The sequence below is a fragment of the Brachyhypopomus gauderio genome, chromosome 6, assembly GCF_052324685.1.
Source record: "Brachyhypopomus gauderio isolate BG-103 chromosome 6, BGAUD_0.2, whole genome shotgun sequence".
Classification (NCBI taxonomy): domain Eukaryota; kingdom Metazoa; phylum Chordata; class Actinopteri; order Gymnotiformes; family Hypopomidae; genus Brachyhypopomus; species Brachyhypopomus gauderio.
Window position 1 is genome coordinate 13,868,924 of NC_135216.1, and position 138,661 is coordinate 14,007,584.

General features: G+C 42.7%; 13 protein-coding genes across 49 annotated transcripts in view; 5 read left to right on the plus strand and 8 right to left on the minus strand.

The window, feature by feature from the left end:
* Window positions 1–6,686: 6,686 nt before the first annotated feature.
* Window positions 6,687–16,998, minus strand: plekho1a (pleckstrin homology domain containing, family O member 1a). Of its 2 annotated transcripts, XM_077008873.1 has the most exons (6): window positions 16,616–16,998; window positions 15,885–16,031; window positions 11,336–11,476; window positions 9,686–9,790; window positions 8,721–8,822; window positions 6,687–8,386 (listed from the first exon to the last, which is right to left on the minus strand). In XM_077008873.1, the coding sequence occupies exons 1-6, from the start codon at window positions 16,640–16,642 to the stop codon at window positions 7,262–7,264; spliced, it is 1,647 nt and encodes a 548-aa protein (XP_076864988.1). In that variant the 5' UTR covers window positions 16,643–16,998; the 3' UTR covers window positions 6,687–7,261. The 2 variants fall into 2 exon arrangements, with proteins under 2 accessions (XP_076864988.1, XP_076864989.1); XM_077008874.1 differs by lacking the exon at window positions 11,336–11,476.
* A 677-nt stretch (window positions 16,999–17,675) lies between these two features.
* vps45 (vacuolar protein sorting 45 homolog) lies at window positions 17,676–25,679 on the minus strand. The gene is made up of 15 exons (XM_077008875.1): window positions 25,412–25,679; window positions 24,875–25,009; window positions 24,389–24,449; window positions 24,206–24,285; window positions 23,595–23,663; window positions 23,188–23,325; window positions 22,842–22,952; window positions 22,368–22,502; window positions 21,970–22,083; window positions 21,699–21,866; window positions 20,802–20,960; window positions 20,546–20,653; window positions 20,283–20,404; window positions 19,779–19,910; window positions 17,676–18,815 (listed from the first exon to the last, which is right to left on the minus strand). Exons 1-15 carry the CDS (start codon window positions 25,502–25,504, stop codon window positions 18,731–18,733), a joined length of 1,710 nt encoding a protein of 569 aa, XP_076864990.1. The 5' UTR covers window positions 25,505–25,679; the 3' UTR covers window positions 17,676–18,730.
* Window positions 25,680–25,958: 279 nt separating this feature from the next.
* crdh (cone RDH) lies at window positions 25,959–32,133 on the minus strand. 3 transcript variants are annotated; one of them, XM_077008878.1, is made up of 8 exons: window positions 31,859–32,133; window positions 30,365–30,448; window positions 28,822–28,956; window positions 28,511–28,702; window positions 27,710–27,871; window positions 27,109–27,228; window positions 26,746–26,950; window positions 25,959–26,433 (listed from the first exon to the last, which is right to left on the minus strand). In XM_077008878.1, exons 1-8 carry the CDS (start codon window positions 31,875–31,877, stop codon window positions 26,328–26,330), a joined length of 1,023 nt encoding a protein of 340 aa, XP_076864993.1. In that variant the 5' UTR covers window positions 31,878–32,133; the 3' UTR covers window positions 25,959–26,327. The 3 variants fall into 3 exon arrangements, with proteins under 3 accessions (XP_076864993.1, XP_076864994.1, XP_076864992.1); XM_077008879.1 differs by lacking the exon at window positions 31,859–32,133 and adding an exon at window positions 31,131–31,809; XM_077008877.1 differs by lacking the exon at window positions 31,859–32,133 and having other exon boundaries at window positions 30,365–31,809.
* Window positions 32,134–32,359: 226 nt separating this feature from the next.
* Window positions 32,360–42,492, plus strand: pogza (pogo transposable element derived with ZNF domain a). The gene is made up of 19 exons (XM_077008876.1): window positions 32,360–32,510; window positions 33,137–33,251; window positions 33,361–33,489; window positions 34,338–34,435; window positions 34,730–34,814; window positions 35,212–35,430; window positions 35,543–35,779; window positions 36,104–36,192; window positions 36,620–36,987; window positions 37,119–37,273; window positions 37,492–37,592; window positions 37,734–37,880; window positions 38,102–38,236; window positions 38,323–38,561; window positions 38,931–39,071; window positions 39,227–39,286; window positions 39,377–39,489; window positions 39,668–39,692; window positions 40,212–42,492. Exons 2-19 carry the CDS (start codon window positions 33,149–33,151, stop codon window positions 41,848–41,850), a joined length of 4,083 nt encoding a protein of 1,360 aa, XP_076864991.1. The 5' UTR covers window positions 32,360–32,510; window positions 33,137–33,148; the 3' UTR covers window positions 41,851–42,492.
* Window positions 42,493–42,858: 366 nt separating this feature from the next.
* Window positions 42,859–45,414, minus strand: psmb4 (proteasome 20S subunit beta 4). Its single transcript, XM_077008880.1, has 7 exons — window positions 45,243–45,414; window positions 44,192–44,398; window positions 43,849–43,995; window positions 43,666–43,747; window positions 43,422–43,538; window positions 43,238–43,326; window positions 42,859–43,005 (listed from the first exon to the last, which is right to left on the minus strand). Exons 1-7 carry the CDS (start codon window positions 45,386–45,388, stop codon window positions 42,993–42,995), a joined length of 801 nt encoding a protein of 266 aa, XP_076864995.1. The 5' UTR covers window positions 45,389–45,414; the 3' UTR covers window positions 42,859–42,992.
* A 4,768-nt stretch (window positions 45,415–50,182) lies between these two features.
* On the plus strand, window positions 50,183–54,452 carry LOC143516937 (solute carrier family 22 member 13). The gene is given in 7 exon segments (XM_077008887.1): window positions 50,183–50,372; window positions 50,635–50,803; window positions 51,098–51,212; window positions 51,675–51,778; window positions 52,777–52,784; window positions 52,787–52,987; window positions 53,090–54,452. Coding segments are annotated over 6 exon segments (702 nt in total). The 5' UTR covers window positions 50,183–50,372; window positions 50,635–50,699; the 3' UTR covers window positions 53,260–54,452.
* Window positions 54,453–54,627: 175 nt separating this feature from the next.
* On the minus strand, window positions 54,628–58,772 carry LOC143516935 (digestive cysteine proteinase 2). The gene is made up of 11 exons (XM_077008881.1): window positions 58,597–58,772; window positions 58,310–58,375; window positions 58,125–58,217; window positions 57,697–57,869; window positions 57,339–57,588; window positions 57,049–57,244; window positions 56,751–56,941; window positions 56,560–56,651; window positions 56,246–56,407; window positions 55,792–55,981; window positions 54,628–55,684 (listed from the first exon to the last, which is right to left on the minus strand). The coding sequence occupies exons 1-11, from the start codon at window positions 58,637–58,639 to the stop codon at window positions 55,497–55,499; spliced, it is 1,644 nt and encodes a 547-aa protein (XP_076864996.1). The 5' UTR covers window positions 58,640–58,772; the 3' UTR covers window positions 54,628–55,496.
* Window positions 58,773–60,089: 1,317 nt separating this feature from the next.
* Window positions 60,090–67,189, minus strand: sytl1 (synaptotagmin-like 1). 4 transcript variants are annotated; one of them, XM_077008885.1, is made up of 15 exons: window positions 66,911–67,189; window positions 65,887–66,023; window positions 65,635–65,777; window positions 65,315–65,459; window positions 64,984–65,038; window positions 64,861–64,897; window positions 64,649–64,713; window positions 63,342–63,431; window positions 62,989–63,155; window positions 62,659–62,761; window positions 62,183–62,344; window positions 61,970–62,048; window positions 61,520–61,619; window positions 61,166–61,359; window positions 60,090–60,918 (listed from the first exon to the last, which is right to left on the minus strand). In XM_077008885.1, the coding sequence occupies exons 2-15, from the start codon at window positions 66,000–66,002 to the stop codon at window positions 60,776–60,778; spliced, it is 1,599 nt and encodes a 532-aa protein (XP_076865000.1). In that variant the 5' UTR covers window positions 66,003–66,023; window positions 66,911–67,189; the 3' UTR covers window positions 60,090–60,775. The 4 variants fall into 4 exon arrangements, with proteins under 4 accessions (XP_076865000.1, XP_076865001.1, XP_076864999.1 ...); XM_077008886.1 differs by having other exon boundaries at window positions 65,887–66,026; XM_077008884.1 differs by having other exon boundaries at window positions 66,857–67,189.
* A 2,359-nt stretch (window positions 67,190–69,548) lies between these two features.
* Window positions 69,549–76,658, minus strand: fkbp9 (FKBP prolyl isomerase 9). Its single transcript, XM_077008889.1, has 10 exons — window positions 75,831–76,658; window positions 75,232–75,377; window positions 73,283–73,472; window positions 72,947–73,092; window positions 72,374–72,563; window positions 71,780–71,925; window positions 71,391–71,577; window positions 70,711–70,856; window positions 70,093–70,256; window positions 69,549–70,012 (listed from the first exon to the last, which is right to left on the minus strand). The coding sequence occupies exons 1-10, from the start codon at window positions 76,031–76,033 to the stop codon at window positions 69,836–69,838; spliced, it is 1,695 nt and encodes a 564-aa protein (XP_076865004.1). The 5' UTR covers window positions 76,034–76,658; the 3' UTR covers window positions 69,549–69,835.
* A 99-nt stretch (window positions 76,659–76,757) lies between these two features.
* Window positions 76,758–80,284, plus strand: crtap (cartilage associated protein). The gene is made up of 7 exons (XM_077008891.1): window positions 76,758–77,303; window positions 77,456–77,605; window positions 78,022–78,193; window positions 78,369–78,497; window positions 78,664–78,809; window positions 78,947–79,030; window positions 79,824–80,284. Exons 1-7 carry the CDS (start codon window positions 76,848–76,850, stop codon window positions 79,872–79,874), a joined length of 1,188 nt encoding a protein of 395 aa, XP_076865006.1. The 5' UTR covers window positions 76,758–76,847; the 3' UTR covers window positions 79,875–80,284.
* Window positions 80,285–81,361: 1,077 nt separating this feature from the next.
* Window positions 81,362–91,701, minus strand: susd5 (sushi domain containing 5). 2 transcript variants are annotated; one of them, XR_013131826.1, is made up of 6 exons: window positions 91,136–91,701; window positions 88,425–88,599; window positions 85,981–86,090; window positions 85,595–85,783; window positions 82,414–84,997; window positions 81,363–82,085 (listed from the first exon to the last, which is right to left on the minus strand). XR_013131826.1 is itself a non-coding variant. In XM_077008888.1 (5 exons), the coding sequence occupies exons 1-5, from the start codon at window positions 91,221–91,223 to the stop codon at window positions 83,436–83,438; spliced, it is 2,124 nt and encodes a 707-aa protein (XP_076865003.1). In that variant the 5' UTR covers window positions 91,224–91,701; the 3' UTR covers window positions 81,362–83,435. The 2 variants fall into 2 exon arrangements, 1 of the variants encoding a protein (XP_076865003.1); XM_077008888.1 differs by having other exon boundaries at window positions 81,362–84,997.
* Window positions 91,702–93,305: 1,604 nt separating this feature from the next.
* fbxl2 (F-box and leucine-rich repeat protein 2) lies at window positions 93,306–106,665 on the plus strand. Of its 2 annotated transcripts, none has more exons than XM_077008893.1 (14): window positions 93,306–93,729; window positions 94,403–94,464; window positions 94,575–94,629; window positions 94,747–94,821; window positions 95,056–95,150; window positions 95,618–95,782; window positions 99,534–99,660; window positions 99,804–99,878; window positions 101,672–101,799; window positions 102,216–102,276; window positions 103,190–103,234; window positions 103,469–103,525; window positions 103,824–104,036; window positions 104,774–106,665. In XM_077008893.1, exons 1-14 carry the CDS (start codon window positions 93,700–93,702, stop codon window positions 104,879–104,881), a joined length of 1,296 nt encoding a protein of 431 aa, XP_076865008.1. In that variant the 5' UTR covers window positions 93,306–93,699; the 3' UTR covers window positions 104,882–106,665. The 2 variants fall into 2 exon arrangements, with proteins under 2 accessions (XP_076865008.1, XP_076865007.1); XM_077008892.1 differs by having other exon boundaries at window positions 93,307–93,729; window positions 101,669–101,799.
* Window positions 106,666–110,549: 3,884 nt separating this feature from the next.
* The window catches only part of clasp2 (cytoplasmic linker associated protein 2), a 47,874-nt gene continuing 19,762 nt past the window's right edge, over window positions 110,550–138,661 (plus strand). For 4 of the 29 annotated variants that reach the window (XM_077008897.1, XM_077008898.1, XM_077008908.1 and 1 more), the window contains exons 1-21: window positions 110,551–111,591; window positions 113,038–113,116; window positions 113,540–113,643; window positions 113,908–113,999; window positions 117,157–117,232; window positions 117,807–117,904; window positions 126,347–126,417; window positions 130,747–130,893; window positions 133,967–134,043; window positions 134,156–134,248; window positions 134,624–134,769; window positions 135,021–135,156; window positions 135,317–135,387; window positions 135,570–135,629; window positions 135,798–135,875; window positions 135,963–136,130; window positions 136,381–136,421; window positions 136,620–136,784; window positions 137,153–137,173; window positions 137,861–137,965; window positions 138,396–138,422. In XM_077008897.1, coding sequence (XP_076865012.1) covers window positions 111,394–111,591; window positions 113,038–113,116; window positions 113,540–113,643; window positions 113,908–113,999; window positions 117,157–117,232; window positions 117,807–117,904; window positions 126,347–126,417; window positions 130,747–130,893; window positions 133,967–134,043; window positions 134,156–134,248; window positions 134,624–134,769; window positions 135,021–135,156; window positions 135,317–135,387; window positions 135,570–135,629; window positions 135,798–135,875; window positions 135,963–136,130; window positions 136,381–136,421; window positions 136,620–136,784; window positions 137,153–137,173; window positions 137,861–137,965; window positions 138,396–138,422 — 2,053 coding nt within the window. In that variant the 5' untranslated portion in view covers window positions 110,551–111,393. Of the gene's footprint in view, window positions 111,592–113,037; window positions 113,117–113,539; window positions 113,644–113,907; window positions 114,000–117,156; window positions 117,233–117,806; window positions 117,905–126,346; window positions 126,418–127,407; window positions 127,562–129,818; window positions 129,998–130,746; window positions 130,894–133,966; window positions 134,044–134,155; window positions 134,249–134,623; window positions 134,770–135,020; window positions 135,157–135,316; window positions 135,388–135,569; window positions 135,630–135,797; window positions 135,876–135,962; window positions 136,131–136,380; window positions 136,422–136,619; window positions 136,785–137,152; window positions 137,174–137,860; window positions 137,966–138,395; window positions 138,423–138,661 lie in introns of those variants that run through there. The other 25 variants (XM_077008907.1, XM_077008913.1, XM_077008914.1 and 22 more) reach the window with 14 other exon arrangements.

Consider the following 138,661-nt stretch of genomic DNA (forward strand, 5'->3'; position numbering starts at 1 on the left):
GTTTGCTAATGCAAAGACCAACAGTGAATTCTTACTTCTTAAAAAAGTGTAATAAATATGCTTATTAAAAATGAATAATATAACAATATAATAATTAATACAATATTTTGGCTGTCTGTGGCTGATTTATTGTTTTTCTTCAGTGTTATGATAGCCAGCTTTATTAAAACTGACAAAAACAACAGATACAAATATTACATGTAATAATCACTAGACCTTTGTTAGCTTTTTTGGGTATGAACTAATGCTGATATAATGCATCTGGCTATGGCAAAACTAAACAGGAAATTATCCAACAATTTATTGCACCCTTTAATGGAAGAACAATGTGTAAAAATGTCTTTAATTCCAATTAAAGTGAAGGATACACAGAAGCAGGAGTTGTTCCTGTTGTCTGAGAAACATGCCCATTGCTGCCATTTTCATAGCATCCATTAGAACGGAGGTTCTTAACCAAGTCCATGGGGACCCTCAGGTGGCCCAAGGCTTCAGTTCCTCATTCAGGGGCCCCAGAGCCACCAGGCCAGGGTGTGTAGGGAGCTGGCGAACAGTAAATGGAGAAATACATGGAGACTGGACAGGCAGGACTGTCTGGTCATGAACATGTGCCATTCTGTAACTGTACCTGTGCTTTACGATGGCTCCCATCAGGATGACTGTAGGTTAGAGCCCTCCTGTGTACTGCAGGTTAGAGCCCTCCTGTGTACTGGTAGCAGCCCCTCTGGGGTCACTTTACAGCTTGTTGACAGCTGGCTCCATGCCAACATTGTTGTTGCTTCCTCATCAACACCCTTAGTGACAGACTAGCAAACGTTCATTCCATCTTTAACGCAGCAGGCATAAATTAAACTAAAATTAACCGAGGAAATTGAACCTATTATTATGTGATGGGTGCTGTTATAATAATTGAACATATAGATTCTATTTTATGGTTACAAATGCTGGAGCAACAATGTGTTTTATGGCTGTGCTAGATTAGATTATAGCAATGGAAACGCCTTTGGAATATGCAATGTCTAGAAGAGACGAAAATTACATGTTTTCAGCTTGATTATTCAGTGTATACATTTAAATTAAATGGGTAAATCAGGTCTTCAAGCTTCAGTGTTAAACCTTCAATTGTAGTAAATTGTAATGGCCACTTGGAGGTGCTCTTTCACCAGGTATCTAACTATGCAGAACCACATCAGAATACGAAAGGGACTCGGTCCACTTCTAACAGAATGCGCTCAAAGTACATATATTTACATATTTACATTAGTATGTTCACGGGAAAATAAGTAATTGGTTCTTCAGTCCAATTTTTTAATAGTCCAAAATGCACAGATCACAGAGATTGTGTTTGTGAATTCCTGTTTGATCACAAGTATTTGCATTCAGCTTTGCATGGTACGCTATTATTCAGCATCTTATATATCTGCATGATGTTTGCATCTGCACATACAAACAGCCTTTGTGGTGAGGTGAAGCACAATGATACATCTGGGAACACATCAAATAAATAAATAAACAAACTCTTGCTGTGGCCAACAAGAAATAGCTTTTCTATAGTGTGAGTCTCTGAGTCTCACGTGCACATTCACACAGGGGCGCAGATGGCACTGGGGACGGGGGGGACATGTCCCCTCCAGATTTATATTGACCCCATCCGAAATCTAGCATCTACAAGCATAAACGTATATATTGTACAGCTTGGTCCCCCTCACTTCAGAATTTCCATCTGCGCCCATGCATTCACACACACACGTCCCACAACCTAAAGCTCATCCACGCACATGATGCTCCAACCCTCACCCCTCAGCTGAAGAGCACAGGCCATCCAATCAGAAGGGCAGAGTCTGCAGGAGCCTTATATGGTGCAGTGAGGGGCAGGAGTGTTCAGCAGCTGATGAGCACCGTTAGGCTTTTGTTGTGTGACACAGCATCTCAACTCGCCCCAAAGGGGGAACTTCCATATTTCCCATGATCCTCTGTGCTTTTTTTTATCTGCATCAAAAATGGTAACTCAATAAATCCACAAACACCTAAACTAGGACAAAATCTGAGGCATGCACACACACACAGCAGGAGGAAAGACAAAATAGGAAACCTTAGAGACAAATCGCTTAGAGAACATACAGTATGACAAGAACGGGGGGATATACTGGAAACATTTGTTTCCAAATGAGTTATGCATATTCGTTTGTTGCTAATTACTGAGGTCCAATATCATAAATTGAGTTTTGGATTGGCTGAGTTAAATTAACTCCAGACTGAAATATATTTACCTTGGGATCTGCTGGCATTTCAAAACACAGACCCTCTCATGAACAGAAAAAATGCAAGCTCTATTAATGCACTAAAGGGTGATAATAATCTCTTGAATTGCAAAAAGAGTTTTTAAGAGTAAAGCCAAGACATAATTTTATGTAAAGAAAAACAATTTTATTAGCATCTACTTTTATTAGCATCTATGAGCATTATGCATTTAAAGTGATCAGATTTTACACAGGTTGTACCTATTGTGCTTTCACACTACACACCAAAGATAAAATTTCCAAACCACTTTTGTAAAAGCCATTTTCTTTAAAACAGAACCCAAATTGAGTGAAAACCCAGGCTAGACAAAAGCCCTGGCCTCTTAAACAGACTTATTCCTCATGCATCAATCTCACACACACAGGGAGAAGTGATTATCCTGAAGCCAGTGTGCAGCTGTTCCCAGCAGAGTCCACTAACGAGAAATTGTTCATTACATTTACATTTACAGCGTGATTACTCACAGGACTTAAACCAGGCTGAACCTCCACATTTGATCACATATTGTGGAAACCATGCAGTTACTCTGCTGAGTAGGCCATGTTTGTTTGACTGCAGCTATGGCAGTTTTACAGACCCTTGCTGGATTTGGGCTCAGAGGTCCACAGAGAGGTGATGCTAAACACACGAATCCATTTGGTCCCCACAGACTGTCCCCCACATGGCCTGTGCAAGGTTTCTCTTTATCCGATTTTCCTCTGCCACCTTTATGCCCTTTATATGCAGCGAGGCATTCAAGTCCTACACTGGATGCTTTAAATAAACAAACTCTTGCGGTGGCCAACAATAAGTCAACAATAAGTCCACATTTGCTTCACAAACAAGAGGCTGTATAGTTCAGCCACAATGGATCAGTATAGAAACACTCTGAAAACTGCATTGTGCAATAGTTATATAATACAACAATAAATAATTCTAGTGTTCTTGATTGGACTTTACTCTGAGGATCGTTTCAAGTTTACAGACTGTCAAAATCACATGTAGGTTAAGCCCAGTCATGTAGATTAAACAGCATTCTTGTAATAAAGACAAGCAGCTATATAGGCTAACAGTGCTAGTTGTAAACCTATATACCATTCCTCATAAATGGTATGGGATGTGCTTGGTTTGAGTGACACCTCATTATAGTGTGGTTATTAGAAACAGCAGAGTTCATGTGCAGGTGACCTATGATGCTCCACAGTGTGTCTAGCAAAAGCTCAGTAATCTATGTAATGACAAAACATACATAATTGAAACAATTACTGAAAATAAGCAACAAATCACAAGTGATTCAGTTACATATGTAATTAGGTTTGGCTATAGATTAACATTCACGTGTTGAAATTTCTGATATCTCAAGCCATTAATTCTATTTATATATATATATATATATATAAAAAATAAATACATACATGCATACAGTATATACATACACACACATACGTAAATACACACATGCATACATACACACATATATAATAATATTCACAGCTATTTAGTGTTGCTAATTCATCCAAGATATCTGCACTGCAAACATCAGCATTTAAGATATTCTCCTATATATTCTCAGATATAACACCTGTGAGTTTTGTGTGTTATGTGAGTGTGTCCTATGTGTGCTAGTGTTGCCACACTATGCTGCAGGCGTTCCACCCGAATCCTTAATCCTTCCTTCCTCTCTCCTCTTTTAACTGACTCTGGAGTCTCCTGGGACAGGGACTGCATTTGTCATTATGTCACCCGTTTGGAGGGACACATTCAAAAGTAATAACATATGACTGCAGCTGAGAAAAATCACTATCCTGCCATAATACATGACCACCATTCAAATTCCCGAAATGTTCACAGGGCGGTCACATGGCCACTAATGAAATGCTGTAGCAGTAGCAGTTAAATGAAAGACCCGCCGCACCTTAACTAACTAAAGATTTGTGTATGTGTGTGTGTGTCAGAGAGAGAGAATTGTGGAGGATGGGCCCTGGTTTTGTGACTCATTAGCTTGGCTGTGTCTAGCTTTAATGTGCCTCCACTGAATCAAATGGATTAATAGGGACATTGCTGTGACAGCATTAGTGGAACTGGGGCCCGAGTGAAGTGATCAAACCCTATCTGCACACTTTCCATAGGAAGAGGCTCAAAAAGAATGGAAACATGGCCTATATTCACAAATAGATCCGACTCAGTCCAGTATAAAGAGAGGGACACACGGTCATGAACACTACGTGAAAGATGGCTACACTGCACACTATCACTGACATATTTTAGCTGAATTTCCTGTATATCCAGTATTTAGTAGCTGAGATCTGCTTGTCTTTATTACAAGACTGCTGTTTAATCTATATGACTGGGCCTAACCTACAGGTGATTCTGACTGACGTACATTCATACAGCCAGAGCATAATGAAAACACTGGCGATTGTCCACACAGCTATACAGAGCTCAAGCAAGAATTCTGTGTATTCACTTTGAGTGTGTGAATACGTTTGCCATCTGAATATGTTTGCCATCTCTTCATGAACAATAGGCATACGTCAGCCCCTTAGAGGAATACAAGAATACTGAAATGTCCTGACAAAAATGAATCCATATTTCACATTTAATTGATTATAATTGCATTCACACACTGCAGTTTAAATGAGCAATGACATCCCTTATGAGGTCATTAGGGAAGCTAAGACCAACAAATGCCATTAGCCATATAGGTCCCTACAGCAAACTCCCCAGAACTGTAAATATGAGTTCTTGGTGAATGCATATGACACAAATGCAATTCAGCAATATAATCTTCATATCAAGCCCATCTGGAGCAGCAGTAGGGTGGTTAGCTACTCACAGACAGAACCCCTGCCCCAGCACGATGGCCTCATGCTTCACATTCACATCCAACTCAGTCGGATGCATTTTAGCGACGTGAAACATGGCACAGATGATCTGGGTCGCCATCACCCCAGTGTCAAGTTAGTACTCATTCTGGGGCTTATGATTCACACTGGCAACCAGCATGAAGGAACGTTCAGCCCAGGAACGGGTACTCCGACGGTGCCATATTTGATTCTAGTCGTGCCAGGAAGGTGTGTTTGAACGAGGCACTCTGAAAAAGCCAAGCAAGCACATACAAGGTCCCTTAGATAACCAGATCTTTCAATCACTTGATGTCCGTTCAGCTGGCCCTACTGTACCCCATTACAGCAGCTGCCCAATTATAGCCCATCATTACCATTCCTCCTTAATAAGCACTTTCTACAGCTACAAAGATTCCATTCATTTGACATTTTTCATAGGCTAAAACTGTGTTATTATTCAAAACAATAGCAGGGCTTCTGAGGCTGGAGGTGGAAGAGCTTCACTGCGCGTGAGTCTAAATGACAGTCATGAGAGTGTAATAACAGCACCATTACCAGCTGGGTGAGCCCAACATGCAGGACTTACAGCAAGCACGAACCTGTGCTGCTGTTCAAAGGCATATTAGTACGCTTAGGCAGGCAGTTTGAAAAAGTACGTTTCAATATACGACATGTTAATAGACCACAATCTGTACACTGTATCACTACAAAATGGTGCATACTTCAGTCAACTTTACCATCAGGACATAAGCTGCACTCCTCCTCTCCTCTGTGCACTCCTCCTCTCCTCTATTCACTCCTCCTCTTCTCTGTGCACTCCTTCTCTCTGCACTCCTTCTCTCCTCTGTGCACTCCTTCTCTCCTCATTGCACTCCTCCTCTCCTCTGTGCACTCTTCCTCTCCTCTATGTACTCCTCCTCTCCTCTATGTACTCCTTCTCTCCTCATTGCACTCCTCCTCTCCTCTGTGCACTCCTCCTCTCCTCTATGCACTCCTCTCCTCTGTGCACTCCCTCTCCTCATTGCACTCCTCCTCTCCTCTGTGCACTCCTTCTCTCCTCTATGCACTCCTCCTCTCCTATGTGCACTCCTCCTCTCCTCTATGCACTCCTCCTCTCCTATGTGCACTCCTCCCCTCCTCTTTGCACTCATTCTGTGTACTCCTCCTCTCCTCTGTGCACTCCTCCTCCTCTCCTCTGTGCACTCCTCCTCTCCTCTATACACAGTTCCTTAATCCTCTGTTTGATGTGACAAACTCTGTAAATTCTCAGGATTAAACATTAAGGATCACTGGTACATCAATACACCTAAATATACCCTCTTATTATGCTGAAGTAAATGCGTTTATATATTACATGTCCATAAAGCATATAATAATATGTAATAATAAAATATATGTAGTATAGCTGAGCAGTGAGCAGACTTTGAAGGCGATGAAGAAGCATAGTGGATTATTTTCTAGAAGATTTACTGAATAAACACTGAATTAATGGTAAAATCAAAAGGAATATTTTTATTCATAAATTCACAAACATATGTACTGTATTTTCAGTACACAGTAACTTAAATATGCAAACGTCACTGTAAATGCCATTTGATATTGCCATGTAAATATCTGTAATACAGTAAAAAACTTGGAACGAAATACAAATGTACATTACGGCCAGGTGGCCAGAGAGGGGCATGTGTGAAATGTCTGGCCCCAGGGTTTGTGCACGTGTGGGTCACAACGACGTCTGACCTAGAACTGACAGCCCACTGCTCTGTGTAGCATGAAAAAGTCAGTGCACACTACCCAAAACAGATTTAACCTTGAAACAAACTACAAAGTGTGCCACAAACCCTCGAGGTCCACAGAGGGGGGTATAACGACAAAAAAAACCCTCCTATTCTTAACAAAAGCAGAAGTGAACCTTTACATTACTGAGACAGTACGACTGACAATAAGATTGCAGTAATTTACAGTGCAGAAAGAGGAGATCCATTAGGTGCAATGAAAAATATCAAAAATGTATTGTGAGAGTATTTACAGAGGAAAATAAAAACATTCCTAGTGCAATTTGTGTTTCTTGTGCTCTCTCATCATACTCATTCAGAATATGCCCATGAGTTCCATAAAGCCATGAGGCTATGGAGATATTAGGGGCTTTTATGTTTGTTGTCCTGTGAGGACATGGAGGTGTTTGCAGTCTTGCTCTGCTCTGCCCGCTGTTGTCTGGCCTGAAGCTCCTTCACCTCTGCCAGGACGTCCCTCGCCTCCTCCCAGGAGGAGATCGCTTCCTGCAGCAGCCGTTCGGCTGTGGCCCTCCTGCTCTCCCAGTCTGGTGCGTGGCTGAGAGGAGAGTCCACTCCTCTTGGCCCTTTCAGATGGGGAGAACTTAAAAGCCACAAACTGGGTGAGTCCATGTTCTTTACATGGGGCGAGGTTGAACCAGCAGACAGCGGTGAGTCTGAACCCTTGATGTGGGTCAGGTCGATGCATTTCATAAGGGGTGAGTTGGAACCCTTTGAATCGGGCGAATCGATGCTCTTTGAACGGAGGGAACCCTTGGAATGAGGGGACTTTGAGGTCATCCACAGAGGGGAATCCTTTGCCTTTACGTGGGGCGAGCCCTTCGTCTTTGAAGTGGGTGAGTCTCTGGCCTTACGTTGCGGGGAAGAGTTGGTATTTTTCCCATGAACTGAGTTGTGGGAGTTTGAGCTCTTGCAATGAGGAGACTCCGAGCCCCTCAAATGTCGTAGACGTGGGGAGTCGAAGCCTCTCAGATGGGGCTGAGAGCCTATCTGGGTCCTGTGGGGTACCTGCTCCTGGATTTCAGCCAGTAGCTCCTGGGTTCTTTGTAGCCGCTGGCTGATCAGGTCCTCCAGGTGACTCGTGGGACTCTGGCACAGCTTGCCCGGGCGACTGAGACCATCATTCTTGGTGGACCGCCATTCTCCTCGGGACAGGGCGTCATCCATAGACCCACAGCGACTCCTTCCCTGAGATAAGAGCTTCAAACCAGGCTGAGCTAGGTGTGACTGGTCCTGGTGGCACCAGCACAGCTCACTCCCACGGGGTAGGCTGCTGGTCTTCACCCCATCCTCTGCTGGAGTTGCGCGGGGCCTGGAGACATCTGTACCCGCACGTTTCCTAGCAGGAGCCAACAAGTCTAAGTTCCCATGGTTGTCTTTGACCCACACAGCATGATCCTCCTCAAGCAGTGTGCTGTCCTCCTCATGCACCAGGTCCAGGGTCAGCATTCCCTCTGAACTCGTGGAGGCCTGTGGATGAAACATCATTCTCACTGGAATCATCACTGGAATACATCAATTATCACTGGAATACATCAGTGTCTCATCTCCACTTTTGTGAAGTTCCAGAGAAACAGGAAAACAGAAATGAAGCTCCTCCTCCGTCTCCACACATCCTCTTTTAAGTCTGTCAGAACTGCTTCTGCAATACTACTCACAAATAAGATGTTCATATATGCACAACATGCAAGACACATAAAGCAGACGGAGAACTGTTTCACACTGGCACGTGGCTAAGTGCACAAATGAGGAAAAACCACTGATTTCTGGCTGAGCGCAGAGTGACTCCTGAAATGCCACCTACCACAGCCAGGAGATGAGCCCGAGTGGGCAGGCGTCGCCTGAGGGGGATCTTGGCACGGTCACGTGTGGGGTGAGCCAACAGGCTCTCCTCCTCAATTGTGACCTGCACAAAGAAGGACAACAAAACTGCTGGTTAAAGCAGGAAATGGATTTATGTCATTTCCTGGAAGCTTAATCCTAGAGGTTTGTTCCACAGACGACACCGCAAGCACATCACCTCACAGTTGCGTGTGTATAAGGTGCCGTATATAGGAGATGCTCGATTCACAGATTTAGAGTGAGTTCATTTGTTGTGTTCTCACACTTCACACTCTCACAGGAGTGCAGGTGTTAAAATCACTGGGACTTCAGTCAGCCTGAGCTCACCGCTAACCTCAGAGTGTTAGCGAAAAACACTGCAGGCAGGCAGATAGTAAAGTAAAGCATATTACCACTCCTATTTATTGAATCAGGTTATTTACTGATATAAAATATTGGAGATTAAGGCTTAGGTTGTCTTCATTTGATTCCTGTCTCTTATATTATATTAGCTTGATATATTTGCTAAATTTTGCTCAACTTAAAATGCCTTTCAACAAAACATCCCTTTCAAAGGAAAAAGGGACAATAGTGACAGGTTTTACATTTTTTGACAGATGCAGTGCTTTGTTGTGTCCTCTAAAAGGATTACAGAGACAAAGCGTTCTAGTCCCATTGAGCTCTATCCCTCTAATGGGGCTAAAAGAATTCAAACCTAGACACAAGGGGAGGGAGGGAACGGGGGATGGAGGGAGGGAGGGAGGGGCCGTGGCACACTACAGGAGGGGCAGAAAAGATATGATCAGATCCTGCATATAAAACCAGAAGAACAAATGGGTGGGAGCAGGAGACAGGACAACAATTACAAATACAAATAGAAATAGATTAATTAAACACCAAGGAACAGCGATAGGAAAAGAGAGAGAGAGAGAAGGGTCTTCAGCTCACCTCATCCAGAATGCGGTTCTTGGCTCTGTTAATCGCAGTGTTTAGAACATTAATCCAGGACTCTTTTTCCTCTGGACTGACAGCCAAAAATACAAGATTGGGAGTCTAAGGGAACATGTAAACGAGAACATGTCTACCTTAAGTCAAGTGTGTTTATTTATCTTAAAAACCTCTGGTATCAAGTAGGCAACTGTCTATTTAATGAATATGATGGCATTGATAAAAGACGTTGAGAAAGAGGGGAAGTACATGTTTGGATTTAAGCTTTGCATGAAACACAAAGCTACTCAAATTCTGCTGTAACGCAGCAACACATGCTCCCTAAAGCCATTCCAAACAAGCTAAAGCCATCAGTCTACAGATGGCATAATGAGGTAAAGGCAAATGGACAATGAAAAAATAAGCATTAATTCTTAAACCTATAGTACCCCCTCTCTATTATTCACACACACATCTGTTCAATCTGGTCATGGGAGTAATCTTACAAGCAAACTGGGTGGACTGTCAGATCCACAGTAATGACAGCAGGGTCAGACGGGCTGACACATTTGTAAGGATGAGGGGCAAGATTGTGACAGTCTTAACACTGAAGCCTGGTGTTCATTATGTATTTCCCTTCCACAGGAGACGACACTTTGGGCAGTAGCAGCGCAATAGGATTAGTGCATGTATCTGTCAAAAAATATTGCTGTACATGAAATTGTGTTTAAATTGTTTGCCTACAGTTGCAGCACGGTTTGAGGGGGTCCTCTCGTCTCATTTAGTTATTGTTAATACATTTTCACTTGGTTGTTGGATCTGAAAATTAATATCAAGGTATTACTTTGTCAAAGAATCAGCACATCTGTCCACTTTTATCTCAGAAGTATAATTCTGAATGGTACTGATGGTAATAAGGGAGAACCCTAAAGCGAGGACGACGTGGAGTGTCAACCCTAGTCTGTCCTTTGCTCGTGTCCTCCTCCACGCGGGCGTGTCCTCCTCCACGCGGGCGTGTCCTCCTCCACGCGGGCGTGTCCTCCTCCACGCGGGCGTGTCCCCAGTGCGCACCCCTCCTGCCCCGCGAGGACTCACGCGGGCGTGTCCTCCTCCACGCGGGCGTGTCCCCAGTGCGCACCCCTCCTGCCCCGCGAGGACTCACCCGGGCGTGTCCTCCTCCACGCGGGCGTGTCCCCAGTGCGCACCCCTCCTGCCCCGCGAGGACTCACGCGGGCGTGTCCTCCTCCACGCGGGCGTGTCCCCAGTGCGCACCCCTCCTGCCCCGCGAGGACTCACCCGGGCGTGTCCTCCTCCACGCGGGCGTGTCCTCCTCCACGCGGGCGTGTCTCCAGTGCGCACCCCTCCTGCCCCGCGAGGACTCACCCGGGCGTGTCCTCCTCCACGCGGGCGTGTCCTCCTCCACGCGGGCGTGTCCCCAGTGCGCACCCCTCCTGCCCCGCGAGGACTCACCCGGGCGTGTCCTCCTCCACGCGGGCGTGTCCCCAGTGCGCACCCCTCCTGCCCCGCGAGGACTCACCCGGGCGTGTCCTCCTCCACGCGGGCGTGTCCCCAGTGCGCACCCCTCCTGCCCCGCGAGGACTCACCCGGGCGTGTCCTCCTCCACGCGGGCGTGTCCCCAGTGCGCACCCCTCCTGCCCCGCGAGGACTCACCCGGGCGCCGGGCTGCCGGCTGTGAAGCAGAGCGAACTTGCTGTGGTTCTTCTTGCTGTGGCTCCGGGCCTTGCGCACCTCCTCCGAGCGCTCGTACTCCACCAGGTCAAACACTTCGTGCGTCTTCCCGTTGTTCTTCATCTGCGGGGACAGGGCGGAAGTGAAAGCAAAAACGCCGCCGCCGCCCAGCCACACAACCGCCGCCCGGGCGGTTAACTGGCGGCCATCTGCAGCCCTCCCATCAGCGGGCCACGGCGGCCTGTACTGACCCCTGCCTGAGGGACACGGTGAGCTGCTGTTAGCACTTGGCATGAGCTGTGACAGTGAGCGCCCAAATCCACGCAGACACCACTGAAACGACTGCTGCAGAAATCTCATCTTACACATAATGACTACCGTGTCCTTTTGGGAGGAGTTAAATACTGAATAACAACCGTTTCATTATTAATTAATACTGCTTATGGACGCAAAGTGATGGACTTTGGCAGCGTTTTCAGAAACCGGAATATCACCAATATGGGAATATCTGTGATCAAAATATGCTTTGTTGATACTTTGGAGATTACGGAGATCCGTTACACCTACGGACTTTTTTCTGGCATAGTTGGTATTCTTGCCTAATGTAAACACTTAAAAATTGAGTGTTAAATTCAATGTTACTACAAAGCTGTTAAATTCAGTACTACTGTTGCTGCAAGCGTTAAAGTGGTCATTAAACTCCAGACAATGGCAGGCAGGAGGTCAGGACTGTTTTCAATTGGTTCAACCTCTCTTCCTATTATTGTGCCTGTGACCCGTCTGGGAAAATGCCTCATTGAAACAGGGGTCAATTCTAATTAAGCCTGTCAGAGTCCAAAAAAATAGAGCACTTCACTGAGCCTGACAGAGGGGTCAGGAAGCTATTCCCTTCTGGCACTACAGTTCCCAGAGGGCCACAGGTCACAGCGGTTCACCGCAAAACAGAAAAAGAAACTGTCTGGAAACAGAGGCATCAGTGGCATCTCTGTGTGTCAGTATGACTGTAGTGACCACACAGTCTCAATAATGGTGAATGGACAGATACAGCCCACTGGGTCAGAATTCTGTATGGTTGCTAGGCATTCACCATAGCAACAGACCTGAGCAACAAAGGAATGCACTGTCAGAGAGCCGGCACAAGTAAAAAAAGATCAAAGTGAAGGGAGTTCGTGCAGTGTAATAGCAAACAGCAAGCGCACGCATGCCAACACCGCCCTCAAGAACAGGCAGATATTAAACACACTCAGCAGGAATACAAAATCATAAAAACGAACAGGAAAAATACATGTAAAACTCATTCCGCATACGTTCAGCACTGGTGAATGTAACCTCACTCCCAGTTAACTGGCCTCCTGGGGTCACATAGTTAAAACGTGAGTGTGTAATCACAGCGAGAGAGAAAGAGTGAGCTAATAGCAATATGGGGCAAAAGACCCCTGGAGGAAGATGCCTGGCCTCTCTCCATCACATCAATATTTCACTCCCCTGCTGGGGGCTCAGACATGAGGCCATCCTGCTCGCCGGATTAACCACCTCCAAAAATAAACCCACTAACCAACCAACCCACTTGAACCAACAGTGTGACTCAAAACAAAATGAACAAAAAGGAATACATAAGATGCATAAAGTGTGCCGTTATGAATTTTGCATTCACTCCCTGCTTTTTTTAATGCACTGCACCCGTTCTCAGAGAAAGGCAGTGCTCCAAATACCAGATGACTACTTCAGTGACAAAGTATGACTGTAAGACTTGGCTGCGTATAAAAAGATGCAAATTACCAGTAGTGGGCTAATGACTTTTGGAACACAGCACTAGGAAAGAAGACTATGAGCTCTGTGTCATGGCCGTCCTACAACGTACTACTCACTGCAAGGACAGAGGGAACAGGGCACTAGTACTGTGGACACACAGGCTGTGCTGGTGGCCTTCATGGGAAAACCATAAAGAAAATGTTGATCAGTCTGGCTCCAAACTGTAGTCAACACGAAACGATTACCCTACAATTAGGCACTCAGAGGTTTCGCTTCGGCACAAAGTAGACCGAAATTAAAAACGGGAAAAACATGAGCAAATATACTTTGAATCTTACAAAACACATTTTTTAAATCTGGTTTGGAGCCTTGTTTTGAGGTCAACCTTGCTTTCCCCAAATAAAGAAAGCAACATCAACACTGACATCACTCAAATAATGGACATATGTTAACCTCTCAGTCTTCTGTCTCTGTAAATAACAGGCAGCGTGCTGAGAGACAGTGGATCAGCGCTGACGTGACTACCATGGCAGCGGTTTAATTTTCATATGTAATAAACCTTCCATAGAATACTCTTTTGAAAAAATGACACAGTCATACTACTGTGTAGCACAAGCTGAAGAGCACAGACATCCATCCCACAGTTTGGATTCTGAATGCGGGAAGCTGTTCTCCGTACGACAGACTGTGTTGTAAACCGAAATCACCACCCCGTGTACTTTAAGTGCAGGTGCATCAATAATTCACACCACACATACAACGAGCATTTGAGTGTAAGAGCTTAGATATTCGAAAATGGTTAACTTTCTCGTATAATACAAACCTTTCATGACACAGAAGGCATGTAAGAATAGAGAGGCCATTTTATTATCATTCTCTCTACATTAATTAACAGCAATTTAGGTAATATTAGGTAATTTAGGTAATATATGTGACTTTAACTGACATTGTCTTAGCAAGCAAGACTCAGTAACATATTCTGCCACTCAGTTTCTTGCTCCAGGACGCCCAACTCTCCCTGTAGGATCCTCTGGCACCTAGGACGCCACAACTCTGCATATGATGCAACCTGCTGACACCGTCTCTGCTCACTGCAAAAATAACCGCCTGCCTGATGCCTGAGATGTAGCTTATGAACCAGAACATACGACATGCATCGATTTAACTCATTAGGTCTAGAATTAGGTTTAAATGAGAGATTCTATATATATATATATATATATATATATATATATATATATATATATATATATATATATATATATATATATATATATATATATATATATATATATATATGCCCTTATTTATTAGTCTATGTGTCTGTCTGCCTGTCGGTTGTAGCTGGATTACCAGCCCCACACAAGCGAGACATGTGATGCTATATTACAGTGCAGGGCTATTCCTCCCTTTGTATTCAGACTGACAATGACAGCAACGTCTCTTGGATGAGAATCCCCAGGAAACTCTCTCACTACAGTTCTCTGACTATTCTGTCTTGTCTAGGCTTTAATTCAGTGTCACACAGAGCTAAATGCATGAATAAGTGACCAAAATTGAGACCAGTTTGATTCTGAAAGGAGTAGCACATTGACAACAGCGTACAACCAGGTTGGATTCATAATATCAGCATAGAAATTATGAAACAGGAACTCATCCTTGCTCAAGAAGGAACAAGCCTATTTCACCAACATCCATATAATAGTGATTGGATTCTGCGCACAATTTTTTATTCGAACCATCAATCATATCAATTAACCTTGAACTGAAATTTTTGAATGGAGATATTGCTTGCTGTGCCATTCAGATTTTACAACAAACTGCTTAGTGTATTCGTGTGTGTGTGTGTGTGTGTGTGTGTGTGTGTGTGTGTGTGTGTGTGTGTGTGTGTGTGTGTGTGTGTGTGTGTGTGTGTGTGTATGTGTGTGTGTGTGTGTGTGTGTGTGTGTGTGTGTGTGTGTTGGCAGTGCCTTGGTTTTGCATTTGTAGCCTTGGACATCTTCAGGCGCATAAAGGGATCCAGCTGCATCTTTGATCTTTTAATGTGTGTAATGGTAATTGTCCTTTAACCAAAAGACTGCAGCTGAGTGATTGAGGGATGGGCTGTTCAGCAGCAGTTTCTAATGCGATTTCGGTTATGGCTTGGTGGAGTGGAGGGGGTGTATTAACATATTCCACCCTCCTGCTTCCTGAAGTGACAGAACTGGAAAACTAGCGAGGCTTCAGACTATGACATGAGACAGCTGCTATACTTTTGTACATATTTCCATAATTCATGTGTTCATGCTGGTTTCACTGCAAAAATGTGCAGTAACATATGTGAACTGTAAAATTTAAATAAATCCCTCTGACCTTCCAATGGACTGTTTATTCGGATAATGTGATGTCAGTATATAAGAACACTGGCAGAACAGAGAAGCACTTCAAGAAACTAATGTCAACCTTTATATATTAACTATGCATTTCAGTGCACAACATCAAACAGGGAAAGGAAAAGACAATGTATTCAGAGGCAATGATCAGATTTCATTTTTTAAAACATACTTATAGTTTGCATCTATTTTTGCCCATGAAAATTAATATGGCTTATTTATTTAATGCAACCCAACATGACATTTATTTTGGAGGGGGATCAGTCAATCATGTTCCAGTAGGTGGCAAATTCCTTGGGCAGATTAGACATCCAGTGAGTTTAGATTTCAAGTGAGTTTTTTATAAATCTAAACGTATCATTATGAGGTTTGATACTAAAATATGAGGTTCTAAAAATTTAACTCACCTCTTTCTCAAAAATATATAGATGGTCTCCCTTAAGCATCACAAATCGATTTCTCCATATTTCCCTGAAAATCCCTTTGCCACAGAACTTGCGAATCCATCCTACTTTGTCAGGCTGCGATGACAGCTGGTTGGCATCTTGAAGACCCTGCGTGTATCGAGAGCAAAGCCCGTTAATGCGTCGCCTGCCTTACATAATAGAGGGATTGACGTGCGGAAAAAAGAAAACCCCGTCGTACACGGACCACACGGCAAACTAATATTTTTAGACAATGGTATGACAAGTGATGCAGATCATATGTAATGATGACACATAGCTGCTAATTGTTCAGGGTTACTTTAAGGGTGTGGCCAATTACACTAAACACACTATCATAAAAACAAAAGAAATATTACCTGTGCTGATCGCCCCTCGAAATACGGCTCATATAAATATATATATATACTCAAAAATATACAAACGACCCCCAGAATCCACGGTAAATAAAAATAACAAAGGAGTAAGCAAAACCAGTGATATCACCAACTTACACTGAATTACGAAAGTGGTATAACCTGTAAAAATGTAACGAATTTGAACCAGAAAACCAGAAACGAGAAACATTTAATAAACCGCATTAACCTATACAGTAAAGCATTGTCCACAATATTTAGGCTAGCGCACATATTTTAAAAGAGCGCCACAGTATTGTTAGAGTAGCAGCCTAGATTTATTCACAATTTACACCTCACCCTTTTGACCAGATGGCTTTTCTTCATGTTGAACGTGATATGTGACTTTTCTTATCTACAGTCCACAAATCGCTCCGGCTTGTCTGATAAGATAAAATAATAATTAGTGCTGTTGTCGGTGCTGTTCCGTTCGTTTTGAACGAGTTTCTATCTGCCCGTGCTGACGACCGTCCGGACGCGGGCATTCGCGGTCGGGGACCGCTGGTTCTCGGAGCCAGATAGCTTGACGGTGCCTTTTATTGAAGATTCGCAAAACGCGGGCATAGTGTCTCCATTGGCCTGGGTGTCTCCCCGGGAGCTGCGGAGAGTTGCGGAGAGCCAGGCTGAGGGGGGTTCCTCTCTGGAGGGCTCGACTGCTCCATCTACTGAAGACACACGGCTGCGCTGTGATGTCACGGACCACGGCTTGAATATTGAGGTTGAATGACTGTAGCTTCTCACGTCCTAGAGTTAACACAATATCCTGTATTGTGGAGGGTTTTAATATTGCTGCTGGTTTATATTGCTGCTTTTTTTCTTGAACTACCTCATCTATCTCTTAAAATAATAGAATAATAGTCTTTTGTTTGGCAGACATATGGCAGCAGCCGTTAAAGTACATCATGTCTGTTTTCTCTATTTTAATAACCTTTTATTTATTGAGGTAGTTTCTTTTATACCTATCCTACTCGGGTTTCCAAAAATACATCTCAATAGTCTTGACGCACACAAGCATGTGCATATGCGCCTTTACACAGTAGGACAGTTTTAGTGTTTAGTGTAATTATCATATATTAGAGATGAACAAATGTGTTACTCAGTCTAATCTTAACTTGGGCTTAGAACATTTAACTAGCCTTTATAAACACTGGTATTGAATGCCATTTGTAGCACTAGACCTCGCACAGACAGCTAGTCTTTATAATCACTTTATAACCAGTGTATACACTTTTTAGTTGCTGAATTATTTAAGAAAAAGTGCTATGAAGTTCATGAGAAAAAGAATATGAAAATGTTATGTATGACATATTCAAATGATTTTTTTAACAAGATTAATCTTACAGCATAGTGAACACATCACTAATGCTTGAATTTTGTTTATTAGGTTTAGTCATAAAATATTTAATTTATGCAGTATATCACACTGTACAATTGCCAAAGGTGAATTCCAAGGAGCTAGAAAGGAGAGAAGGGTACACACAGTCACACCAAACCGCTGGTCCGTATTAATGATCTCACTGCAGCTGTGGTCACATATTATATTAGGTGTAAATGTCCATGTGTCCACTCAAGTGACTTCTGGATTTTCCTTTAAAAAGTCCTGTCCATCACAAATAATAAATTAAAGGTTCATAGAAAGTTCAACATCTGTCACATACAGCACAAACAATTTGTTTTACTGGTATAAACTGATAGTGGTGGATGAACCAATCATCTGTCATTTTAGGAATCAGGAGGTACTGTCAGAAACATTTTAGGAGTTACTGTAAGTAACAGCATATGCACTGCATTAATGTGTAACAAACTAACTGTATCAAACCCCAAACACGTTTACATTACATATGGTCTTTTAAAGACATATTTGCAGGTATGATTCAGCACTGATGTAAAAGGAATATCTTTACCCTTGCATTCTTGCATAAACTAATGAAATGAAACCACAGCCAACTTGAAGAAAGGCCACATGATTTTTGTCACATAAATGTTATGTGCAGTCTGCCAAATAACCGATCACTGCATGTGACTACAGACGTCTCTCGTTTTAAGCTTTCACAGGAACAACGAGGATATCTACATTATTCGCATATGGCAGAGGGTAATGGATATTACAGAGGGGTTCTGTGCAGATATTTTTGGGGCTGTGGTTGTGATAGCCATGTCATCATTCTTTGGGAAAATAATACTCAAATGACTTTGAATTCTATACTACTGATCACATGTGTAACTTACATATGCACAACACTTTTCTTAGTTTCACATCATGGACACCTGTACAATATCAGGACTTCTCTGACTTGAAGTACAACATCTCATATTCAGCGCTAGAATGGAATGTCTGCAGTAGGAGCTGCAGAAGCATGAAGCCAAGTCAGAGCACACGCTGCAGAGCACACGCAGGGAGCCGTGATCCAGTTCTCAGCGCCTGCTTGCTGGACGACTGGCTCCGTGTGTCCTGTCTCCGTGTCCCAGACCAACTGCTGATGTCACTTCCTCCAGGAAGCTGTGAAAGAGAGGGAAGAACAATTTATTACTAAGTTTACCACATGCACCATAATATACATAATACAACATTGAAAACTTTGTGCCACTGTCCTAAAATTATTTGCACCCACTAAAATGATTATTCGTTAATTAATGTGACTTTAAAATATGCCAACAATATAATTTCAGTCTATGTTCTTTTAAATTTTTGTTGTATTTTGCCTGTTGCATATAGGTAAACCTGGGGAACCCAAATGTGATGAATGCGCACCCGGTGCAATCACGTTTAAATTGATATGACAAAGACATATGGACTCACATCTTATTTTGTTCTGGTCTACAATGCTGAGTACCAGTAATGTTATATATCAACAGTCATTAAATCAAACAAGCAAGAGTCTGGAACTCTACTAATAACTCCATCCAATGCAACTTCACATGAGAGAATGAAGCAAATGTTGTGTAGTGCAGGCCCAATGGGTTCAGTGCACGAGTGTAGTGCAGGCCCAATGGGTTCAGTGCACGAGTGTAGTGCAGGCTCAATGGGTTCAGTGCACGAGTGTAGTGCAGGCCCAATGGGTTCAGTGCACGAGTGTAGTGCAGGCCCAATGGGTTCAGTGCACGAGTGTAGTGCAGGCCCAACGGGTTCAGTGCACAAGTGTAGTGCAGGCCCAACGGGTTCAGTGCACAAGTGTAGTGCAGGCCCAACGTGTTCAGTGCACATGGAATAAATACACACAGATTTTATGTCTGGAAAAATAATGTTTTCTTTGTATCCACACTTTCCACACTACAGTACCACCCAAACCTTTACAAGGACAAATGGTGCTGAATGGAGCGATGGAGGGACGCCGATTGCGTTTTGTATAATGCTGTTGAAGGCCTGGTGAAATGTGGACTCATTGTGAACAGAGCAGTGTTGCTGTGGGCGAACGCAGGGCGACCGCAGGGGGAAAGGTGAGACTCTCAGGAAGCCACTGACCTCTTGGTGTTGTGGATGGTTGTTCCCCCGAGTACGATGCGCACTCCTGGCATAGTGCGGTTCAGGTTGTAAACAGTAAGTGCTTCCTCGTATGTTGCCCCTCCAATGATGAACACAATAATGTCCTGTGGCCTGCAATGGACAGTGAGGGACAAACATTAATCACATAGCAGATTCATATGGGATGGATTTGCAATAAAGTATGCAGCCATTGGCAAGTATTGCTCTGTAAAAAATACATATATTATCATCTGCTGCTAAAATATGCATGAATGATTATAGTATAACGTTTTATTCTAGAAGTCTAAATACCTTCAGGATCGGTATGGGACTGTGTGCGCATGAGTTTATTTTTCTATTTATTAAAAAAAAGGCAAAAGGACTCTGAATAGTGCACTAAAGTTAGCTGACTTAGTTAGCTGAAGGGCTAAAGCTAAAATCAAAGCAGAGCTCAGAGGTGAATACAGGACAGGTAAAGGAGTGGAGCTGCAGGAAGTGTTGAACCTGTCTCGCAGAGAGTTTGGCCCAAGGTAGGGGAACTGGCTGTCCTTCAAACGACCTTTAATCAGCTGATCCAATGTGTCATGCAGCAGGGGCTGGTGCTGCGTGTAGACATTCTCAACACCCTACACACACACACACACACCAAGGAAAAACTATAACTACAACTACAATATATGATAATACAAAACTGTAAAAATTTCACGCAAAGTCAAATAAGAGGCTGTAAAAAATCAGTAAATGGCATGTAGTGTATAGCTTTGTACCTTGAGTCCTTTGAAGAATTGTTTTGTAATGGCCACGGCATCTGTGGGGGTGATGAGATCACTTCCTCTGATCCGCTTGCCCCCGTACTCAATCACCGACTGTACCATCTGTGCATAACACAAAAGTAATATTTCCATGTGGCACATAAAATACAACACCGATATCATATATGGCACAGTCTACCTAAGCAGTTACACTTCGTAAACATATGGGGAAAGCTCCAGTCTGACCAGTGTAACGGGGTGGGGTCATCACCTTGCGGTACCTCTCGGCCACGCCCCTTCTGCTGAGCTCATCCAGGAGGCTGGGCAGAATGCTGCTGCTGTGTCTCTCGTAGCGCAGGGCGTAGAGCATCACCAGACGCACAGCATCCAGCTCCGCCACGCGGGGGTTCTGCAGGAGTCGCCGCACGTTCTGTAGCAGCAGGAGAGGGGGGGGTCTCAGCATCAGGGTCCATGGGAAACCACCACCGCTTAAACGAAATGTTTGTTATGTTCCCAGTCCCTTGCTTCCGTTCATTTGTCTCTATATTTAAACCCTTTGTTTTCCAGTACCTGCTGTCAGTTCTTGTTGCTTATATTGGCTTGTATGTTATGCTGCCTGTATTTGCTGAAGGTTTGTTGTTCACCCTTAATTTTGTTTGCTCTGCTGTCTTCTGTAATAACTGCCCACACCTGCATCTCGCTCCATGCCTTTTGGATGTTACCCAAGCTCAGCTTCATGTTCATCAAAGTGTTTTCCATGATTTTCCAGTTTCTTTGTTCAAATTCTTATTAAAAGCACACATTACAAAGGTTTTAAGGAAAGCCTGGAAAATCTGACTGTTCACACTAAGAAAGCATGTACAGCAGTTAAACGTGATGGAGAAACGAACTGTTTATAAACTGTTCTTAGTTAAATATTTAATGTTTAAACATTGTTTCCTCATAAAAAAAATCCACTCAGTCATTAATACGTTAATTTACTGCATACTGATAAGCCTGCATACTCTCTGAGCGTCCCCCATTTATTGTTCAGTCAGCATAATTTCGCATGAGTCTGGGCTCTGTTCCAGCTCAGGAGGCACGGCCCACATATCGCTGTTTCACGCTCTCCGGTTTGTTCAGCGAGGTGCATGCGGCGTGTCGTTAATGAGAGCGGCGGGCCGGGCACCTGCTGGGCGCTGGAGTGGTCATTCTGGCAGGCCAGTTCCTGCTCCACCTCAGAAACCTCCATCAGCTGTCTCTCGCTGACCAGCCGTGACAGCTCGCCCACCACCGTCACATGCTTGGACACCGTGCCCGACATCTTCTTAAACTGAGGGTAGTTGTCCACGAAAGCCTGCGCAAAGAAGAGTCGGCAGCCCGTAAACGAGGGTCATGACCCACACCATGGACTCCTGCCCTCTGAGGTCAAGGAGCTGCAGCGTGACCTGGAACCTCACCTTCATGTCAGCGATGGACTCCAGTTTCTGCTGGTCCTTCGGCTTTTTCTTCTGGAAGTCCTCCATTAAATTCTTAATATTTGTCCCGATCTCACCGAAGTTTAAATACAGATTCTGTTTGAGAGAAAGAAGGTATATGAGGCTCTAAGCACTTTAGTAAGATCACACAGTTTTTCTGTGCATACTTCTTTGAACGCTTTGGCTGGTTAGATTAAGATTAATCTAAATTTGAAACTAAAATGTATTCATTTTAGAATCCCCACTGACATTCTAATCCAGCCAAAATAACATTTGAATATAGGTTTGAAATCCCAGCTAGAAATGATGTGATATGCATGTTATTAAGATACGTATAAGTAATATAATTAAAGCACCATACTTTGTGTTTATTTACCCACATTGGCATAAAACTCATCATTCTCTGCAGACAGCACCACCTCCTTCAGGTCCTTATTGATGCCTGGCACTCGGGACAGGTCTATTCTGTTGTTGTTGAGGCCAAGCAGCTCATGCACCATAGCCTGATACGTCCACTAGAGGAGGAAAAAGCAGAACCTTTCTGTTCAATAAACACACTAAGACTGCTGAACCAGAAAATAACATTCAATAAAACAACTTTGTTTATGTAATCTAAGCAAACAGCTGAGAAGAAACAAAAATTGTGGCTCCCATAGGAGGCAGTTCTACTAATAACAATAAATATTAAGTAACTTCATACAATACAAAATTCAAAGTAAAATCAGAGGTTTGGGATCACTTTAAACATTGGTCTCTACTGCCCTCGTGTGACCAATGCTACTAACAACAGCAACTAAATTACCTACTGTACATTTATCTTATGACACTGAAAGGTTGTATAATCCAAAATGCACCTGGTTGAGGAGGGGTGTGAAGGCATCATCACTTCTGTCCAGAATCAGGAGGAGAGGAGGCACTTCTGTTTTTCTGAAGTCAAAAAGCTCATACTCCTTAGTGTTGATTTGCTTTAGAAAAAAGTAAGAAGTAAAGTGGTAAAATGTAAGCCATAGATAGAGCATGTGCACATGGGAAATGCACAATAAAAATATAACATCGCTTTACAGCATATGGAAATATTTGCATTTTGGAATATGCCCTAATAATTTGCCCTGTTAGAATGCCCTTTTTACAAAAGGGTTGCAATATAGATATATAGAAGTATGTATACTGTATATATTTTGCCTGGGAGGTACACCTTACCTTCACACTCTCAGCCAGTCTCTTGGCCATGTCGGAGGAGAGCTGGTAGCGGATCATGGGACACTTCTTCAAGGCCAGCAGCACAGAGGTCAGGCCCTGAGTGACACGTGGAAGAGTAGACGGTTCCCAGCTACGACCCTGAGGCCAACCACACAAACACGCACTGTGTGTGAGGTATAGCTTCACAGAGTGTACATCTGAGACTGAGAATAAACTGTTTGAGTAAAATAGAAGTGATATATTTTGCAAAAAGAAATGCAGAAATACACAATCTACATATTCTGTGTACCATTGACACTGCATTACAACAAAGTTCAGCATGTCAGAGTAAAGCTTTGCAGCATTATAAGTGTAGTTAAGGAACACCTAAATGCCTAAAACATGCCCCATATGCCCATGTCTCCTACCCTGGATACTCCTTGTAGGTTGAGGGAGAAAAGATGAGGATTCACAGCAATAAAATCACCATAGAATTCCTGCAAGGGCAAAACAAAGCGATATTTTTTGTATGAGATAAACTGTACATCTAATGTATGAAAAACTGTATAAATGTCTGTACAAGTTATTGTTGTTATTATTATTATAGAACTATAATTCACTGTGTATTACTCCTCACTGTAAACGTTGTTTACAGCAAACCACTGCTGCATGCTCCAAAAGGGCATTTTGTAAATGTGCCAAATTTGTCAATTTTGATTTTCACCCCAATTGAAATTTGTCCTCTGCATTTACCCATCTGTGCAGTGAAAACACACCCACACACACACACACACACACACACACACTAATGATTACTAGGGGGCTGTGGTGCACACGTGCCCAGAGCGGTGGGCAGCCCTAGCCCGGCGAGCAGTTGGGGTTAGGTGCCTTGCTCAAGGGCACCTCAGTCATAGTGTCAGGCCTGGGAATCAAACCCACAACCCTCAGGTCACAAGACCAGCTCTCTAACCACCAGACCATGACTGCCCACCAGGCAGCACTAGGCATATTTTCAGCAGTGTCCCGCCACCTTACTGACCTGAACCTCTGCAACGACTTCCTGTTCATCTGCCTCTGCCAAGGCCTTCACTTCACTCTTACTAATAACGTTACTGAAGTCTACAGAAAGAGGAAACCCAGCAGACATGTTATAAAGGAGAGACATATTTAGGAGCTTGTGTTGTATAGACATGAAAATGGGGCCAGCCACCCCCTCACTCACAGATGAAGTAAACGCTGTACTTAGGACGCCGCAGCTCCTGGATCAGATTCTCCACATTCTCCTAAACACAAAAGAATAATGTCCAAAATTAATATGAACACATGACTCTGAGGAGGAAGATGTTTGTATACTATTGTCAGGCCTCTACTGCCAAATCAAAGCTCTAAGCTTACATAAAAAAACCGTTTTCAGTTTATTAGGCATTTATTATTTTGCATTTATATCCTTATTGCTGATATTTTATTATATTTTAATGGTCTCTTGTTTGTCATGTCACATCTCATCATCCTTTAGAGCATTATCTTATGCGAAATCAAGAGTTGCATGTGTGCACAGGATTTTCAGATCGCAAACATCCTAGGGTGTGAATGTACTGTACATACATGTTCAAATTGCTTGTTGGTCTATTGCCGTTTAACCTGGTATCTGAGAGCCACATAACTTCACAATTTCACCTATTGTTATCAGAACCCAAAGAATCAGTACCTTAGTGGGTCGCAAGAAGCAGATTGCCTTCAGATGTTTCATGCTCTCTCGGTTCTGCGAGTCAATGCGTTCGAACAGGTAGACCTCTCTCTGCAGAATTTCAGACTGTGTGTAGACCATACTGACGATGCTGGTCTACAGTAAAAATAAAGTATGTGAGACAAAGAAATCTGTCTGATAACTAGTTAGCTACTTCATGAAGAATCATAGTCTGCGTGCGAACAAATTAAAAATAATATTTGTTATGTACTGATCTTATACAAACAGAACATATAATGTAAATGACACACACATTCGACCTGACAGTCGTGAATTGTCACCGTGGTACTGCAGTTTTGAGTATTGAATATTCTTCACAGGGTGCCAAAATGAAGTTTGCCCATTACGCTAAATGATAGGTTTTGCAAAACATCCGTCTAATTTACCCAGTTCGAGTACATCTGATACTTCGTAAAGTTCTATTTAGAACAAAAAGCGAAGAGCTCAGAGTTGCGGGGTTATATGAGCTACAAGAATCAGCCAGCTAATGTAACCTACCGTCTCTTTATCCATGAGCAAAACCTTCATCCCCGTTCCACTGCTTTCTATCATTTTGGAGACGTACTGCTTGACAGCTAAAACCACGTTCATTTTGTCTTTTTCAATGACTACTTAACAAAAAAGGCTTGTTTGTGAACAAACACTTAATTACAATAATTAACACACGGTGGGTGTAGATACTATCTTGTTTCAGTGGACCGAATTTTTTTGTTGACAATGGACAACACTCCCTGTATTCCTCGTAAAACCGTAATACTTCCGGTATAGTAAACAAACTAAACACGGATCTGGGAACTGTTAGTATTATCAATTACACCAGATGGTTACGTAAACCATCATCGCCACAGCTGACCTCGGAACTGTTCACACGTAAAGGAAAAACTATCCCACAATGCAAAGCGACGACGTCACTTGAAGCGCCATATTAGTAACGCAGTAAAACGCCATATTGTTAAGGTAAACGATATTTATTCCGTGCTATCTGCACATTACACAGTAATAAGAAAAACAATAAACTACTCATTTGAAACCTGCTAACGTTTATTTTAACAAAAATTACAATAGACATTGAAATATTGAAGCTTTGTTTTTTATATTTTCATTAATTATATTATAATGAAATGATTTTAAAGATGAATGGTTAGCTTATCATAAAAAGCCTATTGCTTTTTTAAGGCATTTCTTTTGTAAACCTTAGACTCAGATGAGATCTGTATTCTGTATTCTTGACAAATTTTGATAATTATGGTTTCCAACAATCTCTAAAACTGAACAAAGTTAATAAAAAATTTTAAACAAATTCACAATGTAAAAAGACATCGGGCATTTGAATGTCTACCACAAGTGCCACAAAATCCGCTGTATCCATGTGATAATGGCAGAAGATCAGCTTTTAATTGTGTGCTGGCTGGTTTCAGTCCTCTTCTTTGAAGTCCACCATCTTAGAACTCACATCCCATAATCTCATAGCAGCGACATCATCATTAGCCTCTGGAGCTGGATCTTTCAGATGGCAATCACTGACACGATCATGCATAACACTCAGAATCACAACAAAGTTTACACACATGTACCAGGACTGTATTTATACTGTATTTTAATTACTCTGCAAATTGTGACTACAGAAATATACAGATGATACTGCAATATTCAAATTTAAGTGCTAACTGAAATGTGTATTATAAAAATAAACACTAACTTATAGTTAGTAATAAATGTGAATTTTCAATTTGATTAGAAACCCAGGATGACACACCTGATTACAATCTACAATTTTCATATTGGTATCCCAGTACCATAGCTAGAAATCTAGGTCAAAATCATAAACCCACCTAAAGTAGCAGCCACTGTAGTTCTCCAGCCCCTCGGTGACGGCGCAGTAGATGGAGGTCTGAGCACCCTCCTTTGGAGTCTTCATCAGTATGAGAGAGGGGAAGAACAGCAGGGCGCTGATCACAGGGTGTCGTGACTGCACATAGCGACCCAGCTCAGTACGGATAACTCCAGGGTGCACGGCATACGCAGTTACTCCACGGCCTAATGAGAGCAAGATCGGTTGTGAGGAAACTATCAGACAACTCTTGACAAGACCAAACAAGGAAAACCTGACTGTTGAAGATTTGTGTGTTTATACAATAGTAAATGTTGTGCTAAAAATATTTGCAGTGTAAAATTTTAACGAGTGCAGTTCATACTTTTGGTCCGCTGTGAAAGTTCTTTGGTGAAGAGCACATTGGCCAGCTTGCTCTGCCTGTAGCTATCCAAAGCATTATAGGGTTTTTGATGGAAGTTCAGGTCATCAAAGTTAATCTGTCCTAGAACACAATTGAATGTAGTTTAGAAAATCTGAGAACTGTTACAGAACATAAAATACATGTCTTTACCTAAATTGCCTGTAATTCTAGGGTTGCCTGTTGACACCTTGGAGTGAAATCCCAGCACATTTTGGTAAATTCCCTGATCAAATACACTTATTTCTATTCATTACCAGACTTAGTCATCACCAAACACCACCAAACTCTGCTGTAGTCTTTGCTCTCCAGGATCCAAGTTGGGCACCTTGCTTTAATTGAATACTGATAGCATATCTGGAATAGTAGCATCAAGTATACCATTTGTGGGGCAACTGAAGGGTTTTGGATATCATATAGTGATCAGTGTTTCTCGACCCAGTCCACCTGACAGTTCCACAGATCTGGTGACCCTCAAGGACTGGACTGAGAAACGCTGATTTAAATCAAAACAGAACAAAACATCTAGTAACTCTAAGGGCTCCATTTAAGAGGTAATGCTTACCCCCTTTGTGGGCAATGCTAGAGAGATTGATTACACGACTAGGAGCAGAGATCTTCAGAACATCAAGGAGCAAAACAGTGAGGAGAAAATGACCCAAATGATTGACAGCAAACTGAGTTTCAAATCCATCTTCTGTGAAACTGTGGGGGCACATCATCACTCCTAATAGAGAACAATAAGGGTCATTGTACTGTCATGTAATACCCTAGTAGTACATAATACAGTAATAAAAATACTAGTTTTGTGTGTGTGTGTGTGTGTGTGTGTGTGTGTGTGTGTGTGTGTGTGTGTGTGTGTGTGTGTGTGTGTGTGTGTGTAAATTAAATAGCAAACCGACTAGCTAGATAGTCACTATGCTAAATTCATGGATAATTAGCAAAATGCCGTAGCTCTAAAACAAGTTTAAATTCATTTTGAAATTGAGTATGTGACATATTTCATACTACTACACAATAAGCGGTATTCTCTGGAATGGGCTATAAAGTGGATAAGTGGGTTTATATTTGCATATGTATACATATCTGGCTCTTTAAAGAGTTTGAATCATGTTTAACTTAAAGACATAGTTTAATCAAGTCCTTTCTAAAATATCTGGAAAATGTTTAAACTTTCAGTAGCCCTCTCCGTTAATCATGATAATATAAACAACAGTTTTTGAACAATTGAAAATTTTGACAAAATATAATATCTCTGTGTCATCTGTAAATAACATTTCAAATGTTCCATGAAATTACTCACAGGCAAAAGTTAGAAAGTTTTCATAAGTACAAGGCATCGAAACCTTTTTTTTAATGGGCTCACCAGCATTGTTAATGAGTATGTCCAGTCTGCCTTCTGTAGCAATGAATTCATGCGCAAATTGTCTTACTGAGTACAAGGATGCCAAGTCTAAATGCCGCACCACCACGTTGACGTTTCCTGTGGAACGCTGTATTTCAGCTGCGGCATTCTCAGCTTTTGTGAGGTCTCGACAAGCCATCACAACTCTTGCTCCTGAAAAATATGCCCTTATACCTTAAAGTTATTGGCTTGCTACATAATGTTTTAAGATAGCATCTTCTAAATGCTAAATAACTGTCAGGTGATGGTAATGGTGGTTACAGGATGTATACCTCTCTTAGCCATATCAAATGCTGTTTCTTTCCCAATGCCTGTGTTGGCACCAGTGATGATAACCGTTCTCCCATCTAATCGCACAGAACTGTAGCATACTCCTCCTGCAATCCACTTCTTCAACATTACGAAACCTACATTTGATAAGTTGTCATTAAAGGTAAAATCAAGGATGTTGTGATTGCTTTTCTGTACTGGACTTGTTCTAAATATTTCTTAACTATTTGGAATTAATATAAAGGAGTGCTGGCATATTAAAGACTTTTGTAAAAGACTTTTTCTTCTGTATTAGCTCAACATTTTTCAACAGCTGCATGTACATCTGTGCTCTGGCTTTACAAATAGCAACACACTTTTTTAAATACAAGAAAGGCTTTTACCAGGTTTAATGCCTTAATGCTAATATTTCAGTATATTGAATAATCTTAGTATTGCTGCTCATCCTTGTTTCAGAACTTACTGTACAGTGATATGCAATTTTTTAGAGAGACATGGGATTTCACTTTGAAACCCAGCATCATTATACAAATTTCAGGTCAAAAGATCTTGTGTGACTTTAATTTGTTTTATTTAAGTGCATTCTATGCTATTCTTCACAGTCTGGAATTCTGAGTGTAACCCTCCATGGGAGCCACTGAATTGATACCTTTAAATATATTGGGTCTGAATTAATTAAAGATTCAAATAAACTGTAAGCATACTATTGATGCATGAATCTCTGTTGACATTTTCTAACCTAAAGGTTCTGGGTTGTCATTTATCGGAAAACAGAAAACCCCAAATAATACTTGATATGTAATGTAATTTATAAAAACACTAAGACATGTAAGCCTTTTAACTGCAAACAGCTTTGAAGAGTTGACATGCCAAGCCTGGTGTGGTTTTATAAGCAATCACACTCATACAACTGTTTTAGCTAAAGGTTTGGATATGCTGTTACAGTGATTAACTCTGTTGATAAATGTTGTATCTCAGTCACAGTTGTTTCATGCACACTGACACATTTTCTGTGTTAAAGTTATTTATGAGACAGAAGGCTAACCAGATTAGTATTAATAATCTCCTCAAAATGGGGGATTAAACCTTGCATTGTGCCTGGTCTTGTAGATCACAGTTTTTATGTCTACAAATAAAATGTTAACATATATTTCAGAATCCTATATTTTTCTAAATTTATTATTATATTGTATCCATTAACCATTATATGGTTTCAGAAATTGCAGGAATATATTTTTTGTCAGGAAATGTTTGCCAAGGATAAAGCTAAAATTTGACTTGTAACCAGCAATAACAATATGAATTTATCAAAATAAATCTGTCAAATTTGTTCATCTAGTTAGAATAAAAAAGAACATTACAGCCAGTAACAGAATGTATATACTTGTACATTATACTGTATAAATGTAATGGATCACCATTTCATCTTTTAGAATGTTATATATTATATAACCTTCTGCATAGACAGCATTTCAAAAAACATCATGAGACCGTAGCCTAACTACAGTTTACAATACACAGTATTCAAGTAGGTATATAACTTACTAATAGCTGTAGCCACAGTTATTGCCCCATATTTGGCCAGATGATTTGACTTCAGTTCCTCCCACATATGAGCTGCTGAGTTATCTAGATTCATGTCAAATGTTAGAGAGCTATCAGGGCTGACATTCACTAGAGACAGCTGCCTAGTCTGTGTATAATGCAGAGCTCTAGGCATCTCACACGGTGCCACAGTTAAGGTTTCATAAGCAGATTAGACTAAGATCATGTTGCACGGCTTATTGTGTAGTACCCAAGGAAAACTGCTAAACCGCAATAATAATAAAAATGGTGTCAGGGAAACATTTGTGTACCATTATAACTGCAGATACAGTGTGATGATGTATAACAATTACAAGAACAGGATCCCAAATTAGAAAAACTAAAGTAGTGTTATCAAGTGTGTGTTGCAGCTTTCTAATTACAGAATCAGTCACAGTGATATGGTTGCTTCATTTAGGATTGATATATAGAATAGATATTGTGTTTGGTAGTTTTGCAGACAGTTGTTCCATAGTGCAATGCATGAGTAAAATGTGTAGCAGTATGTAAATGGATAGATGGTTCGATAACAACTATTGAGCTATCACCACAAGGGAATGTGGCTACACCATATTCGCAAATGAACAAAAAACTGTATTACCGTTTGTTAAGTCAATATAAGTGTGGTCTTATTTTATTTTAAAACATGTGCAAATATAAGCAATGTGACTTTGAGAATGCTCATTCATATTATCAGCATGGGTAATTAGAATCTGTGAAATCCTACCTAGCTAGCTAGACGGTTTATATGATCGATCAATGGAGTTAATAGGGGACGGTCTAATTAATCTAGCCTACTAGTAGTGTTAGTAGTTCTAGTAGTGTTTAGTATCTATCAATCGATAACTTGAAGGTTAATTTGACAGAGCAGAACTGATAGAAAAGATACAACTAACATATTAATTATTTTGACAATTTTGATGTGTCAATTGTAACAAATCGACACTACGATAGCTAATGCTAGCTGGTTACTCTGACTCGAAGCTGTTCATAAGCTTTTATGTAGTAGACTGCCCAACGTTTGCTATAGCACGACAACCCAACTTTTACATTTGTTATTGTTGGCAGAAGAATGCTGTGAATCGATCTGCGCTTGATGTATTAATTTGAGGAAACAGCTGCTATAAATTCAGTGAATGCATGCAGCACTATTCGGATGATTAAGATGTTATCGCCATTTTGAAGCAAGAAGCTCAACTGCAAGCTAGCTAGTTGCCGAATAAAGACAGATCTGGTTTGGCTGATTGTAGCTAGCTGTCCATCAAACATGAATGGTCTGTATATTAATGGCTTAAATTGGCTTCATGTCGTATGGCATTTAACAAAAACTTTAGCGTTAAACATGTAACTGAGAAACAAATAAACAATGTTCCAACTGTTCTCTCCACTAATTCATTTGTTGGAAGCTAACGCTAGCTACAAGATTACTACAGGCTAGAGACAGCCAACAGTTACTTAGGTTTGCCGTCACCATCAAGCCATCAGCTCTAGTTCCTGAATCGTTGGCTAGCTAACTAGCAGCTTTCTCCGCCACGAAAACGCGACTAGTGGCAATAGTTCATATTTATGACAATTTTATAGTGGAATACAAAATATTTATTCCAGGCTGATGTTTGTAAAGTCGTTTTTTGACACACAATGGGTGTTTAGCCCTGAAATGTCAACGGTGCCTCGAATGAACGCACTGATATTTTTGGGACTATGATAAGTATCACATATCTTGTGCGAGATATCAGAGGACACGCGAGGCTCGCGTACAACTTTACATGTTAACGGTATAGCAGAAAGTACAATGTACAGTACACTTTACAGTACACTTTACATTCCATTCCAGTAATTTACACCTTTTTAAAAAGAGATTGGAACATGAGCGATTGGCCCGCCCCGATTCCAAAGATCGTAGCCAATCAGCGTGCGGCCAAGAGGTGAGGGAAATGACGTTGTGAGTTGTTCAGCCTACCACCGCGATCGGCTTGGAGAAGGAAAAACGACCTGCAGAGTTTCGTACACATTGTTTTTCTTCTGATCGCAAAGCCCGCGAAGAAATAAAAGTTACGCGCGGAATACGGTGTTATATTTCGGGTTGCACGCTTTAATAGCGAATGAGGTAAGATGTTTGTTATTTGACTTGCTCGAAGCAGTAAACCATGAGCGTTTTTGGAAGTTTTTTTGTAACTCATGTAGCTAGCCAGGGTAATATGCTAAGGCTAGCCACAGCAGCTAGCACAGTTGTGGGAGGGTCCGTGGGAGCCCACGTGAGACCGGCCAGTGAGGTGAGCAGCACACGTTCAGCTGTGGGAGGGTCCGTGGGGAGCCCACGTGAAACCGGCCAGTGCGTTTTTAGTCGCACACGTTCAGCTTGTGGGAGTTTCTGGTGGATGGCGAGTTTGTGTGGATGTTGGGTGTGCAGTAGAAATGTTGAATTGACACGAAACTATCTGTTTCTGTACTAGTGTTTCGCCGTTTGCGTTGTTTGACTACAGAGAAAGCGTTTTTGTAATATTTTACGTATTTAACTATTTTAAGTATTTATACAGGTTTCATCCGAGTGTTCTCAACTAATGTTTTGAACGGTTTTGCTGCTGTATGTAGTGTAATGTGAATTTGGTACTGCATTTAAATAATATCCAATGTAGTTTATGGGATACACGTCGATGTCTCTCACACACCCGTCAGAGACCATCTACACCATATTTCCGCTTATTTATATTGTTTGTGGATGATCTGTTATAGACTTTATGGAACATGGCTGAATCGGAACTTTACATGCAGTGTGAGGAGGAGGAACTAGCGCCGTGTCAAAATAACATAGATGAGGCTAATCAAATAGTAAACATAAATAATGCAGGTAAGCGACAAAAAGTTCTATTGGTATTTTAAGCTGTGTGTTATTAATGTTTTATACCATAGATTTAAAGAAAGTACTAAGAATTGAATGAAAACCTTTATCTTCTCAGCGCAAAATGGGCATGAAGTAGTCTCAGCGGTGCCTCCTGATGGGGCTACTGTAGTGTCTCCGTCTATTTCCTCAGCCCCAACTCTTGCCATGACTGGTATTAAGACAACAGTTTTGCCAATTGCTCCTGGTATGTTTCCATAAATGCGTAGCTGAAATGAGGAGTGAATGAAATGTCAGGTTTGTCTGAGCTCAAAAAACAGAGTCTTGGTCGTCTTGATCATCTTCACAAATTTTTTAGTGATATATATATAGAAATATATTTTTTTAATAGACAGATTATCTCGTCTCTGCCTGTGACCCCCAATACAATTTATTCATATAGTGCCCCTGTTTGTCTTATTAATCTTAATTCATGTCAGGCATATGTACTTTACTCTATGACAGTTTAAACTTTGTGTGACTGCACAAACAACACAAGCAAATGTACATTATTTCTCTGCTTTTCCAGGAAATTAATTCCACTATTGATGCTGCTATAGTTACATGTTTTTATTCAAAGATCTCTAAATTAAGAAGAGCTCAGGTGATCTCTAAACAACTCATGTAAAGAGACTAGAGCAGGGCACCCTATTTGACCGATATATTGTTTAACTGTTTGCAGGAACATGCACTAATTTCAGTTGTTTTTATTAGTCATTTACTATTTGGCAAACATGAGCTTCTCCTGAATCTGAAATGATGCACACAACCTAACTTTAAGGCAATATTGTGAGAATTTTAAGAAAAAAACACAAACATGTTCATACATGAGGCCAAATGTTTTTTTAAAGCAAACATTTGGAGTGGTGGCTCTTCAAATATATAATTGAATCCTTAGATAATTGTTGTTTGCTTTAACTTTGTTAACTTTTACTAATATTACAATTATAATTTGCTGATATAATGTATGCTTACAGGCCTTGTTGTTATTTGAACTTAACAAACTAGCTGTTCTCAACTCTGAAATGCTGACTGAGGAGTTTTTCTTCTTCTAAGCTTCTTCTGTTCCCAAGGCACTTTTGCCCAGTGTTCTGCAGCCTATTCAGATAGCTGCTGGTGGCACCACTGGACAGCCGGTCTACATCGCCTCACAGGTGTGTCCACTCTGACTTGCACATGACAAACCTGTGGTCTTTTCTTCTCTCCTTGTACCATGACCTCCTCATTTTAACTTGGAATAATACCTCAATGTTTAAGCACTATTCCTATTTGTATAGAAAATGAAAATTATAATATGCTGTTTCCACACATTTTGAACTCTACATGAAAATGTTTTCTTCCTCCTTTGAAAGCACTGAATGTGACATTTTCATTTCCACTCGTTAAAGCTATTGTTGGATTCAGACTGTGCTTCTCATTTGATGTATTTATTTCATCTTTGCTTCCAGGCCCCTTCAGGCAGCACTCAAAGCGTTGTAAGCCAAATAGGTTACATCCTCCCTACTGGCCAAGCTGTCACATTTTTAACTCCCGGTACAGGTTCCTCTTAATTCATGTTTCTCAAATTCTCTAGCTAGTAGATATTGCACTTACATACTTCTGATGAATATGTATTTTCCAGGTTACAAAAATAATGCAAAGAATATGACTAATTTTTCTTTCAATACATCCCCTGGAGACACACGGCCAAAACAGGTTTTTGGTTTGTTGTAACTCCTCATATACATGGGGAAGATAACCGGGCCCAACTCCTTCTACACTGGGCCAAGATAATAGGGCCTCCAGAACCCCTGATTACTGGGCCTTGGTGTGTAGCAAAGTAATTAAGTGGACTCTCTGGGTTTCATGGAAATTAGCTTGAAAACTCCAGCTTCATCATCTGCTTTGCCTTTGGTCACATGCTGGCTAAGTTGTCATATCTCTACTTCAGCCCAGACTGGCCAGTTCATCACCCAACAGCTTCCTGCACCATCAGCCGTACCACGAGCGGTGCCCCCAGGAAACTTCACCGCAGTCCAGATCCCAGTCACTCTCACAATCCGTGGTCCCTCTGGTGTACAGAGCATCGCCGCTGTAGCCACTTCTAGGATGACCGGTCTGGGTGTCACATCTTCCAACCTACATCCCCTCTCCTCTCCGGCTATCTCTGGTATTAGTGCCATGGAATATAGCAGTGCATGGTTTATCTTATTGTTAAGTATTGGTTTATGTATTTTGTCTTCTTATATTTACCTCCATTAATTCATTTGATCTTTCCACAGGCACTACAGTGAGATTTACTACCCCTGCACCTTCGGTGCCATCATTTGCTGGTCAAGGGGGGAGTCCACCGCTGCAGCCTGCAAAGGTGGTCCCGGCCCCCGTCCTGGCCCCTGTTCTGGCCCCTGTCCCAGTCCTAGCTCCAGCTCCAGCCCCAATGTCCACCAAGGCTCCCTGTGTTCTGGCACCAAAGCCCCAAGCCCACACCTCCACTCCTAGTACTTCTGCTATCACCAAAGGTCAGCCATTATCACCTTTTAACATGGCCAGTGCTAATGTCCCAGATTTTATTTTTTTTGTATCTTGTCTTATGTATCATATTACCTAGAGAAACTAATGTACATGTGAGGGATTTATGTCAGTGCTTCTCAACCCAGTCCTCAGGGCCCACTTGACAGTTCCACAGCTTTGCTCTGTCCAAGTTCCCAGGACATTAGGTTAGAGCAAAAACGTGGAACCGTCTGGTTGTCCTCAAGGACTGAGCTGAGAATCATTGCTACTGGTGTACTCTTGTCAATTACTGATGTAAGAGATTATATATAATCTGTCTGCATATTTTACAGTATTTCGAAGTGTGTCCAGACTGCCACAGTCATGCATGACCTGTGGCACCTCTTATAAATCTGTGCAGTCTCTCCGTGGCTATGTGTGTGTAAGTTCTCCTCCACTACTCTATCCAAGTCACGTATGAATAATACACAGTGGTTCAGAATCATTCTGCCAGTGATCATACTATGCTAGAAAATGACATAGGCTTGCAAGTATTTTTTTGCCTACCGCTCATACTAAAATTGTAATTAATAACCACACTCCATGTGCCACAAACATAAGTGTTTGCATTGTAGGAAATACAGAGACTGTGAATTGACTGGTATTTGTGGAAATATTGAGCACGAGAAATCAGTCAGTGCACTTGCAGACATGATTGGAGATCTCATGTAATGACTAGTGCCTTGTTTCACCGTTGGGCTCTTCAGTGAACATGGTGTTTTGAAACACTACTACTCAGCTGTAGTGTTGGTGGACAGTCTGCCATGTGATTTGGATGATGGATTTTGTTTGTTTGTGGCCCATTACAGCAATGCAGTCCAGAACTGATTAAGAGCATCCAGGCCCTGTCCGTCCATCCCCCCAAGAAGAAGGCCAAACGAGCCAGCGTGTCTGTCCACACCAGTCCCTCCTCACAATCGTCCTCGCCGTCCAGCAGCGGTAGACATCTTGCTGCCTCCCCACCCCTCCCACTGAAGCACATCACCACATCTGAGATCCTGGAAGGAGCTCCCAGCCCAGGCACCGGGGACTACGACCAGCATGGCAAGCTCATCATCTTGGTGGAAGACTTCTACTACGGGAAAGACCCTGGGCAGCCTGTCGTCACAGAAACCAGCCAGGCACCGGTGATGATGAAATGTCATCTCTGCGACAAGAAGCTAAAGAACAACATCAAGTAAGCCTGAATTCACAGAGGTGTGCAGAGGGACTTTAAGGGTTGAGTTTTTAACTAAAGTTTTGAAGTGCGTCCTTGCTTTAGTTGGTGGTCTGCTTGGCAAGCGGTGTCCCAGCATTCTCTCTCCGCAGGCTGATGAACCACATGAAGCACCACATGGACATGGAGAGGCAGAGGGTGGATGTCGACTGCCACATTGTGTGCCAGCACTGCTTCCGCACCTTTGGCACACCCTTTACCCTGCAGTGCCACCTGGAGACTGTCCACAGCCAAGTAGAGTCCACTGGTAAGCCCCTCCCACATGCCACTTTAGGCATCTGGTGTCTGTGATAAACGTGGACACGTGGACTAAATCATTGTCCCTTATGATCCGTCTGCTGAAGAACCACAGAGCCACTCAGACGCTGGGCGAGGAGTAATGAAAGGGTTTGTGAAAGGCGCTATATAGATTGAACATGATAGTAAATAAATAATATTAAAGGGTTGTTATTTCTTTTTCTGCAGTGGTCTGTAAGATCTGTGAGTTGTCCTATGAAAACGAGCCACTCTTTCTGAATCATATGAAAAACATACACAAGCCTGGTGAAATGCCTTACAAATGTCAGGTAATTCCCACGCGTCTGCCTGGACGGCCCTTGTGGTGAAGTACACACACTGCTTTAAAATGTATTTTTCTTTTTGTCTCAGTCATTTTATAAAAATATTTTTGTAAAATGACTAACTAAATTAATTTTATGTTTCTTTAGGTTTGTAATTTCCGGTCCTCTTTCTACCACGATGTTGTCCTTCACTTCCGAGAGATTCATAAGAACACAAACAACCTCCTGTGTCCCTATTGCCTCAAAGTATTTAAGTCCTGCAACAGTTACCAGATGCACTACAGCAAGCATCAGGTAAGCAACAGAGCTACAGTCTGAGTACTGAAGACCGTATTACAGAGGTTTCTTCCACTTTATACATTTCACATTACTTCCTCTTGACGTCACTGAAAGAGTTATGTTGATGCTACTTCCCATGTCTAGTGATTTGACATCTAAAATTATGAGAATTGCAAGTTACATAAATGTATTTCAAGCACATCTGCAGTCCTGTTCATTTCTGTTCACGTGTCCAGAAAAAATCAGTGTTGCATTGTGACAAGTGCCGGCTTCAGTTCCTCTTCGCAAAGGACAGGGCTGATCATAAGGCCATATATCATCAGACGCACCTCAGGCCCACACAACTGATTGGGCTTAAGCCAGGCACCAGGGTGAGCTTGAAAACCTTCATTCATGTAATAACCTCAGCAATTCAGCGAATATTTGGCAGTAAACATTTACATGGTTTATCTATCAGGTAACCATCCGGGCCTATTCAGTGAGTAAGACAGATGACAACATGGGCTTTAAAGGCTCAAGCAACATCTCTCAAAGTCCTCCTGGGAAGGAGGTCCCAGCAGCCCCCGTAACCTCAACAGCCCCAGTGTCTGTGTCTTCAGTTCCTGCACCTCCTAGTCCCATCCAGAAAATCGCCCCTCCAAAGAGAAAGCCTGTTGAGAGCATGTTGGAACTCCTGTCCAAATTTCAAAGCCAGTGGTGAGTATTCAGTCTCAATTAAAGGAGCAAGATGTCATTTTTAACACCAAGAAACAATATTTATTTATTAGTTTTTTATGTGTTTCTGTACATTAGAAAACACATGAGAATCGATTTGATGTCAAATCTCTTAAAGATCCGTGTCATAATTTCATAATGTGAAGAAGAATAATTGAGAAAGGATTTCTTGCTCCTTTAAAACTACCATTCATTATCAAACCATGAACCTGCAAATTAGATTTGAAGTTTGGGACCTTGAGACCTCACTTAAAATGTTCCTGCAAAGACCATGAGCACTTCTTGTAGAAACCGTCCTGTCTGAGACTGTCCTGTCCACTGAACTGCATAACCTCTTTCTTCTCTTTCCAGTGAACCATTAAAAAAACAGCTGTGCATGGAATGCAACTTCGAAATTCCAGATTTCTCAAGACACTTCCCCACTTTTGTGCACTGCTCCTTGTGCCACTACAGCACCTGCTGCTCAAGGGCGTACGCCAACCACATGATTAGGTGAGTGTCTGAGAGGTGCCCAGGTGCGGCTCGAAGAGAGAAAGAGAGTAGGGAATCCAGAGATTTGTAGTTTATGTTCAGAAAGTAAAAATTTTCTCTGTGTTTTTAGAAAAACAGAAAAAAGTCTTGCTAACATGTTTTGTATCCATTGGCAGCAATCATGTGGCTCGCAAAAGCACCACTAAATACCTGAACTTGTACAAGCCCTGTCCAAAGTAAGAGAGTTCAGCTTTCCCTTTTCTCCAGTTTACTGGCATCAGGAAGGAGAGTGGAGGTGATCTTGTGGATTGTTTTTTCGTTTGCAGGATGGGTCAGCTAAGCTGCTGTTCGTGTGATTACACCACTCAAGTTGGGGACCGGATGGCCAAGCATCTAGTTGATCATCCTGGACAATGTGTTAGCCATTTCAAGTTCAGTGGTGAGATGCTGTATTTTACATATACAGTCCCATTGGCTTTTCTCCCACAGGAGAGTGGCTTGAACGTATGTGAGGGGTTTGGGTGAGGGGCTGAAATATAAGCATCTCATATTTAATAGAATGTAAGTATGCAGTGATCTGTTTTACGTTTTTCTGAAATATTTCTTGTCTTTTTCAGAGGGATTTTCTCGAGGCTATAAAAGGTAAATTGATTACACTTTATTTGCTAAACAATGAAGAAAATTTAATTGGAAGAATTGTTTGTTTAGAAATTGAATTGTAGGGAAGTTTTTTATTTTGTTTGCTTATTTATTGGTAGAATAGTTTTATACTTGTTTTCCTCCTAGCAGTTTTAGCATGCTTTGCTAGTTTGTAGATTTGTGAAATGCTGCTTTACTGTTAGCTGGTATAGAACCTGCTGAGACTGCTGAAACCACATACCTTTGGTTCTGATGTCAGTGAGGTATACCACAGAACGCAGAAGGATGACCTGCTAAGGCTTTCCAACACAAATGTCAGTTAAAAACAGATAAGGTTAAAACATTTGATAAGCTTCCACCATTTGTCAGAGCATACTTAAAACTTGTGCTTTTGTTTTTTCCATAGCAAGGATTTTCATTTCCGTTCCAATAATAGGTTCTCTTAGGTAATTGGTTATTCTAATAAAAATGTGGAATGTGTACCTTTGTATCTCACTTTATCAAATACTGTTTATTCTATAGATTTGTCTTCATACCAACTGACCTGATTAGAGGTGGTCATGGGCTCAATACCGGAACCTTCATGCCTCTACAAGTACTGCAGATATGTCGGAGTTCACTTCCTCACCCTACTAAGACATCCATCCATCCCAACCTCCCTGTTAGCTCGGTCCACACTCCATCAATTCCTGTTCAAACGCAGCCTGTAGATCAAAGCACCATCCCTGATGAGAACTGTGGGACGGAGCCAAAGGATTCAACGCTACAGAACAGGGAGCTTTCCGCTGAGCGAGAAGACACTGCTGCAGAACACCTTACTTTATCCCAGCTCAAGATTGTACTCTTCGCCCTGTGCTTTGGTGTTCCTCAGGCAGCCAACCACTTTGACACCCAGCCAAGAGAAGTTCAGTGCTTGTTACTCAAACGTCAGCGTCAGCTTGGCCCTCCAAAAAGCAGAGAAGGTTTGATCCCCCGAGCAAGCGACCGGCTGGCCGAGTGGGTGTTGTGTCAGCGTGAGCAGCAGCTACCTGTAGACGAATGCAACCTTTTCTCCAAAGCTTCCGAGTTCATGAGCACTGATGGTGGACCAGGCATCTCTCACCAGTGGGCGGTGGATTTCCTGCTGCGCCATGACCTGGGCATGCAAGCTTTGGCCACGTCCAGGCGCCTGCTACCCCATAAAGCCCAGGAGCGTGTGCAGTCTTTTACTCAATTTATAAAATATCAGGTCTCTTCACAAAGCTTTGGTATGTCTGCCATTGGTGCCATGGACGAGCTCTCCATTTTCATAGACATGGAGCAGCTTGATCCAGCCTCAGCCGATTCCTCTTCCATGATGTCTGCTTTTAAGTTGGTTGGAGAAACAGGTCCGCTTATGGATGTTGTATTTGCGGCCTTGGCTAATGGCACCATGCTTCCTACCATGGTCTTCCTCAGAGGTGAGCCGCTCAGCCCAGATGCGCCATCCCTGCCCGACATCATTGTCTTGGAGGCAAAGCCGGACGGATTTTCCGATGAAGAAAGACTCCAACTGTGGCTTGATAAGGTCTGGCGTCTGCATGTGGACCCCAGCTCTGGAGGGAAGGGATTGCTAGTTATGGACACCTACCGCGGACACATAACTAATGACTTCCTGGCATCACTCAACAGTGCTAACACTCTTCCAGGCATAGTGCCTCGTGCATGCACTTCTCGCCTTCAGCCTCTTGAGTCCTGCATTGGCCCAGTGTTGCGAGAGTTCCTGCAAGCTCGCTGGAGCCAACATGTGACCGAAGCACCACAAGACCTGATTGGTGCTGAGCCTGCTGACCTGGCCCTGTTGCTCTCGGCGTGGCTCATTGAGATGCTGGACGTCTTGGCGGCTAAGCCGGAACTCGTTCAGAGGTCCTTCGAACAGGCGTTGAACACTAATGCAGAGGTGGCGCCCACGGGGCTGTCCGAGTTGGTGCGTCTTTTAACAGAGGCCCTCATCGTCACCGCACTTCAGGAGCGGGAAGCGGAGGAAGCAGAAGCTAGACAGAAAGGCCGTCCTCCTGAGATGACTTCCCCAGCCTCCCTGCCCTCCCCTCCAACCAATCCGCAGGCTTTGAAAAAGATCTTCGAGAAAGATAGTGACCTCGAATCCTTCCATGGCTTTGAAGATGCTGAAATGGACAGCTGATTTGATTAAAATGTCACGCAATGACTTTGTTGCTCCAAGTAGGTCAGTTTTATGACGTGCTTTTCAAACTTTTTTATACAGAGCATTGTTTTTGAACATTTGTTCTTGACTAATGTAATTATCAAGTCATGACTTACTCTGATTTCATATTCTTCTGCAGTCAGTGCCATAGATGGATTTTTTTTTTTGCATAACTGCATGTTAGTCTGTATTTCACAGTGCACTGTGCAAGCTTTGCCCATGATTTTGTTTAGATTTTTACAAATTGCCAGTGCTGGAGTTGCATTTATCGGAGTTTATAGGTATTGTTATAGACATTTACGCTATTGAAAATGTAATCCTTACAATATATCTTCCAAGTAATGCCTAAACATCCTGAGATCCTTAATTAGCATATTTCTTAAGGGCACTTGTAGCCCTGTGTCTGCTGTTTGACTACTGATCTGTTTTAGTCTTTTTTTATTTTTCCTTTGTCCTGTTAGTATATTACTGTTTACATATTTCAGGAAAATGAACACTAATTATGCTGGTAATCTGCATCAGTTTACAAATTTCAAACAGCCCCCCCATTCCAACAGTCTTACAAATGATCTACTGTATTTAAAGCTGTTTATAATAAAAGGGCTTTATTATAATAAACCATCTTAAGTTCTTTAGTATTTTGTATGGGTGTTAGAAAGCATAGGTACAGCTTTTAATTCCAATCAGAACATTTGTTTTATAAAATGTTCTTCATACATGCAGGAGTGACAGCTTTCTTCACTTGATAGTTCATGATACTTAATGATGACACATGGCATACTATAGACTTTTTATAGTATATATTTACCATTCAACAATCCAGTCCTCGACCCATCCAGTTCGTTTATTTAACCTCTTGCCAGACAAGCAGGGCTGTGACTCATGTACTGACTGTTCATTAGGGACATGATTCATGATCTGGCATATAACAATTTTAAAAACTAAGCTACAGTAATAAATGTACACAAACAAGACACACCCCAACAACACTTTTTAGAGTTTTTATTTAATTTTTTTAAACAAAAGTCAATAAATGGTTATACTAACTGTAGTCCCAAGAAAGCAGTTTTCTAATGATGCAAAGAATCTACTGATGAAAACCAAATGTGCAGGGTGAGCCTTCATTCAAATCCACTGTAACAAGAATAAAAACAATCAGCAATCATTTAATCAATTACATAATCGCCATTTTGCAAAGTCATTTACAAAAAGGGAAATATTTCCAGCTGTTATCAGCAGAAAACAGCCAGATCTCATTTGAGCTATCATTTTACAGTTTTACTAATGAAATAACAGGCAAAAAAACCTGTCAAAGTACCAAACATTTTCCAATGTGGTAGATGTAGATTACATAATTGCAACCTACCTGACCATATTGGCAATGTCCCAATTTGTTTCTGAAGACAGTGGACCAAGAATTTCAACTCCTTCCTCTGTCACAATGGCAATCTCATGCTGAATTAACAGAAAGCATTTTAATAAACATACCATGTTCATGAAAGACATACAGATGACTCCATGTACATGTGAAGATCAGGAGTAGTTCTTACTCTGTTGTAGGAACGAGCATCCCGGTAATACAGCACTTTCAGGCATCGCTCTATCAATGCTCGTGCCTCATCTTTGGTAATTTCTACCTTGTTTTCCACCACCTCCCTCATCAAGGGCTAAAATTAAAATCCAGTGCACTCCATGAGTATTAATGGATAAGCAACGCAATAAAAAGCTCTCATATAATCCCTAAACCAAAGATGTTCTATATATTATATAATACAGTGTAATCTTTATAATTACCTGAGCCAAATAGGCACCAAATCCTGTTGCTACTGTTGGGGCTTCATAAGCAACTCCAAGCTTGTCAACAAAGCCAAGGAAGCTAAAAGATAAAGAAGCAATTGTGGAAAAAAAACTGTTTTGTCATCCCTAAAAATATGAATGACCATGTTATTTACTACAAATATTTTCAAACTAGCCTACCTTTCGCCATTGTAGAATCCACCAATAACTACAGTGTTCCACAGTGGATTCATTCTGCTGCGGCGGTTGTACATGATGCGTGTAAGCCAGGAGTGAATGGCTTTGGGGCTGTAGCTGTGGCCATCTCCAAGGAGCTCCTCATCAATCCTGAACCAAAAAAAAACAAGTACAAATCCCAAATCATCTCCATTTGTCTGTGTAGCAGCATAGACACATTGCGGTACTTCTACACCTCTAAAACATCCAACTGATAGAAGATTCGACCTACTAATAGATAGACCTCTAAGATTTAAACCAAGAAGAATTATACCATTACTAATTGTATAGACGCTTAAGTACTTACACCATTTGTTCAATGGTCTGCTTGAGGTACTGGTAGTCTGCGTAGTCCCCTGAAGCGCCCAGGACGGTGTTGTCGTTGACCTTCATGAGGCGGGAGATGTTGCGGAAGCGCGCCAGGGAGCCGTACGAGCCCAGCATGTCGGCAGCGATCATCACGCCGCCTGTGAACTTCACCCCGAGCACCGACGTCCCCGTCACCATGGGGTTCCTGGGGAAGGGAGCGAAAGTGTTCAGGTCACAACATGCTGCCGGACACGGCCACGAATAGATGACGGGTAGTCATCACGTATCGTTAAATCATCAGCAAAGAACCGAAAGTGAAATCGAGTGATGATACAGGCGTTAGTTATTACCAATAATATTGCTGGTGGTGGTGGGGGGGGGGGGTCTGAAAGCCGACTCGCTATTATTTATACGCCTAATAACTTTAAACACATTTACTACTGCCAAGCTGATATACGTCCATTTTTTAGAGATGCGACAAGGAATTAGTATTAAGACAAGCTAACCTAGCAAGACATTCATTTCCTACCAAGCCTGCTAATAAACTATCTAAACAGCAGAGCCATTAACTGGTGTGGCCGATGTTATAAATAATGACGCTATTAGCCATCACGACGCCAAACAGAATAAACTGTGACATATTTAACTAACCAACTAGTTCAACCTCCCTCACCGAGTAGCGAGCTAGATGACACAGCCGAAACAAAAAGACACCCGCTATTAGCATTAGCCAAAACTGATGATGTTTTAGCAACAACAAGGTTAGCTAGCTGGGGGGGATAATAACGCTAACGTTGGCCAGTTAAATCCTGACACAGCTTAAATGTTCCTTTAAAAATCACACAGGTGACCAGTTGGGCAAGTGTCCTGAACACCTGGTTAGTCAGGTACCTCAGACACTGAATGAGCTACACCTCCACCATGATGATGCAGCACTGTTAGCCAGCTGGCTACGCAAACTGAAACTATCACATAGCTATGCGGCTAGCTACGTAAATTGGGTACCAATCAATCGTTTAAATGTACAAAATATCAACTTCAGAGCTTACAGTGTGCGCCTCGTAGGTCCACATCCAGGAGCTGTACTATTACCGGTACCTGGAAACGAATAAAATTGACCAGGTTTTGGTCCATTTTCCCAAAAATTTAACTTCAGTCCACTCGGCTCCATGTTGAACGCTGGCGGATATGACATCACTATAGTGAACGCCGCTTCCGTTCTGTGGGTTACTTCCCTTTGGCGTTGTCGTGCTGTATATGTTGTGACCAACCACTCTGGCTAAATAAAAAAGCATATATATGCTGTATAAAAAGTATAATTTAAACTGGCAGATGTTACTTCGTTTGGAAACGTTGCGGTTTACCTCAGGAAGTTTCCCTTAGATAAATGGAAATTTACCCTAAGAGACACCCTTTTGGGAAAAGCTTGGAGTTATGCTAATGTAGAAACTACAAGGGGATGTAATTTAATTAAAAGTTAAATTAATAAGAATGTACAAATACATAAAGAATATAAAGAAACTGCATTAACTATAAATGCAGGTGGGTCGTAGCTAAAAATATAAGATAGGCTATGCCTATGTCTTTTAAAGTTAACTCTTTTTAGGGTTTTAAAGGGCACTTTCTAATAGACCTCTGTAACCAAGAGTAGACTACCATAATGTAGTATTCCTTCTTATTATTTTACTTTTTAATATAACACACAATAGATCAGTGACAGTAAAACAATTGGATAGAATTTATATAGCAATAACATTCCACAAGATATACTTTGTCTGTTTTCTAGACTGGCGCATCAAACATTAGTGCTTCACTTAATGAAAAATCAATCCTTCAGTCATAAAGAAAAACTATTAACAATAAACCAAGAATCCAATACGTACAGTATCTACATGTCAAATTTTAACATAAAATACATTAGCAGGTCCTTAAGGAACTGGAAATGAGGACTGTTAGGGATCCATGTGATCTCATCCATGAAACACTGAAGTGGTGTTGATTTCTTATATAGGATGTTGGGTAATTATTTCTAATCTTATTTTATTTAAAATGAAATAAAAAAAAAATGTCCTAGATTTCAACGCCATCAGAGTGAAGGTGAGAGCACATGCCACAGTTCAAACATAAAGACCTGTTCCAGGAATATATATAGTCCAAATTACAAGCTACTTTACAATTTTGCCAAGAATGAGGATGGTACTGGCGACCTGCCCATGGTTTACCCTGCCTTTGCCCAGAGATGGTGGGATTGGCTCCAGCCCCTCTGTGACCCCGACTATGGATGGATGGATGAGGATGCGGTTAGGCTACTGCAGCCTACTAGCCTACTACTACTACCACTACTACTACTACTACTACTACTACTACTACTAGTACTACCACTACTAGTTTAGAGTTTAGTTTAGAGTTTATTTCTGTTTTTAGAGAAACATGTACATATATGTCTAAATATATATATAAACACATATGTACACAAATGCATTTACATTAAAAAAGAAAGAAAAATAATGTAAAATAATCATATTTAATAAATAATAATGGTTATAATGGTAATGATAACAATAACCGTATAAGCATTAGCTTATATTGACTACCCTTTTTAATCAAATATATATATATATATTTCCAATTATGTTATTAATAATACATGTTGCTAATCTACAGAACAATCATACATTACTATTAAAAATCAAAAATCAATATCAAATTATACGTATATAAAAATATTTCTCTTTATTATATCTATCTAATATCTATTACCTTATTTTTAAGCATGTTTTAAAATTTGATAAGTGAACTGTACATTCTTATGTCCTTGTCACAACTGTTCCACAAGTTTACACCTTTAACAGATATACATCTACTTTTTGCATTAGTTCTTACTCTTATTTTTTAAACATACCTGTTCCCCTAAGTTCATATGTAGTCACTTTAGTTTCAAACAATTTCTGAATATTAGTCAGAAGCATATTTTTTGTGCTTTGTACAGTATCATTGCTGTATGAAGGTCAACTAAGTCACTGAATTTTAAAGTTTTTAAATTAATAAATAGTTTATTTGTTGATTCATGATCATTTGATCGGTTTATAATTCTTATAGCTTTCTTCTGTAACATGAATATTGGTTTAGTCTTGGTTTTATATGTGTTTCCCCATATCTCCACACAGGAGGTCCTGAATGGGATTTTGAAAGAACAATATAGCAAATATAGTGATAATTGATTTAAAATATCTTTAGTTTTATGTAATATTGCAATAGATTTAGCCTATTACCTAGGATGTATTCTGTGATCAGAAGCAAAGCACTTTGTAAGCCGCTCTGGATAAGAGCGTCTGCTAAATGCCGAAAATGTAAATTTAGCCATTTGTGTTTTTACATAGTTCATGTGTTGTTTCTAGCATAATTTGTGATTGATTATGACACCTAGAAATTTGTTTTCATAGACCCTCTCTATTTCAACATCATTACTCCTAATTTTAATATTACTCTTGATTTGTCTATTGCCAAATACTATAAAATTTGTTTTACTCAAATTCAGTAAATTGTCTGAACAAATTCAGACAATTTGGTCATATCAAACCATTTTTTAAACTCTTAATTGCCATTCCACTGTATTCAGAAGTTGTTCTAAACTTTGTCCAGAGCAATATAAATTGGTATCATCCGCAAATAAGACACAGTTCATCAATTCAGATACTTTACAGATGTAATTTATGTACAATATAGGCCTGTGTTGAAAATTTTTTCCGATTCAGAATCGATTCGCATATGATGATCTGATAATCGATTCGTACGTCCAAAGATCGATTTTTTGTGAACTTTTACCCCCGCCTCGTCACTGAATTCACGCAGGCGTGCTCGGTCTAACTAACTGTAAAACAACATGGCGTCGGACAGTGACGGTAACGACGATAGTCAAATCGGCAATCTAAAAACAGAAGGACAGTTTATCCAGTGTCAGTGACTATTTACAGTTAGTCCATGTCACTGACAGTTTACCCAGTGTTTTTACAGTTTTAAAAAGTTAAAAATGCTCTTGTAACGTTGGGCGCAAGGCGATGGACGAGACAGAATCCTTTGCACTTTCCAAATCGTTATGTTTATTACATTTACCGAAGCGCAGACAGCGCACATAAAACACGTTTACATAGAACATGTGTGACTCAAACAACGACGAGCACTGGACGCTGCGCGAACGCACATTAAGTAGACAAACCACACGTGATGACGAGACGAGCCACAGGTGAGGATTATCACAAGACGCACCCGCACCCACGGAGATACACAGACGCAGACGAGTAGACCCAGACAACGTTAACACACGCCCAACAGGGAGGGGTCGTGAGAGTTCTGTTCTTATAATCTCACTTTAAAGAAAAATACACGTTTACATTTTATACTTTCAGTTTATTAAGTGTGAGCACTTTTAAAATAAAAATGCATTTGGTAGCAACAGCTTTTGGGTGACTTCTTAATTATTTCAATCATAATAATAATGCACTGGTTAGTGTCCCAGTAGGAGTCCACTGTTGCAGATATAGACACCTCAAAGATGTCCTCTGTTTATTGTCCTGGATTACCTTTCTTGAAGGTAGATTTATGATTACCCTTTTCACCAGCCATCAGTAACTACCAGTAACTATTTGCTGATTAATATTGATATAATACTAGTTTTAACATGTTGCTTCTGTACATAGTCAGCAAACAGCTCAAATAAATACATTTTTAATAACACTAAACCCCGAATTGGATCGAATTGGATCGAATCGATTAAATCGGATTAAATCGAAATAAATCGATTCTTAATCTTCAGAATCTTCAGATTCTTGGAATTTGAATCGATACCCAGCCCTAGTACAATATAAACAATTTTGATCCTAGTACTGATCCTTGCGGAACCCCACATGTGATCTTCAATAGATCAGATTGAATATTGTTTAGTTGTACATATTGATGTCTATCTTCTAGGTAACGTTTGAGCCATGAATATGCTAGTCCTCTAATCCCATATCTCTCCAGTTTATTCATGAGTAAGTTATGATCTATAGTGTCAAAAGCCTTCTTTAGGTCTAACAGTATACTCCCTATTATCTATTGCAGTGGAAATCTTCTCTACCAGTTGCATCACTGCCATCAATGTGGACCTATTTGCTCTAAATCCGTATTGATTATCACTTAGTAATCTGTGTTTATTTATAAAATTATCAAGTCTGTCTACAAATAGTTTTTTTTAATCTTTGAGAACTGAGGGAGCAGAGAAACAGGTCTATAGTTGGAGAGCTTGTGTCTGTCTCCATTTTTATATAGGAATGAGTTTAAGTGTTTTCATTTTATTGGGAAAAATACCTGTCTTAAAAGATTGGTTGCAAATATGTGTAATTGGTTTTACTGTGTATTCTATAGTATTTTTTTTTATCAATGACATATCAATTTCAGTCCAATCAGTGGATTTTTTGGTTTCAACTTTATTTACAATATCCAACATTTTCCTTTCCTTTCCTCAGTTCCCCTAACAAAGATGGAATGAGAGTTTTTTTCTTCACCTATTTCTTCTGTATTTCCTGGTTTCTCAATTGCTTTTGCTAAAATGGGCCCAACATTCACAAAATAATGATGAAATTCATTTACAATTTCTTTTGTTTTATTTATACTTGCCTTGTCCTCTTTTAAAATGTAGTCTATATTGTCTTCTCTTCCTCGTCCATTTTTAATAATGCTGTTTAGAACACTCCAAGCCTGTTGAGTGTTGCTCCTGTACCTTTCTAAGTTTCTGGTAATGTTCCTTCTTGCTAAATCTCATCACACTAATTAATTATTATATATTTTATATTTAATCTCCTCTTCTTTTGTTCTTAATTTAAAAAAAATTCTTATAGAGTAAATTTTTCTTTCTACATGTGTTAGCAATCCCCTTCATAATCCAAGGTTTATTTGCATTTTTAGTCCTTTGTGTTAGTACTTTTAATGGACAGTTTTTTTCATATAACATAATGAATGTAGACAAAAATGCCTGATATGCTTTCTTTGGATAATGATTTGCATATACCTCTGTCCAGTTTTGTTGCATTTTAAGGGCAGTGATAGCTTTTGGAGTTCTGTGTCTTTTCACTTTATTAATACTTGGCCTGTGTTTATTTTGTAGCCTACATCAAAGAAGTTTTGAAAAACTGCAAAAACCGGTAGGTTTATGAGCAGTCCTACTAGTACAGATATGTTTCAGTCTGGATGCTCCGATTGCTCAACCTGGATATTAGAGTTTTTTGTGTCACTCTCAATGACAGTATCTTATTATACAGTATCTTGCTTTTATCTATAAACTCCTCCCCAGCACTAGATCTTTTGTTGCCTTTTAACATGCTGTATAATAAAAATGGCTTGTCTTGACTCAGCTATTTTCAGTCCCTTCTGCCTTTACAAGCCTTCTCAACCACCACTCCATAGGCACAGAATGGACGTCCACGAAAAGATGCCTGCTGGCTTGAATCTTCACTGATTATTTCTTTGGGATGAGCTACATGCTGCTAGCAGGCCTTGCTTATCTCATTTGGGACTGGAGAAAGCTGCAGCTCACCTTCTCAGCACCAGGGTTCTTCTTTAGTTTCTACATCTGGTGAGACACTCGTCTCCCCCACACTGATACATCATGTCATGGTGGTCAAGTAGACGCATAGCTGGCATTGTACTATGAATGAATTCATGAACTTGTGACAACTCAACATCTTCATACTCGAATCAATGTCTTTCACAGAGCCATCGCTGAGTCGCCGTAACTTGGCAATGTATTTGTCTCTTTGGCATTTAAGTGTCATTAAATGTTTAACCCCATATCACTCACTTTCTGTTCACTCTTACCCTATTACTCATGATTGTTCAGATCTTTGGATCGTCTCACCCTCTGTTTTAGGGTCCTTCCTCATTCGGCCCGCTGGCTACTGGTAAACAATAGAAAAGAGGAGGCTTTTGTTCTTCTTTGTAGAGCAGCTTCAGTCAATGGTCGCTCCTTCCTGGCCACAGCAGAGGTATAATGGCCTCAGTGCCACCCTTCCTCTCCCTTATTTAAAAATGTGCAGTACTCCTAGAAAAAAACTGCATTGACTCAATAGCACTACTAATTATCACCACGACAACAGGCACCACCCCCTCTAGGCAGCCATCCAATTGAGGCAATCATTGTTCAGGAGTTTCCCTGAAAGATACTAAAGCTAGCAGTCCACATTTCCAGGGCAACAAGGGAACAACTCTCACGTCATCAGGGAATGGGCGTCCACATAATGTGATGTGTTATAATGTTTGTCCCAGCTGTGTTTATTGTAGTTTACTGACAGTCCTCTAAAGTAAATGTCAAGTTATTGTAATTTTAATACATTAGTTAATAGTTATTATGCTATATTTGTACCAGGCTACTAGTTTGTAATTTAGTGATATTTAATCAAGGTACTAGGAGATGGCCTGATTTGTCTGTCAGCTTTGTGTTGTTGTAGATTGACAGGTGTGAGGAAACACGGGGGTGGAGTCAGCACTCTGCCACAGATCTCGTTCGTGCTCCCCAGATGAGGAAGAGAAGCCTCATCCTGTTCTACATCTGGTGAGCTGAGAACAGTGGCACACTTCTTAATCCCAGTTCCAGTGTTCTGATGAACACGATCGTTATGATCTAATAACGATCATTACGATCGTTATGTTCTAATAAACTACACATTTTTGTGTTGTAAATGACAAAGCACTTTTGTAAGTGACTTTGGATAAGAGCGCCTGTAAAATGCCGAAAACGAAATGTGATGGGGTTTTCTCTATTTTAACATACTTTATTTGGCCCATTGGGTAATTACATCAAAGACATGCTCAAGAGTGAGACAAATGACCAGTTGAATAACTACTGTAGTAGTATTGTAGCCTGCTACCACTCTGCAATTGCTACATTTTAAATGTATTAACACCACCACTAAACTTACCCGCCCTAATGGATCAGCTACTATCAGCCTTCCATCCTCATGTGTCACTGCAGGAGTTGTCTCTTGTTGGAGAAACCAACAATGTGTGTGTGTGTGTGTGTGTGTGTGTGTGTGTGTGTGTGTGTATAAAGTTCTAAGAGTGTAGATCAGTCCTTTTTTTATTTGAATTTCCTAATTTCATTGCTGTCATAGCAACAACTGGCTATGCAAACAGATGACATATATAAAATCTTAATTAGTATTAAAATGCCTCGCCACTGGAAATTACATCCTTAAACCTGATGGTCTAAAGGTGTTCAACAAACCCGATCAGCAAATCTTCTTTTGGTTTATCCAATATAAAGCTGATTACATCTCTAATGCAATAGACGGCTCCTGCTGTGGTGCAGGAGGCTGAATGGGTGATGGCAATCCTTTTGTTCTAGATCTTTTAGTGGCTGTGTTAATAAATTTACATGTAGCACATCTAGATCAGGTGCAGGCCACAGTACCAGAGTTGAAATCTGATTGGTCATTAATGTGTGTTTAATGTGTCATCTATAAGAGATTAGTGGAGGATTCTTAAAATGTGGTCTCTGCATCATCTTGGAAGATTCTGAAATGTTTGATGTATCTTCATGTCTTTCTGTAGGTTTGTTAACATTTGGGGGACTATGGTCTGTCCCTGGGTGTATCAGATCTGAGTACAGACCTTTATCTGACTCAGTTCCTGTTTGGGCTGGTGGAGATCCCAGTCAGATTGCTGGTTATGCTGGTCCTGCCCTGTAGTCGTCGGATTCCACAGTGCGGTTTCCTGGCCATTGGGGGCGGGGCCTGCCTCCTAATGCTTGCTGTCCCACCAGGTAACCAGACACTTGTGTCCTGTTAACCTCTCTCAGGAAGAGACCTTTTCATTGCTTGCTTGCTTGTTTCTTTAAAGAGTGCATTTTCTCTCACTCTCTCAGATAATTGTAATGCATGGACTGCCCTGGCAAAGACTGGGAAATTTGGGATCACAGCGTCTTTTTCTGCCATCTATGTCTTTTCAGCTGAGCTGTTTCCAACAGTGATTAGGTCATTAGTCCAAAACATTATTGACAAAATGACAGTAAAGCAGTTTTATGCAGACTATTAAAGCCACACTCCCTTCAGCTCTCCACATGTGCAAAACGAAATTACTGTTTATATTCCAAAAAACAGCTCAGAAGTCCTCAAAATGCAATTACAGTATTACAGTTGACAAAACAACTTATATATACTGCAGGCTAGTTGTTAGCCAAGACACAGCTCTCATTCTCATTGTTCATAGCTCATCTTACATAAATGACACAAAGAACATTTTCCTTTCTGGCTCTTTCTGGAGTTAGCTAGCTACATTCATTCGTTGGGTTCTGTGTAAATTTGCTAATGGACATTAGAGAAACCTTCGAAATATCACCAGAAGGGGTGAGTTCCTGCAGCCATACTAAAAAGTAGTTTATTATTTGATAAGTTCCACTCATGGATACAAATGCATAACCAAGAATATGTAAAGTATATAAATATTAAACCTAGATGAGAGAGCCATTAATGTTTTTTCTCCACCACAGACAGGCAGGCATTGGGGTGTCCTCTGTGTTTGCACAAATTGGAGTTTTAGCTCCACTAATAAATCTGTGGTAATATTTGGCTCATCCACCCTGCTTGGTGCAGTTCTCACTTTGCTTCTGCCTGAGACTTCCAATCAACCGCTACTAAACACCATCAAAGATACAGAGAGGTAGGCAGATAACACATAACTGAACTGGACTGTACTTACAACTTATAATGCACACATACATATATATAAATGCACTACATACAGCACATGTGGATGGCCTTTTCTCTGTAGGAATACTGCCCAGACAGATGATGGTGATTACCCTGGAGGTTTGGTGCAGTCACTGAGCAACATAAGGAGACAGGAACTCCAGTTCTTTACTCTGTAGACACATATGTCGCATGCTTCTTTAGGTTTTAGATCAATAAGTGTCACATTTGATATATCTGAAAAATGTTGGAATGTTTTGAAAGATATTTTTGTAGTTTTGACACTTCCTTTCACTACTCTTCACAGAAGAGGCCTGTTGCCCTATTCTGAGGTTTGTGTCTGAGCTCTACAGTCTGGGCGTTCTGTCTCTGAGGTGATTATTTACTACAGCCCTGTGTTCTGATTGAAGGCTTCACTCACTGAAGGCTCACTACTCAGCAGTGTAACCAAGAGCACCAAGTAGTGCACATAACAGTCCTGTAAGGGTGGCTTCATAATAACTGTCCTTTAAGGCACTGAATGCCATATTGCAGCTAAGACTACATTCAAAGGATCCTTAAACTCTTCATTTATTCCTCTAGAATGTTGTCGGGTTGTTTCTTGTTTTGAAACAAGAGTATAAATAAAATCCATACCTAGAGTGCATGTTTGAGAAACTTGGGTTTCCCCCCCTCTCGTAATTGCATCAGTAAAAACAAATGTAGCCTGTTTCTTCTGTTGTACGCATCACATTTTATTCATGTTTGGACCGATGTGGGAGAACTGGTTAAGGACTGAGCTCTAAACCCCAGCACCCCATTTACATTACATGCACCATACATCAATCTGATTCCTGCATTTTAGTCCCTCATTGCAGTACGGCTCACCATAAACGGTTAATTATATATTTCACATTTACATCCTCCATTTCAGCACTTGCAGTATATTAAAAAATGTGCAATATGTCCCTCACTGAAGAAAGAGCAAAATAATTCAACCCCAGCCCAGTTCACCCAGATCCCCAAGAAAGGGGAGGGAAAAAAAAAAAAAAAAAAAAAAAAAAAACCACTCAAAGCAGCTTTCAGGCCCTGGGTTCAAGTACACAGTCGCACGGTCTAAGAAGCCACACATGCTAGTCCCCATCACTGAAAACATTGTGGCTCTAGATTCCTTTTCAACATTTAGGAATTAAAGTAAAAATCTATATAAAAGTGTGCAAGAAACATGGCTTATTGGTAATCTAAAGTATTTATTTATTTAAAAAAAAATAATGCCCCCCCCCCCCCAAAAAAAAACAGCATTCAATATCATTCACAAGAGACTAGACTAGATCTGTATAACAAATGTATTGCAGATGTACACATCGCAATCAGGATGTGTGACAATGTTGGATTGGTGTGCGACAGGCTTTAAAGTAAAATAGATTGAGAGGAAATTATGTACACAGAGTTGAGAGCCTTTGATTCAGCAGAACACTCCGTGAACATCTCAAGCAGCTAGAACCCATTGTCACACTTCATCGCTGCAGAGCAGAACTTTGTGACGTCCTGTGCATCCAGCTCCAGGTACAAGTGTCCATGTGCACACATTTGCAATGTCATGCATTAGGCCAGCGTAACATACGTAGCTGCAGTTGCCACACCACAGTTATTGTCCTTCATAGACATGAGCACATAGCCGTCATTGCCCCAGTAGGTGGACCAGGAGTTCTTCACCAGCCAATAAGTCTGGCCGTCCAGTGTTCCATAACCTACTGCCAGCACAGCATGGTCCAAGTCATCCGTTCCATTCTCTACATCACAGAAACGGGGACAGAAGTGGTCATGCAAGCATCAATGTGGCAATGAATGCACTAAAGCATCTCCTAAGTGTAAACGTGGGGGGAGGATGGAGACTCACTGCAGGCGGGTTCGTAATACACTCCGTTGCTGTAGAAGGTGAAGGAGCGGTGAGCAGCGTCGATGCCCACGGCGATGGGGCCCTGTTTGAACAACGCAACCTTCAGCGCCTCCACGTCGCCACTGGTCACGTTGGTGTAGCTCTTCACCCGGGCGACCATAAGAGACTCATTATAGTGACACAGGCCATTCTAAGAGAAAAGATAACAATTAAAGGTAAACATACATGTTCCAGTAGGGGGGAGCTAATCAGAGGGACGTGGGCACTAATCACTTCACTTTACATTTCTAGCATCAGTCAGGTGCCCCCCCCCCCAAAAAAGTGAGGTGCACAAGGTGAATACAGGAACAACTTCAGATGTTCCCACTGACCCCCACAAAACACGCATACCGTTACACAGACAAATACTGACGAATGGTTGCTGGGGTACCAGGACACCAGGATGGGTTCTCACCATTCCTGTATATGCTCCATAGGTCTCTGCAGTCGAGATGCCACCATGTTTCATGATCCACTCATACGCTCTCCACTCCTCTCCTCCATCACATCCGTTGTTGCCAAAGCCCCATGTACAGTCCACCAGCATCTGTTGAGACAGCCTGACCTGCTCCCCTGTCTGAGACAATGAAATTATTAAAATGTATTACATTTGTATAAAGTACAGAACCTACACCATGTTCACCATCAGTAAAATCAAGTTGGAACTTGGAATTATTTGCAACCCTTTCTTTAGTGGTACCTGAACAAGTGTGGATTGCACATGTGTACCTTTAAAAACAACGCTCCCTCCAGGGAACCTGTGGTGGCAAAGCTCCAGCAAGACCCACACACAGCCTGATCCTTAACCGGGGTTACAGCACCTACACACACCCCCCAGCATGTTATCTACATCTGAATTACACAATCAAAAGACATGGTCGCAAAGCCATGCGGTACAGACCCACGCAAACTAAACCCACCATACAGTCTCCAGTCCAGGGTGTCGGGTGGAGTGACTGAGAGCAGCTCCGTGGGGAAGGCCTGGGCATTGTTAGGAGTCTTCCTGCCTTTCCCTCCCCTCATCACCGCCAGCTCCCCCTGGGTGCGATCGGCCAAGTGGTTCACAGAGAGAGAGAAAGGGAGCCCGGCCCTGTTCATGGAGTGAACGTACCTGCGGAAAGACGAGGAAGAGCGCCATTACCTACACGGTCTTGGATCCTGGGGTTAAGTTCATCTCCCTGTCTGGTGCTTGTTCTGAGAACTTATACAGTTCCTTACCGGAGGTTGTGAACAAAGCAGTGCTCTCGCTCCTCATGCTCCAGGTCATTCTCATAGGACCTCTCATACGTTTCTTTAAAGTGACCAAACAAGCGATGGGCGTGGCCAACAGGAGACGTATGAATCAGGTCTTGAATGGGATTGGCCAATAGCCGGTGCTCCACCCCTGGACCAGGAAATGGGCCACAGCTCATACCTAGTAAGAAAACAGACCAATTAGATATTCATACATGGCGTGTGAATGTCTAGGAGAGATCATACGTAAAGTGTGCTTGTGCAGGCGTAGACACCTTCTGGTAGACGGAAGTCTTCAGGGTCAGTGTGAGGTTTGAAGTCACTATAGTCAATGAGGTATTTGTCATAATGGGAGCCGAGCAGTGTGTTGTAGCCCATCATCTCATAATGATGGGGCGTGGCAAAGGCTGCCTGCCCGTCTGTGTGTGCCACCCATAGACGATAAGTGTTCTTTTTGTGTCCGATAATCGTTACATACTTCCACACCTCACACAAGACACCTGCGTAGTACTCTATCTGCTCAAACTGTGTACACACAAAAGAAGGATTTGTTAAGTTTTTTTCCCCCTAAACACTTTGATTTACAGTCTTTGTTGCACAATTGGCTTGGATTTAAACTTTGTCAAAGCTCACCTGAAAGCCCTGGGTGTTGGGCAACGCTGGCTGAGGTACAACTGGATCATCCATGGTGCCATTGACCTGGAAGCATTTCATGGCATTGAATTCTGTCTCTGTGGTAACTGGTGTGATCTTGTAGCTCATCCCCCGAGTCACAGAGGCACCGAGTTGAAAAGTAGAGACCATGCCTGGCAAGGGTTTGCCACAGGGGAGAAGTTACACATACACCAATTAGTATACTTCTGCATTAAGGACAATTCATTCAAAATAAATGGTTAGTGTAACCACTGCTCTAGCATCACAGTGATCACAATTCACACACAAGGAAGTTCAATACTTACTTCCTGCAGTAAAGCAGGAAGAGAAAAAAAAAGATCTAGGGGTCAGAAGAAATGTAAGTGTTGCCCACGTGCAGATCTTAGCGTGACCTGGTCACTACTCACCATGATAGTAATCGATTCTGCTTCTATTCCCATGTAGGTCATACCAGGCTTCGAATGGTTCCTTGATTTCAGCATAGGGCAACGAAATCACGCCTTCAAAACAGCAGCATGGTGATTCGTGAGAAATAACTAAACACTTCTAAAGCTTAAAAGGATGGGGAGTCCGGAGTAAAACAGCCGCATACCTTTTACATGATACATTTTGCCGAAATCAGGAATCGTCCTTCCTACAAGCGGCGTGGCCTCCAACACTACACACACACACACAGACAGAGACAGAGAGATATAGGTATAATTACTGTTTTTCAAGTACAGCCCATCGAGCAGCTTACGCTTACGTGTAGACCAGAATAAATGAATATGCAGTAAAAAAAATAATCGATAACGGGCCACACTGAGCATTTAGCTGTCGTGTAGTGTTGCTCACTAAGACGTACACACATTCTCACACACTTTCATACAGAAGCCTTACCTGAGACACAGAAGACCAACACGGCTACCGCTAGAAAAGACATCGCGGGGAAACGTCGGAGACCTATTACCAACACACCACAGCATAAAGACGGTCTAAAGTGTGGAGATTGACCTCACCAGCCGAGACACTGGCCTATAACAAAGTTCCAGTCAAAAACACGTGGGCGTGATAGTCATATGACTTAGGTAAGTGGAGCTCACGTGACTAGTTCAACTGTTTGTGTCAGCAATAAAAGACGCTTTTGCAGCAACAACAAGAACAATTGCACATACAGAAACTTCATACTAATGTGACACCAAATAAGAATTTCCCAATTTGCAAGGACAGGCTACGAAACATGTTTCCGAAATATGTAACTGGAGAATACATCGTTTGCGAGATTTGTTGAAACCTAATGCAAGCAGCTAGTAACTTTAGAGTGGTAATTTATCCTACCAAGTTATATTGCCGATTGCTTTAGTTTGCTATGAAGTTGCAATTCATGATCGTCAGCCTCGTCCACATTTCATATTCCAGTGTTGCGTGTTAACCTTTGCTCCAGAATCTGAATTTGCCTGATCTTAAGAAAGCTAATATTGGCCTGTCCATAGTGACCTTTGTCAACCTGGTCTATATTTATCATGTACACTAGAAGAAAGAAAAACAGGTAGTGGCCATGTTTAAATCACTTAGGAAATAACAAATCGAAGATGGGGTCTGAACGAGTCTTGAAAAGCAATGGTCAAAGTTGTAAGTTTAGCTAATAATTTAAAACGGAGCCCAGACCAACACCCCTTTTCACTTGAGTGAAATGTATGGATGTAAAAGTTGACTGCTAAAAGTCGAACAGAACTGATAAGAGTATACAACTAAAGGAAGTCAACTTTAAAGAAGCCGGCACTGAAACAGTTTATTTTAGCATTTACCAACCATATGTTCATTGTCATCATTACAACAATTTATTTTTAAATAATGATTTTCCAAATATCCTTCAAGTTTACCAGTAGCTTGTGTAGTGATAGTAGAAGTTAAAGGTGGACATCACTCACATATTGGATAACAGCACCATGGGTCTGATCAGGGCAAGCCTGAAGCTCATGAAACTTTGCACCACAGCAGGTTGAAACAACAGCCCTAATGTCTTGGCCACATGTTGAATACAGTGCCATGCATGTCTGCCATAATTCATAGTAGGCTAATGGGTCTGAGAGGGAGCCTACCACCCCACTCTTCACGATGTTCCCAGAAATTGACAACAGAGCCTTAAAGATAAACCTTAAGGCACACCTTTGATCAACCGAGAAGGAATGGATGGGGGAGGGATGTTACTGTGGAGATAAACCCATTGCAAAATATGCTAATCATTTACCCATTTGGACAGACAAGAGCTAACAAATTTTAACATTAAATTACTGAAGTCTTAGATATTGTGTGAAATTTTCAACTCACTGCATGAACAGCAAAACCTCCGCGAATACAAATACTCTGCAGATACCTCAAAAGTAACCAGTATCTTAAGCTTGTCATTTATAAAGATATCAGCACACTGGAACACAAAATAAAAACTTGCATTTAATTTCTGTTAATATTACTTTATTAAATTATGTTCAGATGTGTACTGAAACATTCAAATTACATTTTGACTTTTGTGAGAATAAGCATTAGCTCCAATGTGTCAGCCTGTTATTCAGATATTCTTAAAGTGAAAATGTTGACCTTGTTCAATATTTTTCAGCAATATAGTTTGAAAACTTAATTTACTCTCCGTTTGTTTCTGATCCCTTTGCGGAATTGGTATCTACACCATTGTGATCTGTGGTCTTAATCAAATGCGGTTTAAGTTTACTTGATTTAGATCCTGACATTTAACAGCAAAACCCTAATTTAACAGCAAAAGCCAAGAAGAAAAGCCAAAACTGACCAGAAGAATGATGACAGATGTTTGACATTTGACCTCTAACATATTTCCACTGTTTGTGGTTACATTATATCCAATATCTTAAGGGATAGATCTTCAGACACAGATTTGGCCAAGTCTTGACTTCAAAGTGACAGTGGCAGTAGTTTTGTCATTGCATTTTCTTGCACATATATGCCATGAACATTTTTACTGTCCTTAGAAGAACTGCACTGGAAATCCAAGAGAAGATGCAGGATTGTTCCGTTACTTTTAACAAAGCCACGTTTGAAAGGCGCGTTACTCTGAACACAACTGTAGGTTGGTTCTGATTGGTAGAGATGTGTCCACCCAGGTGTTGGAGTTTTTCATCACTGTGTTCCACACACCGATCTCCTCCTCAGTGGAGTCCATCCAACAAACTGTCTGACCATAACTCACACCTGAAGAGCACAAACACAAGCACCGAGAGAAGAAACGATCTAATGGAAGTTTGCATGAGCAGACTTACCACCGTCTTGGTGACCTATGATGTGATGTAATACAGTTGGTCATTAACTGCTAGTCATGCACACGTTCTGCAATCTACTTTTGTTTGTTTTCTCCTTAACATGTTTGCTTTGCTCATGACCAGTTTTATGTAACATCTTAAGCTACAATGTACAGGGATTTCAGAACAGAACACTGTACCTGAGCCCGTGCTCAGACGCACTCCTCCCAAGCACATGGACGAGTTCCACACAGTGATCTCAGCGCAGGCCTGTGTGAGGTCACTGGGCTGCAGGCCGTCATAAACCATCGTGTGGTTGAACAGGGGACTGACAGAGCCACGGACCACGCGCGTCTGCTGACCGCTAGTGCCACTTTCATCTGGCAAAACCACGCTACACAGAAAAGACCACACACATACAAATCCACACGCATGTGGTTCATCACATTTGAGCACAAATGTGAACTCTAAATCCATCTAAAATGGAATAATTATGGAAGTACCTTTGCACTACACAGCACACCATACATGTGACAGAAAGTGAGTGTATGTACCTTTTGACATATGTGCTGGGACTGCCACGCTTTGGGGGAACGAGTCCTACAATTTCCTTTAGCCAAATATGCAGCTCACCAGTCAGAGGATATCCTCCTTCTGGATCACACGTTCATCAACACAAGAATCATACATAAGTACATATGTATGTGTATGAATCAGTATGTACATTACATTTTCAAAATAGTAGCAGTACACAGAATTGTAAGAGAAGGACATCTGTTTTTCAGAGAAACAGGATAACAGGATAGCAAAGTGCATATATATATATATATATATATATATATATATATATATATATATATATATATATATATAAAGTATTTCACCTTTCTTGTACAACTGACCTCTGTCCAAAATGACCTGTTTTTGTGGAAACCTTGTGTACTTCACTGCAATTCTGACTACATCTACATTTCATATGTGTCTCTTTGACTGTGTGTGGTCACCTTCAGAGCCAGAAGGGATAAATTTCAGTGACAGTATGATGGTTCCTCTGCTGATGATATCATCAGGATTCATTTGTACCTGAGAACAAGGAGGAAAAAAAAGAACAGTCCAGTAAACCCATTTTAAAAATAATTTTTAACTGATTTTGTTAAAAATTTAACTGATTGTTGACATTTCATAAATTCTAATTGATAAGTTGGTATTTGGCTCACTCTGGGCAGCAGGGGATACCAGGTTGGCTGACACTGGCCCCAGTCCCACTGGGCAAGTATCACCTCCACCTCCCCCAAGAAGAGGTTCCTCCGCACACGCTCCATATGCCACACGGACACGCTGAGCACGCGCGCCTGAAGGTCCGACTTACGTACTTTATACTGAAAAGGTGATCAGTGTAGTATGCAGTATAGTATGAGCTCTACTTGCATGGTAGTATTTGCAAATACCATGACAGAATCTGACATTATTACAACAAAGTGTACTAAATATAGTACTAAAAATTCTGAAGTGTCCCCTAACATATCCCAGGCACCAACATGCCTGCAAATGTATCTTTGGTCAGGTCGCATGGAAAGGTCCACCATTGTGTTTTCTATATTTGAATTGCAATATGCACTGCTTAAAACAGCTCTTCAACTAGCTTTATGTATTGTGTTGTTTTGCGCTTCACAAAAGTATCTAGGGTTCATACTTTCAGTGTTTCTTCATAGACGGGGTTTAAGGTTTTCCTCTTCACGGAAGTCTTCCGTTTACTGTGAGACGTGTTGTCTGGGAGCAGGTACACTTTCACATAACTGCAACGCACAGGCAAAGATGAGTAATCTCCTGAGAGGTCGAGTGGATGGTAGTTGGACTACATTGACACATTCAAGCCAGCATGTACGAGGATTCCCTGTGTCGGAAATGCACATTATACTTTTGACATGCACATAAACCCATCATAGTGTGCTTAGTTGCTTCCCAAGTACAACAACCCTCAACATCAACACATTCCGAATGGCCGCCCGTATCCAGGACGTACGGGTTGGAGCGGTTGTTGTGTGCCGGGGCTAGGTCCTGACAGCGGCACACACGAACACGGAGCTCCTCCGTCTTGGGGTCATAATGCAGAGAGAACTGGACACGCCCAGTCACGGTTATGCCCCCGAAATCACCGACGCTGTATAGGCTCATCAGGCTGCCACTCACCTGTGACACAAATGAATAATTATGTAGTTAACAAATCTTAGCATCACACTGTAGAGAACACCTATGGTGTAAAAAGGAAGAAGAATTGTTCAGTTCAGTGCCGTTGCTAAGAGCAAATGTGAGTATATTTGTTGCACATGTATGTACTTATGTGCACGTGTGTTTGTGTGTGCACACGCATCTTACCATATGATTGGAGTGCAAGCTGTTAATGGAGCCAAATTTGGTGTAGTATAGCTCAGTGCTGCCAGAGTCAATATCACCCTCTGAGTCAATCTAGAAACATGCACGACAAAAATCAAAACAAACACACTTAATCTAGAACACGCACTGTTCACAAACACCGGATTATTATAGATTAGTGCATTTCCAGGTCAGCACAGTGTAAGTGGGAACCTGTGTGTGTGTGTGGTGAGCACACACCTGCAGTGGAGATGGTGTGTTACGCACTGTGTGTGTGTGTGGTGAGCACACACCTGCAGTGGAGATGGTGTGTTACGCACTGTGTGTGTGTGTAGTGAGCACACACCTGCAGTGGAGATGGTGTGTTACGCACTGTGTGTGTGTGTGGTGAGCACACACCTGCAGTGGAGATGGTGTGTTACGCACTGTGTGTGTGTGTGGTGAGCACACACCTGCAGTGGAGATGGTGTGTTACGCACTGTGTGTGTGTGTGTGGTGAGCACACACCTGCAGTGGAGATGGTGTGTTACGCACTAAGTGTGTGTGTGGTGAGCACACACCTGCAGTGGAGATGGTGTGTTACGCACTGTGTGTGTGTGTGGTGAGCACACACCTGCAGTGGAGATGGTGTGTTACGCACTGTGTGTGTGTGTGTGGTGAGCACACACCTGCAGTGGAGATGGTGTGTTACGCACTGTGTGTGTGTGTGGTGAGCACACACCTGCAGTGGAGATGGTGTGTTACGCACTGTGTGTGTGTGTGGTGAGCACACACCTGCAGTGGAGATGGTGTGTTACGCACTGTGTGTGTGTGTGTGGTGAGCACACACCTGCAGTGGAGATGGTGTGTTACGCACTGTGTGTGTGTGTGTGGTGAGCACACACCTGCAGTGGAGATGGTGTGTTACGCACTGTGTGTGTGTGTGTGGTGAGCACACACCTGCAGTGGAGATGGTGTGTTACGCACTGTGTGTGTGTGTGGTGAGCACACACCTGCAGTGGAGATGGTGTGTTACGCACTGTGTGTGTGTGTGGTGAGCACACACCTGCAGTGGAGATGGTGTGTTACGCACTGTGTGTGTGTGTGGTGAGCACACACCTGCAGTGGAGATGGTGTGTTACGCACTGTGTGTGTGTGTGGTGAGCACACACCTGCAGTGGAGATGGTGTGTTACGCACTGTGTGTGTGTGTGGTGAGCACACACCTGCAGTGGAGATGGTGTGTTACGCACTGTGTGTGTGTGTGGTGAGCACACACCTGCAGTGGAGATGGTGTGTTACGCACTGTGTGTGTGTGTGGTGCGCACACACCTGCAGTGGAGATGGTGTGTTACGCAGCACCATGTCTTCGGCAGTCTCTGAGTCATCAGAATTTCCTGAGACAGAAGGGCAGGAGAATACAGAGGCAAGACAGATAGACAGGGAAAGAGACAAAGAACAGGCGAGACTGGGACACAGGTCCGAAATGGCTATTTCATGTGTCTAACTACTGACATGACATTTCTTCCACACATAATACTTACCTTTAACTCCTGAAACACTTTCGCCGTTCTCTGCATTCTTATAAGGGAAAGAAGTATAAAATGTGAAATATATAAATATATATATTTTTTTACACACACACACACACACACACCCAAACTGACCTGTGCTGTGAGTCTTGTCCTCGGCCGTGGTGTAGGAGCAACACTGAGGTTGAAACTGAGGAAGAATTGTTAAAGTTGTGGTGTGTTGAGGATGTGGTGTTTCATTTGTTTTTACATGGCTTCATGTCTGTCCAGAGGTTGGACCAGAAGGGACCAGAATCTAGCAGGGACGCAAGTTATGACGTACACTTTGATTTCAGACATCCTGTTAGGCTGTGGCAGTGCCGAATTTTATATGCACACAAAAAATAATTTCACCTGTGCTGATAGGCTCCAGTCGTCTATTGATGTACTGGCCCAACATAAAAATGAAACACAAAGATTGTCCAACCTTTCGCTTTTTTCCTCCTGTGTTGCTGTTCCGTTTTCTGCTCTTCCTGCATCCTCCAGATCTTCTGTGTTCTCCACTGTCCTCTCTTCCTGCCTCTCAGATATCTCTTCTCTCTTTTCCTCAAACGCTGAACTCACAGGCAAATCTTCACAGTGGAAAAACACTCTCAATACACAAAAAAGGTAAATACATGGAAAACAAATGGAAAGTGTGCCAAAGCATACAATCCAGAAGTAAGCAGGAACAGGACATGTCCTATAGTAAAAGACTCTTTCCACACATGCTCTTCGATTTAAATGGCCCGTGACTGATCATAAGACCTTTGCTTCGCTTTTTTCGGCGTATGGAGGCGTGGACAACGTCAGCCGCACCACCATGATATCTCTTGGAGCGCTCCTCGTTAAACCACTCCCCCGTGAGAGAACGCAGGAGCATGGGGTCCCTCTCCACCTGCTGCAGTTTACTGAACACAGACACACCAACACAACACACACAAACACAATAAAGAGGACTGCTCCCACTGTGATGCCCCAATTGCACAATGCTATGAGTGAAAACGTGCTCACACACACCTGATGCGTCCAGCCTCCCTTTGCCTTAACTGTGCGTCCCTCAGCAACACGTTTAAGATCACGGTCTGTTCCACCTCGGTGAGGTGCTCCAGATCCAGTAGAGCTTCCTCCCCCATAACACAGTCGCCTCACCTCACCTGCTTCAGGGACATCAGACACAATCAGCACCCACTGTCACTGGAACACAATCTCTTGATTGTCATACTGCACTATGGTGGTGACATAAACAAAGAGTAATACATACAAAACAAAGTACATAAGTAATAATGATCAGTGTTAAGGGGAGGCTGTCTTCTCTTCATAATTCACACTTGTACCTCTGATCAGTTGCATTCATGCTTATTTATTTATACCGTGTTTGCTCAGCCAATCATATTTCCCTCACATATTTGCATACACGTCGTTGATCAAAAGTCGTCTTTCGAAATAGGAGTCACAAAACACTGAAATCGGTGCTGCAGTTTTTAAGAAAATTGTGTCGTGTATCAAGCTAAGTTACAACTCTGGCTTTTTATGGGCCGTATTTATTTATGATAATTTATTGACGAGTAGGAAGTTCATGACAGCCAACAGTAAACAGGTTAGGCCTTTAGTCTGATTTAACGTTGACGCATAAAGGGAAGATATCTTCATATGAACCTCCCCGGGGAAGAGAAAGAACCCAAGGTGGATGGTGCGAGCGCGCAAGCGCACAGCAACATGTAAAAGACTTCGTTAACACTTCACCAACACGAGAGACCAACTGCTTTCTTTACAGCGCTCGTCGAGTGAGCAAATCCAGTTCTGGGTGGAATAACAGCTCCACACCCTTGTATTTAAACTTGACACCGAACTCTTCCATAAGCAACTCAATCATTTTTGTATTTAATTAGGACTTAATTATTTTAAACTTTCTTTATTCTCTCGTGTGCTATACACAACATACACGTGTATTTACTTCCACTACAAAAAAAAAGATACTGCCACATACCAGACGTGGGAAACGGCGACAAACCAAGGCGAAGTCGCTCGTGCGCGGACGCACCTGTTTGAGCTGCCCGGGAACACAGGAACAAACTAACACGCAGCAAACGGCTAACATCACAGTTTCATGAAAGAAAAAAAGTAGCTTCAGATCCGTTCAAGTTTGCCATTTCTCGCACCCTGTTTGTGATCTGTATGAACTTCAGTGTTCTGTTGTTGAGAACTAGAATCTAGCCACAATGAGCTCCCGATTCTGCTTGAATTGGTTGGATTAACACCCCGTGTCCGCCCCTCCTGGCGCAGCGCAAAATGCGAACCGGATTTCAATGCATTTCCTATTCATCAGAGTATTTCAATAAACTGAATACCTTGTCTCCCGTTTTTATGCGTGCGAGTGTGTGTGTGTGTGTGTCTACTTGCACACATCAGAGAGAGAGAGAGAGAATTGGGGCATACCATGTGTGTTGCAGTCATGTCTTGGATCTCCTGATAACTGACTACAGACATTAGCTATCAGTCCACACCTGCTAAATACACAGCCAGTCTCACACAAGTACACCCAGTAAATACACAGAACGGAACACATACATTCATTATGCAATTATATTCGCATTCTTCCCAAAAGCAAAAGGCAATAAAGTATTGAAATTGCGCATTTTGATGTAATTCCAAGTTCCTAACAGTAGTTCCTAGTTTTTTACATGCAGGAGTGACAGGTCTGTGTACATGTACATTATCATTCTTTGATCACATTTAGTTTATGAAAAGCACACACACAATTTTACTCTATAATTTGAATGAATTAGAATTCTGTGATGAGGTACGAGCTCACCCCATCACCTTTTTCCTTATGGATATAAGGAATACACTAGATGAGGAGATCTTGGGTGGGCGTGAGCTTCTTGGCTATGACTTCTCTCTCCTAGTCCTGGGTCATCACTCCTGGAGACATGCTTGTGGCCCTTCCTGGGAAGCCTACTAACCTCCACGCCTGGGCATTACCCCAGGCTACATAACAAATTCTCATTTTAATCTTATCACACTTCATATGCAGGCTATTAGTATTAGAGCTTACAGTTAAGTTACATTTGATTCATTTTCATTTTATATATTTCTGCTGTCTTACTCAATTTTTAACAGTGTAATGGTTAGTAATCATAAAACAACAAGACAATACTACAACATCATAAAGAGAAGTAATATATAGTCATAAATAATTTTTTTAATAAACATAAATAAACTTTTTAACATAAAAAAATTAACAAGTTTTTTTAATTTAAAAGTTAAAAAAAATTAACATTTTAATGTTAATAAAAAAATTAATTTTTTTAAATTTTGTATTTTTTTAAATACAAAATTGTAATTTAATAAAGGTTGCTTTAAAGGAAAAGCATCTGAACCCGAGGTCCATACACAATACTGAATCGGTGGTCAGTGCAGCAAAAAAGAAAATAGTATGTTTAAACTTCTTAGTTAAAGAAAGCAGCAGATGAAGTCGGTTTAAGGATCCATGTAAATGAAATCTGTATGAACAAAGATACCCAGAGGCAGCGTATATACAGACAGAAGCATTGATGCAAGAATAAAACATAGAGAACACTTAATTTTGTAAGCGTTAGTGGTGATACACTTAGTGATGATACACAGTGGTAATACATTTGGTGATGATACACAGTGGTGATGCACTTAGTGCTGATGCACTTTGTGGTGATACACTTAGTGGAGATACGTTTAGTGGTGATGCACTTAGTGGTGATTGCTGACAATATTTGCTGAGGATAGTCATAAACTTGTTTTTGAGCATCTAGTTGAATTGGGGGTGTCAGTGCGTGGTCATTGGTGGCTACTACCTATAGTGTATAAACACTTGAGGGAGGGGCTTTCTCCTGAGTGGGCAGGTATGCACCAGAGGAGACAGGTGCTGAACGCTCCAGTTCCTGGTGAAGCTGATTAAAGAGCTTCATTATCAGTATGGTCTCTTGTGGCTGCTAAACTTTGGTCTGCTGATGAGGCTTTTTTCAACTCTTCAACCTTTTTTTTCTATGTTCATCTTCATACAAAGGCAGCAGATAGGGATAAGGTAAGGCTGACTTTTATGTTGGCGGTACACAAAATGAAGTTAGCAACCAAAGTGGGAATTCAGCGACATGACTTGGAATGAAAGGCCTCTCTCCAGACGCAGCAGAGTTCACGTGATCTATTCACTTCGATCCACTCGTCGGGCCTGATCCGACAGTCTGTTCAGCCCACTGTGTCTATGTCTGGCACTGACTGCATGTACTGTTCTCTTACACAACTCTGGCTATGATATTAGTAAACATCATTCTTTAATTCCTCCGTTTATGTGTTTGAAGGACTAGCTACTACTCTGCACTAGTCAAGAGAATTCTGGATAATTCTTTACTGCAATGTGAATATGAAAAACACATTAGGTTCTGCTTTATAGCTTAGCAACACCTTACAGTATGAGGTAGTAAACAAAGATCTGCTGAGGACACATTAATTGGTTCATGAGGTTTATAGAAACCTCAAGAAAACAAGGTCAGTTTTTAGTGTGTATGGGAGAAATTATCTGGTTTTGATCAACCGTGCAGCACCACTACTGAGTCACTTAGCTCATTTTGCTGGAGGACTTCCAACGTTAGGTACTTGAACATGTTGACAAATGTGTATTCCAATAAACCAACAGATGGACACAGTGGGGTTGGAATGTGTTTATTTAAAGGGGTCTTTTTGTAAAAAGTCACAGACATGTTTTGGCACTCGTACACACTCAGAAGATGTGCTAAAAAGTCTTACACACTGTAAAATCACACACAAACACATGCAAACCTGAAAACACCCCTCTCACACACACACACGTCAACGGTCATCCACACTGCACCTAGTACTCACATTGCCAAACCTATTGCCATGTTTAATCCCCTCCCACTCATAGTAACCAAACACACATCCAGTCCCGCCCCCCGGTCCCTGAGCCCGCCCCTCAAAGCTCATCATGAGACACTTCCTCTGCCTTCAGTTTGAACTCATCGGCGGTGATCCGCCCGTCCTTGTTCCGGTCCTGGTTGCTGTACATGTTCTCAATGATGCGGTTAGGATCAAAACCAGGAGCTAGACGACCTTTACCGTCATTGACTTGCCGGAGAATGTAGTCTGAGAACTAGAGGGACAGGAGATGTTACGCACACAGAAATCGGCTGTACGCAAATGTGAATTTACACAGACACAGGCAACCCGTACCTCACTGGTGTCCACTTCTAAGTCTTTGTTTGTGTCCATTTCAGTGAAGAGGTTGGGTGACACTTCATCATTCCACACAAACATGTAACCCTCTGGAAGACCCTCCTCAACGTCTAGCAACTCGATATCAAACACCAGCACAGCGCTGCCAGGAACCTCCCCATCTACACACACACACACAAACTGTAACAACAGCCTTACTGAACATCTGTTACATGTAATTGGCCTTGTAAAACAATTCCAGTGAGTACTGTACAAATGAAAGCCAGTTTTACAATACCTACCCCTGTGTAGTGGGAGTGAACCTACACGAACAGATTAGAGAATTCTGACCACTTGCGTGAGCAGTGTGGCACTGCGTTCAGACTAACACTCAAGACACTGAACTACATATCACACAGAGGTAATAGCTTGGTAGAGTTACACTGGCCTAAATATCACTGAATGAGTTTGGTGCCCCCTGCTGTTTCTGTAAGCCAGTACAGTCAACTTCAAACTAAACACCCCCCTGCACAAGAATAAAATAAACCACAAGACTCAATCAGTGTGAGAGCTGTGTGTGTGTTGATTGTGTTGTCATGAGAGGGGGAGATAGTATTAGGCACTGAAGAGCCTCACCCACTCCTCTTTCTCCATAACCCAGGTGAGGAGGCACGACCAGTGTGCGTTTCTCCCCCACACACATCTCCAGCAGACCCTGCTCCATGCCCGGGATCACCTGCCCCGTCCCCAGAACCACATCGTACGTCTTCCCATATCTGTATCTACACACACACACACACACACACACACAGTGTAACAAGGTTACACTTAACTGTTAAAATTAGCAGCAGCTGCGCTTGTTTACTTACAGCCCCCTAGTGTTCACTAGTGTGTATGTGTACTCTCAACCCCCTAGTGTTCACTAGTGTGTATGTGTACTCTCAACCCCCTAGTGTTCACTAGTGTGTATGTGTACTCTCAACCCCCTAGTGTTCACTAGTGTGTATGTGTACTCTCAACCCCCTAGTGTTCACTAGTGTGTATGTGTACTCTCAACCCCCTAGTGTTCACTAGTGTGTATGTGTACTCTCAACCCCCTAGTGTTCACTAGTGTGTAGCCTATGTGTATGTCACTTGAAATTCTGATGTGTGAAAATCACAATAGGCAAAATGGGTAACTTAACTGCAGCATGAGATTTAACAGACCAGCACTGTTACAAAGATGTCATTTCAGGTCACAGTGATTTAAGACTCAGAAAGAAAGCACAAAGCATACAGAAGTGTGTGTGTATGTGTGTGTGTGTGGTGTTACTCACGAGGAGTCGATGTAAGTGCCATCCATAAGTGAGGCGTTGTAGTGGTACTTGACGAAGTCGCCACGTTTTGTGGTGTAACCGCACTGTTCTGGCTTCACACTGCTCATCTGCACCTTGTCAGATGGGTTGTGGAAGTCAATGATGTGAACGTCGAACACCAGCACAGCTGAACCAGGGATCTTAGTGCCTGAGACCGAAGGGGCGGGGCCAGAGAACAGGTTAGTCAAAGATGCCTGCAGCCGTCATTCAACCCGACCTCCCAGCACAGAGCTTCATTATATACATTCTGCTTTTTCAACCTTACAGTGTTATGAATGCAGCATGACATAAGAGCCTAATGTGCCCACAGAGGGCTTAACGGGCCATCATTCTTGGGCTGCTGCACTCACCTGTGCCCTCCTCGCCATATGCCAGGTGTGGTGGTATGGTGATTCTCCTGCGCTCTCCGACACACACGCCCAGGAGACCCTGGTCCATCCCAGCAATCACATAGCCTTTCCCAATGTATGTGTCATAGGTGCGATTCCTTGAGTAGCTGAAACACACAAGCATGAACATGAACTCAAAACTAACCTTTGCATTAGACATTTGCAGTTATTCATTTATTGGATATTCACATTCATCGACTCAAACAAAAATCAAACTGAAGTCTGTCAGGGAGCAACAGAGGAGTAAAATACAAGCAAAGTGTAAAAGGTTTAATATGCCTACGGGTAATAAAAGAGCAGAGTCAAAAAACTGGGTACAAAGCCAGAGGACCAGGGAGACAAAGACAAGGGACAGTGAAGGGACAAAAACAGAGAGCCAGAGAGACTTTAGGGATAACTAGACACAAGTGCACTTAAACAGAGGAGTGGGAACAAATGGAAGGATTATGGGGGATGTAGTCCACTGGAAACAGACAGTAATATAGTGCTCTGCTCAGAAAGTGGTAAGCAACATGACCTATCTCCAGAATATGTTCTCCGTGGTATTTTAATTACCTGGAGTCAAAGAAAGTTCCATCCAGCAGTGTCCCATTGTAGTGGTAACGCATGAAGTCTCCCTCCGCACTCTTACGACTGCAGGAGTCTGGGACACTCTGGATCTCCACTGTGATCTCATCTTTGGGATTATGAAGGTCCAGCAGAACAACATCAAACATCAGAGAAGCCTGAGCAGGAATATCACTACCTGCAGAAGAACAGAGAGATCAAGCAGTCAGTTTCACAGAAATATTCTAGCGTTAATATCACGTTAACTATTCCATTGTTCTCAAAGTGTCTTTATCACAGCATGTTAAAAATTATCTATTCCCATTACAATGATCTACTTCCAAAAATCTCAGGACCCTGAGGGTCAGGTGACCCTGTGAGCAAGCCACTTCTACAATGGGTCACACCTCACATGAGTGTCCTCCTTCTCCAAAATGTGTCTTAGTGTCTTATTCACCAGCATAAACCAACCGAGCTACAGAACTAAGGCATCGTCGATGTACCATGAGTCTTCAAAAGCAAATGTGACTCCTAAGGACACTTAAGGAGATTGATTGTGAGAATTGGCAGGATCATATTTACCATCTCCGTGCTCTCCATAGCCAAGGGAAGGAGGCATGGTGATGATGCGTCTTTCTCCTACACACATTCCCAGAAGGCCTTGGTCCATGCCAGCAATAAGCCAGCCAATCCCCACGTATGTATCATAGGTCCTCATGCGTGTATGACTGTACCATGAATAAAGAGCAAGAGGACAACAAGCCCAGATCACTATAAGTAATCATGGATAAATGGACACGTACGAAAAACAGCTGATTGTGTGTGCAGTGTGTGCACGTTTGTCCAGCACTTCACTCTAGCTGTGGCTGGAGAAGGTACAGTCAGCATTGTGGTGGGAGATCTTCTGCACTTCCTCACCTGGAGTCGAAGAGCGTGCCATCAAGTAGCGTGCCGTTGTAGTGATACCGCACGTAGTCGGAGACCTGCACGGTGCGGCCACACTTCTCCGGCTTGTGGTACGTCTGAATCTGCACCTTGTCGTCCGAGTTCCAGATGTCCAGCAGCAGCACGTCAAAGTGCAGGATGGAATCAGGAGGAATGATGTCCCCTGGGGGGGACACAGCAGGACCAGGGATTTTAAAAACATTTTTTTTTTAATCTTTGATAGAATTTTCATGAGCAAGAACATTATAGAACCACAACCATAGAACCATCTTTCTGAGGTGTGTTGATTCATTCTGCACTGGACATGGTGGTTACACAGCTGAAGGAACTGGACGCGTTAGGGTTAGCGAGGGCCAACTTACAACCAGTGTTGCGAATAACGCCGTTAAAAATAACGGCGTTAGGAAACGGCGTCATTTTGTCAGTAACGGGATAATATAATTAATTACTTTTCCTGTCGTTACAACGCCGTTGACGTTACTGGTCATTAAAAGCGGTGCGTTACTATATATTGATATACTAACAGTAATCCGAGCGGACCCCTGCCCAGGCTAGTGAGAAGTAACAGATCTCGATAGGTCACAGGTCACAGTAATTTAATTTGATAGATGTAAATGCACTTTATATAGTGTAACTGTTTATTTTTGCTTTTTTTTTCACAAAGATTTGGGATTTTAAAGGATTTTATCCTGCATTGGTCTGTGGATGTGCAATAAATATCAAAAGTTAAGCACCTTTCTGATCTACTCATTTCAACTGACTCTGAAAACTGCTTTTTCAAAAAAAATCCTTATTCATTGGCATATAACTTTTTTTTAACTGTAATGCAAATAGTTACTTTCCCTGGTAATGAGTTACTTTTATTAGAGAGTAATTCAGTTACTAACTCAGTTACTTTTTTTAACAAGTAATGAGTAACTATAACTAATTAATTTTTTTAAGTAATGTTACCCAATACTGCTTACAACTAAGTAGTGTTTTATAGAGAACGAGCTGAAGTATGGAAGAAGGAGAAGGGGCATGGTGAAGGCAAAGGACATACATGTACACACCCAGGGTGATGGAGATCATGGACTGGACTGACAGCAGAAATGAAATTCCCTTTGAGTTCTTTGATAGTCTCATAAGTATATATGAGTTATTATGTGAATGAGTTATTACATGAATGAGTTATTACATGAATCTTATTTGCTTACACGTTGCTTTCATGTTCTTAATATAATTTTAACCATCTATAAACAAGTGCCCACAGCAGTGGCGGATGCAGCCGGCCACAAGTGTAATTGGGGTGGGCAAGCACGAACGAAAGTTGTTGGGGGGGGTGGCGAACGAAAATTATGTTCAGGGTGTATGGTCATTAAATGACTCCTGCGCTAGGCGCCATCCTGCAGCAATTATAGTTTATTTTCATTAATTTTCATACGGAAAACTGTATTCTGAGCTTGTGATTAGGTGGGCCCAGCTGCCAATCAGGGTGGGCCTGGCCCACCCAGGCCCGCCCGTAGATCCGCCCCTGGCCCACAGCATACTTCCTTCATGTGAGGTGGAACTTCTCTAACTAGTACCAACATGTGGATGTGGGCTGAAAATTCCTTTCAAAGCCACACCCCCGGCCATTCTCAACACCCCCGGCCCTGGTCTCCACCCCCCCTGTCACCAACATCCTCATGTCTGGTCTACAACAACAGCTATGGCTTTAAACTCTTTATGACACACCAGCTCCCCCCGCCCCCATCATTTATGGGTAGTGTAGGCCTAATCCAGGTAAACACTAACAAGAGGCACGTCCAGAAAGATAATATTACACGCTGAAAGCCGGAGATGAATAACACATGGCTGTAATATGCACTCTCCTGTGACCAGCAGTGACAAGAGGAAGAGCACCAGGGAGATGAAGGATGTGATGAAGTGTAGAACATTACCATAACCATCCTTCCCATAGGCCAGCTGTGGAGGCACTTTAACAAGGCGTCTCTCATTCACGCACATGCCCACTAAGGCTTTGTCCATGCCGGCAATCAGTTTCTTCTGGCCAACAATCACATTGTAAGTGGTGCCACGATCATAACTGCAAACACACACACACACACACACACACACACACACACACACACACACACACACACACACACACACACACACACACACACAAATAAGAGTAAGAAAAGAAAAAGGTCATCAAATTAATATAATGCTATTAATCTGCACAAAATATTCACTTTGTAACTGGAAATCAGTCTATCAGAGTAAGACTACTGTTACCACTAGCAGTTATGTGCCCAGTCATCGGTGCATTTCAGAGCTCTGCGTTGCACATTAATTCGTGCATGTCGTGTATTCGTTGTTTAATCGATCAATTCACTATTTAAAGCAGCTATTCGACAACTATTTCTGTGAAAACACAAATACTAGTATTTCTGAGAAGCTTACCTGTGTGGCGGGGATTCACCAAATATATACCAGGTAATATGCGTGGCAAGTGGGCAGACGAATAATAGATTTTTTTTATTTTTGTACTGACCTGGAATCGAATTTCTTGCCGTCAGGAAACATCCCGTGGTAATGATACCGGACGAAGTCCCCCGATTTCACGGCCCGTTCACAGCGCTCGGGGATGAAAGTTTTTTCTATGACGATGTCATCTAACGGGACCGGCGGGGCGTTGCACGCCACAAGAGTGACCAGAAAAGCAAAGAATATCATCCCGACCATTAGCTGTAGCATTGTTCTGCCGTGCCCTACCGAGATTCCGTTACTCTCTTCTCCTGCGCTCCTTCAGAGGATCTCCTGTGTGTTTGAGAGGACGTGTACCACGTAACGCAGCCGCAGATACTCGGCGTAGACGTGTAGACGTGGTAACGCAGGCCGGTCCCTGAACGAGAGCACAGCTCTTCCACTACCTTCGATTTTTTACTCCGGTATCACTTTACACAGCAGCAGCACGCTCGGGCCAGTCTTGGACCAGTCTTGGGCCAGTCTTGGCGGATCTTGGCGGAAGCGTGCAAACGCAACAGCGTGCTGCTTTCTACGTGGCACGGAGCAAGGAGGTGGGACGAGACCTTTTGACGGGGTCGTACGGATGTTTAATTATGGAAAACCAGTAGAGTACTGGCGCAATATACTTTAGATCCAATACTCCATGTCCTATCATACTCGATGTTAATATTGATTTCGACGACTTTCCATGAAAGTCGACTTTTTAAGTCATTGCAACGCACATAATGATGCGGGGAAGAACCGAACGATTATACTACAATACTACAATATACTACATATAGCCTATACTCCTTTTGCTACTATATTAGTACACAATTATACAGTAGCCTGTGGTCATTTCCAGACATTTCGCTTTGTTCTGAGATTACACCAAATCAGTGCACTCGGAGTTGCTGTGGCACGCGGGGGGGATGGAGGGGGCGCGCGGGGGGATGGAGGGGGCGCGCGCGGACCCTGAGGACGTGGAGAAGCGGCGGGCGGATCCCGAGCTCTCGCTGAAACTCACACACGCTCAAAAAAAAAACTCCGACGTCGGACCAAAATGGCCTCCTCTTCGTTGTACTTAACTTTTGCCCTTCTAGTTTGGATTTCCTCAGGCGCTCAAGCGCAGTACGAACAATACAGTTTTCGCAGCTTCCCACGGCACGAGCTAATGCCTTTGGAGTCCGCGTACAGGCACGCGCTGGACCAGTACAACACGGAGAAGTGGCCCGAGACCGTCGAATATATCGAGGTGAGCCTCCGCTTGTACCGGCTGCTCCGCGACAGCGAGGCCTTCTGTAATCTCAACTGCAGCTCCGTGCGCTTCGACGACGAGACGCGCTTTGCGGACTTCCCAGAGCTGCACGCCTTCGGCAACGTGATCAAGCGCGCGCAGTGTCTCAAACGGTGCAAGCAGGGTCTCCCAGCTTTCCGCCAGACGCTCCCCAGCCGCGAGACTCTGGAGGAATTTGAAAAACGGGAGCCCTATAAATACCTACAGTTTGCATACTTTAAAGTGAGTGCTATACCCATCCTTTCACGCCCTGTCTGTCTTAAAACAATGAACACCACAAAACATGTTTATTTTGAATGTTTCACCTTGTATGATTTCAATGACTCCGTTTCAGGATGAGATAATGCTGCTCTAAACAGTGATGTTTGTTTCAGAGTGATAACCTAGCCAAAGCCGTATCTGCCGCACACACTTTCCTATTAAAACATCCTGATGATGAGATGATGCAGAGGAATATGAACTACTACAAGAGCTTACCAGGATCCGAGGAACACCTCAAAGACCTAGAGACCAAGTCCTATGAGGTGAGACGCGCACGCATCCTGTGTACCCATTAAAAGTCTAATAGTCAATTACACAATATGGAGTTCACTTCATGTTCTTGGTCTCTGTGCTTTCACCAGTACACAAAGGGGGAGCCACTGAGACCAAATTAATACCCATCTTACAGGGTTAGATTGTTTTTGAGTTGCAGGTCAGGTGGGTTTGGATTTGCCACATAATAATGACCAAAGCGTTTTCCTCTATTCAGTTTATATAGGCCTGGCTGAGTGGGTGTAAATATCTCATGTAGCTGTGCAGCGATATAGTACCTTCATGTATGTTTTATCGTAAGTTTCTAGATTTAATTCACGTTTTTATGTCCATATATGCTGTAATGGTTCAGAACATAAACTTTAGGATCCACTCTTATTGGTGGTGGTGGTGGTTTCCTCCACAGACACTGTTTGTTCGAGCAGTGCGGGCCTTTAATGGCGATAACTACCGGACATCAGTGTCAGATATGGAGCTTGCCCTGCGAGACTTCTTCAAGGTTTACGATGAATGTATTGCTGCCTCAGAGGGTTCCAGAGATATCAAAGATTTCAAAGATTTTTATGCATCTATTGCAGGTTTGTTTACTCTCCTCTTTCTTGACTGCCAGATCAAACATAAGGCACATGTTCTTGTTCAAATTGAGATTATTCGTCTTTGCATGTCTTTCTATCTGTTTGAACTTTGAGGTACCACTTCAACAGAATAGCAGTTTTCATGTTTTATCTCACCTCTCCCCCTCACTGTTCCTAGATCACTACGCAGAGGTCCTTGAACGGAAGGTTAATTGTGAGAATGATCTGACGCCGGTTGTTGGTGGGTTTGTCGTGGAAAAGTTTGTTGCGACTATGTATCACTACCTTCAGTTTGCATATTACAAACGTAAGTCAAAAAGCTTGCTAGCTATGCATATAAATGAGAAGCTTTCAGAAGCACATTATTAGGTATTAGGATTATTCCTGCGACTATAACCTAGCTTGCATTTATGTGTGTGTGTGTGTGTGTGTGTGTGTGTGTGTGTGTGTGTGTGTGTTTCATCTCGGCACAGTGAATGATCTGAAGAACGCAGTACCATGTGTGGCAAGCTACATGCTCTTTGACCCCGATGATGAGGTGATGAAGAATAATGTGGTGTATTACCAGTACCACAAAGAGAAATTTAGTCTCACAGATGAAGATTTCCAACCCAGAGCAGTCAGTATTTCATCTCCTTATAAATACAAGATACCACATGCTGTACACTTATCCATATGCAAATATTATACAGAAATACACACATGCGATTTATATGAACAATGGTGTATTAATGATTTGTGTGTGCATGTTAACAGGAAGCAGTACGCTACTACAATCAGACAACATTACAACTGCAATTGGTCAAATTTGTCAAAGATAAACTCCAGGAGGATGATGAGGTGGGCAGAGCAGAGAGAGAGAGAGAGAGAGTGTGTGTGTGTGTGTGTGTGTGTGTGTGTGTGTGTGTGTGTGTGTGTGTGTGTGTATGTCTGTGTTGTTATCATTATGTGAATATTTAGTTATTAACACTTAACCACACAATATGTTCATTATTAAGGCCACTATAGGAATTGCTAAGATATCATGGCCACCTGTGACATTCTCTAAGTTTGCTATCACAGATCTAGTAGCTCGCTAAATGACAAACATTTATTGTGTTTTATTGTCTATTTTTCTGACTTGCAAGATTACAGGTTTTACACCTGTAAAAAGAATCCAAAACTCTGTATAAGTGTCCAACATGACAGATAAAGTAGATACATGATAGATGACTAGATAAATGAAACCATCACTTGGCATAACGTTAGAAATAAAAATAAAACAATGGAGATTTTCCTCACTTCATCAAAATGTTATTCACTGCTGCACTTCCGTTAATAAACAGGTTGAAGTGTTGCACCATTACGACAAATGTAAAGATGTCACACAGATGCAACTAAAAAAATATTCCAATAATATGGTTCAATTAAATCCTGGCACTGAGGAGACACTTGGAATAGAGTTGGTGTACTAAACGAAATACGCGAAGCTTCCTGTGTGCTGTAACACTTTTCTTCCATTGGGGTGCAGAATTTGCCTATGTCAGTTTTCTGAGGTACTAGCGCGAAACTCTTTTGTGGTGCCCTCTAGTGGTCGCAGACGCCGAAATGCGTGTTTAGATCGTCTAACCGTGGCTCTCTTGCTGTGTTTCAGGGCGATGTTCTGGAGTTTCTGGATGAATATCTGGATACTGAAGAGGAGTAGGCTGCTGATTTTTATGCACTGAGAATGAAACAAACAAACAAAAAAGTGAGACCAGAAATATATTGAAAAAACTATTTGTGACCTTTTCCAATGTGAGTATGTTTGTTGTATTTATTTCAGGTGACAAGGGGCCTTTAAAAATATTTGTACATGTAAATCTCATGGTACATAAGTGCATTGATGCGTTGATAATCATGAGGGCCATGTGCTGTCACTGTACAATCACTATAATTCACAGGGATGACCCGAACCTTCTTGTTAGTTATTTTATAATAAATGCCAGTTCTCTATTCACTGCTGTCTCTTTTTTGCTCAATTTTAGATTGGGGTATAAATATGTACATGTATCAGTTTATTCTAACTCAAAGGAGTACCTTGAAATAAAGTCTAAAGATTGCAGTTCAACAGTACATTCAGGTTTAGTAGATTAATGGTACATTCGGGGAGATATCTTTAATAACTCTGATGTGTTTTGTGTAACCATTTGGCCATTTGTAGCATGAGCATTACTGTAACCCTAGATTCATAATATAAATCTCATAAATCAACATCTTTCTCTCTGAACCACCTCTGTTGTTTTGTACCAAGTATATTTAAATTCCGAATTACAGGCTGAGGTGCCATAACATTGTGAGGTCCTAATATTGGCTCACAAGCAGGGGGCAAAGGTCGCTTGGCGCACCTAGTTCTAAGTGCTTTTGGCTCCAGCTTTTGAGAAAAACCTTAATGAGATTACCTGTAGCCATTTGACAAATATATAACTTGGCAATGTTGTGACATGTCTAAAATCACCAAATGTCTGCAGTTGTACTGTGGAATAGGCCAAAGTATGTACGCAGATGTGAAATTCCTCATACACACTTCCTCAGAGACTCATACACAAAATTAGAAGTGCACAACTTCAAATGTCCCAATGCTAAAAAGACTAAACACTGGATCTTAAGTTCAAACATTTTGTCACCCACTCTCTCTTTCTTCCTCTCCCTCTCTCTTCTCATACACACACACACACACACACACACACATACACCTAATTTTCACTAAAATGCTAAAAATGCAGACCCATGATTCTTTCTTCCTCTCTCATCCCTCTTCCTTTCTCTTCTTCACTCTTCTTCCCTTTTACTCTTCTTCACTCTCTCACTCTTGCTCTTTCATGCTCTTTCCCTGTGAACCTTTCCTACTATGGTGTGATAAACTGCACAGATACTCCATGTACTAACCATTTTAAACGAGTCTGGTCCTCTTGTGAGAGTGTATGAGGGCAACCATGCACATTATTTGTCAGTACTTTATTTTAGTATCAAATAATGTGACTTAAATGTGTTATATGTAAGCAAGCACTATGATAAATACACCAGACAGTTCAACTAAGTAATTTATTGTCTTCAACTTCTCTAAATAAGTTAAAATTTTACTTTTACTTAACATTTTTTGTTGAAAAGAAACAAAAAATAGGTGCACTAATACACCCACATGTACAAATTATCCAAATAAAAAATGGTACACGTTTTCCTGAAGTGATTGGATTTTATTTATAAGAACTCAGTTAGTCTGTCAAACTTTGAAGTATATTTCATTGATATTCGGTCACATCATAGAAACATTGAAAGAAATTGCATGGATCAAATGAGACATTCCATGACAGGATGCAACATTTCACATCAGAGACAAACATAAATGGGGGAGGTACTGCATGGGGCATACAAGACATTTAAGATTCCCTAAAGATGAAAATTGGCCACATTTTCATTTAAAGGCGTTTCTTCTGCTAGCAGCCTGCTGGGAGTTGACACAGTCCTGAGGCAATGCTTAAACATATCGGTGCGCAGATGGAAGAGTCCTACACCAGGAGACAGACACAGTCACAAAAGCCTCTCTGATGTCCATAGTTAATGCCTAAAGACAGCTTTGACCATATGTTTGAACAAACCAACTGCTTCATCTTTGCACTGGTTGTGAGGACAATCACTATGGGGATTACTGATACAGTTTCTGATGTCCAGTAAGAGTTTCGGTTTATTTTACACAGGGTCAAAAAAGTATTAAAAGATAACATTTTAACAAAATCAGAACAAATCTTTGTTTATGAACTAAAAGGAGTGACCACTATATTCTTACATATGCGACTTAAAAATCAAACATCAGGAGTTCCTAATTTTGGGATGGTTCCTCTTGGAAATGCTGTATACAGCTGATGTCCAGAGAGGTCTAAAACAGGCAAATAGGGCAATGTATAGATATGTGCTCAATAACGTTACAGATCAAATCTATTTTGCAATATTTCAATTTCAGTAAATACTTAAACACTTTCAATTTGATGTCATACTATTTGCCACTTTTTATTTATAACATCTAATTCTACATTTATTATTAGAATAAACTAGAACAAACTAAACTAAATAAAAAACAACACACTTTGTAAGATTGCTAATGAATCACTAGAAATAGCAAAAATTAGTGTGAGCAGGCTTAACAGGCCACTTAACATGTCCACACCAAAGAAAGCTGATTAATACTGAAAAGTTGTAAGTCATACCTCATACTGTATGTCTTAATTACAAACACCTAGCACAGAAGGAGGAAAACATTTTCAGTTGAATCTGATATATGCACAAAATTACACAAGACAATAAAAAGGCATAAATGCATGTGTTATATCCAAAAATTCACCATTTCATACCAACACACCACACAACCACAACAAAAATCAGCTAATATTACAGCTGATTCAATTTTAAATATATCCTATAGAAAAAAATTGTTGTGTTTTTTATAGCATCTAAAATTAGTCTGACATGTTTTTGATTGTTGCTAGAGGTGAATGCTAGATTATCTAATAATTACTGCAGAAATATATGCATTTGAAATCTACAGTTACCACAAAACCATGAACTGAAAAAGGATATCCATCAGTTACATATGCATACATTCTGTTGAAGGGTTGCTCAGACCCTGACTGCTTCATTTCTTCACTATCTGTATTAATATAGAGATACATGCTCAAGTGTGTATAAACTAAACTAGTTATGGTCTACTGAGAAGACATTTTGAAAGAGATGTGGGAAATGATTTTTTGTTGGTTTCAAAATGTTCTTTAAAACAGTACAACTGCATCATAGTACAATTATGACTGAACTGATTACTCTTCGGTTTTGCAAAATATGAGAAACAAGTTCCTTTGACAAATTTAAATGTGTGTCTTTAAAACTCAGTCAGAGATCCAATGCCAGTCAGCCACCTATCCTCTCAAATGCAGTCCACAAAATGAAATTCACAAACCTAATCTAGAAATAACAAGGCAAATATAGACAAATATAGACAGACTCGACACATAAAATGACACGCACACGGCACAGCAAACATGAAAAATAGAAACAAGTATGAACAAAGCATGGATGTATTACACAACCTCTCACTGCTATAACCCTGCTTAGTGTGGAGAGGGTGTGAAGAATTTCATGGAGTTGTGTCCCTAGATTGTGGGGTCTAAATAGATGCTGTTGTTCAAGCACGTACGGTATTTGTGTTCAGACTTATATGGTGTTTGTGTGTGTTAGGTTACACAGTCTGCTGCAGTTCGATGCACTGTGTTTGCCTGTTAGTTCCATTGAGCTGATAGTGAGAGCTTTTCTGCTGCCTCTTTTTGTAACACCACACGCCCAAAACGGCACCGAGAACTGCTACTAATATGCCAATGATGATGCCTGCAATTGTCATGCCACGGCCAGCTACATGGCATGGGGGAACTCCACAAGCTCCGTTATCAGAACCTTCTGGATGGTCCAGACTGAGCTCTGAGTCTCCTTCCATAGCGCTCCTGTTATCGTGGGTTTTGACTGAGGTGTCGCTTCCTGCGGTGGGGATCTGCTCCAGAAAGTGGCCAAAGTCTTTGGTTTCCCAAGAGACACTGATTGTGGGTGTGGCCACATTGCTAATGATGTGAACTTGGGGAGTGGGCTTGGTGTCCACTGGTGCCATGCCTGTCGGAGTGGCAGTGTGCTCAAGGCCTATCCCTTCCTGGCTGGTGCTGACGTTTTCAGGGGCTGCTCCAGGTGTGTATGGCGTTGGCCTTTTGTGTAGAGGCGAATCATCGAGGCCTGCGGTGATCTGAGTGAGGCTGATGAAGGATGTGGGACTCATCTCAACATCGTTTGGTCTGTCAGTGATGCCATGAGATGGCGTCTCTTTAAAGCTGTCGTTAACATCCTCAAATTCCACCTCCGTTGGTCTCTTCGCCTCTACTTCAGTCTCTTCTGTGGTAGGTCCGTCTGTGACAATCTGTGTTTCTTCTGCATGTTCAGTCACTCTATCCAAAATCCGGTCTGGAAGCCTGTCACTCACTCTTTGATGCTCCTCCCCTTGTTTGTTAAACACTCCCCAATAGCCTGTTCCTTCAGTACCTTCAGTCACACCTTCAGTCTCTACATTTTCTTGATAACCATTCACTTTTCCAAAGTCCTGCCCCTCAGGTGACTTAGACAAATTCTCTGTCTCTTCCTCCTGGTAGCCAGGGATAATCCCTGCCATAGCCTTTCCTTCAGGCCTGTTAGTCTCACTTTCTGACACCTCCACTTCCGAACCACCAGTCACACTCTCAGTCTCTGCAGGCTGCCCTGGCCCTGCCTCCTCTAAAGATACAGCTCCCGCTTTCTCCTCTTCCTGAGGAACAGGGTATCCATCCAGCCATGACTCCTCCGTGCTACCCACACCGTGTCTGGCAGGCTCATCAGTGGGAGGCTGTGGTGCATATTCGCTGCCACGATCTTCTCCAGGTACGGAGAGGTTCTCGTCTGTTTTGCCCAGGATGGGTGTGGCTGTGGTGAGGACAACGTGCTCCTCCTCGAAAGCCTCTGAGGGAAACCAGAACATGTGTTTCTGGCTGAGCTGAGACACTGGGTTCTCTGTTGCAGACACTTTAGCACCTTCCTTGACCTTGCCTTCTTCCTCTACCATGACTGGACCTTTCTGTTCTGTCTCAAGCTCGGGTGTAGACTCTTCATGATCAAAGATCTCGGTGACCTCAGGAACCACGGTCATGTGACGTGCCTCTCCCTGGCCCTGATAGAGATGATGATCATCTGGTAGCTTGTCCTCATAGTCAATGAAGGCTTCTGCATCAGCTGTAATACAGCACACACGTTTGTACTGATGACTGCTCTCATATTGCTTTCAAATGATATTCAGTGTGGTTTAACAAAGGGAAACCTTTACTTCTCTGAATATAACACCTACAAAGGAGCAATAAGTACTGTTTTGTCACATATTTTTGGTTCATTTATGGCCATATCATGAGGCTTGTTATGATACATAGGATGTGAACATGGTACAGTTAAATCAATCCCTAAAAAAGTAACGATATTTATCCAATTCAATACATTCCCTAATTGGTTAGTCTAATTATATTTGTAACATCAGCTATATCAGGACAGTAGCAGACTATTTCGGTACTTTTGCAGCCTATTGAGCCACTATCAGCCTATTGAGCCACTATCAGTGTGGAAGAGACTGAAGCTCCTCTTCTGTGCAGCCTCCCATGGATGTTAACAGTCTTAAACAAAATGTTGTCTTCCTAGTGTAGCTGTCCTGTAACATTTACAGACCTATTTCACAAACCTGCTACAACACCCATTAAAGCACTTTAGACCACGGGATTTACTCTGCCCAGCTCCCTTTGCTGTTTCCATGGCATTCCGATGCCAGGGCACACACGGCGTCACCTTTGAGGCAGAGCTGCACCAGGCCGTACCACTCGCCACAGCTGTCGCACAGCAGGCTGAAGGCCGTCTCGCCGCTGGGCAGCGTGTATCCGGGGCTACAGGTGTACAGCAGCTCATCACCCAGCTCCAGTCCTGTCTGTCCCTGGAGACGCGTGTTGGGGAAAGAGGGGGGACTTCCACACGGAGCCCCTAGCACACAGCCGGGAAACATACAAGGTTAGAAACATTAAGACGCTCACAGTCTGAAGTTTAGCTTTAGTTTATTTAGCAGATGATACGTTAACTTACTTTAAATGTGTTTAAATAAGGCTTAAATATTTCTTATAAAGACCTAAACACAACCCCCACCACCACCGAGTTCTGTCATTGCAAAGCTTAAAACTGACCAGTGTCTTTCACACAGAAAACAGGCAACCTCTCGGACGACTCGGTGGCGTTCTCCACCTGCATGTCCACTGCCCGTAAGCTTCCCGCCACACTCCTGCACACCGTGGTCCTGCAGGGAGATGGAGGAGAGGTGGAGGTCCTGCTCAATGCTGGAAGGCAGTCTAAATGGTCACTCAACAGCACTTTTACACCAGTGAACTGCAAACGAACATAACCTCTTCACTCCACACACATGCACTGTTGATGGCGTAGCACTCTGGGGCCAGCGTGCAATTAAAGTTAACTCCAAAACAGACTTGACATTGAGTCTCGAATATAACTCTACAATTTAGGTTGTGTCTCTTGAAGTACTGAAAAACGTACCACCTTGGACAGTAGGAGTGGGAATAGCAACAATTATTTTTTTTTATTTTTAAATCTCTTTTTAGAGCAGTTTTTGACCATCTGCTCAAACAGATCCCCTTTGAGGTAATTAGCAATGCACTGATATCACATTTATGTTCCAGTAATTTCAATACTGGTGCCAATATTATATATTTACTGTTGAGATGAATTTCATTTCGAATATGGGCAATTTTCCACGCACGCATTCCTCCGTCAGCACGTTGTGTGTTTGCAGTGAACATGATCTCATGAGGTGCATATGCTCATAAAAGAGCAGAAGTGGGGGCACCTCCCAGCAGTGCGACAGGGGAACCAGCGTGGAGGCGATAATGACCCCACCGCAGTGTGGAGGCGATAATGACCTAACATGCCCCTTCAGTCACCCTTCATGCCACTATGTGGGAGGCTTGGTTTATCTGCTACCAGCGTCCACATGCATTAAGGGGTGGGCCCTGTATTTTGTCCTCCACTACTACCAGTGATTAGAGGATAAATGTAACACGTTGCTTATTACTTATAAATGACCTACTATGAAAATGTGATGGAATTATATGAAGGAAGCCTGTAATGAAGCTGTAATCAAAGTAGAATGTTTCACACCGACTGGTGATTTCTGCTCTAGTCCTTCATGGTCCACATTCTATGAGGCATATTTTTTGTGATGTTTAGTTACCATCCCTGAACATTAGGCAGGTGCGTGCATACTCACACACACACACACACACACACACACACACACACACACACACACACACACACACACAAACACACGGGACAGGTGCATTTCATTTCTGACTTAGACTCTACAAGTAATGTCACAGTTTGAAATAAACAGTATGCACTGTCCTTTATAGATATAAACATAGCAGACATGCTGCTTTAAAACACATATTAAACCAGATACCTATTACACCCTCAATTTACTGGATTAATTATCCATGGCAATGTGAACTAGACACTTTAATGCAGCTTCATTTCATCCCCTTTTCATTGCCAAACACAAACACCTACAAACAGGAACTCATGCACTCACAAATTATATTTGTCTGACAAAAACAAGTACACAGTACACAGGTTCAGAATATAAACCTAGATGAACATTACTAATGTGACTGCTAATTTAGCACTGTCTCTGTGTGTGTGTGTGTGTGTGTGTGTGTGTGTGTGTGTGTGTGTGTGTGTGTGTGTGTGTGTGTGTGTGTGTGTGTGTGTGTGTGTGTGTGTGTTTGTGACTGTGTGAGGCTGACCATAAGCAGACCCTCTTCGGACAGTGTAAAGTCCGATGGATATGCCCCTCCACTCAGTTGCATTTTTGACTAATATATCTGCACTAGGACTGAAGGTGTTTAAGTCAGAGTTCATGTAAAGGGCAATTTGTGCATGAGTAGGTGAAACTCATGAGCCAGCTGTGACAAATCTGTATGTAATCCCGTTATTCTAGTGGGAAGGGCATTGCTTTTGAGTGGGGGAGCAAATACATTTCAACATAAGGTCAAAGCCATTCAGCACGTTCATAACCACACACTAATCATTAAAAACAGCTAGTCCCATGGTGTTCAACTTTGTCAAAACCAAGAAGAAAGCATGCATTTGAATGCTCCAGATATAGCAGAAATACTTAAAATATTTAAGAAATAACATGTATAAGTTAAGTGTATTCGTAATGTTTGGTTTCAAGATTTGAGTCTTTTGAACATTTTACAATTCACACGGTGTAATAGACTTCCATTTAAAATTGTGAAAGTGATAATTACTCTGGGATTTGGGTGTTGAGATTACAGAATACAAAATATCTGCTGAATAGCAGTGGAAACAAATGCTGGGGAAGTGCTAATGTATTCTGTAACTGTCCCTGTCCAACCGTCTCTGGGGCCTAAATGTCGGAGGAAGGAATGAAAGCGTCCCACCCGAATCCTCATATTCCCTTCCTTGTTATCACACAGGTACAAGTGCACCTCCGGCGAGCTCCTGCTGTTCTTCTCATAGACACAACCACAGCGAGGATACAGATACAGAGTGTGAGAGTGGGGGGGGGGGGGGGGGGAGTGGTGCTGCTCACCCAATGCTGGGACCGCCGAGCCATCCGCGGGCGCAGGCGGAGAACGCACACTCCACCACGGCGTGCCGAAGCTCGCTCCGCGACGCCACCCGGGCACCTTGAGCAGCGCAGGCGTCCGAGGCCGCCTGGAAGCCTGCGTGTGAACCCGGCCTCGCCTCCAGCAGGAAGACCCGGCCTGCCAGAGACACGGACACAGACGTGGCCGACGTTACTAAATTAGAAACCAGGGAGCGTCTGAGTGGAATTCACAGAAGGGACTAGAAAGGGCAGGTCCGTAGCAAAATGGTTCTGTATTGAATTAGGAGGTGGAAGCAACAAATCAGTAACACGGGCCCAGAATGGTGGAGACCTGTGCCATCTCAGTGATAATGAATGTGCCGGAGACTGGAGGTACACGTGAACCTATTGGAGCAAGGTCAGATGAGGGCAGCAGGTCCTGTGTGTCAACAGAAGGAGAAGGGTTCATTTTTATGGGAAGGGTGTGCAGGGTGGACACTGACTTAAAGGTAAAGACCACAAGGAGGAATGAAGATCAACTCCAAATAGGGACCCATGACTCCAGGGTGCAAATATGAAGTCACATATACACACAAACACCACAGTCAGCACTATTCCATAACCCCACCCCAACCAGCTAACAACACACACACACACACACACACACACACACACACACACACACACACACACACACACACACACACACACACACACACACAGACTGCCTGTAAGCAGCCAACATTCTCACATAAACTGCCACAAAGACACACCAACTTCAACATCACTTTCCCATTTAGTCACAGTTTCGCACATAGGGCTAAACTAAAAGTTGGAGGGAGTCATTGTGATGAACCCCTTCAACAGTTCCTTTTGTAGCCCTGGACAAATGTATCCCAAAACATCATCTCATTTTAAATTGTTCATCAAACTTTGGTACATTACTTTAATATTTCAAGAAATGAAAGCAGAAAACAGAGTACGTTGTGACTGTTTTTAAAGTGATTAATCAATTAGCTCAAATTTGCATCATGGATGAGTGCTGAAATTTGAGAACTTCAGTAATATTCTATTTTTCTGTTTGCACTCAATTTTAGGTCATTTTGTCCCCACTGATATTAATAGGATTTTTTAAACATATTAATGTTTTTTTAGTCTACATCTACTACACAATAAAAGTAACATAGTTGCTGAAAACATAAACCAAACAGACAGACAGATAGGTTATCATCTATTCCTTTAGTAGACAGTATGCTGCCTGCATCATACTAACAATATGTCTGTGTATTATTTAGCTTCAGATAATATTATTCCCAAACACATGAAATGATTTATGATAGGCTGGATAACTCAAAGAGAACTGTGAAATGAGTTATGTGGCTGTGTTAGGCAGTCTATCATTTTATCACACGGCATAGCCCATTGAGCATTCAGGTCTAATGTCACAGTTACTTAACGCCTGTTATGTTGATGATATAATGATATAAATGTCAGGAGAGTGTAAAGGTTTCTGCATGGACGTAATTTTGATTTCAAAAGTGGGGGGGACATGGATTCGTCGCTATTTAAATATTTGGTTTTAACCGTAAAAACTGGGGGGGACCAAAACCGGCTTTTGAAAAAGTGGGGGGGGACATGTCCCCCCGTCCCCCCGTCCCCCCCCAAAATTACGTCCGTGGGTTTCTGAATGGGTGATGTCGTTGTTACTTTTTTGTGCTTACAAATACATTTTGAGTTACTTTCACTCCTAATGCTGGGGTCCAGCGCAATCTAGAGATATCTCTAAAAACACATCTAAAATTCTCTCATTAGCTGACTAATTCCTAAGGCCTACAGGAACTACACCAGGCAAAGCAGCGGTAACTGTAGGAAGGAACTGTGATGCTAGAGAACTATTTAATCTGTTTGTGAAATAGAATAAAATAGAAAATACCAGAAAGTGATGACCAGTTACACTGGTAATCTCACAGTGTCTTGCTTGATGTAACGTTCTTTTTCAGGTATGGCTGCCTCTATTAGACCTTAACTTCTGTACACAGCAAACACACCTGTGTGGTCCTATCTAACCATTACCTGCCCTGAAACCAGGAGATATGTGTTTCCCCTTATCTAACATAACTGAGCCATCATACCTTGATAATTCACTTGTGTTCAGGTGGTGTTGTGGTAGAGAAATCAAACCACACACTAGGGCTGTAGGGCGGGACTGAAGTTAGTGGCAGCCACACACCAGTCAAATAAAAACCTACCAGTATGGCTAAATGATTATTACTGGAGCAAATTATAGTCATCCTATTTAGGCAAATGAATCCTGAATCATAGGTGGAGATCATGCATCATGCAATGCTGAAGGCTGTGATGTATTCCAAATAAAGTTCTTTCCTCCCTCTGTCTGTGGAATGTCTGTCTATGTTGAGTACAACTCTTTAAGGATACACACCGTTATTTGTTTTGTTCATTATGACATTGCTATGTGACTCCAGGCAATCGAAGATAATAATGAAATTAAAATAAACAATCTATTAACACAGAGATTAATTACACTTGTTCTCTCTCTCTCTCTCTCTATCATTCACACACACACACACACACACACACACACACACACACACACGATTGTTTCCTCCTGTGTAAACTATCCAGTGTTAATGGTTAGTGAAGTAGCGCGTGAAAGTAATTAGTGAACCATCAATGTATAGACCGGAGAAACCTACCGTCTGCACTGGCGAGGCCAACCGTTAACCAAGCCAAGCATCCAAGGAAAGTCATGAGCGCGAGGTCCTGTACAGGTAATCGTCGCATGTTGTAGGGTGAATAGTCCTGGTATTGGTTCCAAATGTTCCAAAGTCAACTCGAAAAGCTGCGTTGCGCACTCCAAAGCCGGAATTTCCCTTAGCTAAGGAAACGGTGCAGATACTTTAGGCTCTGGAGGAAAGAGGAGGTTTATCTGACCAAGAAGTGCATTACCGAGCTGCTGTAGAGCTCATGCGAAAACTCTCACTGCGCTGTCAGTAAATACGTCATGACTCAGAACCGGCGCGGCAGTCCATGAGAACAGAGGCGCTTCGGAATAAAACTCCTGCAGCTAAGGACGGGAGGGGGACTCAGACGCTGGGCGATGCTCTTCGGGCGCGGTGATAACTACTAACCGTGTTGGTCATGTTTTGCCACTGTGTAAGTCTGGAGAGGCTATTTTGCTGCTTTGTCTCGTCCCCAGGGCGCGTTCGAGATTCCAAACTGATGCCTGTCATTTTACAAAATTAACTAAGCCAACTAAATTCTCGCACTGCTTAGATGATGGTATATATTTTAAGTATAAAGATGTAGATGTGTGATTAGATGTGATTAAAAAGTAAAAAAGCAATAACCGCAGAAAACATAAAAACACACATCCAGACTCCCCATCCATGTTCATACATAGCTTACTGTGTGTGTGTGTGTGTGTGTGTGTGTGTGTGTGTGTGTGTGTGTGTGTGTGTGTGTGTGTGTGTGTGTGTGTGTGTGTGATTGAAAGAGAGTGAGAGAGAGCATGTTTTAGTGAGTAAGTGGCAGGCGAGAGGCCAGTACAAGCAGGGTCTGTCTGAATAGCTTCAGATAATATTTGCTTAAACAGCCGAGCTGTGTGTGCTGGACAGGGGAGTTTGTCATTGAATCAAAGCTAAGAGACACAGTGTTACATGCGGGGCATGTCACTTGTGTTATGCATACACTATATTTCATCTCATCACACCAGCAAACTCCAGATGCATGCACATGCACACAAGCAGGCACGTGCATGCACGCGTACACACTGAAACGTCACCACTCTATAATGTCAGTATACCCATCTAATGTCATATCATGTTAAATGGTTAATGTGCGTATTTATATCGTCAAGAAAGTAAAGCTAATGTAAAAGAAATCTTACAAGTCCGCAAATGTCATGTGGTAGCTTTCTTGCGCCCCCTGCTGTTGCTCGTGGGTGCTGTTGTATTCAGGAAGAATAGCATGACGATGCTAAATGATGATTCTGTAGATCAGTTGTGGTGAAGACAGGTCTTGGGGAACTACCCTGTATAGTTTAGTAACAATCTAACTCTAACACATTTCATACAGTTAATCAACCCCTTCAATAGCATCTTAATATTAGAGTCACGTGTGCTAGATTAGAGACTTTATGGTAATGTCGCATCATATTCCAGGACTATTGTTCAACCTTAATGCCCCTGATGGTGTTTATTTCATATTCATAGAAACGTCCTGGCAGAAAAGCAGCCCCAGTTCACAACCCTCTTTATGGAAACCTTAATGAAAGTGTGTGTGTGTGTGTGTGTGTGAAACCAGTACAAAGAACATGTCAAACCTCTTACGTAAACACATTTTGTGATTTGCTAGAAATTTCATTATGGTTTCACGGCAAAGTTTCACTGTATCGTTTTCATTCTAAACATCTCACTCATTTCATTTCAGGATATTGATCTAGTAAACAAGTTTTGCAAATAATCTTAAATACTGGGATTATTAAACAGTAAGGGGAGGGGCGCAAATATATAGGTCAGTTCCAACTGCACATTACATTAAAAGTTACAAGGATGGTACAATGTATAAATCCTTAGACGAAATTAGCACAGTTAGCTCGTTTTTTCAAGCAATAAATAAATGCTGCTACGGTGTTAATATGGTAGAATAGTTCAGAAAGCAAACTTAAGGCCTGGGCTTGTGTCAGTCTGCAGTTCGTACTGGAACGTGCAGACTCGCTATGAACATTATCAAAACAATCAACCACGCGTGCTTTTCCCGCATAAGTGACGTCACAGCGACACCCTCCAATGCCCTACAAGAACAGGAGTGTGGACTAACTTATATGAACTCAAGTTATTCACCTGAAGCCCCCCCCCCCCCCCGACGTTAAGTAGTCGAACGGTGGGCTACTTTTATTCAATTAATGTGTGAAGATAAATCTCGCACTGTTGACAACGTCAAAGACTTCACGACCGAGCGGAAATGTAGTCAGAGTAGCAGCTTGGGAGGCGGAAGTGAGGTTAGAGCAGCAGCAGTCTGCTTCGTCCATGTTATTATTGTTATTTTGACTGTGTGATGGTTCACAGCAGAGCGCACGAACGGCGGCCAGCCCCGGATTCCTCCGGTTACCGACCAAGACACGAACGGCTCGTAGGCTACACGGACTCGTCCGCCTCTGTCTTGCGGTAGTTTGAACATTAACGCCAGTATAGCGAGTAAACGTCGCCGCGCGCTGCGCTCGCCCCACACTGTCTGTATTATTGACGCCGCAGCGGAGATGAACGGCGTCACCAAGGGCAGATTTGAGGTAACGCAACGCGAGTGACGACACGGGCACATAGAACTCTTTCAGTGTGCTTGGAAGAAACACACACGGGCGGTGGCAGCTTGTGTGACCGACCACGGTGTGTGTGAGGGCGTATGTTTGTGTGTGTGTGTGTGTGTGTGTGTGTGTGTGTGTGTGTGTGTGTGTGTGTGTGTGTGTTTGTCTGTCTGCGGGCGCGCGCGTGCGTGTGTGTCCATGAGCGACTTGTATGCATTTAGATCAAGTATGCTTCTATTTCTACGGACCATTGTTGTGCATTTGTTCGTCAAGGGTAATCCTGTCCAAACGGTCGACCGTGTCATTAGCGCCCACAGGGCCAGAATCCACGAATCCGTTTAGCGTTGGAATTGTCTCGTGTTACTTGGGAGTTCAAATCTGGCTGATGTGGTTACGTGCTTTGAATGCGCGTGCTTAGGAAGAACCCAAACCACAAAACATCAAATGAGCTGCACCGCTCGTGTGCTGACACTTCGTTTTCCTTGTGTCTGTCTGCCTGTCTGTCTGCCTTCCTGCATATGTGCATACATTAGAGGCACACACTGGAACCTTAATCCAGCAGTGGAAGGACTGCACAGGTCACGGTTAAGATGTGTTAGGAATACAGTTTAAGTGTGACAAAAGTTGGTGAATGTGAATCTCTCTGATCATTCCCCAGGTGTTCTCGAACAGCGATGAAGCCCCAATCAACAAAAAGCTACCAAAGGAGCTTCTTCTTAGGTAAGTCACCAATGTCTGCAACCAACAGCGCTGTCTGAGGGATTTGCGGATGTCAGATTAGGTGATAATCCCTTAAATGCGTTTATGTTTTTCTGCCTTGTATTCCTCAGGATTTTCTCCTACTTGGATGTGGTTACGCTGTGTAGGTGTGCCCAGGTGTCCAAGGTATTTCTTGTCTGATGGTATGCCTCATTAGATTGATATGTCGAGATCTAGAAATAGGAGTTTGACAGGATCTTTTCTGTTTGCTTTTTTCCTCCCATTGTATGAAAACCTGAAAAGGCATGGAATGTTTTAGCGTTAGATGGAAGCAACTGGCAGAAGATAGATCTCTTCAACTTTCAGACAGATATTGAGGTAAATGATAAATATATATTGGTTTATTTGACATAGCTGTGATGGTAAGGGCATAGTGTTTTAATGTTTGTATGCTTGTCAGTGTAGAGGTAATGCACTTTTGATATCCGTGTGTGTCTCTGTGCTCGGAATGGTCTCGGTGTGTATAGGATTAGTTCTGGGTCAGTAAGCTTTGTTACTGAATCCATAGACTGTGACATCATCCATGATTCTCTCTCTCTCTCTCTCTCTCAGGGCCGTGTGGTAGAGAACATTTCAAAGAGATGCGGTGGTTTTTTGAGGCAGCTGAGTCTCAGAGGCTGTCTCAGTGTGGGTGATGCATCCATGAAGTGAGCTGCCCTCACTTTGCTTAATTTAGCTCTTGAAGTGTAAATGCTGACATCTCACAGCTGTTGACTGCTCATTTTTATGTACACTAGCATGTGTCACTCATGTATCCCTGTTAGATAGTGGGCTGTAGAAGTCATAATGCCTTCACTACAATACCGTATCGGGATAGTAGAGGAGCTGTGTTGTGTAAATACAGTTTGCGTAAAATTCCTTTTGTTTATAGTAGTATAGACAAAATGCTATAAATTGATAATTTAACAGGGCACAACAGAGGATGCACTACGCCTATGAAAATAAATCCCATTTGAAAAATGTTATATATATATTTTAATATAAAGGCCATATTTGTGGGAGTCATGGGAGTCACTTCATGTGTGAGTGTCATGGGAGCTGATTGGAGATATCTCTGAGCTATTTATGTTATTTGTGACTGTGGTGATCAATAGACACTTGTTCTGGTTAACAGGACGTTTGCGCAGAACTGCCGTAACATAGAGCAGCTGAACCTGAATGGCTGCACTAAGATCACAGACTCCACCTGCATCAGCCTCAGCAAGTTCTGCTCCAAGATCCGCCACCTTGACCTGACGTCCTGCGTGTCCATCACCAATCACGCGCTAAAGGCCTTAAGGTGAGTATCAGCTGTTCAGTGTTCACGCAGGGAACTGGGCCAAGTGTCGTCTGGCCGTTTGTGTTGAACCTCTGTTGTGGATGAAGTTGTGTTTAATGTGTGTTGCCATGGATGTCCCTTTGTTTAGTGGGGAAGGAAGTGCATGTTTGAGTATCAGCAGTGATTTTTGGTGAATGTGGCCTTGTGGTGTATAGGTGATTGTGTGTGTGTGTGTGTGTGTGTGTGTGTGTGTGTGTGTGTGTGTGTGAGTTCTTAGATAACCAATTAAATAAGGTGGTGGTGATAGTAGTTGGTACTCAGTTACTAGTTAATTTATTAACGGATTTATTTATTCATCTTTTGGTGCATCTCTGAGCAGTTTTTATCTAAATGACCGATATATGAACAGTAATATTATTTCAAATGCTTGTCCCTGGTGTTTAGTTGAGGTTACTGTTTTGTTTGAAGTTATTTTATGGTTGTTGGCTATGGCCATATTTTGATGTGTTCTATGGTTCTGGTTATGAAGTGATTTGATCATTTGGGCTATTTGTGAACTCACCATTTGTTAAATCAGTTCTCCAGACTGCCTGCTGACAGCTCCTCCTCCCTCACTAGGAGCTCTGGAGGTTCATAACATGACATCCCACCACGGCATTATCTCCGCCATGTTCTTTAATGTGTTCACTCCATTGCTCATTTATTAAGGGCTGTGAATAAGCATTTCAGCAGAAAATAGAGGGTCTTTGAGGATCCATTACAGTTACATAAAAGTATGTTGCACATGTTTTAAAATGTGCGCATGTGTGTAGATTTCATGGCTGGAAGATGTTTTTCATTATATATATTTTCATTATATGGTTTTTTTCCACTTTTGAGAGGTATATGACTCATGGCAGCCGAACAGGTCAATGTTTAGCCTAAACAGAAGCGAATGCACAATAATTAACTCCCAGTGTTAAACTATGCAGATACCTGGTGCAGTGACTGCAGAGTGTTCATGAGTAGTGTTGCTAATGCACAGTCCTGTTGCTTCAGCAATACCACATAACAAACACGGACTGATCCAAAATATGCACACTAGTCACCTGATTATACCATGTGTGATTAATGCAGGCTGCATAACATAGATACTAAATTGCTGGATGTTTTTGTTTCATCTTTCGTTTAATTTTAATATAGTGGCTCATTGCAGATGGCTCAGTAAACAGCTCAGTAATGCACCATAAACAATAATGGAATTGTAAACAATAATTCTAGATTTTCTAACTTGATTAACTTAATTTAAAATGCAGTTTGTATATAATTGGAATGGTAATAAACACTGGATTTTGGTTACGTTGGGTTCGGCATGTATTGGTCAGAATGGGTGGTGTGAGTTTGAAATGCAGTAATTGTATGCAGCCTGTGCAGTGACCCAAGATGCTCCCTTTTGTACATTTTTACATACCATGTGGCCAGTGATGTAGTAAGTCACAACAATAACAAGTGACCAACCAACACTGCGTTTATAAGCATGTTTTATTTTTTATCACTAATTTAAAATATGATGCTGAAGTCTTCTTCATATACACTAATAAGGCAAAATAAGATCCCTCCTCAGAATCGTATACTGGTCAACTTAAACAAATCATTGTGAAATAAGTTGGTGAGACTCATGAGTTTGATAAAGGCAAAGCCAGCTGTTCAGGTTTAAGGTGAATTGTATATAAACATGGCTGACAGGCTATTGAAGTTTGCACTGCATTACCAAATCTTTACCAAAATGATTAGCTGTCTCATTGAATAATCCAACTACATGGTAGATGACACCACATGATGAGATGGAGTGTTTATTTTAAGCCTGACAGGGAAGTGTTGTTTGTGGGCATCACAGGCTGTGGGTCAATCAGCTTTATTTGGGTTCTTCCTCTAGGTGTAATTTTTACAAGCAGAATAATTAAAAACACAGACTGACAAGCTAAGAACATCCATAACAACCAATACAAGCAATCTTACAAGATCAACACACAGTTGTCCTGTTATAATGAACCCACATAAAAATAACTATGCATGCAATTAGGAATAGTAAATGTGCTCGTGTATGGCATATAACAAAAGTAAACTTGCAGATATAGGATCAGTTTAAACCAAAAAAAAAACAGAATTGAGTTTTGCAAGCAAGACACATTTTCACTTTACCTACATAGTATTTTCACATACACGTACTCTAACTGTGGAGTACACACTGGAGTGTTAGTTTAAATAAACCTCCCACGCACAGACAATGGGTACACGACTAAGGTATGTGGTATAAGTCAGTCAGACCAGGTTATCCGGCATCAGGTAGTGCTCCATTACATGTTGGAAAGGGCTAAATAAATTACTTTGGTGGTTCTGAATGCAGCATGTTTGCTGGTACTGGGTGTGCCAGAACCTCCTAGCTGGCTGCTAGCCTGTGCTTTTCCACAATTTCAATGGTTTAATGTCATGTGAATGTAAGAAATGAGTAGTGACTGGCCCTTCTATGGATAAGAGGGGTCAAAGGAGAATGGTGAGAGAATTGGGCAAGCAAGCGGGCAAATCCCACCTAAATTCAACATGTGCTTGTTCAATGTCATCTCATGCATATCTGAACACTGTGACTGACCCTTAGGTTGATCCCTCGTTGTTAAAGATTATTGATGCTTTGGTAGACGCTATGAGCATGACACTCATATTGTCACTAAAATTGTTTGAGGTATGGGTCACTCACTGCACAGTGCTTGGATCGCAGCCCTGGTCAGCATCTGTAGGATGAGACAGAACGGCTGTGCACAGCAAGACAAAACTGCAAAACAATCTGTAAAAAATGTGCTGCGACTGCACAACATCTTGAGCTTCACATGCTAGAAAATTCCTCAATGTCACATCCAACATGCAGGCTGTTCTGAAGGCCAGAGAAGTCATACTACACAATTAGAGAGGTCTATGTTATAAACAGGTCAGAATAGTTTGCAGAAATCTAAAAGCATCAATGAACAAAGATCAGAACTTGTCAAGGCAGAACCAGAACCACTATGAGCCAGACAGGAGTAAAGGAACCGGTGAAATGTCTTCTAGTGCAAAGACTTATTGATTCAAGAGGAACCTTTATTTGCTTGGTCGTTGTGGAATATAAATTTGAAATACGTATGAAATTAAAATAGCCGTGAATGTGTACACACATTTGCTTAACTTAAATGTTTTGTATTTTGAAAAGGTAATTATGCTTCTAGCACATATTGATTATTGTTAACGAGCATCTGTGATTGAAATTTTTTTGTCTGGGATAGTTTAGAGTGCTTAAAATAATTATAATTTAACAACATTTATTTTTTTTTTGTGAGAGCTGAACCATTTAAGTTTTGTTTTAAATAAACTAAAAAGTATATAACTATATATAATATAGTTATATACTTATATATAATAATATATATATAAGTATATAACTCAGTGAAACACTTTGTTTTATTATGTGGTATGTGTTAAGTAATACATAACGTAAAGATCATTATAAAGTATAAGGGTAATTCGTTTTTTCATTGGAAATCATTTTTAATAAAAACAGTAATTATTCCACATTTTATCCAACATACTACTTTTATATTTAAATATATACTGTACAAATATTGTAATTGCAAACACATATTTTTCATTCATTTGCCATTACATGTATCTTCGTTAATTGTATGCACTACTGCCAACAATATTTTCAGTCTTTTCAATATTCAATTGCATAAATGTCTGTACTGACTGCTACTTGGCTTTTCAGTGAGGGCTGTCGGATGTTGGAGAATCTCAACCTGTCCTGGTGTGATCAGATCACGCGTGATGGCATTGAGGCGCTGAGCCATGGCTGCAGTGGTCTCCGAGCACTGTTCCTTAGAGGCTGCACACAGGTCCCTACACACACACACACAAACATTGGAAAATCTCCCCTAACTTAATATTTTTGAGAATAGCACAGCTTGTGTGTGTGTGTGTGTGTGTGTGTGTGTGTGTGTGTGTGTGTGTGTACGTACATGTGTTTGTGTTTTTTCAGCTGGATGATCTTGCACTGAAGCACCTTCAGAAGCATTGTCCGGATCTTGTGACAATCAACATGCAGTCCTGCACAGTAAGCCATGAACATGGGTCTAGTGGGGGGAGTGCACACTTACTTTTGCACAGGCTGAGTATAGAGGATTTAGAACCTAGCTTTTGTCCTTAGACAGTAATTGTGCCTCAGTCAGTTCATGCATTGCCACTGTGATCATGTTCTTGTTCAAAATGTGCAGTGTAAATTGACCCCATTCCACAGGAGTAGCTCCAAATCCGAGCAAACAAGAGAGGGCTGCCAGGTTTTCTCTGTCTTCTTTGTGCTCCTACGTCCAAGTGTTTGGGTTTATCTTTGGTTTTCCTTATTTCACCTCATCATATTGTGGTATGGTGAAGGCTGCTCACGCTTCCTCAGAAATATGTTAGGTCTCTCGTCACGTCTTCTCATGTCAGCTGGGAAGCATCACAGTGGTGTCCACCTGCCCTTGGAGCAAAGTGCTGACCTGTCCGGAATCGCCTTCTCTGTAGATGGCACATGACTGGCATTAGGATGTTAGGAGGATTTGACTTGATGGACACAGAAATGCTAAAAAAAAAAAAAGCATGAACCTCTTAGAAGACATCATCTCAGAACTGAGAGACGTGAGTGAGAGGTAGTGGGAGGCGTGAGTGAGAGGTAGTGGCAGGCGTGAGTGAGAGGTAGTGGGAGGCGTGAGTGAGAGGTAGTGGGAGAGGCGTGAGTGAGGCAGTGGGAGGCGTGAGTGAGAGGCAGTGGGAGAGGCGTGAGTGAGAGGCAGTGGGAGAGGCGTGAGTGAGAGGCAGTGGGAGAGGCGTGAGTGAGAGGCAGTGGGAGAGGCGTGAGTGAGAGGTAGTGGGAGAGGCGTGAGTGAGGCAGTGGGAGACGTGAGTGAGAGGTAGTGGGAGAGGCGTGAGTGAGAGGTAGTGGGAGAGGCGTGAGTGAGAGGCAGTGGGAGACGTGAGTGAGAGGTAGTGGGAGGCGTGAGTGAGAGGCAGTGGGAGAGGCGTGAGTGAGAGGTAGTGGGAGAGGCGTGAGTGAGAGGCAGTGGGAGAGGCGTGAGTGAGAGGTAGTGGGGGAGGCGTGAGTGAGAGGCAGTGGGAGAGGCGTGAGTGAGAGGCAGTGGGAGAGGCGTGAGTGAGAGGCAGTGGGAGAGGCGTGAGTGAGAGGTAGTGGGAGAGGCGTGAGTGAGAGGTAGTGGGAGGCGTGAATGAGAGGTAGTGGGAGGCGTGAGTGAGAGGTAGTGGGAGGCGTGAGTGAGAGGTAGTGGGAGGCGTGAGAGAGGTAGTGGGGGAGGCGTGAGTGAGAGGTAGTGGGAGAGGCGTGAGTGAGGCAGTGGGAGGCGTGAGTGAGAGGTAGTGGGAGGCGTGAGTGAGAGGTAGTGGGAGACGTGAGTGAGAGGTAGTGGGGGAGGCGTGAGTGAGAGGTAGTGGGAGAGGCGTGAGTGAGAGGTAGTGGGAGAGGCGTGAGTGAGAGGTAGTGGGAGAGGAGTGAGTGAGAGGTAGTGGGAGGCGTGAGTGAGAGGTAGTGGGAGAGGCGTGAGTGAGAGGTAGTGGGAGAGGCGTGAGTGAGAGGTAGTGGGAGAGGCGTGAGTGAGAGGTAGTGGGAGAGGAGTGAGTGAGAGGTAGTGGGAGAGGCGTGAGTGAGAGGTAGTGGGAGAGGCGTGAGTGAGAGGTAGTGGGAGAGGCGTGAGTGAGAGGTAGTGGGAGAGGCGTGAGTGAGAGGTAGTGGATGCTGCTAAGCGTTAATATGACTGTTTCTGCTTTGATTCGAACTGCATGGGGCTTTAATTTAAAAAAAACATGCTAAGGTTAATGGTGGAGATGTTGACATGGCTGGTGTGTGTCCTATAGCAGATATCAGACGAGGGCTTGGTGAGCTTGTGTCGAGGCTGTCACAGGCTGCAGATGGTGTGTGTGTCTGGTTGCAGTAACATCACAGACGCCTCTCTCACCGCACTTGGCCTCAACTGCCAGCAGCTAAAGTGAGCTTTACACAACACGCATACATACAGACACATTCTTACACGTGTGGGGGTCCACGCACACACACACCCTTCCTCACGCTTGGGTACACACACACACACACACACACACACACACACACACACACACACCCTCACGCTTGGGTACACACACACACACACACACACACACACACACACACACACACACACACACACCCTCACGCTTGGGTACACACACACACACACACACACCCTTCCTCACGCTTGGGTACACACACACACACACACACACACACACACACACCCTTCCTCACGCTTGGGTACACACACACACACACACACACACACACACACACACCCTTCCTCACGCTTGGGTACATACACACACAGACACACACACACCATCCTTTGATGCACATTTTTAAATTTGTTAGGATCCTGGAAGCTGCTCGCTGCTCTCATGTGACTGATGCTGGTTTCACTGTTTTGGCAAGGGTGAGTTCCCACACACACACATACACAGTCACACCCACAGTCATTCACAGTCACATACACACACACACACATACACAGTCACACCCACAGTCATTCACAGTCACATACACACACACACACATACACAGTCACACCCACAGTCATTCACAGTCACATACACACACACACACATACACAGTCACACCCACAGTCATTCACAGTCACATACACACACACACACATACACAGTCACACCCACAGTCATTCACAGTCACATACATACACACACACATACACAGTCACACCCACAGTCATTCACAGTCACATACATACACACACACATACACAGTCACACCCACAGTCATTCACAGTCACATACATACACACACACATACACAGTCACACCCACAGTCATTCACAGTCACATACATACACACACACATACACAGTCACACCCACAGTCATTCACAGTCACATACATACACACACACATACACAGTCACACCCACAGTCATTCACAGTCACATACATACACACACACATACACAGTCACACCCACAGTCATTCACAGTCACATACATACACACACACATACACAGTCACACCCACAGTCATTCACAGTCACATACATACACACACACATACACAGTCACACCCACAGTCATTCACAGTCACATACATACACACACACATACACAGTCACACCCACAGTCATTCACAGTCACATACATACACACACACATACACAGTCACACCCACAGTCATTCACAGTCACATACATACACACACACATACACAGTCACACCCACAGTCATTCACAGTCACACATGGTTCTGCCAGCACAACTTTTCAAAACAGCATCTTAAAGAGTGAAACACGAGGAAGACACATTCTCTTCTATGTTTTGTTTACATTTCTCATTTCTTTTTCTCAGAATTGTCATGATTTGGAGAAGATGGATTTAGAGGAATGTATTTTGGTGAGCTAAAAACTTACAGTGCATATAAAGCAGAAACATATTGCCTTGACTGTTGGTACCGGGCTTTGTTGAGCCTTCAGGCGTGAAATTTATATAGCAATACTATATTTTGGTTGCAAATTCCTACAGTTATAAATAGGTCTAAGTAATATATTTGTTTCCATGGTAATTTTTTTTTTATCCGCAGTGCAACAGTAGCTTTTTTGTTCTGTGTGTTTGTGTTTGATATTTCAGGTGACTGATAACACATTGGTTCAGCTTTCAATCCACTGCCCGAGGCTTCAAGCCTTGGTGAGTGTCTGCTGCATTGGCTTGTGTGTGTGTGTGTGTGTGTGTGTGTGTGTGTGTGTGTGCGCGCGTGTGTGCACGTGTGCACGTGTGCATGGTAGAAGGATGTCTCACTTCTGGATGGACATATCACAATAGCACTTTTGTCTCAAGGCTTCCTACGAAGAGCTACACACCTCCTATTTACCACTCGTCTGTTCGGTTTACTGTAGTCTTATTTGCACGGTGCTCTTGACCACACAGGCGTGTTCAGCTCTTTGTCGTGCGTGCGTACGTGCATGCGCACATGTGCCCCTTCCAGAGCCTCTCGCACTGCGAGCTGATCACAGACGATGGGATTCGGCACCTGAGCAGCAGCGTGTGTGGTCAGGAGCGCCTTCAGGTCGTGGAGCTGGATAACTGCCCCCTCATCACAGACGTCACACTGGAGCACCTGAAGAGCTGCCAGCGTCTTGAGCGCATCGAGCTCTACGACTGCCAGCAGGTCACACGCGCCGGCATCAAACGCATCCGGGTCAGCCATCGCCTACTTCCTGCCTAAACTACATACTGCACCTGTTGGGCACATAGTGATTCTGATGCTCAGCCGAACCATTGAAACATGCCGGCGTTTTAGTGGAGCCTTCCACAAATGAAAGGAGAGAGCCTTTTTAGTCTTGGTTTTGTGTGTCTTGGCTAGTTTATGTGAGTATAAAATGCAAAGGAAAAGTAACCCAGGATGCATTTAAATTTAGGTGAAATCTGAAGATTCAAACCATCATGTGGTCCAAATTGCAATTAGGATGTAATTAAAGGGTTTCTTTGAGCCAGATTTAACAAAACCCCTCCCTTCATGTCACACAATGTAACTTTTCATGAAATACCTGAAGTTGCTATTTTCCTTCGGGCAAATTAAAAACACCATATACAATTACAGTTTTCTAAGCAGCTATAATAACGTTGCACAGCAACAAAAGCAAGAACTCAGGAAGTTGGCATGACAGGATTTGTTTTTTTTTTTGTTGCACTAAATAGTATTCACATTTCAAGATGGCTAACTGGATTAAGCTATGGTTAAATTGTGGTCAAAATATCAGGATACCACCTCAATACAAGACACGTTAACTGAGCAAGTGTAATTGGTGTCGTGTCAGGTACTCATCTCACTAATGTGTCATTACTGCTGTTTTTTTATATGCTTCTTATATTTATATATTATATTTTATGTTTTTTATATTTATATGCTTTTTACTGTTTTTGCCTCTTCTCTAGGCCCACCTCCCCGAGATTAAGGTCCACGCCTACTTTGCCCCAGTCACGCCCCCTCCCTCAGTACATGGAGGAGGCCAGCGTCTTTGTCGTTGCTGTGTCATACTCTGACAGAGGGCGGGGTTTCTGAGGGACACTATAGAGAGTCAAGCTGTCAGTCAACCTCCAAACCCTCCCCTGGTCCTGCTGGACCCCACCGCTCAGCTCTGCACAAGGGTGTGGCTGTGGGAAGCATGGTTTGTTCACTGAGTGTTTGCCTGGCAGCAGGTCTGAGCTACACAAGTCATACAAGTTGCAAAATACAACTCAACATGAAACATAATTACTACATACGATGTGACCTGTCGGATATACAAGAAGAGAGTGGAAGAACCACCATGTAAAATATTTCATATATGGATCTATAGAAACCCGTTCATGGAAGTTCTCAATGACGTATGACAAGGAACTACTGACTAAAGAAGCTTGCCTGTGTGGGATGACTCCCAGAGCTTCATGACAACCAGACAGTGTTTACGTCTTGCTCCTCTGTCACCATTAAGAGTGCGCTCCCTCACCTGGGAACCAGTAGATTAACAGAATGAGCGAAGGGAGCGTGAGACCCCCTGTGTTAGCCTGTGGGGGGTGGCCTGAGGCTCCTCCCACTGTCTGTAACTGCTTCAGAGCGGAGAGCAGGGAAGTCAAGAATTACATTGGAGTTTGCGTGTGCGTATGAGAAAGTTTAATTATGGGAAAACGAACTATAACACTACAACCAAGGAATGTGTTTAAACTGGAGTAAAATGGTTCTTATTTTCTGTCAGTGCTCACCATCTTTTTTTTATGGGATGGGAGGGTGGTGCGTGGGGCAGTGTAATTTTATTGAACTTGGTTAATTGTCAGAGTGCCCGGCGGTGGGGTGGGGTGGGGGGGTTGCTGGACAGAGATGTAGAACTGGAGAGTTTATGTAAGAAGAATAGGATGATTAAATGACTGGGCTTTATCAGTGTCAGTGAAGGACTCTTAGGAGTGACGTGACTGTTCATATTTAGAAGAATTATATTTACTGAGGGAATTTAATATCAAATAAAGAAACGTGAATTTTATGTTCTAAGTGCAATATTGCAGTATCTTCAAGTCCCAGATTTTGTGTTCTATATGTGAGGATTCACAGCTGTCCATATTCATTTTCTTGGCAATGGTGTAATGAAAGTATTCTTTTACAATAGACTTGCTTCTATACCCATGTACCCACTTAACTATGTTTGCTGCCAGTTATTGCATATTTACTTTGCTGACAAACTACAAGGCCCAGTGTGCAATTTGTCAAAAGAGAGACGTGGAGGATGTGCTTTTATGCCAATGCAATGTCTTTTAATGATCATTTTCCCAGTGTGCACAAATACAAATATATGTACACTATGTGGTTTGGGGCACTGTAAAGAATCTTTGCACACTGTACCACATTTTACTAATCCAGATGACTGTTGAATCAATTGCCTAATCAATGAGGATGTCTTTAGGGTGTGAGTGCCTTTGATTTTGCGATGCTGGAGAAAGCGTGGGATATTTGGCTTCAGAGAGAAAAGACTCAGGGCTGCAATGTCATTCTCCAGATCTGGTTCTTCCCAGCCTCGATTTCTAGCATTGGAGACCATCACAATAAAAAAGAAAAGATATAATTTACAAGTAATGAACCATGGACTGCAACAAAGCCCTGCACCCATGTTTGAGGACTGAAGGTTAAAGAGAGAATTTGAACTTCACAGCAACGTAAGGACAACAACATCCCACCCCACCACCCAGTCTCTTTCATATTTTTGACAGAGTTGGAAAAAAGTTACCTGATTTGTCCTCGTGTTCTGGTGTTACTGTGACATTTCTTTCAATAAAAGATCTGAGCAGTGTGTCACAAAGGTTCTTTTCCATGTTTTCATGCAGAAAGTCATGTTCTTAATCGTTTTCTTGTGTTTTGCCTGTTGCACCTGCAGTGTCTGGTTGGTAATTTCCTTTCACACACACAATTCTCACCTGTTACACTTTTTTCCAAAATGTTTTTCTAGTTTGTTTGTCACACAAAGCAAGACACATCTGTTGAGACATCCATGTGCTGTAGAAGACGTGTAGCACCTCCAAAGTGGTAAAATCTCTCTTCACTGCAGAAAGTGAGATCTGTGGCATATCTGTCCCAAATGGATTTAAAATAAGTGCAGTCACATGCACTTTTGGTTTTAGGTTTTGTAGAGCTGTGTTGATTTGTTTATGGATGCTACTGTAGCTTTATTGACTTCAGCACCCACAGCCTTAGGTGGAATAAGCTGTTTGTCAGGGGATCAACCCTGACCATTTGATGGAGGCCAGAGTTCATCTGTACCCAACAACCAGATCACCAGGCTAGCTGCTCTTAACAGTTCTCTAGTGTTCTTCTTTTCAGCCAGTCCTAGTTTGTGCACAAAGGGCACAATAATATCAATGAACAGTATGGTCCATTTCTCTTCTACATTTCACTCAAAGTAACTCCAAAATCTTTTTTTGCTGAGAAATGCACTCACCAGCTTAATATAGGAAAAATCTTGCTTTCTTTTCATATACACAAGGAGGAAAATTTGCAGTTTTTACTGGATTAGTGTTACCTTGGAAACTGTTCCTGAAGGCAGAATATTACTTTGTCTAAATAATTCTCATTTCTCTCAGACCAAAAAAGACCCAGCTTGCGGCTGGTGAAGCTCCTGTATGGAAATGTTCCTCAAGTAAGGACATCGTCCTTTGTATTAGAGATCATGTTTCATCCCAGCGCAGACATATGGAGCCTGAGGACATTTCATCCAGGTTAGGGGACAGAAAGGCTGTTACTATCTGTATTCCACAATCCAGGAATTCACAGTGTTTGCATATTCATTTAAATTGTTTCCAAGTCTTTAAAATTGTATTCATAAGGTTAGCGAGATGGTATCTGATGCCTTTCCTTTTAACCTCAAATGATTTACTTCTAGTTCACAAACATGAACTTGGCATTAGTGAAAGGTAATTAACCTAATCATTTATTGAATGTTGCCATTGATGCTTAAGGATAATCAAAACGATGTTTATATTTTAAGTGAATGCTTGAATAAGCCCTCACATACCTATTCAGTTGTCTGTTGATGTATATTGTACATAATGTACATTACACCAATGTAGCTACAGTGCAGTAACATATATTACCTGTACTAGTATGTCACTGATAAAGCAGACCAAAATAAAATATACAGATAAGTAAATATATAAATCTGTTTGCTCTCTATCAATCCTTTTTTGGTTTTAAATAAAGGTTATAAAAGTTAATGCTGATGTTTTATAGAAATGGTCAAGCTGTGCTTTTGATTTGTTAAAAGGCCATAAAAACCTTCTAATTTAATTTAATTTGTCATCCATTATCCTTATTCACTACAGTTCATAATGATAGAACACACATGCCAAACACTTTTAGTAATCTAAGTGGAAGATGAAAGAAAACAAAAGAGCTAAGGAAATAGGTTGGTGACCTTCATAAATTACACAATGGCTGTTAAAAAAAGGAAAGTACCCACCCCTGTTTACAACAATATTTAAGAAGTCTCACTCAGCTGGAAATGTGGTCATCTTACTTGAAGGAGGTCTGCAATGCATTCTGTAGCCACACTGAAGAGAATCTTTTGAAAAGAAAAAGGTTTTTTCAAGGACAACAGTTGCACTGCAGCAGGAGTTGATTACATCCTGCGAAAGACGGAGTCATGGTTGAATCCTGCATCAGGACAAGGCCCCAAATCCTTCCAAACCCTCACAAAAAAATTATTCACAAGACCACAGAATCAAGCTCTAGCAGGGTCTGTCCCAGTTACCAGGTCTAAACCCCATCTTAAAAAAAGTGAAAAAGAGTGAAAAAGAAAAGTGTGAATGTGAAAAATGTGTTCTCTGACCTCATCCTGTATTAGGAGATGCTGGAACTGTTACCTTGGCAAAAAAAATTTATACACAGAGATGGTTTCAGCAAGTTACCTTTTACTTTAATGGTGATATTTTATCTGACTAATTGATTACATATCTTAGTGTAAGAACAAGCCAGTAGACATTTTCAGTCTTTTTTCAAAAAGTAAACAATATGTTCAGAGGGTTACTGCAGAGTAATATTTGGCTAATTTCTTAACTACTACAGCTATAATGTTTACACACCAGTGTGAACTTTCTGAATACAGATCATATTTCCAAGCATCCAACACTAGAGGGAGACAGGAAACCTAAACAGGCCTGAGATTGCTTAGTAAAATTACTACATCTAGTGAGAGCACCTGTTATCAGCCAGCAAACAAATACAGTTTGTCAAGGTTTGATTCTAGTGATGGTGGTAACAAAACATTGTATCGGCTACAAAACATACCCTTGTACTGACTGCTGTGTTCATATAAGCAGATTTGCTACATACCTACAGAACATGCCACAACATGTTACATAGGCCTATCCTTTACACATCCGTTCACTTTAATCAGTGACATACACTGGTCAGTGTTGCCCTATATGCAGTGATGTCTTAGTTACCTTAATCCGATTACTGATTACTCCTTCAAAAAGTAACTTAGTTACGTTACATATTACTTGATTTTAAAAGTAACTACGTTAGATTACAAGTTACTTTTGTAGTTACATTCAGCAGCAAAATGAGTTTTTCCAATACTCACTTCATTGGAAGTGCATTTTAACAGTAACAATGTATCTCCTGACATTTAAATAATGTATCTCCTGACATTACGTTTGTGTCGCTGCGCGGTATTATTTGTAAATGTATTTGTAAACGTAGTAATACATGCGAACTATTCAGTGAGACAGTTTTGTTGTGAAACGAAATACCATTACAATTTCAAGCATTTTTATGTACGTTAGCCAAATCCAGCCCTTTTCAAACTTGGAACACAATGCAACATTAAAATCGTCAGGTAAATGTTAATTCCCCTGTTTTGGGGTTTTTTTCTTTACACTACCACTTATCGTTACGGAAAACACTGCACAGAATGACGTGTAAAACGCGCTCGCGCTCTCACAGGTTCGTGCGCAGCGTGCGGAGTCGAGCACTACGGTCAGACGCAAAAGTATAACCAATAGCCAAGAATAAAGAAAAAAACTATATTTTTTACTAAGGAAAATAAAAATAGTAACGCACAGTTACTTGGATACGTATCTTTAATCTTATTACTAGACTGGAAATAGTAACTCGTTATATTACTCGTTACTGAAACAAGTGGTATGATTAGAGTAATCTTACATCACCACGCACTGCCTATATGTTATAATAATCACTGGTCTGGTATATTGCATGTATCTGGTATAAGATTGTTATTTAATTTCACTATATATTTAGCTGCATATAGCTGGTATGGCAATAAAAAACATCTTCATTTCTTTATATGAATTGAGTCACATTACTATCCTTGCCTGCTGCAAGGCTGAAGGGCAAATCAAGTTGTCCTGGGATCCAGACGTTATACAAATGAAGGAATATTAGGTACATGAAGGAATATGAGCTCAATTTAGCCTGCAATTTTTCTGTTCACTAGGAAAATAAAGTTTTAATAAATTATTATTAGAAAAGGAAAATGCATGTGGGAAAATGCATGTGCACCAGCAGAGGGCTTACGCTCCCTAGCAAACACTTTGCGAGCATAACAATTTGCATCACATTTACTACACCAGATGTCGTCATTATACTTCTGAATTACGTCTTAAAATGTACCACGTATAAACTTCTCATCCTAAGGATATAGATATATCATTCCGAAGTTTCACCGATCCCTCCGCGATGAGGCCGTTTTTGTTCAGGCAATGTGCCGGACCGCTGTGCGGCGTTGAAGGACCTCGAGGCCTCGCTTCTGTCAGTTTTTGTCCGGTAGCGTACGCCTGGCGCTCAATCACCGTTACCCGGGACCCTGTTGTCGTGATCGGGGGAGAGCTGAACCCGAGACGTCGGACGTCGTAGCACCGATTATTTAGGGACTAAAGTGTAACAGAAACCTCCAAGAAGATCCCAGCCTTCTAGGAGACAGCGAGGGTCCGCGTAAAAACGCCTGTGCGAAGAGGGGCTTCTCTGAAATGGAGGAGAGGGGGGAAGCGGGAAGAGGCGGCAGGCCCGACACCGACGAGCTATAAGTCCCGCTAGCGCAGTTAGCCTGGTTAGCCTAGCCTCAGTTCGCTAATGCTACACGTAGTTGCGCCTTCCGCCTCGCCGCAGTGTTCGCGCGGTAGATTTCCTTTCATTCGCGGTTCTGTTCCGTTTGTTGAATTGTATAAACACGTTTGTTCCGTTCTTCGGAACTTCTCAGTAGTTTGTGTGTGTGTGTGTGTGTGTGTGTGTGTGTGTGTGTGTGTGTGTGTGTGTGTGTGTGTGGACGTGAAGCTTTCTCACAGCAAACCAAATCAAAGTTGAGACTTAAGTTGTCTGTTTGTGTTGAACTCTTCATGTGGGTGACATTAGTTCCCTAGTTAGTCACACAGGCCGGTGTTGGTGTCCGGCTGGCCGGCTCGGCCCGCCGCGTTGCCTGTAGAGGGAGCGACCGCCTCCCCCTCCTCACACCGGGACTTCGTTGTTGTCCGAGCGGGTCAAGCTTCGCCCGGCTGGCTGTCTTGACGATAAAGCAATGGAGGAAAATGACAACATGGACTATTTTTACCAGCAAGTCTTGCAGAAGGACGTGACCCGGCGGTTGCAGGTGGGCCCGGACCTCATAGACTACCTCGGTGACCCGCAGAGGTCTGGGGACGTTGAACAGGACAAGCCGCGCTTGGATAAAACCATAGACGAACTAACCGGATGGGTCAATTCCAGCAATTATAAGGTGTGTACGCCAGCGGGCTGTCATGGCCTTGGCCGTCTTGAGCTCGGTGGTTCGTACAGATTACCCTGTTGTCACGTTTATCTCCGTGTGAAATGACTGCGTGTGTTTGCTGTCTGCTGGCAGCGGTGCGGCCGTCGTTTGTGTTGCACCCATGCAGACGTGGGGTTTACCGATGTGTGTTATCGTCCAGTATAGTGCCGGTTCTGCCATGACTGTCATGTCATTTGAAATGGGATGAATCAATATGGGGCCGTGCTGGGGGAGGGGGCGCAGCCTTATTGTTCTGCGCTAGAAGGCGATGTAAGGACATGGTCGAGATGAGCAGGACTTCATCTTGTTGTGAAGCAGTAGTGATCGTGTTTTATTTGTTGGAGGGTTTGTGAGGGTGTGTTTTGCACTTATTGTATTCAAGACGTGTATATAAACTAGCACTGGCAAATATGAGCCAGCGATTTTTAAAAATTATTTTTATATATACATAAACAGGCATTTTTTTTTTGCAAAACCAAGGCCACCCACGACACTATTGTGGTGTTATTTGGGTCTTTCTCCTTTAAACATAAGCCTGTGCTCTTCACGGGAGCCGGATGCATGCTGCACTCAGCCGGACCTGCGAGACTGGAGCAGCTTGACGTGAATCACATCGTCCTTGTAAGAGGAGGATGCAGCGGCTCTTTAACATTAAGCTCCAGCAGGTGTTCTGACAGCGAAATCCGGGGGGGGGGGGGTGTTTATGCGGATATTAGCGTTAGAAAACTTTGGGATTACATTAGCACTAATCCTATTCACCCTTTATTGGTATTTAATTTTTGGTATTTAATGCACAGATGAAGAATCCATTGTGCTTGAACAGTCTTCACTCGCGTGGCACCAGATTAGTGTTCGCAGGCACTTACCTTGTCTTAGATGGAACTTTCTTTGGATGCTTTGACTAAAATAGGTCATAACTGGAGGCTCCTGGGATGTAGTTAATATTTGATTGTTTCTGTGGAATGTGAACTTCCATCCTGCACCGCCAAGAAACACATTGCAGCCATCCCACCACAAGCCTCACACACACTCACACACAGACACACTCACACACAGACACACTCACACACAGACACACTCACACACAGACACACTCACACACAGACACACTCACACACACACACACGCACACACACACACACGCACACACACACACACGCACACACACAGACATCGGTAATGCTTTTCACTTTTGCATACTATACATGAAGTCCAGAGCACTTCAGTAGTGACAGTTAGCAGTATTTCTCTCTTTTTTGCCTTTACTGTGTCGTACTCATAGTAATGTGTGTTTTCTGTCTCTATATCTGACTGATCACATGAGTAGTTGAGAGAACTGTGAGTCTGCGTCCCAATGATTTGTGCCGTTTCTTTGCATAGCAACTTGATTTTGTGTCTTTTCTTGTTTGATCTCAGGTTGCCCTGCTGGGGATCGACATTGTCAGTGCGTTCGTCGACCGCTTGAGCGATCGCTTTCGAGGTTATGTAGGCACAGGTAATATGAGTGCACCAGCGTGTGCAGGTCTGTGCGCGCTGTGTGTGTGTGTGTGGGTTGGGCTGGGGATTCTGATACATATCACTTAAATCCCCCCCCATGTTAATCTGATGATAAATCAGAAAAATAAGACTTTATAAGTCCTGCTACCTCATGTGAAAGGGGAGTAACACTGTGACTCAATTCTCATACGATGATGTAATCTTCAGATGAATGCCACTCTCTCAGCCCTCTTCCCTCCCTCTAACTTCACCAAGGAAACAGCTTGTTTCTGCTAAAACAGAGTGCCCCCACGCATCACCTCATGCCTCTTTAGAAACACAGATTACAAAGTACACAAGACAAGGCGTAAGGATGACCTCATTCATGGTGTCCTCTTGAAAACAAACAGAGTAAATATCTCTCTCCACCTCTCTCTCTCAGTGGTTCCTGCTCTAGTGGATCGTCTGGGTGACGGGAAGGACCAGGTCCGGGATCAGGCGCAGGCGCTTATTCTCAAGTTGATGGACCAGGCGGCCACTCCCATGGTGAGCACAGACCCCGCCCCCTCCAACCCCGCCCTCCTCCAGTGGGGGCTTTCCTCTGTCCCTTCACTTCCCTTTCCGTATAGCTCCTTCAGAGCCCATCCTCTCTATATTCTCCAATCTTTGTTCCTGTTTCAGTGTATATTGTGTAATCTTTCATCCCCCCTCTCTCTCTCTCTCTCTCTCTCTCTCTCTCTCTCTCTCTCTCTCTCTCTCTCTCTCTCTCTCTCTCTCTCTCTCTCTCTCTCTCTCTCTCTCTCTCTGTAGTATGTTTGGGAGAGGCTATTCACTGGCTTCAAGCACAAGAACTTCCGGAGCAGAGAGGGCCTCTGTCTGTGTCTGGCTGCCACACTCAACGCGTGAGTACCCCGACACACTCAAACTGCATCCACAGATTTGCACTCTTGAGTGCCACCAGGGGGTGCTGTTTGCCATATTCAAGTGGCAATGCACAGAGACATGGTTGTGCTCCCTGACTAACAGGGGTTTAATGCACACGCTGGGCATTTGGAATATGACTGTATACTAGGGTGATGACTTTGATTTTTTTTTCTCAAACATTATTTCCTGTAGCACGAATGAATGAACTTTTGCCTATTAATGACTAAAATGACGTTTATTCCATTAAAATATTGAAAAAGGTTACGCACAAACCACTTTGAAATGTTATTTATGTAGGCATTTTAGAATTTTATGTAATTGTATTAACTATATATATATGTATATGTGTGTGTGTGTGTATATATATATATATATATATATATATATATATATATATATATATATATATATATATATATATATATATATATATATATAATTTATGTAGCAGAGAAATGTATAGAATTTTCCAGAACATCGTATAACGCTGTGCGCCGTCAGCCAGGACAGTCAAATCATTTTGTGCGTGAGGTTTTTTTATCAAATTGCCTTGAATGTAATATTTTATTTAATCTTAAATGAAAGCTCATCAAATTATGATACAGGGAAACGAGGTTGTATAAAAGTCATCACCCTACTGTATACACAGTAAATGCATTTGTAGCTGTAAAGATGTCAGCATCGCACTGTAGCTGTTTTTCATATGAATCCAGCATCTGAGGCTAATGTGGTCGTGTATATGAAGGTGTAGGTTTCAGAGATTTTAAAGAAGCGTGTCCTGAAAGATTAAGATTGTATTGTAAGTAGGGCTGCACGATTAATCGTATTTTTATCGTTATCGCGATGTGAAGTTTCACGATAAACACATCGAAAGAGCCACGATAACTCCTTGAATAACAGCAAACTCAAAATGCGTTATCCTCGTCCAGCAATAGAGGGAGCTATTCGCGCTGCAGACTATGATCACGTGACGTAAGTAGGCAAGAGGCAGAGTGAGGCAGAGTTGCCAGGTTCTCGGTTTTCACGCCAAATTGGGCTTGTTTGAAAATCCAGCCGCGGGTAAAAATTCTGGGGCCGCGGGGTGCGGTTTTTTGGGCTACTTTTGAGTTGGGCTACTGCGGAAGTTACAAGTCAACACTAAGAATCAATCGCGATATAATACTTAATTTGTCTCCAGTTCACACTCGCAACACCCCCCCCCGCCGACAACTTACACTCGCAGATTTTGTGCGGAAAGCTTTTGTAGGACCTGGCAACCCTGGAGTGGGGTGAACACGCTCATCAGACACGCGATTTGGTTTAAGCCTGGTTTACACTTGATGCGGCGCGAGGGTCCGGGAGGCGAAAATAACGTAATCGCGGTGGCTTCGCCCGTGGGCAATTGCCTCGCGCGCTGTCGATTCACGAGGTCGTGCACCTCTCGAATTTTGTAAGTTCGCGCGCGCCGCGTCTCGGCGCAATGAGAACAGTCATGTTTGCAGGGTTCATACACCTATACAAGGTGGAATTCAAGCACTTGTACGTCACTTTCAAGGTCCATTTCAATAATTCCCAGCACGTTATTGAATTAAATATTTATACATATACTCTAAATGATTCGAAATAATTCGCTTTTTTATCACATTATTTAATGTTATTATTTATTTAAAGTTCGCGCGCGCCGCGTCTCGGCGCAATGAGAACAGTCATGTTTGCAGGGTTCATACACCTATACAAGGTGGAATTCAAGCACTTGTATGTCACTTTCAAGGTCCATTTCAATAATTCCCAGCACGTTATTGAATTAAATATTTATACATATACTCTAAATGATTCGAAATAATTCGCTTTTTTATCACATTATTTAATGTTATTATTTATTTAAAGTTCGCGCGCGCCGCGTCTCGGCGCAATGAGAACAGTCATGTTTGCAGGGTTCATACACCTATACAAGGTGGAATTCAAGCACTTGTACGTCACTTTCAAGGTCCATTTCAATAATTCCCAGCACGTTATTGAATTAAATATTTATACATATACTCTAAATGATTCGAAATAATTCGCTTTTTTATCACATTATTTAATGGATATTTATTTTCAAAACGCCCAATCTTAACGTCTTCACGTTCTCTCATGTTTCGTCCTGGAATTACAAGAGGCTCGTATTTGTTAACGTAATACAAGAGAATTGTTCAGTCAGACAGATATTTGTTGTGAAACGAAGTAGTTACAATTTCAAGCCTTTTCAAATACTTTAGCCTAAATTCCAGCACTTTTCAAACCTGAAACACAAAGCAACATTAAAATTGGTCAGGTAAAAGTTCATTCCCCTGTATTTGAGGGGTGTTTTTTTTATACTACTAGGCCTACATATCGTTTCGGACAACACTGCAAAGAATGTGACACGGCAAGATTAAACGCTTCCGCCGTTCGCGGAGGTTAACGAGGTGTGCGGAGTCGCTCACTCGTCAAAGTATAAACCTAGATTGAATCTATTGTTGAATAAACCTGCAAAATATTTGGAATTATTCTGGATTCATTACACAGTAAAAAACAAAACAAATTAACGTGCTGCTGTTCAGAGAGACACTACATTTCTGTATTTTAATCTTAATTTATCGTGGTTCACATCGATATCGGGATATCCAACAACGTTATCGCACATCGCAATTCTAGTCCATATCGTGCACCCCTAATTGTAAGATTGGTATTTGGCACACGTGCAGTATTCTGACTCTCTCACTCTAAGATGTAGTCTTGTCAGTGTGAGTACAGGTTGTAGTAACCTGTGTCCCCTGCCTCACACACCTACCCTAGAGCACCTTTCATTCCCCCACTGGAGCTAGTGGGAGAAGAGTTAGATAGGATAACGTATGGGTCTTTCCACTACACTCCTGTACATGGCCACAGGAGAGACATTGCTGGTGTGTCGGTTGCCAGATTTGTTAATACGGAACATCTTTGGTGGGATTTCTGCTGTGTGCTTTTTTGGCAGACCAAGGTGGACATTTCACATTCCAGAAGGAGAGTGAAATATCCACGAGTTCCAAGGAGCTCCGTTAGCATACATTAAAGCTCAGGCACCTTCTGCCATGGAAACATGAGCATGCTTACTTCTGATGTGATCTCTTGACCGTCTGTGTCTTTCCCTTTTAGGTATGGTGCACAGCCCTTGAGTCTGAGTAAATTCGTGCCATATCTGTGTGCCCTTACAGGAGACCAGAACCCCCAAGTATGAACCTGCTTTTCTTCTTTTATTCATGTGTGGTATTGCCACTTGACTGTGTGCGTGCGTCTGTGTCAGATATCTATAACATCCCAGTTTCCAGTGTTGGTAAGTGAAAGGGACTAGACATTGTCAAGGTGCTTTGATGCTTTATCTGCGTCTAGTAGACAATTTAGTGGTCTGAATGAATTAAAAAAAGAAATCAAGAAAAAAACCCCTTTGGAAGTTCCTATTAGACAAGTGTGTGTGGTCAGGCTGTTGAATCATCTCAGTGTGTATGGTGTGTGTGTGTGTGTGTGTGTGTGTGAAGAGTGATTAGTGTAGCAGGAGCTCATGCTGATGAACCGGATCCCTCCATGAGAGGAGGATTAGAGAGAGAGGGGGGGGGGGGGGGGGTGGATTCAGGGCTACGGAGGAACACTAGGGGGAGAGTAAAGCAGAGGACCGGGACGTCACCTGGCACCTACATATCTTAAAGGGACCAGTGGGGTGTGCTAGAGAGCTGGGGGTAGGGGGTATAATTTTTTGATGATGGCAGATTGGAGTTTGCTCCTGTTTTCAAGTGTTGTGTGCTCTCCAGGTGCGGGAAGCTGGCATCTCGGCCCTGGTGGAAGTGTATCGGCACGTGGGCGAGCGAGTGAGAGCTGACCTGGGCAAGCGTGGACTCCCAGCTGCACGGTCAGTCTGTTCTCATCTTTGTCTTTACTCATATACTCCAACACACAAGCTAAATAATAACAATGGAGGAAAAAACATTAATTTACAGTGTAATTAAAGAACTCATCATAAACCATGTATTTTGGAGACTGGCAATATGGCCAAAAATGTTATCACCATAAATTTTTCAATACTGATCGTTCTCAATAATTATCACAATATAACATTTTGTAACATTCTCAAAGCTTTTAAAGAATATCCATCTAAAAAACAGATTGAAAACACACATGCCCAGAGTATGCAAATCACTCAAATCCACAATGAATTTACTGACATTTTAATTCAAATGCCCAAATAATGAAAACCTGGCTTCTAACAATTTTCATACCATAAAAAATTATCTGTGTCCCGAGTAATGAAAACACTATTAGGGCATTTTTTCATATGGGGTAAAAGTAGCCACAATGGACTGTTTAGAAATGCCACTGCTTGTTGGCTGGCTAGCGCCACTGCTTTGCGGCTGAACGTACTTTTACATTTTCTATGTACTCAACTGGATGGATGTTCTTTTGTAAAACAAATTAGTATCAGACTTTGCACTGCACTCCAACATATTTTGCATTTTGGGCTTAAACAGACTTGAGATATCTGAACCACTTCCTCATGATGGACGTGGGGTTTCCATCATCTAGAGCAGAAGGCTCACCTTCATCTTCTCTTTTTCTCTCAGGGTTTTCTGCTCTGGCTATCATGCTCTAACGTGCTTCTGTTTAAATGTGCTCCTCCGACGGAGAATGCAAATCGGTGTGTAGCGTGACTGTGCTGCGTGATCCGCTTGTGTTGGCAGTTTAGACAGCAAATAGAAACTAAAGTCTATGGAATTATATGGCCCAAACGTTATCATTGTTATCGAGAAAAGATTTTTTATTGTGATACAAATCGAGACTGCTTATATCGCCCAGCACTACTGTATATTGATACAGAATCTACAAAATATATGTACAAAAAGTACAAAATATATGCACATGCCGTGGCCCCAGGGTACCCACGGGTCCTTAAAAAGTCTTAAAATGTCTTAAATTTAGTTTTCCATATTCAAGGCCTAAAATGTCTTAAAATGTCTGGAATTCTATGAGGGGAGGCATTAAGTTATTATAAGTGTGTGTTGCTCAGTTGTTCTGTTTTATTTTACCTACGATATATAGGCTATATTATCATTTCCGCAACGGCCGTATACTCCGCATGGTAGATGGCGCGATGTGAACTTTGCCGAATCTAGCGCTAGGACCATACAGAAAATAACCGCTCCTGGGTCCTAGCGCTAGATTCTTAGCAATGGTGTATACAGCCTCCCCCCCCCCCCCCCCCCCCCCCCAGGGACAACGTTGTGGAGCACACCTGCATCCCCAGTAATAGTATTATTTTTTCTTGTGAGAGGTATTAAAAAGGTCTTAAAAGTAATTGAATTTGAGATTAAAAAATATGCAGATACCCTGCGTGGCCCATTGTTAATAATGACGCCATTTCTGATAACAGTTCTGGTAAATTACGGACAGATTTTGGCATTAGCTATTGATGTCTTCTGGATACAACCTTTATCTCCCAGAAGCCACTCCAACAAATGATTGTAAAATGAGTGGTCAGAAGTCAAGACTTGTGTTCCTGAGGAAGCGTGTCATAGGAGCTCTCACAAATGGCGGACAGATAAGGAAAGCTGAGGTAGCCAAGCGTTCAACAGTGAAGCTGATGGCGGGCCTCTTGTTGGTCAGGGTTGATGACAAGTGTAAAAATGTAAATGTGCCATATTTTGTCAATTGTGATTTTTCACCACAATCGAAATTAAATTTGTCCTCTGCTTTTTACCCATTTGTGCAGTTAGTACACACACACACTAGTGATTACTAGGGGGCTGTGGATCACACGTGCCCAGAGCAGTGGGCAGCCCTAGCAGTTGGGGTTGGGTGCCTTGCTCAAGGGCACCTCAGTCATGGCCTCAGGTCTGGGAATCGAACCCACAACCTTCCGGTCACAAGACCAGTTCCCTACCACCAGGCCATGACTGCCCCAATCCCAGTGGGAGCACAGTCTGACCAGCTTTCTCCGACTCAGTCCTTTAGGTAAAGGTGTTTGTCGGTTAAGTTAGGAAAATTATGCAAATTTCACTGTGTTCATGTAAACTCTGAAGAAGAAAATAGCTGTAATGTCCATTCAGATCATCCGAAGTGAAGTGAATATGCTGTAATGTCAGTGTAGCTTCACTGGTCTGGAAGGAGAGAATCTCTCTCTCTCTCTCTCTCTCTCTCTCTCTCTCTCTCTCTCTCTCTCTCTCTCTCTGTGTGTGTTCGTTCGTTCGTTGCCTCAATGCTCTGGGGTGAATCTAAGCACTCAGCGGGACACCCCGTTGTCAGGCAGACGGGACTTGCATTCTTTTCAATTTCCCTCTCAATAGCCCTTATTAATCAAAGTTTCATAGAAAAGAGCACAGAGTCCAGTTTGTGGAGTAGAAATTGGCTACTCTTTGTGCTTTTATTCAAAACAAGCAGCGATTTTAGCAAATGGACCGTTTTCAGCATGTATTTAAATATTGTGTGTATGTATATACACTAAACCCTTGTCCCTGAGTTCACCCTCATACATGTTCTAATATGAAACACACCCTAATGCTTGTGCAGTGATGCTGAGCCAATACGTGGACTCGGTCACCAAACAAGGAAGAAGGAAGGGGAGAAAGTGGGCCTCAGTTGGTAGGATACAAGTCATTTACTGCAGCTAAAATAGGAGTGTTTGAGGTCGCTGCAAAGAGAGGCGTGCTCTTTGGTAGCCTCAAAGATAAAATACAAAATAAAAGTCAAATAAACGTATGTTATCTGCTAATATAGATACTACTAACAACAGAAAACCTCAAGTGTGTCTAACGTAGACCCTAATGTAGGATGGTAGCCCACCCTGTGAAATTAGGATTCAGATGCATGTCTATACAGTACAGTGTTAGGATTTGGTATGGTCCAACCTTCTGAAATGTATTTTTACACAATTTTGGTATTGCTTGGAGTAGCATAGGGTATTTACGCAATAATCATAACTGTTCCCACAGCATGTATTGGTGCCCATTATTGACATTGCTGTACACCATAACCACCAATGTTCCCACAACATGCATGCTAATTATCTGCATTGTTTTTCTAATAAGTAAGTAAAGTAAGTAAAATACATTTATATAGCACTTTTCACAGGCACAAGCCACAAAGTGCTTTAATAAGATGGTTCAGTGATGTGATTGGCTATCACGCACTAGTAGGATTAGTGTGGAGAACATCACAAGGTTTCTTTGTGCTCCAGCTGTAGAGTGGTGAAGGGGTCGAACCTACTGTGGAGTGCAGAGTGGCTTGAACACAGCAATTACTAGGTAGTGCCATGTGACCCTGACTCATGTGTATGCACATTGAACATGTCCCCCGCGTTCAAGTAGCTATGATATTACAGCTGCACAAGGCCAGCAAAGTGCTCCTACACAGTTCTTAGAGGTTGGAACCAAACACCGTGTCTCCTGCTCCATTTGAACATGGAGACTGGGACTAGATGGGAAGCCAGGACTAAAGGCAAGTTGTTGTGTGCATTTGGACCAGCGGGTGTTCAACAGGAGAAGTATCATCTACTGTGGAAGTAAATCCTCACTGCTTCAGGGAGTTTTTGAAGTGATTGAGTTAGCTGGTGTACATTTTTAGTTCTTTAACATTGTGGAATGAGACATGATGCTCAGTTGCATCTCAAACCTCGACAGATTAATCAGATTTTCCTTCTTCATGCTAAATTCTGATAGATGTATTTGTCCTCTATGGAATCAATATCGCAACAGACACTTGAGCTGGGTTTGCTAAACCCATGCCTTTTTATCTATCTTTCTGGACTATATATCCATGCATTCACAGTGATTCTCCCAGCAGATCTCAGAACAGAATCTGGTCCAAAAACCCACTCCAGCAGGTAAACTCATTCCCTGTGAATGCGTTGTGTGCGTGCGCACGTGCCGAGAGAGTGTTCATTCAGGCCAGACGCCATGGTCATTTTAATGTGTCATGTGGTAATGGCTCTGACACTGCATTCTTCTTGCCTGGCTCGGGTAGGACAGCCAGTTGAGAAACCAGAATGGTGAATGTGTGCGAGGATTCTGCAGAGGACTACGGGCCTAAGTCACCCGCATGCTGGATATAGGACTCGACTACAAAACTCACTTTTACTCACAGTACTCGCTTAACAAATGTAGCATTTGGTGATTTATCCAATTTGTTTGTTATGACAACAATGTATATCATATCTGCAATTGTACTCTGAACCTCTACCCCCATTAATATTGCATAATGATGGGTTATGAAACTGCCTAAGTTCACGGTTTACTACATTGATTGCTTATGAGTATGTATGTGCATGTATACACGAGTGTGTGTGTGTGTGTGTGTGTGTGTCCACGCTCATTTGTGTGCTGAAATGTTTTTCTCTCTCTCTCTCTCTCTCTCTCTCTCTCTCTCTCTCTCTCTCTCTCTCTCTCTCTCTCTCTCTCTCTCTCTCTCTCTCTCTCTCTCTCTCCCCCCTCCCTCTCCGTATTTCCTTGTGGAATTCGGTTGCATCATGTTATAGTGATATGAGTGTATCTGATTACCCAGATTCTATCGGGGCATAGATCCCCAGGCCTGTGTGTGTTCCATATCACTGGGCTTCAAGAGTCCTCACTGCTCCAGTGCATGAATGACTCCTCGTGAGCAGATCAGTCACTGACACACTGTTGTACACACCGAGTCCTACACAAAGAGAAGGCAGTGGTGAGGTGGGGTGAGGACATATTTTGTTGACATGGTTACAGACTGACAGGCTGTGGCTATGGAGAATGTCAGTCAAAACAAGAGCACGACAGAGGGGCAAGAGGAAGGATAGCAAGGAGACTAGAAAGAGAGCGCGTGTGTGTGTGTGTGTGTGTGTGTGTGTGTGTGTGTGTGTGTGAGAGAGAGAGAGAGTGGGTGTGTGTGCGTGTGTGTTGGGGGAGGGGCAGGCTAGATCGTCTTGTCTCTGAGCGACTGAGAGTCAACCCCTCCCACCGGCGTGTGTTCCTAGTAGGAGGTTATGTAAAGGGGAACAGAATCCCTAGGCTGTCACACACTCTGCCATGCAGTCTCTCGGCCTTGTGCTCAGATGCACGCATGGCGATTGGTAGGAGTTTAGCTGCATTTTAAACCCTCTCCTCATACAAAGGAAGGCTGCCATGGCCGTGCAGGTGGGTGGGATCTGGCTTGCTCTCCTGCTCTGTCTCGTTCTCTTCTCCTCTGTCTCGTTCTCTTCTGCGCTTCCTTTGCCGTTTTCTCTCTGTGCTCACTGGCTCCCAGAGCCATTCTCATGTTTTATTTGTCAATTTACGTGCTTCTGTGCTTTACTCTGCACCATTTTTCACACAAAGGGGAAAGAATTGTGCATTAGCTGCAGTGTGTGTGTGTGTGTGTGTGTGTGTGTGTGTGTGTGTGTGTGATTGTGTCTGTGTCCGTGTGCATGTTCTTCTGCATGCCTGTATGTGTTCATTCTCAATGGGTGTCTGTATCTGTCGCTCTGTGTGTCCGAGTGCACATACATGCTTCTCTGTGTGCACATGCATGCTTTTCCATGTGCATGTGAATTTGCATGTGCATGCACCTCTACGTGTCTGTATGTGAGAATAATGTGGCTGATATTCCAATTTCTGATTGAAAAATTCTATCTCCAGCAGCATATCATTTTTATCAAGCTTTGTTGAGGCTTATACCCAAAATACATGGTCTTACTTTCTTGACATAATAAAATAATTATTTTTATGAGTTATGTACTTCTCTAAACAATTCTGTCAGATATGACTCATTTATATTTTTTTAAGTTCATGTTAGCACATCACATTTGTAGATGCATATCTACAACACATTTGAAGATGATGCAAGAATCTTGATTTTCTTTAAGCATTTAAAAACTAGTACTTGTTCATTCTTTCATTGCATAGAGCTGTTTTACCTTTAGTTCTTTCTTTTCTACCTTTTATGATATTTTTCCATACTTTAAGGGATTGGTCACCCCTGGGTTATCAGTAGCATTTGTGTAACTTTGTAAGATGTCATCTCGGGTGCCTGTACAATGAAGGAAGATTTTAAAAAATCAATTCTGAGACTAGCCTCATGTCTTTTTTACCTTGTCACAGATACATTGATAATATTTTATCCTGTATATGGAATTGGTTTGGGATAAACTTTGTTGGCATTGTCTGAAATAGATATCGCTGTCAGGGCAATACACACATTTTTATGTATTTAATCCTTGAGTACATACTAAATTAAAAAAGTTATGTTTGATCGTTATATGTTTCCCTCAAGTCTTTCATATATAGGCAGATCGTTGCATTCTGATCACTCTTAAGTATGTTGCTGCCTAGAAATTTAAGACCATTTGCTATGATGGATATCTACTTGGGCTATAATTTATGTGAAAGTAATTGGTTTTTACTTATGAGGATCTCATCCTGATAATTGACCATATTGTTCAAGTGGTTACATCACATTGGGTAAAGAATATGCTGGTTGATTTAGATGTATCAAAATGTCAACAGTGTAACAGTGTTCTGTCCCTTTAATGGTATTTCCCCTGATGTATTCATTGTGCATGATGTATTGAGCTAGTGGTAAAGAGCACAGATTACCTTGTACAACCCTGTTTTGAGTCCAGTTCTAGGGTAAAACCTAGCCAATTACATCACCAAGCATCTTTCTATTTTGTTTCTGATTTTAAAGTGAATAACACTAACTAGGGAATTCTGGTAGGTATCAATTTAGGTTACGCTTTCCCATGGCACGTTAGAATGTAAAATTCTGCAAAATAGTTTAAATCGGTACAGGATTGTAATTATTTTGTTTGTTTGTCACTTTTGTTCTTGTATACTCATTTTCAGCTTTTTTCTGTTTCAGCACAAGCATTTTCATAGGTTTAGATCCACTTTCGTAATATCTCCATTTCTGAATTATTCGATGTTTCTTGATTTTCTTATGTAGCCAAAGGAACTTGGTTTCAGAAAATAAAGTAACAGAAAATCCAATTCACAGTATTTCTTAAGATGAATATAGCTATGTAGCTGTCCTGTCCTGGCTGCTTTCTGAACGCTTTTCTCCTCTGTCTAATGTTCTTCTTGCTCTTCTTCCATACCCTGCTCACTTGGGTCCTCCCACCATCTCCCAAGCAGAGCAGTAGAATTGTTCAGACATGATCATCTCCATGTGTTCATTCCCCAGCTGTATCCACACTTGTAGTTTAGCAGGAAACGGAGGTTGTAGGCGTATCTTGGCTAGAATGCCTGAAGGTGGTTGAATCCTGTATTTGAATGTAAAATTATATTGGAATATGTTTACACCTTTGCCAGCGTGGCCATTGGGTTACCTTGGTTGAAAACACCTGAACGTATCTCTCCATCTGTGACTCATAACCCCGTTCACCAGAACATTCAAATGGTGAAGGGGCCACTTGGTCTAAATGTGGAAATTACTGCATTTTAACATTAGAAGGCTGCAAACCCTCAGTGCACAGATTTCTACCCCAAGCGTCTTTCCCATAAGTATTTGGTGCGTTATATTTGAGTTTTATTTTTGAGTTATACATTCTTTAATTCAGTTGTTGGCTGCAGCAGAGTCTGTTGATTTGTTTTCCACCCTTCAAAATGATTGTCAGTTTGTACTGGAGGACAAATGTTTTATCGGGTTTTCTGGCAGGTTTATGTTGAGCCTGCCCTTAGGTTGCCCTGATGAAATGTGTTCTTTACCCAGTGTTAAAAATTTCACACCAAAGAAGTTTTAATTTTTTTATTTGGGAAGGATTGGCACAAATGCCAAAAGGGGCTTTACTGATTTGGCATTTGTAGCTTGATTGTGACAGTATGATCTTTGTAGTGATATATGATGTGTGATTTATTGCATTATAGACCGAATTATGATTGTGTTAATTTTGGGTTGGTGTATTTTTTGTTCTGTATCTGTATCATGTATTTAAGTAAGACTGTGCATCACTGCCCAAGTCAACATTTTTGTCGGAATGTAACACAGATTAGTTTGGAATTTGTCAAACACAATTAAATGACTTAAATCTCATGTCATCTCAATTTTTGCAGATGGACAGTTTTAGCTGTCGGAGAAAAGGAGAAAAGGAGTGTCTCGCAGCGCTGACTGAATCAAATTATCATTATTTCTAAATGAATTTTTAGAATTCTGGAAGTAATTCTGGAAGCAGGTCCAAACTGGAACCAGGGTTTTGAAACCCAAGCCTAATCCTGAGATGGTTAACTGGATGAATGATGGTTCAGTTACAGCTGTGGGGCATCACATAAGAACAACTGGAACTATACCGTACTGTTCTCATTTAAATGTTTTGATGTTTTGTGATATTCATGTCTTCATATTCCTCCTTCATTTACAGGTTGCAGGCTATTCTGAGCAGGTTTGATGAAGTCTTGAACTCTGGGGACATGGCTCTTAGCCTGAGTCAAGGTAAGATGACATTAAAGAGACTGATTGAATCAAAGATTATTAGCTTCCTCTGTTGTTTGCAGTATAAATGTTTCTGTAATGCTTTACAATCACAAGCTTTTTTTCCGATTAGTCTCACATCTTTGTTCATCACTTTGGAATATCTGTTTTCTTTTTTGGCTCTTCGTGAGGATGCCAGATTAGCTTTGATATTTTAATCATGGACTAATTGTTTTTGGGTATGATGTCTTCATTAGAGTCTATGACACAACTTGCATTGAACTGTTAACATTGAGTAACACTGGGTTGCTCTTAAAATAAGTACTGTTGAAGTTACAATAATCAAGTTGGTAGCCCTAGTTCTTGCTTACTTGTCCATACTCCCCATTCTTGCACAGATCAATATTGGCAATAGCTATCGGTTCAGTTTATCCAAAGTGACCTAAACATTTACATCATCTTTAAAATTAATTTCAGATTTACTGTCATACTTTTTGTATTAGCCTGAGTGCAAATACTTTGGTACCTTTTGTTTGGCAACAATGATTAGTCAGTGGAATTTAGTGGACATCTGTTTGAAGTTGAGTGTTTTTCTAGACCATTCACTACACATGTTCACAGTGGTGTTTTACTACATACTTGTTTCATGTGTCACAGAAATAGAAAATTTTTTGTGTGGTTACTTTTTGGACTGTAGGCCAGTCAGTGAGATTGTAGGTGTTTGTATTGAGGTCACAGCCGCATTTGTCAGGGGTGTTTATTAAACTTGCATTGTCCCATTTTTCTCTGGCTCGACTATCCAGAATAAGGATTTTCATTCCACCTGCTCCATTGGACACACCACTGCAATGTCCTCCTCTGTGCTGCTGTTTGGCTGATGTGGAGGGAGTTGAGAAGGAGGCGGAGTTATTGAGTGAACTTGCACAGTAAGCTGAGTTTGGGGGCGGAGACTGTTGGAGAGAGCTCTGCCTGTCACTGCATCACCCTGACACGGTGTGACATGAGGGGTAGGGAAGGGGAAGAGAGAGGGAGGAAGTGAAGGAGAGAGAGAGGGAGGTAGGGAGTGAGGGAGAAAGTGTAAGAGAGGGAGAGAGTGTAAGAGAGCGTGAAAGAGCCCCTATTCTCAGAAGCACTGTAACCATGGTAGTCGGTGACGATGGGGATGGTAAGTGTGTCCATGTGTGTTTTGCTTTGTCTGATTCCAAAAATTGCAGAAATGCGCCTGTGATGTCCGGTAAGTTTGCAGTTTATGTCGAGTGTGTGGCTAGCGCTTAAGGTAGCTTGCTGAAAAAGTCAAATAGAGAGGAGTGATGTTGCTGGGAATATGAATGAAGCCTAACGTTTGTGGAGAAACGCTGTTGTAATTTTAGTAGTTTTACGACTTGATTTCTGAAAGTTGTGCGTTATCTTTGAGCCGGTGTGTTTAATCCATAGTTAGTTATTTTTGTTGATGTAAGGATGCGTGTGAATGTGCGCATGTGTGGATGTGTGCTGATGTGTCGTGTAGGCATGTTGGTTTCTGCGTCACTGGGTTTTGTTTCTGCAAGGAAAAGTCTGACCCGATTTTCAGGCCATCTTGCTGTTGCAAGTACTTGTGATTTAGACAAGTTAATTTGTGTGTTTCTTCATTCTTTGCTTTTGTGTGCATGCATGTATGAATGTTGCTTGTAGGTTGTGCTAGCACATGTCCATGTTGCTGATGTTTAGGATATATACAATGGAGGGTTTGACAGTTTGTGCACGTTGTTCTCTGTAAATTACATCACTTCCTTTCTCTAAGGCCAATAAACGGATTAAATTGTTACAGCTGAGCCAATGGAACAACGGCATAGCCATGCAAACATCTCCCCTGTCACAATAGCTGCACTGATGGGTGCTGCCCTGTTAAGAATGAAATTATAGTAAGTTGGATAGTCATGCCAAGGGAAAGTGAAATTGTCACATAGCTTGTGACCCTGTGATATGTCGTTTACACTTGCGGCATTCAAAACAGTTCAGATTTTGCTTGAGATCCATTTACTCTGTTACCGACATCCCTGCACATCCCTCTGATATCACCCACGGTGTGGACGCTTGACACAAAGCTATTTAACTGTATCACCAAGGCTTACTGTCCTCACTAGGTTTACATGGTTTCGTATTTGTTGTGTATATTGTAGTTAGTTTTATGGCTAACCGATAACGTAGGTTGTTGGAGTTCTAAATTCTCGTTACCAGTAAAAATCTTAACGAGTCATGATATCCGCACTCGCCCAATCACAATTCCACAAGGCATGTGGGCTCCCCCTGTTGTCATGGATACGGCCTTTTGAGAGGAGCCATTTCCCCTGCTCTTCTGTTTTCTGTCTTTCTGTTTTGCCTTTTTTTTCTTTCCTCTTGAACTCTCCCCATCGTTCTCTCACCGCCTTTCAGTGCCCAACTTCCTCTCCTCTCTTTTTATTTGTCTTTTGGTGATGTTCTTATTCTTTTTTGGTTTGTTTGGACACGCCCTTCTAGCTCAACAAAGGCAGATTATACTCGTATGCTAATAACGTTAATGCCACGAGTTTAGACACTGAGCCCTTTCATGTCCTGCTAGTGGGATCAGCATTCGTAATGTTGACAGCCCCTAGTTTAGTAATGAGGTCATGCTCTCACCCTCTCTGTCTCTCTGTCTCTCTCTCTCTCTCTCTCTCTCTCTCTCTCTCTCTCTCTCTCTGTGTGTGTGTGTCTGTGTGTGTGTGTGTGTGTGTGTGTGTGTCTCTTTCTTTCTGTATCTGTCTCTGACGCTCACTGTCTGTCTCTCCCCCTCCCTCTCCTTCTCTCTCTCTGCTTCTCTCTCCCCCTCCATCTCCTTCTCTCTCTCTCTCTCTCCCTTCCCCTCTCTCTCCCCCTCCATCTCCTTCTCTCTCTCTCTCTCTCTCTCCCTCTCTCTCCCCCTCCATCTCCCTCTCTCTCTGTCCCCTGTCACACACTCAGAAGGCCAGGTCTCATCTGTAGGGGTGTGGTTCCCCATCCCTTCCGTCCCCTTGTTTCTTCTTGCACTCTTCATCCATTCCTCTGTGTGTGTGTGTGTGTGTGTGTGTGTGTGTGTGTGTGTGTGTGTGTGTGTGTGTGTGTGTGTGTGTGTGTGTGTGTGTGTGTGTGTGTGTGTGTGTGCGCGCGCGGGTGTTTCTGTGTGGGTTGGTGGGGGGTTTGGCTTGTCAAGATTGCATTGCTGTGCGGATGCTAATTAGCTTAGCCTCTCCCGACGGAGTGAAACCATTTACATTCGAGAAGCATCCTCCGACCTCCAAGCTTACTGGCTGGTAAAAGATGATGTCATCACTATTCTGATTGGCTGTTCGAACACCTTGTGGAGGAGGGGAGAAAGGGATGATGGGAGGAGGAGGGGGGCTGAGAGAAAGAAGGGAAGAAGGTGAGGCAGAGAGAGAGAGAGCGACTGAATGAGGGGGAAGGTGGCGTCAGGCGGTAGGGTGGTGGTTCCCATGGATCTCACCATGTTCCCTTCGGACTTGGGCTCTGCGAGACCGGCGGTCATGTGAGCGTCTGCTCGGGCTTTGCGTTGGACACGAGCGAGACGGAGGCATGAGGCGTCTCATCTGTAAACGCATCTGTGACTGTGAGTGTTCCTTTGATGAACCAGCACCGCAGCGCGTGTGTATGTGTGTGCGCGAGGGTGTGTGCGTTACCGTGTGCACGTAGTGGCAGTCTGCGTGTGTAACAATCCTGGATGTGAAATAGGGTGTTGCCCAACATCTGTTGCCATGGAGATTTCTCTCTCCCCCCCTCTTCCCAGAGCCTAGTGCGGGCTGTCAGAGCTACTGTGTGTCTGCGTCCTGCTAGCGGTGTGTGTGCCTTGCACAGCCTGTGTGTGGAGGCGTGTGGGTGGATGGGATAGGGTATGTTCTTAGAGATGCTAGCAGTCCTCTTTGTTTAGCTCTGTGGGAATACGAGTGTGGAGTGTTTGATTTGAAACCTTTGATGGGGCTAAGTGCTAGGAGTTGACCACGGCTATTCAGAGTAGCCTCTGTTTTCCATGTAGTTAGCAAGTTTAATACATTTACAAATCAGTTATTATTATCATTATTAAACCCTTTATTGTTTTTTAGTATGTTAGCATATATGTTTAAATGATTCACTTAATTTATTCAGTGCAAGCTATTCAGAAGTCTAGAGTCTATCCGGGACGTCTGACTGAGGAAACGGAGTTATTCCTGCAGGCCCGTTTAGTCACTGCTTTCCTCGTGTGTAATGGAGCTGTATTGTGTCTTAAGGATGTAGTTGATTCACCATAGAGAATCGATATCAAAGCAGGTTTCAGATCCTGGCCTAGGCCGTGTTTGAAGCCGATCACTCTTCCTCTCTCAGATCGCAGCTTCGACGATGACGACTCTGTGGATGGGAGCCGGCCCTCGTCCGCCCAGGCGGCTTTCAAAGTGCCCAAAGTACCCAAGAAGCCCAGCGAATCGGCCAGTAGCTCCAGGAGGTCCAGCGCTACTGGAGCCACCAAGCTGGGTGAGCTGATGCTCACACACACACACACACACACACACACACACACACACACACACACACACACACACACACACAACACACACACACACTGATGAAATGGGAAGACCTTAGCTACTAGCTCAAAGGTCGTAGGTCTTCACATGTGTCCAGAATGTTGTAAATGCATTGGCCGGCAGGAGAGACACCGTAGGACTGTAGTCCTGTAGTGACCCAGAGCACTGGGCCCTTTAACTCCTGGGACCCTCGGCAGGACTCCTAATCCCAGAATGCTCCCAGAATGCTCCAGGGGCCTCATCCTTCAGGCAGAGTATGCCATCTGAGAATTGGCACGCTTTTCATGGTTTGGCATTAGGTCACACCATCTCTATAGTAGTAACCCCATAATCCTGTGTGTTAGTACATTCTTGTACCAGTATATAGTGACTAAACACTGGATATTTTACAGAAGAAACAGATTTCATTCATCAGCTAAATGGACCATATTAACAAATTGGTTTATATTTCCACTGAACTGCCTTTACTTCATTTCAAATAATTGAAAGCTGCACCATGAAAACTCAGTGGCCTATTCCATCTCCTAAAATCCCATTGGCTCCTCAGCTAGCCAGTCACAGCTATGCAACACATGCGGCGTCTTCTGTGACCTTCTGAAATTCAGCATGCATTCAACAAGGTGACCTTATAGAACGTGATACTAACTTAAAATCTGTGTCATTTAAGTGACTCTTTTTCATGCCATATATCTTTCAAGGCTTTTGTCATTTAAGTTTGAATTTTAAATGAGTCTTTCATGACGTTTGAACTCAAACCTGCGCTTTTCCGTGTAAGCACATGTGTGAAGTATGTACAGTTACACTTCTGAAGTGCTCCTCCCGTTATTAAGTACAAATATGACTAAAGGAACCCATGTTGTGGGTTTTCAGGGTGTGTTTCAGGGTGTGACATTCTAAAAACCCATGCAAGCACATCTGAACGGCGTATTTAAAACTTTGCAAAGATAATAGCACTGCCATATGTTTAATTTAATAGGTTTAGGTCTGAGGCCAGACATGACATCAGATTGAACACCAGCTTTTATAATAGTAGCTTTACTAAAATGAGTTCTCTACTTCCAGTAATGTTCCCTGTTGCTTCCTGTAATGTTCCCAGATTAACTGGGTCCCTGTGAGTACACAGAATTTACTGAATCCAGACTTACCGACCTGTCTGATCCGGCATGAGCCGCTTGCTTACGGTTGTCATCTGTACTTCTCGCATCCCAAGTGGAATGCTGTGTTGTTCAGATGATGTGGAGTGTGTGTTCAGTTCTGTTCTAACCTCTGAACCCATGTGCACACGTAGACCCGCTATGTCAGTCTGAAGGGATGCGGATCAGGCGAACCGTGGCGGGACCCTATGGGTCGTGGTCCTGAGACGCACACAGCATTCCCAGTTGGGAAGCGGGAGACTCGCGGACCCATCTGCAGAGCCATGAGCAGCGGTGGGCGGTTGGATCTTAAAGGCCTGCAGGGTGGGGGCGGGGTTCACTCAGCCGGGGGGGGTTGCTGTGGCGAGGGGAGGCGCTCCTCTGACACGTCCAGCACAGGACCAGTGTCTGGGCTGCCAGGTGCTTCCAGAGAAGGTTCTGTGTCCCAGAGAAGGTTCTGTGAGTACTGAGACGAGTTGATGAGTTCACTTGCTGTTGTGAACTAGATGGAAACCTCACAGAGGCAGAACTGTGTCACAGGACTCCAAGCTGTATGTTTAGCCTAATGCTGTTACATTACTGCCAATTAACTTCTAATTTCAGGGGGACCATGATAATTCATGTCAAAGATAGTAATGCTTCTGTACAGTGTTTGTCTATATAACGTATACAGCTGTTAATAAACAAAGAAGTTTCTGGATGTCCTGAGCGTCCAACATTGGGTCAGTATGCAGCTCTGGTCGCATTTGAACTCCACTCCGCTTTGCCATATTGCTCTCATTGTGTCCTTGTCATATCGTTATGCTCTCTCACTGAACTAAGCGGAGGTGAAAGGTCACGGCCGGACATTTCTCCCGCCCCCGTCTGGCTCTCGTGTGGAATGCTCGGCCGTGTCTGAAGGTCGGGGTGCAGGACTCCCTTTCCAGCCCATGTTTTATGATTTCCCGTGTGCTGTGAAGCCGCCCTCGAGTGGCTTGGCATTGGTGACATTAGACCTGCGCGTTGGGGCCGTGTTCCTCAGAGCGTCGCCCCCTGGCTGCGTGTTTGGAGGGCACGTGGAGACGGTCGAACGTCAGTGGGGCTGCTTGGCCTGTTTAGCGTCAGCAGGTTTAGCGTGGCCTGACGGTTCTGCTGAGGTGGACTGACGGTTCTGCTGACGTGGACTGGCGGTTCTGCTGACTGCGTCTGCGCTCTTCACTGGAGACCAGCAGCTGTGAGTCCCACCTCACTGGCGTGGCAGGCTGTGGAGGTGCTCACCCTTCAGGGCGTTCCTCACCCCCTCGGGTGGCCCCGCTCAGGCCGACTCGGCCCCGTTCAGCACCTGCTGTGCTTCAGGGGCCTGTGATTGACAGCTCAATTATTGGTAGACAGGATATCCAGACAGGACAGGAAAGTGTGTGTGTGTGTGCGTGCGCGCGTGTGCGTGTGTGTGCTGATGAACTTGCTAGATCTGTTTATAAAAGGCATCAAATGCATGAAAACACAGTGGCAGCCCAGATCAGATTAGAAGGGATTAAGGTCTTTGTTTGGAGACTCCGTGCGATACCCCAGACGTCCTACGTCCTCACTGCAGCAGAGAGATGACGATGACGAGAGTCCTCCATCCCCCACCATCATACAATCAACATACAAAAACAGAGGAAACCCCTCCCTTTGCCTGGGAATGCAGTGGTTTCCATAGGAACAGCTCGGTGTGCTCAGTTGTCATGGAGATTGATGAAATAGTTAGTATTTCTCTCTTAGTTAACATGGGTTTAAAAGGCAGTTTTCTATCGGAGAGAGCCCATGCAATACCACCAACACACATAACTACTACTAATGATGAGATATCTTTGTAAGTGTATGTATATTAATTTAAATGTGTGCGCGCCTGTGTTGTCTGAGCAGCTGTGTCTAAAGAGGGAGCTGGAGCTGTCGATGAGGAAGACTTCATCAAAGCCTTCACAGACGTGCCCAGTGTTCAGGTGAGGCCCATGGTCGCAGCACTTCAGGGGACTTTGTCCTTGTAAAGCCTTTCAGGACAGGCTGTGGCGTGAACCTGAGAGGGGTGTGAGGTGCCGCTCTGTTGCTCTGTAGATCTACTCCGCACGGGATCTGGAGGACAACCTGAACAAGATCCGAGAGATCCTCTCTGACGACAAACACGATTGGGATCAAAGAACTATTGCGGTGAGACTTAGTCACATGCTTTCTGCTCTTGATGCGTTTAGATTGCTATGTACACACACACACACACACACACACACACACACACACACACGCATAGCTGCATGCACACAAAAGCAGCCATGCTGCGTAAACTCTGGCTGTCTAAATATTTGAGCATTTTTGACCCTCGAGGACAGCGGTGGAGAGGTTCCAGGGTGACTTTCACACACCTAGACCCAGAGTCTGTTAGCTCTGAAGGGTTGGCTCTGTAGTTAGCCATTTCTGCGTGAGATACGTTTGTAGCTGCTAGCTCATGGCAACCTGCCCACAGCTCCATCTCCGCAGGAAGCCCCCTACTGTATACCGTCATTCCAATGGCATGTTCTCCCCCCCCAGCTGAAGAAGATTCGCTCCCTGCTGGTGGCAGGCGCCACCACCCACGACTGCTTCTACCAGCACCTGCGGCTGCTGGATGGCGCCTTCAAGCTGTCGGCTAAAGACCTGCGCTCGCAGGTGGTGCGCGAGGCCTGCATCACTGTGGCGTGAGTGGCGGCCGGACTGGCCAATCCCCAGAGAGCTGGGCGGGCACGCTGCTCAGCCCATCAGCACAACTGTCTAATTAGCCTCCTAATTAAGTGTTTGAATGAGCGATAGCTGCAGGGAAAATAAGATGATTTGCTTAAAGTCCAAAGGGAGAAGCAACCTCATGGCCCCTAGGGGTTAAGGATGGTGAATGTCTTGGCCTTTGATAAGCTGGCTATTTGTGTGTCCGTGTGTGTGCGTGTGCGTGCAGGCATCTGTCCACAGTGTTGGGGAATAAGTTTGATCACGGCGCGGAGGCCATCGTCCCTGTGCTGTTTAATCTCATCCCCAACTGTGCTAAAGTGATGGCCACCTCAGGAACCGCAGCCATCCGCATCATCATTCGGGTGAGGCTCTGTGTGTGAGGGGCAGAGTGTGTGTTGGGGACTTCTTAATAAAAACCCACTTTACTTGGTTAATTAGTGTAATGTCAGAATGACTGATTCTCTCTCTCTCTCTCTCTCTCTCTCTCTCTCTCTCTCTGTGTGTGTGTGTGTGTGTGTGTAGCATACACATGTGCCACGCCTCATTCCTCTCATCACAGGGAATTGCACGTCCAAGTCTGTGGCGGTGAGGAGGTGAGATACCAACACCCTTCAAAGCAGAAATCCGCACCACTGCTCAGTTATACCTCACCAAACACCACACACCTGACCCCTCACACACACACCACACACCTGACCCCTCACACACACACCACACACCTGACCCCTCACACACATACACACAACTGACACCGCTTCCTGCTTCTTCTCATCAGACGCTGCTATGGGTTCCTTGACCTGCTGCTACAAGAGTGGCAGACACACTCTCTGGAGAGGTAAAATCTTTTCATCTGCAGTTATAAAAGCTCTTTTACCACGGTGCCTTAGCAGAAAGAGGATATTTTATTTGACTTCATGTCCTTTTGGGTTTTTTCTTTGTCTTGCTCTCACATTTACTCTTGCTTGTTGGTGTCCTGTCCCTCCGTGCCCCATCTCTCCCTCAGGCACGCAGCTGTTTTGGTGGAGAGTATTAAGAAGGGAATCAGAGACGCAGACTCGGAAGCTCGGGTTGAGGCCAGGAAGTGCGTCTGACCCCTCACACACGTACGTTTGACACGAGACCCATTTCCTTTGCCTAATGTGCTGCTATTGATCCGTGTGTCTTTCAGAGCGTACTGGGGGCTCCGCTCACACTTCCCCGGGGAGGCGGAGTCTCTGTATAACTCATTAGAGCCGTCCTATCAGAAGACGCTTCAGTCGTGTCTGAAGAGCTCGGGCAGTGTGGCTTCACTCCCGCAGTCTGACCGCTCCTCCTCCAGCTCCCAGGAGAGCCTGAAGTAAGACATACACACGCACGCACACACACACACACACACACACACACACACACACACACACACACACACCTTCCTGTTACACTGGTAGTTTTTACATCAATGAGGACCATGACCACCCAGAAGTCAATGGTGTGTGTGTGTGTGTGTGTGTGTGTGTGTGAGAGTGAAGGAGACTCAGGAAGCCGTAAGTGTGCTTTTGGGACTGCTGTGTGAGAGAGTATTCTGATCATATGGTTTTTCACCCCTCTAGTCGGCCATTGTCATCAAAGTGGTCAGCTGCTCCAGGCAGAGGTGAGGGCAGTGTGTGTGTGTGTGTATGTTTGTGTGTTTGTATGTATGTGTGTTTGTTAGTTAAGTGGTCACAAAATGTACCAATGTTGATTTTTACATGTTAACGATGTAGATCTTAACATGTGAAACAATCTGATCTATTTAAAGTATAAACACGATCATGTCGTGTGTGTGTGTGTGTGTGTGGGTTCTGATCAGTTCCTGCCAGCTCCAAGTCGTCGGGCTCCCCAGGCTCCCTGCAGCGGTCCCGCAGTGACGTGGACGTCAACGCAGCGGCCGGCGCCAAAGCCAGACACAGTGGGCAGACGGGAGGGGCGGGCCGGCTCACTACAGCCCTGCCCCCGGGCTCCTACGCCTCGCTGGGTACCTACACACACACACACACACACACACTGAGCTCCCGTCCCTACATGAAGACCTGAAGTCGTAGCTCAGCTTAAGCTCCCACGCTCTCGTACCCTGACCAACGCGCTCGCACACAGCTCCCGTTTTCTCACTCTCCGCCCTTCCTACTTAATCCTGATCTTGGCTCGTCACGGAAAGTGGTCCAAAGAATCTCACCCTATTTAATGGTGTGTGTGTGTGTGTGTGTGTGTGTGTGTGTGTGCGTGTGCGCGTGCGTGCCTGCGTGTTTTATGAATGATTTGTGTACACTCTCCTCTCTAACTGGATTGCTGTGCTCCTCTCTCTATCTCTCTCCCCATCTCTCTCAATCTCTCTCTCGCATAAAGATGATGCTTCTGATAAAGATGGTAAGATCATCTGTCCTGTCTGTCCTTGTAAGCGCCCCTCTCTCTCTCTCTCTGTTTGCGTTTCTCGTTTTCTCCTTTCTCTCTCTGACGTCCTTGTGCCTTCATGCTTCCTCCATCATAACCCTCTCTCCTCTTGGAGTCTGACCCCTACATTAGCTGCACACGGTGGTCCACTCTGACATGAAGACACACCAACATGCAGACTTGAACCACTCATTTCAAGACATTGCTCTTGTAGTTTGAACCTCTGTTCCTCACTTTGCTGTAGTAGCTTTTGCCTTTATTTCGGGGTTTTTGTTTTTTTTTTTTTTTGGCAACCAAATATCTCATGACTGTGACCCAGCCATCACCGTGTTTGTGTAATGTTGCTGCTGCTCTCTGCTGGTCAATACTAGTACTGCGGCACTGGCTGGAATTTAGCCTGTGATTGTGATTGTTCAGCTGCTTTCTCAAAAAACTCCAAAAGCATTCCCAATCCCTCATTCTTCTAATAAGCTCCATTATGCATAATTGTCAGTATTTATTTTGTTTCACTAACTCAGGATTGGTCCTAATAGCAGGGAACTTGAGCAATACAAATTCACACGTTCCATGTGCTGGAGTGAGTGAATGAGTGATGAACACAAGGGAATGTGAATTACTTGTCTGGGTGATGCCCCTAGATGTGAAGTACCTGTATGTTTCCAGGGCGACTACGCACCAAGCAACCCTTATCAACACCGACGGGAATAGGCAGTACCCAAGTGGACTCGAGGGGGCGGAGCCGAACAAAGATGGTGTCTCAGTCCCAGCGTAAGTGTATATGTGGAAGGCAAATCACTTGCGGGAAGCTCTCACACACACGCACACCCAACCCAGTACACCGTGGTACACACACACACACACACACACTCACTCTCTCTCCTTAGGTGTTGATATAATGCTGTTACAACACCACACACATCTCTACCCCTACCCTCTACCGCTAACCCTAACCCAACCCAGTCAAATCATACTCAATTCAGTCCATCAGTTCACACACATACACACACACACTGTAACATCGGCTATCTTCAAAAATCTACAAATGTCCGTAAGTGTGCGCACACACACAGCAGCCACTGCCTGCTTCAGCCTCCACTGACTGTGAGGCCGTGTAGAGCCCAGAGTGTGTGTGTGTGTGTAGAACCATCCTGCTTCGGGGTGTAACACGAAGCTCCTTCAACTGTTTCTGTGCCTCTAGGTTCCGACGATTCTGATTGCACGCCAGGTACTCTCGTCTGACGTGTTGGATAGTGTGTTAGTGACTGAGTGTGACTGTGCGTTCAGTTCTGTGCATGCTGTGTGGTATTCACTTGGGTGTGTTGGTGTGAGTCCATTTCTGCCTGCGGGACAATTGAGAACCAAACACACTCTTAAAAACACACAAACTTCAGTGCCATTGTGTGTGCAGTTGACTTTGAACACAGCCTCTAGAACACTGAACCATAGGGATTACAAAACCATTAG

What these genes read in the sequence shown, in the direction of transcription:
- fkbp9 (XM_077008889.1), bottom strand. Translation starts at nt 76,033, where the DNA reads ATGCTACAGCTAATGGTCGGGATGATATTCTTTGCTTTTCTGGTCACT. An exon ending in GGAACTTTCTTTGACTCCAG is followed by an intron (nt 71,926 to 72,373) that starts GTAATTAAAATA and finishes TGTGTGTTTCAG; the next exon opens with CTACTCAAGGAATCGCACCT. An exon ending in GGCACTTACATCGACTCCTC is followed by an intron (nt 70,857 to 71,390) that starts GTGAGTAACACC and finishes GTGTGTGTGTAG; the next exon opens with ATACAGATATGGGAAGACGT.
- sytl1 (XM_077008885.1), bottom strand. Translation starts at nt 66,002, where the DNA reads ATGGGGGAGGAAGCTCTACTGGATCTGGAGCACCTCACCGAGGTGGAA. An exon ending in AGGGAGGCTGGACGCATCAG is followed by an intron (nt 65,778 to 65,886) that starts GTGTGTGTGAGC and finishes GTCTGTGTTCAG; the next exon opens with TAAACTGCAGCAGGTGGAGA. An exon ending in TCTATGAAGAAACACTGAAA is followed by an intron (nt 62,345 to 62,658) that starts GTATGAACCCTA and finishes TCACCTTTTCAG; the next exon opens with TATAAAGTACGTAAGTCGGA.
- pogza (XM_077008876.1), top strand. Translation starts at nt 33,149, where the DNA reads ATGGCTGAATCGGAACTTTACATGCAGTGTGAGGAGGAGGAACTAGCG. An exon ending in CGGTCTACATCGCCTCACAG is followed by an intron (nt 34,436 to 34,729) that starts GTGTGTCCACTC and finishes CTTTGCTTCCAG; the next exon opens with GCCCCTTCAGGCAGCACTCA. An exon ending in AAATGCCTTACAAATGTCAG is followed by an intron (nt 37,593 to 37,733) that starts GTAATTCCCACG and finishes ATGTTTCTTTAG; the next exon opens with GTTTGTAATTTCCGGTCCTC.
- psmb4 (XM_077008880.1), bottom strand. Translation starts at nt 45,388, where the DNA reads ATGTCATATCCGCCAGCGTTCAACATGGAGCCGAGTGGACTGAAGTTA. An exon ending in CAGACCATTGAACAAATGGT is followed by an intron (nt 43,996 to 44,191) that starts GTAAGTACTTAA and finishes TTTTTGGTTCAG; the next exon opens with GATTGATGAGGAGCTCCTTG. An exon ending in TTGGTGCCTATTTGGCTCAG is followed by an intron (nt 43,539 to 43,665) that starts GTAATTATAAAG and finishes TTTTAATTTTAG; the next exon opens with CCCTTGATGAGGGAGGTGGT.
- fbxl2 (XM_077008892.1), top strand. Translation starts at nt 93,700, where the DNA reads ATGAACGGCGTCACCAAGGGCAGATTTGAG. An exon ending in TCCTTAGAGGCTGCACACAG is followed by an intron (nt 99,661 to 99,803) that starts GTCCCTACACAC and finishes GTGTTTTTTCAG; the next exon opens with CTGGATGATCTTGCACTGAA. An exon ending in ATTTAGAGGAATGTATTTTG is followed by an intron (nt 103,235 to 103,468) that starts GTGAGCTAAAAA and finishes TTGATATTTCAG; the next exon opens with GTGACTGATAACACATTGGT.
- plekho1a (XM_077008873.1), bottom strand. Translation starts at nt 16,642, where the DNA reads ATGAAGAAAAGCCATCTGGTCAAAAGG. An exon ending in TATATATTTTTGAGAAAGAG is followed by an intron (nt 11,477 to 15,884) that starts GTGAGTTAAATT and finishes CTGTCCCCGCAG; the next exon opens with ATGAAGAACAACGGGAAGAC. An exon ending in GCCGGCAGCCCGGCGCCCGG is followed by an intron (nt 9,791 to 11,335) that starts GTGAGTCCTCGC and finishes ATGTTCCCTTAG; the next exon opens with ACTCCCAATCTTGTATTTTT.
- vps45 (XM_077008875.1), bottom strand. Translation starts at nt 25,504, where the DNA reads ATGAACGTGGTTTTAGCTGTCAAGCAGTACGTCTCCAAAATGATAGAA. An exon ending in GACTGGCTGAGAGTGTGAAG is followed by an intron (nt 22,953 to 23,187) that starts GTAAGGTGTACC and finishes TTTTTTCTAAAG; the next exon opens with CAAATCAACACTAAGGAGTA. An exon ending in ATGATGAGTTTTATGCCAAT is followed by an intron (nt 22,084 to 22,367) that starts GTGGGTAAATAA and finishes TCTCTCAAACAG; the next exon opens with AATCTGTATTTAAACTTCGG.
- crtap (XM_077008891.1), top strand. Translation starts at nt 76,848, where the DNA reads ATGGCCTCCTCTTCGTTGTACTTAACTTTTGCCCTTCTAGTTTGGATT. An exon ending in TACAGTTTGCATACTTTAAA is followed by an intron (nt 77,304 to 77,455) that starts GTGAGTGCTATA and finishes TGTTTGTTTCAG; the next exon opens with AGTGATAACCTAGCCAAAGC. An exon ending in AACTCCAGGAGGATGATGAG is followed by an intron (nt 79,031 to 79,823) that starts GTGGGCAGAGCA and finishes GCTGTGTTTCAG; the next exon opens with GGCGATGTTCTGGAGTTTCT.
- crdh (XM_077008877.1), bottom strand. Translation starts at nt 30,539, where the DNA reads ATGCCTAGAGCTCTGCATTATACACAGACTAGGCAGCTGTCTCTAGTG. An exon ending in CATACTCATTAACAATGCTG is followed by an intron (nt 27,872 to 28,510) that starts GTGAGCCCATTA and finishes GTTCTCTATTAG; the next exon opens with GAGTGATGATGTGCCCCCAC. An exon ending in TAGCATTGCCCACAAAGGGG is followed by an intron (nt 27,229 to 27,709) that starts GTAAGCATTACC and finishes ATTGTGTTCTAG; the next exon opens with GACAGATTAACTTTGATGAC.
- LOC143516935 (XM_077008881.1), bottom strand. Translation starts at nt 58,639, where the DNA reads ATGTCTTTTCTAGCGGTAGCCGTGTTGGTCTTCTGTGTCTCAG. An exon ending in TGCTTTGTTCACAACCTCCG is followed by an intron (nt 56,942 to 57,048) that starts GTAAGGAACTGT and finishes GTCTTTCCGCAG; the next exon opens with GTACGTTCACTCCATGAACA. An exon ending in AGGGAGCGTTGTTTTTAAAG is followed by an intron (nt 56,408 to 56,559) that starts GTACACATGTGC and finishes TCATTGTCTCAG; the next exon opens with ACAGGGGAGCAGGTCAGGCT.
- susd5 (XM_077008888.1), bottom strand. Translation starts at nt 91,223, where the DNA reads ATGCGACGATTACCTGTACAGGACCTCGCGCTCATGACTTTCCTTGGA. An exon ending in TTTCTGTGTGAAAGACACTG is followed by an intron (nt 85,784 to 85,980) that starts GTCAGTTTTAAG and finishes GCTGTGTGCTAG; the next exon opens with GGGCTCCGTGTGGAAGTCCC. An exon ending in GGTGCAGCTCTGCCTCAAAG is followed by an intron (nt 84,998 to 85,594) that starts GTGACGCCGTGT and finishes GCTGTATTACAG; the next exon opens with CTGATGCAGAAGCCTTCATT.